We start from the raw sequence: 144179 nt of genomic DNA on the forward strand, positions 1-144179 counted from the left end.
AGAGCCGAGGCTCTAAACAACAAAATTTGAGCCTACATCAAAAATTGTACTAGAAGCAGTTATTTTGATGCCGAAATATCTTCAAATTGATCATCTCGACATCAAGATGCATGGACATGAGAAAAAAATGGATCTTAAACTTTGGAAATAGTGTATTTTGTGACGCATTTTGGACCGTCAATTTTCAAGTTTTCATAGATTTATCGATCTATACTATTTTTGAATCTTTAAACTTTATAAATAAATATGAAAATGTATTTTAAGGCTATCACATAGATTTCCAATATTGAAACTATATTTCTCAATACTATTTGAAAGTAGGGTCTAATTTGATTGTTTAGAGCCTAGGCTCTATACAAACCGCACCCATAAAATTTTGATTTCATGTTGGACATTTTCCATGCAAATGAAATGAGGGGCATTTTGGTCCATTCATTGAGATGATACAATCGTTTTTGGCCTCAAGCGGGTAATCATCCTCTAGTCAAAGGGCACTGAGGGCAAACAAGAAATATTCAAATCTTGGGTGGAGAAAGAAGTAATACCTACTTGTGGTGCAAACTCCACACTATCTTATCTCATCTTTTATGCCACACATTTGCTTCCCTTATTCATCTCCATCCAAATCCAAGTTTCAAAAAGTAAAGCCATGAAAATTAAAATAATAATATTTTATGAAATTTGTAAAACACATCTAATCCATCATACACACCAATAATAACTATAAAAAAGTAAACTCATAAACATTTGAAATGTTTAAATAAATATTGCAAGAAAAATAGTAATTATAAAACCTCTCACAATTTCACTCTGCAGATTCAGTTGCAGCCATGGCATCCTATGCAGCTCTTACTTCTTCAAGGGTACCAACCACCACTAGGCTCCCCTCAAGAAGCACTCAATCTCAAGCTCAATCCTCCTTCTTCAGGGTTAGTATCCATGCCTTAATATATAGATTAAATGAATCATATAATAGTTTAGTAAATCAATTTTGAATCTAGTGAAATGAACATACTGTTAATGATCAAAAGAAGAAAAATCGAAACCTTTTGCGTGTATGTAGGTGTGGCAATTGATCTTGAATTTCCAATTCATTGATATTGTTTGTGTAAGATGGCTTACAGAGGGTCGAGCTCGGTGACTTCTCTGGCCTCAAATCAAACGCATGCGTTACATATGCGAAGTGTGCCAATGAAGCTTCATTTTTCGATGTTATTGCAAGCCAACTCACCCGAAAGGTTAGTCGGGATTTGGCTCCAAAGACAACTTTCACAAAATTCTCTCCCATTCTGTGATTAACATTTCTATTATTAATTTCGCTTTCTCCAATGGACATAAGAAATATTGTCTTTGTTTCTGTTTGTTTAATATTGTCTTTGCTTCTGTTTGTTTTGTATTTGGTCAGACTGAAGGTTCGGTACCAGTGAAAGGTGAGACAGTGGCGAAGCTCAAAGTCGCAATCAACGGATTTGGGCGTATCGGGCGTAATTTTCTCCGCTGTTGGCATGGCCGCAAGGACTCGCCGTTGGATGTCATCGTAGTGAACGACAGTGGTGGTGTGAAAAATGTGAGAATTACCACTTGTTTTTTGGTTTGTTAGTTCTGCAACTTCTATGTGGTTATGGGAGAGTTGAAAAAGATTAAACCAAATGGTTTTTACAGGGGAACAATAGTTTTTATACTTTAAAAGAGGATTGGGTAGGAGGCTTATTGAGAATATTCGGTTCTTAGGAGAGGGGCTGGGTCGTGGTGGTAGCACCCTCATATCTAGTTATCACGTTGTGATTTTCAATCATACCGACACCACCCATTGACACCTTTGAGAAAGCTAACTCCCTAATCTATATGAAAAAATGGTAAGGGCTTGTTATCTTGTAAAAAAAATGGGAGAATTTCAATAAAATGGTCATATGACATTGATCCCATGTTAATGTTTTTTGTACACTAGAACACGATTTTCTTCTCACTTTGTAAGCATCTAGACATTTTCTCTTAACCTTTTTATAATAAAATGTTACTTTTGAAAACTGCGTATATGCATGGATGATCCCATATTAACGTTTTTTGCACACATTGACACAATAAACACGCGATATTCATGTCTCACTTTTTAAACATGTAGACTTTTAACCGTTTTATCTTAATGTTACTTTTAAAGTATTTAATATCATATAAAATCCCACCTCCTTCATGCTTTAAATAACGTATGGACATAGTATATGAAAGGCTCATTTGGAAAGTTTGAAATTGATTATTTTGATACTTGTATTTTTGTCGACACACATATGGTGCCCATGTAACATAGAAAGACATCAAAATGTTAAGTGATCTAACCTACTAAATTGCCAACAAAATGGGTCGTCTCTAAAATCATTTCAGTTCTGTACATCATCGGCAATTTTGTTAGACAATGCCCAAAGTACTATTGCCTCAACTTTGAAATTTTGAAAAAGCGAGGGTATTTTGATAATTTGATTAATTAAGAACCTCGAGGCAAATAACCTAAATGTTCCTTCTCCTTTTTCCCATGTTCCAAACAGAGAACAGGCAGAGGTATTTGCGTATTTTGGCTCAAGTAACTTGAGTGAGGCCAAATTACCAAAATACTCTGGCTTGTTTCTGTTCCATACTCAAAACAAGTTTTTTAAATGAAAAAACATGTCCCATGTGTAGAACCTGGAACAAGTAAGATATACAAGACATTTAGCTTAAGTGACTTAAGCTGATCAAATTGTAAAAATGTCATCACTTGTTGAGGAATACAACCCCAAAACATGGGAAATTAGGGGATTTTTAACAAAATTATCAAGGCAGTATCTAATGAATGGTTTTAATCACTTTATTGGTAAAATTGTTGAGACTGATCGATCATTTTTAATACCTTACGACAAAATTGACTCATTCAATTTTGATGGTTCAAACCTTCAAAAAAAAAAAAAAAAGGAAGAAAACCCATAAAAGTAGATTTTGCTTTTAGATAGGGAAAAGAGAGTGAAATGTTATCAACACTTAAGGTATAATTGTTTAATTTAAATTTTACTTGTAGAACATAATACAATCCCTCATGCTCTGGACAAACCGTAGCTTGATGGATCTAAATGGAGGGAGGATGGGATCCACTACTCATCACCATCCATCGACGAGTTTTGTGGGATTATAGTATGCTACATGTTCTTTTTATGTTCTAGAAGTTGAGTAAAACATTATATTTTATTTCAGGAAGCTTTCTTTTGTATAAGGAAAAAATTTGTATGAGGCGGCAATCATAATTGTGGAGTAGAAGCAGAGTTGCAGGCTGCAGCCTTACATATTACTTTTTCTACTTTCATTTATATAAACTTTGTATAATGATGTGCACATATATTTCTTTGTTACATCTATTGGTCACGTTATCATTCGTCTCTTCCTCTTACTGAGATGAGTAGATGACCATTTAAATCGGTTAATCTTAGGCGGCACACCTTCTCAAATACGATTCGATGCTCGGAACATTCAAAGCCGCAGTTAAAATCGTTGATAATGAAACGATTAGCGTTGATGGAAAACTCATCAAGGTCGTCTCGAATCGGGATCCCTTGAAGCTGCCGTGGGCTGAATTGGGCATCGATATAGTGATTGAGGTACTTACCATTATTTTCTTCTTGTTTTATTTTCTTAACAATGTGTCTCTCAGAGTCCCCCTCTTGTTCATAAATTTGGTTCAGATCAGAAATCAGAGCGTTAATATATGTGGGAGTTTTCTTATGTTTTTGATGTACTTCTTGTTTTTTATAAGATTTTTATTATTAGTTATTTTTCTTTCTTTTTTTATTCTTACAAGTTTTTTGAAACTAAGAAAAAATTATGATCTTGGTGAGATTCTTAGGGAACTGGTGTGTTCGTTGATGGTCCTGGAGCCGGCAAGCACATCCAAGCAGGAGCAAAGAAGGTTATCATAACAGCACCAGCGAAGGGTTCTGATATCCCGACATACGTCGTTGGAGTGAACGAGGGCGACTATTCCGACGAAGTGTCCAACATTGTCAGGTATTAATGCTACTTCCACTCTTTTCCTTTTCTCCTCCAAAAGAAATCTTTTTCCTTTACAACTTACCACAAAATCTTTTATTCTATGTGATGCTTAAACTTAGCTTGAAATGTTGCAGCAATGCTTCATGTACAACGAACTGCCTAGCTCCATTTGTGAAGGTCATGGATGAGGAATTTGGTAAGATAGCAACCTGAAAATTGCTTGAGATTTAAATTAGCTTCTAGAAATTGTTGGAGGATTTCATTTAAAATTTCCTTTTAGAATCTCTTGATTGCATAGTCGAATACCTATGGTACAATTCATAGCAATAAAATTAAAGAGGAAAAGAACTGAGTTGCATTTACAAATGATTATAGGGATCGTAAAGGGGACCATGACCACCACCCATTCCTACACCGGAGACCAGGTACGGCAGCAAGCAGATCAAGACGTTTTTCTTGAACTATTTTTCTGTGAATGTGGTTTAGTTTCTCTATTAACATTAACTGGTCTAGCATTTCTAATTTTCTGTACTTTGATTTGTTATTATCAGAGGCTCTTAGATGCCTCCCATCGCGACCTAAGGAGAGCCAGAGCTGCAGCACTAAACATAGTCCCAACAAGCACGGGGGCGGCCAAGGCAGTGTCACTAGTGCTGCCTAAACTCAAGGGCAAGCTCAATGGCATTGCATTGAGGGTCCCTACACCAAATGTTTCAGTGGTTGATTTGGTGGTGAATGTTGAGAAGAAGGGCCTCACAGCTGAGGATGTCAATGCAGCTTTCAGGAAATCTGCTGAGGGGCCACTAAAGGGTATTTTAGCGGTATGTGATGTTCCATTGGTGTCTGTCGACTTCCGGTGCTCGGATGTCTCCTCCACCATCGACTCCTCTCTCACAATGGTCATGGGGGACGACATGGTCAAGGTCGTCGCGTGGTACGACAATGAGTGGGGCTATAGGTGAGATCTCTCTCTCTCCATTAGTTTTCTGAAATTATGCATGCTCTTGGGAAGGTTCAATTACTAGTCTACTTGTGTGTGTGTGTTTTGTTATTGATTGGCAACTCAAGCTGCGTTCCTATGAATTGCATTGCATTATTTCTTAGACTGTGTTCATGTGAATTGCATCGGGTTATTTCGTAAGTTAATATGATTTGCCTTTGCATAATTACTTAAAATTCAAAGTTCTTATGGTTCTCTATTTTCTTGAGCATTTTCCTTATTTGAGAAGCTTATACACAATTTGCTTCTTTCTAAATAGACTTCTTTCATCTACTAGAAACGTTTTGTTCTGCACCTCACCCTTTCATACTTATTATTGGAGTTTTTGGTGATTTCAATTTATTTGAAAGGAAGCACAACCGCCCTTTTATCTCTCTTTTATTCTCTTGAAGTGATTCCAATGCAAGCGCCTTAAACACATCCGAAGATTTTATGCATATGCAACGATCATTATTTTGTGTCTAAATGACTCATTTGAGTTACATTTCTTCTAATCATCTAATCTTGCCATGGTTGGTGTTGTTGCGTAGCATTCATTTTAAGGGTGGCAATGGACCCGGGCCTGACCCGGGACGCAACGACCGGACCGGACCTAAGTCCAAGTATGGGTCGAAAAATTGGACCTAGCAGGTTGGCTCCAGGTCCAAATCTTGGACCCGAACATTATTTGGGTCCGGGTCTGGGTCTATGTAGACCCGACCTAAATAGTTTTAATATTTAAATGATAATTATTAAATACAAACTATATATCTTTAGTTATAATATTTGAATAACATGTATATATTTAACACAATATTTAAATATATATTTTTATTTTTGGGTCGGGTCCAGTTGGATCTGGGTCCAGGTCCCATAAATTTTTTGGGTACCGGCCCAGTCCATTCCGAACCGACTTGTTGCCACTTGTATTTCGTTACTACATATATGTTTGGTTAATATTTAATATTTCCTTTTTGTGAAATTTAACTGCAGCCAAAGAGTGGTTGATTTGGCGCACCTCGTCGCCAGCAAGTGGTCAGGAGCGGCCAAATCAGGTGGGGATCCACTAGAAGAGTTTTGCCAGACGAGCCCCGAAACCGTTGAATGCAAAGTTTATGAAGCCTAATTTTACCCCATTTATGAAATAATGATTTGCCTTCTCCCTCTCGTGTTGTGCATTAGCAAATATATTTTCTTTTTCATTCTTTTCTTAGTTTCCTCCTCTCAAGATGTGGAGCTACAATTTTTCAAGCTTGACGACGACTGTTGTCATTTGAAAGACAAGCAATATGTGTAAATTATTGGTTAATGGCATGCTAATTGCAGATACATTTTACTAGAATAATGACAATTAAATTAGAAAATAAGGTGAAAATGATTTTTTCTTGTCCTTTTGGTAGAGCATGGACTTTATTAATGCAAAACACCGAAGTGTGGAATTTCATGTAGGAGGTAAAAAACCAAAACGCCAGCAAGATAAATATGTATACATAATAATCATTTATAAGGAGATCACAATCACATGCAACTCTCAAGTGTAAAATTTGAGTGCTCGAGTATGTCACAGAATTTAAAAAAAAAATATTTTAAACTTTGAGCCTAGTTAATAGAAAAAGTGAAACTGCCCAATTGTAATCTCCATGTACCAAATATAAATGGCCTTTTCTAGCTAATAATATTAGCTAATGACACACCCGTTGCATGATGCTAGGAAATAGTTGAAAATAAGTCCTTTGAAATTTAACTTAAATGAACTATTAACAAAAATTTTACGAACTTTAAGTCATTCAATATTACTTAGATAGTTATTCCTTTAAAATTTAACTTAGATGAACTATTAACATAATTTTTACTAACTTTAAGTCATTCAATATTACTTAGATAGTTATTCAGTTTTCTATCTAACCTATATATTTTTTATTTTCTTTTGATAAGATAAATACTATTATAAAAATCCTATTTTGGTTGGAATAATTAATATTTCGATTTTTTTCTCTTTTTATTAATGAGCCAACTACCATCATCAAAATAGTTTCTATATTCTCATATATAGAAGATTATTTTTTAAAAAATGGGATTTGGATAAAACATGAAGATATTTTAAGGAGTACCGATAGAATTTTATCTTGCCAATTTTGTCACGATTTATATAACAAATCATAGATTTTAAGGAGAGAGATTTTATGGATGGATGGTTCTATGAGAGAGAGAGAGATTAGCTGAATAATCATCTTAAAAATATCTAATTTGAATGCAAAAAAAACTTTATACTTTTATTTTGTGTTTGGTGATTCAATATTATTTTGGTAGATGTTTAATTTTCTCTCTAACTCTGTCATATATATGTTTAAAATTTTGGATAAGCTAAATGTTGTATATAAATTCCTATTCTTGGTATGGGTAGTTAGCATATAAAATCCATTTGTTAATTTTTCATTAAGTTTTTGTTCTCTGCTTGATCCTCTTTATTTGTTAGATTATTATTTGTTTAAAATCACAATTTCAATGAAATCTAAATGTTTTTTTAAGAAGTGATGGATATTATTATGTTTAACGACTTTATCATTGGATTTAGATAACAAATCTGATGGACCTTTGAGTTTAGAAATTTTACGATAGAGAGCTCTCATATAAAAAAAAAGGTGGCGTCTTAGAAAAATAAATAGAAAAAAATAAGAACAATTAAATAAGGAAAAGTTTATAAAGAGCGGAGGCTCCAAACAATCCAATTAGAACCCACCTCAAAAATTTCTTGCTCAAATATCCTCAAATTGGTCATCTTGACATCAAGATGCGTGGACATGAGAAAAAAATAGATTTCAAGTTTAAAAAATAATACATCTTGTGACGTATTTTAGACCGTCAATTTTCAAGATTTTCAAGTTTTCATCGATTTGCTCGATCTACACTATTTTTGAGACTTTAAATTTTATAATTAAGGATTAAAATGTATTTTAAACCTATGACAAAGATTTCCAATATCGAAACCACAGTTCTCGACACTATTTGAAGAAGAGCTTTACTTTGATCGTTCAGAGCTTGAGCTCTATACAAACGGCACCTATTAAATAATTAAAAGTCATGCTCCTATTTATTCTCCTTGTATATGTAAAAAGTGATGGACGACTACTATTCATTCTGTAGATGTAGGAGCATCAGCTCCGTCCATGTGGCCTTCTGTAGAATTTGTTGGAATTCTGTGCAGTCCTTGCTGGGATGCATGGTAACTGGTCACTTAACCAAATGGAGCGGCACAAGACCTTTCTTTGGTGAGTTAATGAAAATAATTCCTCCACAAGATCTACCATGATGGGGTGGTACAAAATATACACAAGTTTTTTATGATTGGGGGAGTTGCATTTTTTAATTATACTTGATTTGGAAAGAAAATTGGAATATATATACCCTAATTTAAAATCTCTAATTTATTTAAGTCCTATACTATTTCAGTGTTTCAAAAAATATCGATCCAGATCACAATTTGTCTAGATTAGGATCAGTTATTCATGGGCGGCGGCTAGATCTAACCCTTTAAGAACTCAAATTTTTTTTAATTGTGAAATTAGTAATGATGAGTATTCAACAAAATTTGGAGTCAACTAAAATTTTTAAAATCTTTTTGCTTTGATTAAATTAGTAATGATGAGTATTCTACAAAATTTTTTGTCAACTAAATTCTTAAAATAATTTTTTCTTTAATTATTAAGTTAGTAATGATGAGTATTCTACAGAATTTAGAGACAACTAAATTCCTTAGGGCCTGGATCTAACACCTTTCTTTCTTAAAGAGGAAGATGGCCCATATTTCCTGTATTTTTATTCTCACCTCACAAAAACTCCTTTGTTTTTTATGCATAATGCATTTAATACAAGTGCAATTCACATGCATAATTATCTACAAAAGACCTGCATTTCATATGTCAAGATGGACATGGGAAAAATAGATATCTGCAAAGCAAAAAAAATGCAAGCTTCGCTAAAAAATAAAGATAAAAAAGGAATGGTATTATATATTTATGAGACCGTTTATCTTTGGGATAAAGATGTCACAATTGCTCATGTTCATTAGATGTCAAATTGGGTGGCTTGGGACGTTGACAAATTTCGAACAATTTTTTTTTTTCTTTTAAACTTTGAGTTTGGTCAATGACACGCTCACACCCACCCTATTTGAACTATGACAAATAATAGTTAATGTGATTTTCTTGTATTAAAAGTTTAAAAATAAAAGATCTCTTTATACATTTTCCCACGAAAATATGTTTGATGGCCTTTGTTCCAAACCAGTAGACAAAAATTAGGGAAAACCCAAAATACCTTATGGGGCAACTCATGATAGAGACTTTAGATTGCCCGCATATCTCTATAGGAAAAAGTTTATATAAGGATGTAACCTTATAATATAGAACTACGGATGCACCTAAAAAATTGATTGGAAAAGGTAGTTTTAATGTTGAAAAAACCTTTGATTGATCATCTCGACATCAATATGTATGACCATGAAAAATAAAAATATTTTAAGTCTCAAAAATAGTGCATTTTACAACATATTATCTACACCGTCCATTTTCAAGATTTTCATATGTTTATAGATCTACTTGATTTTAACTATTTTTTGAAATTTAAAATTTTATAATTAAATATAAAAATAGATTTTGAGATAATCCTATGAACATTTTATATCAAAATTATATACTATGATGAAATTTGAAGGTGCACCTTACCTCTACACCTACGGATACATCTGTATGCCAACTGCACCATGTCTCTATCACCCGTCATAAACATGCCCTGACATCTACGATGTAGCTAGTTAATAACCAACTAATTCAACACAAAATAGTCATGTGTCGAGGGACACAATTCTACATTTGCAACCCCCCCAAGGTATCAAACATCCATCTCTTTTGAGATAGAAGAAATTTGTAGTCCCTCCTAAAAAAAATAAAATCCAAGAGTTCAAAAATTTTATCAAAAAATTATCAGTTTTGGCTTAGTAAACTTTATTGTTTTTTCATATCAAAGATCTCCTTGTTAGGGGTTAAATATATCTGAAAAATTAGGTCCAAATTCCATCTTAAAGATAGATCGAAAAAAGGGAACGCATATCTACATATGAGTCCTAGGACTTACAGAAACCAATGTCTTTGATTCAAATAACACTATATAATCCATAATGATATTTAAAGGATGTACTATCATAATCCACACAAACATGAACAAACTCAATAAACTGCATGCTTATGTTGTCAAATATTCAAAAGAGGCTATGTACTATAAGGCTAGGCGGTTACATGCATCCTTAGCCATCATAAGTAAAATGTGGCAACTTCAAGTGTCACAAAATTTGAAAAATTTTATTTGAAACTTTTAATCTAGTTAATAGCACATCTTTTGCTTTTCATTTCATATTTAATGGCAATAAGTGATTGTAACCTATTCTACAAATAATATTCTCGTTATATATTTTGGGATTATATATTATGTTACTATTTATTTTTAATACAAGGATATCAAAATTGCTAGTAACCATTAGATGTAAAATAGATGGCTTGAGGTGTCACACTAAAATTGGGAAATATTTTTTGAACCTTGAGTCTAGTCAATGATATATTTCCAACCACCCGATTTGAAATTTGATGTAAATGAGTAATTATGACAGTCTTGTATTAAAAATGAAACAGTCGCTTTGTTTACTTTTCTATATGAGAAAGTATATAAAGAGACCATTGGTACAAGGTGGTCACAATTAATCTTGACCATTTGATTTGAAATTAAGTGGCTGCATTTATTTAATTGACCAAGCTCAAAATTCAAAAAATATTTTTTCGAACATTGTGACACACCCAAGCTACCAGATTTTACATTGGATGGTTGTAACTTGTAAGTAATTGTGACCTCCGTATATCAAAGGTAAATGGTCTCATTGTATATATTTCCTATTTTTAAACATTATGCTTGTACCATCATTTCCCTTATGTATTAATCTAGATCCATGTGGTTGGACACACCCAAACTACCAAATTTTACATTGAAATGGTTGTAAGTAATTGTGACCTTCGTATATCAAAGGTAAATGGTCGCATTGTATATTTCCTATTTGTTAACTGTTATGCTTGTACCATCATCTCCCACATGCATTAATATAGATCCATGCATGAAAAACATGGTTGGTTCATAAATTATTATGTAAATATTTAAATTCTTCAAAAATTTCGAAGTTTTTTTTCTAAATAGTTTCTTATTAAAATCTCTTAATTTTTTTTTTGGGTACTTCCGAGATGCAGTGTTAGTTGACGTCAACTGCTCCATCCCAAATTGCTTCGGAACGAAGTAAGACAAAAATGGACCATTCTATTAAGGGTGTAGTTGGCATACTGATGCATCCGTAGCCGGAGATAAGGTGTACCTGCAAATTTTATCATGATATATAATTTTGATGTAAAATGTTTTTAGGATTATTTTAAAATTTATTTTTATATTTAATTATAAAATTTTAAATTTAAAAAATGATTAAAATCAAGCAGAACTATAAACATATGAAAATCTTGAAAATGGACGGTGTAGATAATATGTTGTAAAATGCACTATTTTTTAGGCTTAAAATCTTTCCATTTTTCATAGTCATACATGTCGATGTTGAGATGATAAATCAAAGGCTACCTTTTTTCGATAGATTATTGAGGTGCATGTGTAGTTACACGTTATAAGGTTGCATCCTTATATAAACTTTTTTCCCTTCTATTAATTACAATCATGTGGTTATGAAGACAAATAGTAAAGCACCGATGGCAACCAGAGGCGATACTCGGGCACTTGACATTTAGCTCGTATAGCGTTGTCCCGCGGGAGCACACTTCGCCGAGAAGCCGTAACGCCAACGCCAACGCCATTTTGACATACCGCATTTGCTTACCCAAAAGAAATCCAGCGAGTTTTTGCGTCAAAATTCTTTCCTTTCTAAGGTTCCGCAAACATTCGCCTCGCCTCGCCCTTGACGAATCTCTCCTCTCTCTGCAACTTCTCTCTATTGAATTTCCACGGCGTAATCATTTTGTCTTTCCTATGGCGAATCTCTCCTCTGTCTGCAACTCTATTGTGTCTTTCCTATGGCCTCATCAATAAGATGAAGTTCGTTCATTTTTTTTAAGAAAATGGCCTGGTTCCGAGCTCTCTGTATTTTTGTTTTGCCTTTGTTGTTTGTTTTTTCTAAGTTTAAATTGGTCGATTCAGAGGCAGAAGCTAGCTATGATACAGGAAAGAATGCCGATTTGAGGGGCCTTCCTGTTGCCTTGGAGAGGGAAATTTCAGAGTTGAAATTTCCTAATATAAATGATACAATAAAGAAGGTCGTCCCTAGTCCAGACCAGGGTGAAGGTTCAGAAGAACGCAAAACTAGTATCAGTAGATCTTTATTGTCTACTTCTTCACCTATGTGAGTGTTGCGGTCTTATAAGAATTTATCATTCGTGTATTTGTTTAATTTAGGGTTCATGACATTTGAAATTAGATCACGCTCTCTCTTTTTTTTTTTTAATTTAACTTCGGCCCGGTGAGAGTGGACCCGCCATCCTAATAACTTCGGACTAGAAGCTAGATTTTGATGTTTTTGTTTTTGAAATCATGCTTGTGTGGAGTTTAAACATTGAGATTTGGATAATTTTATTGTCTGGGATGGTTTCTGTGTTGTTTTGGCGGGGGGTAGAGAATACTTGGAGCTGCTGTTGCATTTTGATGAGAGAAAAGGGAACTAGAAAAAACCATTGTTCGTTGGATTATGCTAGCTCATCAGAGGACTTTGTTTTGCATGCAGAGATAAAATCCTCATTGAAGATCGTGAATTACCAAAAGCCATAGCTCATTCGACTGTGCTTGGTAATGGGTAAAACTTTGTGTTACGTACACTGCTAATTTCGTCATTGAAGAACATGAATTGCAGAAAACTATGCAAAAAATGAATTAAGAGAGCGAATTTTAACATAGAATGACACTGAGATAAAGATGTGACCTCTGATTTTCACTCTGATTTAGCTGCATGATATCAGTATATACAAATGCTAATTTGGGCACATGCATACTTATGGATCTGTCTAGGTTTAAGTACACATGTATGTATTCATGCACGCATAAATGTTGGTTTTGGCACTGATTTACTTATGTCATGCGAGTTTGTAAGGGAGGGGCATGGACTTGAGGCATATGACTTCGGTTGGTTCTGTATGCTTTTCCCTTCTCACATTGCTCAACTGATTTATTTCAAGTCGCATAATGTCTTTCAAGCTCCTACATATTAAAAAAAAAAAAATGTCTTTGAAGCACCAATCTTACTATTTTGTTTTTTGTTCTAGTGCTATTCGACAATATACCTGCCATTAACAAGATTCTAACATACTTTATCCTTTTATGTATCTTGATTTTTAAAGGCCCCTAGTTCTTCATTAATGGATTAGCATTAGTTTGGATGAAGTTAGAGTGAATTTTGGTACATCAAAATTTTTTTTTGTAGCTCTGAATGCTTTTTTTCTTTTTTACCTGGATCAGTGATGACTCAATAGTTGTTGCATCCGTGGATGGAACTGTATCTTTAGTGGATAAGAAATCTGGACAAATTCAATGGTCATTCTCATCTGGTCCTCCTCTTTCGTCGTCTTCATATCAGGCTCCTCAATGTCCCGATAATGATTACAATGACATGCCAGGGCTTGGTGATGGAGAATCTGACCTTGACCCCTTTAGATATGTTGGATATGATTCCACTCTATACATGCACAACAATCCGTTTGGCGAAATGGTATTCCTGCAAACTCTACTCTTATTATGCATTTTTATATGGGTATATACTCATATTGGGACATATTTCTCGACAACTATATCAAGAAAATGGCATTCTTGTATGAAAATTGAACACATGGTTATATTTTGATGGTGTTTGTGCACACATGAATACATCTATTTGTGCGCAGTTGTATATTTATATCCTTATGTGTGATGTTACAGACCATCTCAGATCGAGGAATTGAATTTTTATATTATATAAACATTTGGCGTTATATTTTCATGGTGTTTTTGCACACATGAATACATCCATATGTGCATATTTGCATAATTGTATTTGTGTGCTTGATATTTTATACACCATCTTATTGACATTTGTTTTGTTGCAGAAACTCCCCATGTCAGCAGCAGAGTTTTTCACCATCACTTCTCATATATCTGAAGATGGTGGGGTTACACCTGGGTCCATGAAAACCACTGTTTTTGTTGTTGATCTGAAGACTGGAAATATAACTAATACATATGGATCAGATGTCAAATCTGATTTAGAGGTTTCAAGCAATTTTCATGCAGGGCTGGCTATTGCAGAGAAAGGCTTGGATGATCAAATAAATTATTATATTATTTTCAGTAGGATCGACTATTCTCTTTGGCACTTTGCCCCAAAGTCAGATTCAAAGAAAGCTCTATGGAATTTGACATTTGCTGATATAAGTGCCTATATCTGTCCGAATTATGGAAATGATTTTTCTTGTCAAAGAAGGCTTGTAGTCCATAGTGTTAGTGATCGTAATATTCTCCCAGATGCCAGTCACAAAGGTGACTCTCTTGGTCTTCCTTCAAATCAATTGATCAGAATTCCCAATCAAACACCCAAATATGAGATGCTACCATGCTTGTCACGAAGAGATCAGAATAAAATGCTACTTGATAGGCCACAAAGTTCTTGTGAAGTTGAGAATACATGTCTTGTGGGAATCGGTGACAATATTAGACAAAATGTGACCAACGTCAATGATATTATTAGACAAAATGTGACCAACGTCAATGGTATTATTAGACAAAATGTGATCAATGTCACTTTGAAAGTTGTGAGTTATTCTTACATGGTGGGTGGCTTAATTCTTATTCCATTGATTGCGAGTTTTTTCATGTGGTTGAAACAAGCAATCTTGAACAAAGAATCAAATACTTTGAAAGGCAATCAATCTAGCATAAACAAAAAAAGAAAAGGTAGAAGGGCGGGCAACAACAAAAATGTTTTAATAGTTAATGCACATGGCAATAAAGTGCCATCTGATAAGGAGGAAGAAGTAAGGTTGTCAAAAGATTTGCAAAATAGTGACTATGAACCAATTTGTAGTTTTCAGAAAGCGGGTGAAGATTGTGATGGGCGTTGGATTGGGAAATTATTTGTATCAAGGATAGAAATTGCCAAAGGAAGTAATGGTACAATTGTTTTGGAGGGATCTTATGAGGGCCGTCCGGTTGCTGTAAAGCGTCTTGTGCAAGCACATCATGATACTGCTTTTAAAGAGATTCAGAACCTTATTGCATCTGATCAACACCCCAATATTGTGAGATGGTTCAGTGTGGAGCATGACTCAGATTTCATTTATCTCTCGCTAGAACGTTGCTTTTGCAACCTTAATGATCTAATCCAATTGTACTCCGGTTTCACTTCGAATCCTGTGGGTGGGACTGATTCCATATTAAGATTTCCTAATGGGAACCAGCAACATATCGAGAAACAGAAATTTGAACTTTGGACAGCAAATGGAACTCCCTCAATCATGTTGTTAAAACTAATGAGGTTAGTTCTTGATCTTGATAACATATTAACAAATTTTTTTGGTTGGTAAAAGAATATATTTAGTGATTCTTGGAGCCCTGGAAAACTTTCATTGTTTGTAGTTGGATATGGATATAACACTAATATGGATATGGATGTTGATATTGAATGTATGGCATGCCACTTTATTGCAAATAGGACCTTTCTATCCGTGGATATTTAGAGCATTGAGATAAAACATCGAAAGAAAAATACTACAAAGTACAAACCATGTCAACATTGTACAAAATGGTTTTCATTGTTATTGTAAATTTAATGGAATTCAAGGTATTTTTATTAAAATATATGGCTCATTCTCTTTTATCTTGAATTTATAACTAAGCTGCATCATAGGTTGTGACACGAAGGGCATGATAAAAGCTGTATCGTTCCATATTATTATGTTGTGAGTTGCCCATGTAACATAGAATTGGGTAGTTGATCCTGATGGATAGAAGGGTCATGCATCCAAATTCTTTAGTTTATTGTTAGGTGAAAATCTTTCGTAGTCTATCTATAGAGAAGGAATAGATAAGGGGATAAATACTTAAGGAAACAGACTGAAGCATAGAATTTTTGGTCTCTTAAGGAAACTTTGTAACGTAAATGCTTATGTGCATGTGTGCTTGGATGATGTGCCCTAACTCCAATAGATGCACTTCCATGCATGTCTGTGTTATACTAACCTCCTAGTGGAAAGTATTTTAAGTATGCCTGTAACTCTCTATGCATGTGTCAGTGAATTGCATTCTTGATAAATTTTTGTGTTGCTTCTGTTTCTGCAGTTTTGTTGGATGTCCTTACTACTGTTACATTTTCCATGATGGATGCAAATTATTGGTTTATCCATTTCCATCCGAACCATCAAATAGGTGGTGATCATTGCCACTGTGACAATCTTAGTGTGCACTTATTGGTGAACTGGCCACGCTTTCTGGTGTTTACTCTAGCATCCCAAAACATTGGTGAGAATAGAAAAATCGTTTCTGTAGTATTGCACCCATGTTTCTTGGGTGGGAATAGCAAAAACATGGGTAAGAACAACAGTTATGTGTGTGTGTGTAGACTAGTAGGTCATATGTAAAGGTGGGCTAGATGAGCATCTAAAGGACTCTTCTTAGGCTAGGTAACTACCCAAGGGCTACAAACTATGTTATGATGGCCGCGTGTTTCTTGAGTTTAGCAGAATCCTACACTCCTACGCACTATGCTGCTGTTGACAATGTTTGGGCACCGGGGTTGTATGTTAGGGCCTTTTAAGGAAATAACCTTCTGAAATATTTTCTTTAATACATCAGATATCAAAGATTTTAGATTGTCTTTGGATATTCCTGCCTCTATGGTGGATTTTTTTGATGGGCAATGGACTGATTACTCCCTCTTTCTATTGAAAAGGGAAACATGACTCATATTTTTCTTCTTAAACCATTTAATGAACATGTGGAAATGGGTGCTCTTTAGTCCGAAACTCCAAATTGTAGCTAAATGTCTTGTTGGAAATCACAATTGTGGCCAAAACAAGGAGCAAGCACTCAAGAGCCCTTGCCTTAAGCTGGGCCGTATCGATCATCTCACCATCACACTCCTCATTGAATGAGCAAGTAGGGTCACAGGAAAAACCCATTAGGCATCTCATTGAAAAATTTCCTAGCATTATTCAAATCACCAGTTTTCCCAACCTATCAACCGTAATCAACCAAGAGACAATCTCTGTCTCTCTCTCTCTCTCTCTCTCTCTCATCTCATCAGACAATTGGCATGCAAAATCTACCACCAAAATAATACGCAGACCCATCTAGCATAGCATTCCAAGAAACAAAATCTCTCCCATGTATTTCATCAAAAACTTGACGTGCATGAGTATATACTGTTACCCCGCCAATACATATTAATCAGGGCATTTTCACAATCACATTTCGTCAAAACTAAATTTCAGATTATAGTTATGAATTTTCTCCCCATATTATAGAGGTAAGTCCACAGTTCTCCAAAACAAATGGGTTGATGTAGTTATTAGATTAGACTCCAGTTCTATGCATTTGGGCATAGAATAGGAGGTCCCTACTGGGTTTGGAGCTCAAAGCGTGGCATCTGACCATGGAGTTAAAGATGAACAAATTGGGATGAAAGTTTTGAGAGAAGATAAGCTCTGCATAGTCCATTTCTGAGAATTTCGAAGCTGATAGAGGTTTGCTTGGTTATAATAGAGGTTGTGATCATTTGGAATGAAAATTTTGAAAGAAGATAAGCTCTGCATAGTCCATTTCTGAGAATTTTGATGCTGATTCAAGTTTGCTTGGTTATAAGAGAGCTTTTGATCATTTGGGTGTGGATCCACAGAAGTTGGGAGAAGATTTGGATTCTCTCTAGTAGAGAGGGAACTGGATTTATGATGTTTATGGAAGTCACCATTTCCATTGGCAAAGAATGTCCATGTTTTTCCTATGGATGGGTGGAGAAGGATGCCTATAGATCGGTATAGTTAGTGAGGTTTCTCCTAGTTGCAAAAGCAGGGAAAATTGAATGCCCCAACAAATTGAGAGAGAGAGAGAGAGAGAGAGAGAGAGAGATTTCTCCCAGTTGCAGAGGCAGAGAGGATTGAATCACGCAACAAATTTAGTGATATAAAGCTATACATTCAACAAACATGTCTCGAATTCACTTTGCAAATTCCTGAGTCACTGCTTCAACAAAAAGAAATCAATAACACTCCTGGAATATCAACAACACATTAAACAATTATCAACACGACAAGAGTTTCATTTTGCCAAAAGCATTCTTGAAAAATTCATGGTGTTCTCTGCTATTTTATTTTGCCAATTGAGACCTTGAAGTTTTCTCTTTTGTTTTTTTCTTCTTCTTTTTAATTGGAAGAGGAGCAATTTAATCCATTGCCCCTCTAAGACATCCGCTCAGGGGCAAAAATCTTAGATATCGGGTGAATTTGAAAAAACCATCCACTTTTTTCTTTAAAAGGCCCCTATATAATATATTACAATTGCAAATGTTGATAATTTGTCTCTCAAACAAATGTTGATAATTTATTATGTCTATGTATCAGAAAAAGATTTCTATGTATGTCCATTTGTAGATTAGGTGGAATTTGTAAGCAGTGAAACATAAAATATTAGATAACAATTATTTGATTATGTTATTCAGTATGCTATCATATAAAATAATACTTTATATAAATAAATAAGTTGCAAATTATTTGAAATTTGCAAGAGTCCATATAATTAATTATTAATAATGTAATTTATATCTTTTGTAATTTATACTTTAAAATTTATTTTATATGGTCAACACACACGCATGTCCTGCAGGACTGTACATGCATGTTTATGTTCCTTTTCTAATATATTACACTGACATCATATATAATAGGGCATCTTTTTATCAATGCCTTGGGTTCTTAGGGAGCTGTCTAAAAGGACATTTAGAAGTATAAAGCAGTATGCCCACCTAATACCTTGTACTGATTACCTTGATGTGCATGCGCACACTCATGAACATATATCTGACAACTGATATATATTAGGGGATTAATTTATTTTAGTTTTGATGGAAAAAGTGGAGTACACATCAAGTTTTAGTGATGAGTAAAAACATATAGAGAGTATTTACCAAGACAAGTGAGGCGAGATATCCAGAGAGAACACGGGAAAAGAAGCATAGTTATCGGAATCTTCCCACGTAGGTTTTGACCCCGCTCTGGGACCTCATTCTGGTAGCCCAAGATATGGATCTCCATGTGATCCCTTTTAAATTTGGGATCTCGATCCCTACTTTTTAAGGATAGCTCCTATCCGCAAGATGAGGCAACAAGAGGCCAAGCCAATGATTTCTTAATTGCAATCATACTCTCTATCTCTCTCATGCTTTTGTGGGATTATTTTTACATAAACTACACTTCAAAGGGATATACAAATCTTATTGATTGATTGAATGAAATATAATTACTAAACTAATTTTAGCTCCCATTTCATGTGCCTATTTTCACTGTATCTTGTGGGATTATTATTTTTTAAAATTTTTTAATAATTTTTTTTAATTTCTTCAATTGTTTATTTACTAATTAAGGAGTCTTTAACATGTGACAATCCCTCACTCCCACTCCTGCATCAGCTCCCATTCCCGCTCACTATTGCAACAACTATGTAAAGAAGAAAATAAAAAGAGAAAAATGATTAGGGGATATTTAGAAGCATCAAATTCTCTGTCAATATACTGGATATATGTGGATTTCAATCCCAAACCGGCCTTCAGTAACCTCCATAAGTGTTACAGATGGGGAATGTCACAGTGCTGGCAAGCTGTGTACTCTCTTTGAACTTTCTTCATCAGCTTCGTGCTAGATATACCGTGTCATCTTTCTGATCCCATCGTTTGACATTGAGATCTATTAGTACGGCTCTAGAAAGGATTCATCAATCACATGCAATCCAGACAACAAAGCAATTGGTTCTTCGAGAGACAAATCTTAGCTGGTCTTGAGAACTTTTATAATCTTTGCTGAAACTATTTCTGGAAACAATTTCTACCCAGCTGAACCATCTTTAGAGAAACCTCCTTCCTAGGGTGGCTTGGGGTTCCTAAAAGGGCTGTTGCCAAAATAGAATTTGAGTAAGTGACCTTCAAGGACATGGTTTAGACTTATGTTTCTTATGTTTAGTGAGTGCATTTGGCTGCGATGAAGCTTTAGGCCCTTAATAGAAATTGAGTATATCCATGACCTAAGAGCGAACATCCCTGAATCTCTTATAAGGGAGTTCCTGATATTGTTGATAGAAGAATGATATTGTTGATAGAAGAAAACACTATTTTTCCATTCCTAAATTCCCCATGGAATAGCTAGTAGTCAAAACAGTAAGAACCCCAGCACTGACATCATCTCCAACATGAAAGTCTATAGAGGAGGGCACTGCCCAACTCATCATGTGATGGAAATAAGGACAATTTTATCTAGGATGGAACCCATTATGAGATAGACATAGGAACCATGCAAAGTTGATAATCAATTGTTTCTTCTATAACCCAATATTGATAACAAATATCGGGAACCCAATAAGGACAATTGTATCTAGGTTGTGAAGATGGTTGCTAGTGAGAATCTTTTTCGATACTACTAGCCAAGTGAAGTCTAAGACTCTCAAGAGAGCTAGGATTTTCCAGAGAAGGAAATTGAATCAAAATTTCATCTATGATGAGGTATAGGACTACAGAGAAACTCCCTCTAGTGTCATAAGCTCACAAAACCCAGCTAGAGCTATAAAGCAGAATGACAATGACTCTAGATCAACTAGCAACTTAGTCAAACAGGCATCCCTCATCCCAAGATCATATTATGGTCATTAACTAGAACCAATGGGTGTGGTACTAGCTTTCAGTGTTTCAAAAAGCGCTGGCCAGCACCTAGGCGGTCGGGGAGGTCCAAGTTGCCAAGCGCCTAAGCAGGTGCTCAGAACTTGGGCGGCCCAGTAGATTTTTTTTTTTTTTTGGGTTTTTCTCTCTCTAAAATAGGCTCTAATGGCTTTTAGGTTTCAAATGAACCTAAAACCCACAGTTTTGCACCTTTAGTATTAAAAAAAAACCAAAAATACCCTCAACGAGGGGCATTTTCGTCTCTGGGCGGGGCACATGCCCTGGGCGGCTTCCTAGGCAGGCTCCTGGGTGCCTAGGCAGGCCCAGGGATATCTGCCTAATTTGGCTGCCTAGGCAGGCCCAGGGATATCTGCCTAATTTGGCTGCTTAGGCCTGGGTGATGCGCCCAAGCCTTCTGGACCGCCTAAGTGGCCACCCAGGCGTTGGGCGGTCCGCTTTTAAAACACTGATAGCTTTCATAAGACATTTGAATGTTCGATCGAACATGGTGAAATTCCTTATCATGCTTGAGGTTTTAAGATAGAAAATGCCCTTGCACTTGTATTGCAGTTTGCAGATCATTCTCAGAAGGGGCATTTTCCTAAAACCTAAAATCGAATGGATTTCAAAGAGCATAGGGCAAGGCTACAAGCCGACATCATTGTTTCAAAATTATTTGGCATAGATATGGCACCTGTTGGTTCAAGTGGCAGGCGAAAAAAGAGCAAAGGGTAGACCCAAAAGGATATTGTTGGAAGTAGTGAGAAAAACTATGGCGACTTATGGCCTCATTAAGGGTATGGCCCTTGATAGAGCAGAATGGGGGGACCAAGATTCGTATAGCTTACCCTAAATAGTTGGGAAAAGGCTCTCTGATGATGATGATGATGAGATATGACATATTTGGGAGGATCCATGCATCAAAGCAAGTACCATTCTTTGGTGTGGAAATCATGAATCAGAAATTTGTTAGGGGGAGTTGTGGCAATCTTCGCATCAGATGTCTTGAAGTGGCTAACATCACCCTCTAAGGGATGTGCCATTTGTGTTATGCGAGTGAGGTCGACAACTTATAGGATACGGTTAAATTGTAGTGTTTGGGGTGAGGTGGGGGTATCAATTGATTGGTGAGATTATGTCAAGTGTTTGGAGGGGTACTTTCTCAATTAAATAGAATTTAGGAATGGCATTAGGGTTAGAGTAAGGTGTGATAGTCATATTTGGTCCTAGTTCAATGTCTGATGTGAGGATATATTTACATGCTTATTTCCAATATTGTAAAAAAGTTGCTACTTGTCAAAGGATTTGTTTGAGTTCACATACAATTGCCCATTTCTTCATGATAAAGTTTTTGGATGCTGAGTATTGAAGTTTGACATTTTTTTCCAAGTTTTTCATAGTTTGAGGCCTTGGAACTTTGAATTAGGGAACTTTAGATCAATTTAAAATTCTTTCACAATGACAATGCCATTGTGCCCTACAAGGACAATTGAGGAGCCTTAAGAAGCTCAGTAGTTGAAATCTCTATTTCCACAATAAAAAAGAGGTTTGGTTTTTCTCTTCATTCCCTTATTTGCTTGTTAGTGAAAGTAAAATGCTTTGCTGCCTAACCCAAAGAAAAATCTTCTTGCCATCATGTGTGTACATAAAATTATTATGCATTGGAAGTCATTCTCATTCTACCATTTCCCTAGGGTAAATATTTCTACCATATTTATATCCTATTTTCTTATAAAGTTGTTATATGTGATTCTTTTGTCATTTTATATATGTGTTTTTTTTTTTGTTTTTTTGTTAACTTCGATTTTCTAGAATTTTTTGTCGCTTATTTTTATGTATACTCTATGATGTTAATGACTATTCGATCTGAATTGTTTTATGTAGGGATATAGTATCTGGGACAGTACATTTACATGACCTTGGGATCATCCATCGTGATTTGAAGCCTCATAATGTTTTGATATGCAATGGAAAATTTCTCTGTGCAAAGCTTTCTGATATGGGATTAAGCAAACGTATATCTGATGATATGTCTTCTTTGGGTCTGCATGCTACTGGTAGGGATGAATTCTTAGACCTGGTAACTTTGTCATTGCCCATTGGCACTAAGCACGATAATTATTAGAAAGGCTACACAATATTCTTCCTAAACACTGCAACTCTGTTTGATCATTCGAATTTTTGCATTCCTGAGAGACAATCCATTTTTTTGGTATTATCAAGTCAGTTTTTAGGAGAATTTTGGAGTATTAATGCATATGATTCGATGATTTTTTGAGGTGGTGAATTTCCTACGTAAGGTTACTTGAGCGATAATTTCTTGGGGAAGTACCATATGTAACTTACTTTTAAAATATTTTTGAAAACTACCATTTTATGTTTTTCAAATTATGAAACTATCATCGCTTTTAAAAACCATTTTGTATGATCTGAGTTGTTCACAATGTTATAAAAACAACATTATATATAAGTCACTCAAAATGTAGCAGCAATTGCCTATTTTCAATAATCTACCGTGTTGTTAACCATTATAGTACTTCTATTTGAGCTTTCTATCTATGTCATGACTCACGACTCCTTCGCCCCTCAGGCTTTCGCATATTGGCCCGTATATTCATAATGATACCATGAGCGTGTTTTTTTTCTTCTTGTTAGTCTTTATTTTTTGAATGTAGGTATCGTCGATAACATATTTGCAGTATTACTCGTCCATTAGATTTTTTATTTTTTTTTCGTTTTTAACTTTTTTCCCTTATTTTTTAAGGTTGTGGTAGTTCTGGGTGGCAAGCTCCAGAACAACTGCTCCATGGACGCCAAACACGCGCGATGGATATTTTTAGTTTAGGCTGTGTGCTTTTCTTTTGCATGACCGGTGGTAGACATCCATTTGGTGAGCCACTAGAGCGCGATTTCAATATTACCAAGAACCAGTATGATCTTTTTGTTGTTGAACATATTCCAGAAGCTATAGACCTCTTCGCCCGCATGTTACACCCTGATCCAGAAATGAGGCATGTAGAGTTTCTCTCCTCTCCTTCCATGTAGTCCAAAAAGTTTACAATATATATTTCTTGTAGTGGAATTAAATTTGATTATACTTCATGTTTGTTATGTCAAGGCCAAAGGCAGGAGAGGTATTGCATCATCCACTGTTATGGACAGATGAGATGCGCCTTTCGTTCCTTCGAGACACTAGTGATAGAATAGAAGTAGAGGACCGGGAGGAACAGTCTGATCTTCTAGTTGCAGTGGAAGGGAATTTAGCTGTTGCTCTGGGTGAAAATTGGGATGCAAAGATGGATCCTGCATTCCTCTCAAATATTGGTCATTATAGACGGTACAAATTTGACAGCATTCGTGATCTTCTTCGAGTCATTCGCAACAAATCAAATCATTACAGAGAGCTTCCAAAAGATATTCAGGTTCACATATGATTTTTTGAGTTATTGTTGCATTTCACTTACATGTCATTTAGCTTTTTTATTTGATTATATAGTATTTTTTTCCTTCTTTGATGAAGTTGATTATTAGAATGTAATTATATAGATCAGTTTGAGAAAATGCACATTTGAGTCCTAGGTTTACTCAAATATGCTATTGAGCACTAACTGTGTTCTTTCTTTAATTGCTGCCTAATGTGGCAGTTAATGTTGTCTTTGATTGTTTTGACTATTAATGTTATTCTAATTTCTTAAAACTGTCACTCTTGTTCTATACCACATAGCTGAAGCCAACTAAAATGGCCTGTTTGACCTTAAGTTATTCCAATAATTTGGGATCCCCATGTATTTCGGATAGGTCCTCACATAAGAAAGGTGAAAAGACTCGGGCTGGAAACAGAAGGTAAATGCATTCGAAGTTTGGGTAGTCCCCACCGAAGTGATGGAGTTGTGATCATTGCTTAGCATTTTTCTGAACTAGAGCCTGCATGAGACAAAGCAAGCCTAAGCTAGAGTTAGAAGCCCAAAACTTGAGCTAGAGCTGGGGCAAAAACCCGAGATGGATCTCAAAACTTGGGAGCCCCGAGCCTGAGCATGAGACAAAGCTGCAGCCCATGCAAGAACTTTTCAAATCAGGGCGCTTTCACCCCAAGTTTACATACCTAGGTGTGGTGTGGTTGACAAACTAGTATAGGAGCTTACTTTTTGCTCTTGTTATTTTGGCCTTATGCGCCATCAAGAATTAGGATTCCTGGTTCCAATGCTCTTACCTAGAATGGTTGCTTCACTTCATCTGGGGATTTTAAAGAGTTTTAAGCTTTAATTGAAAGGATTTCTTAGTAGTTTAATTACCAAAACACGTTGGACGTATCTATTGCAGGAAGTAGAACAATGAAGGGGAGAATTCTCAGTTTTGAATTTCCTCAGAAGCTTCAAGGAATATGTATGTTTTGGGAACATGAATGCTTCCCCAATATGGTTGTAGAAGTTCCTTGGGGGAACTTCTGTTGTCTTATGGTATTATGTTTCACAAGGTAATTAAGGCTGGGAGGAGTAGAGGCGAGGAAGTAGTTAAGATTGATGGCTAGGAAGTACAAAAAAAACTGTACTTTCGATATCTTGGATCGATAATCCAGGAAAATGGAGAGATCGAGGAAGATGCTGCACACAGAATTAGAGTTGGGTAGGTGAAGTGGAGATGTGCAACTGAAATTTTATGTGATCGCCGCATACTAATGAGGCTGAAGGGCAAGTTCTATAGGACAGTGGTGAGCCCAGCTCTGCTCTATGGGGTGAAATGTTGGGTAGACAAAAACAATATACCTATAGAATGAGTGTAGCGGAGATGAGGATGTTAAGATGGATGAGTGGCAAGACAAGGGATAGAATTCAAAATGAATCTATTCAAGAGAATTTAGGCGTGGCACCAATAGGTGATAAAATGAGAGAGAGTAGATTTAGGTGCATTGGTCATGTGTGGTGCCGACCAAGCACAACATCTGTTCGGAAGTGCGAGTTAGTTCAAGTGGAAGGACTCAAAAGGGCAAGGGGTAGGCCAAAAGGAGGTGGTTGGAAGTAGTCCGAAAAGATATAGGGACTTATGGCCTCATTGAGGATATGGCCTTTAATAGAGCAGAATGGAGAACCAGGATTCATGTAGCCAACCCCAATTAATTGGGAATTGAGAAAAGGCTAAAATGATGATGATGAATCTTGGTGTTTGTAATGAAAACATATATATTTGTTGAGAAATATATAAAGCATATAAGAGTTATCTACATATTGGATACCAAATTATGTATAGTCATAACAATAGTGCACCAATAGTTTGAATGGACTGGACTTTTTTAGAGTCAAATGTTTATTAGTTTTTCACGAATTAATGAGTACATTTGTACCTCAAAAAGAAAAGAAAAGGAGATGACTGTAAAAATGCCCAAATATTTCCTTGGTCAATGCAACAAAATGCGATTATGGGTTCATAATCTTGCATAACATCTCTTAAAGTATCAAAAGTTGAAAATGAAGTTGTCCAAATTCTGCACTCTACCTCAAAAACAATGTATACTTCCACTATCCTTGAAACAAAAAGTATATGTGTTTGTTCATCTTCATCTGCATGCATGTCGTGTTTGTATGTCTTTGGATTGTGTAGCATTAGGATTTGAACCTGGGATGTAGGGCTGCAGCCACCTACTACATCTTAACCATTAAGCCAGGTGACCAAACCGTACGACTAAGAACAGTTTGTCCATTGATTGAATGATTTTGATTTGTAGTTTGCACCTATATTTTGGTAGCCAAAATTGAACTAAAATAAATCTAGAATATATAATGAGAGGAATGGCCAGACAATGTCATCGCTAATTGTGATTCTATTTAATGCATAAAGTTAAGTGTGGATATTCATAAGCCCATTAATGGCTAGGCTTAGGTGGGCTCGGGCCAGGTCAGACTTAGTCTTGGTCTGGCTTGGTTGGGCCCGGTATAATATGGTTTTGGTCCTTGTTTAAAGCCAAATCATTGGGGCCCGAACCTGGATGGACCCATGAAGTTCATGCCAGGCCGTACCAGTCTCTAAAAGATGTAATTTTGGTAAAGAAAAACTTTGTAATGGCCTGGAAAATTGCTTTTATCCAGATCAAGTAGTCTATAAACACTTGAAAATCTTGAAAATGGGTGGTGGATATAATGCACTACAAGTTGTACGATTTTAGAGATTGGAAATCAATTTTTTGTTCATACCCATACATCTCGAGGCCAAGATGATGAATTGGAGGGTTTTGCAGTGTCAAAACAATCTGTTTTGGTAGGTTTTTGAGGTGTGCCTCACTACTACATTATAAGGTTGACTCCTTATGTAAATCTTTACTAGTATATAATAGTTAAAATATATATCTATGTATTTTTTACAAATTTACTGTATTTTCTGATGAAGCACAGGCTTGGAAATTTTGGGGCCCATGAGCCTCATTCTATGACCTGAAACTGCTGAAACTGGGCTCGGCTTGAAAGCCCAGGGCCAGCTCGGCCCTTTATCAAGCCTATGTATATGGCTTTGGCCGCATCATAGGGTCTATTGGATGTGGGAGAGCATTGTGTAGTGTGAAAAACTTGTCATTTGAAACATTCTAATTGCTGGTTTTGCACGCTTCACCTTGATATTCTTCCAAATGCCAAAGTAAAACCACTGAACTGTTATTTTCTTTCTTCTCTAAGTTATTAGATCCCTTCTGGATTCTGAACCTTATTTTAATGAATATTTCAGGAACTTCTTGGACCAATCCCTAATGGATTCTACAACTACTTTGCTAGTCGATTTCCGAAGCTCCTTATTGAAGTATACAAAGTTGTCTATGCATATTGTCGAGAAGAGGATTGCTTTAAGAAATATTTTGGTGGAACTTTAGTTTCCTAGCAGTCAAAGGGACACTAAGAAAGAGGCTGGGGCCAAAATCCCGGATGACTTGCCGAGAAACACGAGCTGGACTCGCCTCAGCATCCAGATTTGTGTTGGGAACAGATGGTTGTGATGCATGATGTTCCTCATCCTTAAACAGACAAGCACCTTAATATCAAGAAGATCGGATTTCGGATCCATTAATGAGCATGGCTCAAGGCTGAGCATGTCCTTGACAAGGAAAACGAACAGTTGGCGTGACTTGCTTGTGTGGATTTCTTTGTGCCTAACCATTAGGACATGAGCTAATTTCTCTTGTAGAAATCCTTGTTTGTAATTTATTTTGTTTTTTTGTGTAAAATAATTTAGAATGTTGTCCTAAATATAACTGCTAATGAATGTGTATTCAATAATTTGATGATCAGGCCTATGAATGGGTGGTTTCCCACGATTGCTGATGGTCTGCTTATTTACTTTGGAAAACCCTGTTTATTTTTGGTGATAGCACAAATCCTCGGCCAGGAATCAAGCGGAGAGGGAGCATAGAAGTTGTCATAGTCCAAAACAACGGCTAACACATATGGGGGCTTCTTTGTTCTTTCAGGCCATTGATTAAAGCCAATCCTCTGTGGATTCATAAATTTGGAAGGAAAAATAACTGCAACATATAGGGGCTTCTATCGTTCAGTTAGCCCATTGATTCAGCCAATCCTTCATGGATTCATAAATTTAGAAGGAAAAATTACGTGTGGACCAGAAAATTTGATAGGAATTGCGATTTCATATATAATTTCCGTAATTTTATGTGGTGGTGGCTCTTTTTCTTGGATTTTTAAGGAAAACCTTTATATAAGGTTGAGGCCCTCAACAATCAAACGAAGTCATCTAAAAAAGGACTTATTTCAATGTTGTAGACCTCTCAAATCTGATCATCTCGATCTTAAGATACATTGATTTTAAAAAAATGTATGGATTTCAAGTCTTGGAAATAATATATCTGGTAAAGCATTAGCGAGATTGTCAATTTGCAAGATTGTCAAGTGATCATAAATTTGCTTGATACATACTATTTTTGAAGCTTTAAATTTTATAATTAGAGACGAAAATAATTTTTCATACCATCATAATGATTTTCAATATTGAAATGACATATTTTAATACCACTTAAATGTCACCTTACTTTGATTGTTTAGGTCCTTAACCTTACACAAACCACACCATTTTTTTAACTTTAGTTTTGGCCCCCAGTTAGATGTTTTGTATTTTTTTATTTTTATTTTTCTGGTTGGGCTGCCCCAGATATTAGAACGATCCAATTGAGGCAGTTAGATATCCAAAAATTTGGACCCACTTTTGAGGCACTTGGATATCCAAAAATTCGAACAGCTCCATACTATGATCTGTTTTTAAAGGATGCGGTTTGTATAGAGCCTAGGCTTTAAACAATCAAATTAGAGCCTACATTCAAATAGTGTTAAGAAATGCGGTGTCAATACTGAAAGTCTTTGTGATAGCCTTAAAATATATTTTCATCTTTATTTATAAAGTTTAAAGCTTAAAAAATAGTGTAGATCGACATGAAAATCTTAAAAATTGACGGTCCAAAAATGGTTTACAAAATATACTATTTCCAAAACTTGAAATCTATTTTTTTTCTTATATCCATGCATCTTGATGTCGAGATGATCAATTTGAAGATATTTTGCATCAAAACAACCTTTTTCTTGTAAATTTTTTGAGATAGGCTCTAATTTGATTGTTTAGAGCCTCGGCTCTATATAAACTTTTCCCTTTTTTAAATATAGACTGGTTTAACGTTTAAAAGTTCATACTCTATCCGACACTCAAAACATTGGACTGCCTCTTCACCCCAAAATTGATAGTGTGGGTGAAATTTTGGACCATGCGATTTTGTTTTATTCCAATCATCATCATCATATATATACATGATATAATCACATATCATCATCATAGTCATCGTATATGATACGAGGCTACAAAGTTTGGGGCGGCTACTTCACGAAGATAGGGCAGTCAAGCTTATTGGATCACTCCAATTTTTTTATTTTTTATTTTTTTTAATTTTTTTAAAAAATAGAGTTTGACCTTTCCACTACCAGATCAGTCTATATGTAAGAAAAGATTGAAGTACAGGTGTTTTGATGTTTCCAATATTATGTCATAAAAAAAAAAATCGGTCTAATCCTAGGAACCACACAAATATAAATAAATAAATAAATAAATGTCGCTCAGACATTCGCTGATGGTAAAACTAGAATGAAAAAAATAAGAAACTCCATAGGACCAAACTATAATCCTGAAAAAGTAACTTTGTTTTTCCTTTCACCACCCTACCAAGCAAACAAGGCGACTTTTTTTTTTTTTTTGACAAAAATGTCCTCATTTTAACCCTCGTCTTCCACTGTCTCTCTAGGCCGGCCAAGCACATAATATGCCGAACAGGCACAAAATCCACCGAACTGGCACAACTTAAATATAGAAGTCAGTCCGACACAATTTCAATACAATTTGGTCCAAAGCATTTTGTGGAGGACCGACATAATTTTTGGTGAACCTAGATTAGTCGACATTTCTCACCATCTCGATCCGAAGGATAACATCAGGTAATCCCATTTAAAAGATAGTAGGTTTTTAGTCTCAACAATGAAGTCCATCCCAATTATGAGAATGTTATCCACATGCTAGAAATAATCACCACAATAGCATCTAAGACTCTGGCATCGACACAACTATCAGACTCACTAACTGTGAACCCATAACTTCCATTGCTTCTCAGGCCATTATCAGTAATGGCTTTAGTACATATAATGACTGCAAAGGTATGGACACTTAATGTTCTTGTGTGTAGGCAGGATAAAGCCTTCAAGTATTTAAAACTCAACATCTAGTTCACCATTGAAGAATAGATTCTTGACATACAGCTAGTGACTCCTTGGATGGTAAATTAATGCCAAGGCTAAAGAGTATTCTTATGGTTACCGTTCTGGTGTATTAGTATCAAAGAAGTCAACACGCTCTTTTTGGTTCAAATATCTAGTAAACTCTCTAGTCTTGAACTTCATGGTGCCCTAAATTTCATTTTAAAATCCATCTGCATTGTAGAGCCTTAAAACTTTGAGGCCTGTTAATCAAGCTAGTGGGTTCTTCTCCCAGAAGAAACATCGGAAGTCAAAACCAAAGCTAGTTGATCGTTTGACCTCCTATTTCTCCTAAATTCTTTGTTGTTGGGACTACCATGTTACCTAAGTCCCTGTTTGGTTACCTAGATATAGGTCTCTTAGGGAGATGTCTCTCATGGAATTGGTATATCCTAGAATATGGGTGTCTACTGTTTGGATAGCATCTGATAAGAGATTTGAAAAATACATGTCTATTGTTCGGATTGTATTGATATTATTTTATGAATGAGGTTTATATAGGACCTAGGTTTTATGAAAACAAAATGAAGCCTCACCTCAAATCCTCGTCCGGAAAGTACTTTTGGCAACAAAAATCTCTAGGATAGTTCTAAAATCAATTTCCAATACCGACAATAAAATTTGAAACTCGAAAAATGGTATAGACCTTGAGGATCTATGAACACTTATTTTTAAAGTGAAATCGACGGTCTAGATAATTTGTTATAATTTACACAATTTTTAGAGCTTAAAATCCTTTATTTTTTTCACAACCATAATGTTCAAGTCAAGATGATTGCTGTAATTTTTTTTCAATGCTTAAATTGCAATTTTCGATGAGTTATGAGACGAGGCTTTACTTATTTTGATAGGGCTTTAGCCCTATCAAACCATTTTCTTTATTTTATTATTATAATTTGGGAAAGTATATAAAAAGATCATTTACCTTTAGTATAAGGTGATCAGAATTAATCTTGACCATTGGATGTGAAATTGAGTCATTGACCAAAATCAAAGTTCAAAATAAATTTTTTCAAACTTTATGATGCACCCAAGCTATCGGATTTCACATCTTTGTAATCACGGTAAATGGTCTCACCGTATACAATAGCTTATAATATTATTAATATAATATCATATTATAATATTATTATAATAATATAATATATTTCAATTATATATTGTAATATATAACTACTTACAACCAATGGTTTAAAAAACGGATCGGTGACCCGGATCGGGCTTCCAAAAAATCGATCCGGATCGGTGAATCGGCGATCCGGATCGGGAATCGGGTGAATCGGTCAGAATAAAGCTTAAAAAAAATCCGAAAAAATTATTAAAATTTATTATAAATATTTTTTTTTAGGAATTCAATAAGAAATGAGGGTACTCCATTAAGAATTTTCATGTTTTTGAATGAATATGCGAATATTGATATGTTCTTTCCCTGCATGAACTGCCATTCAGCTTTTAATTTACATCACGCAAAAGGATAAACATATAATTATCATGGAATAAGTATATCAACATACATGGACTACAATAAAGCATAAAATTAGTAACATATGATCTAAAAATAAAATGATAGATGACGTTATTGTTCTTCTTGGTCACGCTGGTGCCATTGATTGAATTCGTTTAACAATTCATTGATTCGATCTAAAAACGAATCATCGATATTAGCAGCGTTTGACTATTTCCAAATCCCTGTTGTGTTCCCAATCTAAAATCCCCGAAGATTGTCCATCTTTTATGCTCACCTGCATTGTCGTGTTCATCCCTACACTATTGCCGTTGGGACTCGATATGTGAATAATATGGCTGAGATAGGGTGGCCTCAGAATCATCATCTCTCTCATTTTCTCTTTGAATAATATGGATTAAAAAAAAAAAAAAAAACAAATTTTCAAAAAAATCGATCATGGATAAAAAAAAAAAATCACAAATTTTTAAAAAATTCTATCATGGATTACAAAAACAAATTCGATCATGGATTAAAAAAAAAAATCACAAATTTTCAAAAAATTCAATCATGGATTACAAAAAATTCGATCATGGATTACATAAAATTCGATCATGGATTACATAAAATTCGATAAAATTCGATCATGGATTACATAAAATTCGATCATGGATTACAAAAAAAAACAAACATAAAAAAACAAAAAATTTAATCGTGGATTACAAAAAAAGAAAAAAACAATTCGATCATGGATTACAAAAAATTCAATCATGGATTACAAAAAACGCTATCATGGGTTAAAAAAAAAGCAAAAAACAAGAAATTCAATCATGGATTACAAAAAAAAAAACAAACATTTCGATCATGGATTACAAAAAAAAAACAAACATTTCGATCATGTATTACAAAACATTCGATCATGGATTACAAAAAATTCTATCATGGGTTAATAAAAAAAAAAACAAAACAAAAAATTCTATCATGGATTACAAGAAAAAAAAACAAACACTTCGATCATGGATTACAAAAAATTCGATCATGGATTACAAAAAATTCTATCATGGGTTACAAAAAAACAAAAAATTCAATCATGGATTACAAAAAAACAAAAACAATTCGATCATGGATTACAAAAAAATCGATCAAGTATTACAAAAAAATCTATCATGAATTACAAAAAAAAAATCTTTACTGTTGATATTTTCTCTAAATCAAAAAGTTGGTTCATACAATTGCACACTGTGGCCGGGTTTTCCCACATGTGAATTTTGTAAGGCACCAATGTCTCTACTGATATATGTTCACTGATGTTTAAGAACTTACGTTAGAAGCATTTACTATTTTAGGCATTAAATCATATACTCGAGTTTTGATTGACCAAACTTACCGAGGTCTGTTCTGTTCGTTTATATGGCAGATATACCATGACATTTTTTGCAATTTTATAAAGAAATTCTGGGAACTTACTGATTATTATGGTTTGTAATTACAGGTCATTTCATCCCTTACAAAAATCGATCCCTTACAAAATCGATCAAGTATTACAAAAAAATCTATCATGGATTACAAAAAAAAAAAAAAAAAAAAAAAAAAAAAAACCCGTACGGGACTCGCCGATTCACTGTTCCGACTCGCCGATGCCGTACAGTGAATCGGCGAGTCACTGTACAGAATCGTCCGGTTCTCTCTAGAAATGGACGATTTCCGATTTTTCAACCGATTCGATCCAGTTTTGCGATTTCCGAGTCGAACCGGGCGAGTCCGGTTCGACTCAGCGTTTTTTAAAACACTGGTTATAACTATTATATTATAATAATATTTAAATAGGTGAGGTTTGCAAAAGGTGGCAACCTTAAACAATCAAAGTGAGGTACAACTCCAAACTTTGTCGTAGATGCAATTTTTTGTATCGAAAATTTTTAGGATGGCCTGAGAATCTAATTTCATCTCTAATTATAAAATTTTAAATTTCAAAAATGGTTCAATCAAGCAGATCTATAAACGTATAAAAATCTTGAGAATGGACGGTCTAGATAATGTGTTGGAAGATGCACTATTTTTGAGACTTAAAATCATTTTTCTCTCTCTCTCTCATATCCATACATCTCAATGTCGAGATGATCAATTAGATGATTTTCTCATGTCAAAATAGCATTTTCCGCTGGAGTTGTGAGGTGCACCTTAATTCTAAATTTAAGGTGTCAACCTTATATAAACTTTTTCCTGGTACAGATAGATAATAACATAATTGAATATAATTATAATTATGATATATAATTATATAATTATTATGATTATGTATAATATAATAATTATTATACATAATTATTGTATAATAACATATTAATTATGTTGTAATATATGATTATATATAATTCTACATAATTATTATATATAGTTAACATATTAATTATGTTATAATATATTATTATATATTAATGTACATTAATTATTATATTATTATTTTGGTCGAATACACATTCCCACGTTTTGACCTCAAAATGTGAAGATCCACCTATTTTGATGAAATGCAAATTTCCACGTGTTGGCATCAAAAGGTGGATACAGGTATCCACAAGGATACTGAAATCTCATGTTTAGAACGCATCCAAACTGTGGAAATGCCTGATATGCATGAAAACGCGTCTTCTAAAGACCCATTTCCAAAGAACCAAACAGGTCCTATGTCTTACATGTTGGTCTCCATGTTCTTTTGGTGTTTATCATGGAAAACATTGTGGAAAAATTTTGCATCCCTAGATTCCACGATTACATTGGATTTTAAGTTTAGCTTGTAAGCCTTGCTATTGACGATATAGTCATGAAAACGCATTTCAAAGCATTGGGGTCATGCTTGGGCCTCTTCTAGGAAGGTAGTTTCATGTAAGGCATCTCAACACCATAAGAAAGGTATGCAATATCTCCAGAATTTATAGAGTGTGAGAATAGAATGAAAGTATCCTATTGAAAGCATGCAAACAAAACTGCCTCAACCCACATATTGCATGACGATTGGAATTGATGAGCATAGAGTGTATAGTTCTTCCTTTTGGGAACACCATTATGATGTTGTGGTATCCAAGGGAAAGACTTCTTTTGAGAAAAAAACTTCCCTATGATTATAACATCACTATAAATCAATTCTAGAAAAGTCTGAACCTCTTCCTGCTAAGGGAAAGACTTCTTTTGAGATATAAGATTGTACGCACACCTCATACAAACCAATGCATTAGTCAACGTATTTTGGAAACAAACTCAAGGTACTTATTTTCTCTAATGCAAGGGGTAGTCCCAAAAGAACATGATTGGAAGTAATGAGAAAAGATGTAGGAGCTTATGACTTCACTGAGGGTATGACTCTTGATACAGTAGGATGGTGGACCAGAATTTATGTAGCCAACCCCGAATAACTTGGGAAAAATCTTTGATGAAGATAAAGAATCTACCATGCTAGAAATTTAAGGATTCAAGCATACAAATAGATAAGGTAGTACTACTTTCATTGATGAGGTTCAGTTTGAACATTTCATCATAAGACATCATTATCAATAACCACATGTTTTGTCAACAATGCAAACTTGCTAGATTCGAAAATAAGTCTAAAACCAAACTTGAAGAGATAGGTGGACATGGTGACATTCACCTAACTGCTACTTAAGAAGCTTGTGCTGGTTAATGAAATGGGCCACCTTATTACAGGAAGCGACTTGCTTTTACTTTCCTTTGCTTTGGGGAGCTTACTAATACTCGGTGATCTTCTCAATCTTCTTTGCTTCAATCTGGATTCCGCCGGCGTTGTACTTCTGCTTCTTCTTCACAGATGCTTCCACAAAATGGTTACTAGCCACTACCTTAGACCTCTCCTCCATTCAATCTCGGAGTTGAGTCTATACCTCTATATGTAGGTGCCTCATCAGCTCTTTGAGGGTCATGCCTATGGGTTTATGTTTCAAGACATTTAAGTAGTCCTTAAATAATGGTGGCAACTTAGCAATGATTGCTACTTGGAAGGCCTTGTCCAATTTCATGCTGCCTAAGATTATCTCATTAGCGATTATCTGCAGTTCATGCACTTGAGTGAGAACTTGTTTGTCACCGTCGAGTCTCTACCTCTGTATGTAGGTGCCTCATCTCTTTGAGGGTCCTTCCATGATGGTGGCAACTTAGCAATGATAGCTCTACTTGGAAGGCCTTCTCCAGTTTCATGCTGCCTGAGAATATCTCACCTGCAGTTCATGCACTTGGGTGAGAACTTGTTTGTCATAAATAATCTTAAAGCTTAGCTATTAATTAAGTACAAATTTTCTTCCTACCTTCATCTTTTGACTTGTATTTATGCTCCAAAGCTTGTCACATATTCTTTAGCAGTGGGGATCACTGAGTACATTTGAAAAGAGGATCACTTGTGGCATTCATCATCGATCCATTGGATATGTGCTTCTTCAATGTCCAAGGATTATTGGGTCTGGGCTTGAGAAAGCTATGGTATTTGCCAGTGCATCAGTTAACATCAGCTTGTTGGGCCTAAGACTAGATAGTTAGGTTGGCGAATCACCACAATATGACATCTTGAATTCCATTCTCACCATGGGTAGCGAACCCCATCCCCATTGAGCTACCAAATATGCATATATATATCAACTTTGTAGTGGATATGGGTTCTTCCAAAGCTAGCACGAGTGTTTCAATATTTAGGCTTAAGGGTGATGGCGAACATTACCTTTTGCTGGTATCTCTGAAGTTTGCTCTGTCAAATTTGTCTAATATGACCATGCCTTGGTTCATAAACTTCAAGGTCACTGAAGACATTCCTTCATGTCTAGTATGCCAAAATTGCTGGTTGTAGGGTCCTCTAAAGCCTAAATATAAGATTACATGGTACATCTCTGGATCATACTCTTAATCAAGGAATATGCATTATGGAGTATCTTAACTGGCGATGGAAGCTTGCCCAACTCAGGTAACCATTGCAGAAAGCTCAGCTTATGTAACTGTGATAAATATTTGTTCTTCATGACTTTAACGTAGCATTGTGAACATTGCCCCACTAAAAGGAATGAGATTCCAGGTCCAATGGAACTGAGTATTCTCAGTTAACCACAACCTAAGATTGCCCTTAGTCTCTACGCTCTAGAAACTCCTCCAGTCAACTATGAGTCCATTGGAAGGGTGCTCTAGGACCTTCTACCGAGACTGAGAAGTCAATTCATAGTGTAACATCTGCAGTTCAAGTATTGACCAAGGCAAAAAACGCATCCTAGAGGTGGTGACACGGAGTCTCAACTAAGTGGAAACCACTCAGAGGCGATTGTTACTCGTAGACATAGTCATAGAGTCGCACTTATATCTCTGCTCTATAAAAAATAGAAATTATAAGTATAATAGCGTGGTTTTTGAAATCTTTTAGGTTGTGCTTGACTGGATTGAGTCATGGGAAGCTCACATTCTTCGAAGTGTCAAATGACCTAGACACAGAATCTTTATGTGATGCAAATCTAGTATGGAGTGAATATACTCTAAGCATAAAACTGGGCCACCAAAGAATTCATTTGAGTTACTCTCAGAGCTGCACTCTCTGAGAGAGTTTTCTACAGACTATAGATCCCTAGACTGATTTACCTTTTGGTTGAACTTGATAGACCGTTAATTGAAAATCACACGGAAGGTTGAAATAATTGAGAATACGATGAGAACACTCGATTTCTGCATTTATGCCCAAAATTTAAATTTTAAATAATTTAAACTTGTCCTAACTCACTAATAAACACACAAATTGATCGAAAGACTAATCTTTTTTAAGATTGATCGAAAGATTAATCTTTGTTGATCAGATCCAAGATTACTAAAAAAATGAGTCAATCCTCACGTTTCCAACTTAAACGCCCAAACCTATGTTTATCTTAGGTTTGAAATACCAAGTACCCAAGTTTTGAAATCATCTAAAATTAGCTTGAAAGATTTGTTCACTTTCAATTTTGGGAGTGTGCCAAGAAACTGTAAGAAATCCAAATGCTAATATAACATAGATTTTAGCCATTGAAATTATCAATGCTATAGATTCCCACCACTGAACTACCCAAAAAAAATCAAATAACTTTTTAACCCACTTATCAATGTAAAAATAAAATTTAGAACCTATTCCCTAATAACCAACGGAATATTGTTTGGTGAGGCTGCACATCCATGAGCAAAAAGAGGTTTGATTCAGTCAAATAAGAGCAGTATGCAGTTCAACATTCAAACTCTTATCATTTTTTCTCAAGTTTGAAGCGACTACTTCCTAAGCCATCTCCAAAGTGCAAACTTGGACCCGCAAAGGATCCACTGACCTCTCTCTTCCATTTCTAGGGCCAATTATGAGAAATTAGAAAAAATCGAAACCGCCACCAAAGAAATCTGACTACTAAGGCCACTTGGCAACCAATAAGTTGCGGCTGCACGCACTGAATTTGAGTCTTATGGAACGCTATATATGTATAGAGGGTTTCTTTCTTTCTCAAGAGCTACTCAAATACTGGTACTGTACATCAGGCAAGAGGTTCTTTCTCGCTCTAGGGTTAACTCAAAGCTAGGAATATATATGGTTTTGGTACCCAAGCACTGGTTTCTCTCTCTTATTTTGATCATTACCCTTGTTGCTTCCTCCATAGATGCTAGGCCCATTAGGGTTGTGGGTGCTACCCCTGTTGGCCATCGTCCTGTTGATGGTGCGAGCCTTTTCTTCTTTAACCATGCCATATTTGGTGCAGTGAAGGACTCGTGGCCGAACCCAGGCGATGGTCATGCCCAGGTGAATGCAACCCCCCCCCCTTTAACGTTACTTGCTTTGATTTGTTTGTTGCTCATCCTAATGTGAATGCAACCCAATTTGAAATCGAACGTATAAGAGTGATTATGACTCGCATTGTATTAAAAGTAAATAGTCATTGTTATATTATATACTACTCCTTTTTGAAAAAAGTCATGGTTGAGTTTTTGCTGAGCGTCCGCACATCTGTTCAATCATGTTGGCGTCAATTCTTACTGGCATTGTTAGAGTGCATATCAAGATTAGTCGCAAGGTTGATGAGGTCGCATCCCTGAAATTTGAGGTCCTTGAAAGATTAGGTTTGTGCAAGTACTTATTTTGCAAAATCGCATGGGCCCTTTGATTTTTCCCCCTTTGTTTTACGTTTTGTACAGATAAATGGAGCAAATTGTATACTTGCTCCCTCGGTTAAACCCCAGCAAGGAGCAGTTCCAAATTGGTTAGATTGAAATTTGTTTCATGTACCTCTTTTTTTTTTCATCTCTGAATGAAAATTTGAGGTTTGAGCACTCGCACTCTCTATTGGGACGCATAAGAAAGACACAGAAAGAATAATTCGAGCAAAATAAAATGACCAAATAGCCCTTAAGGTTTTAGGAGTATTTTTTCATTTTGTTTCAACTCATTCCCATGTATATAAAAAGCATAAAATTCAAATACACAACAAGTTCTTAACCGTCCGATGATTAGAAAGCTGGGATGGACAGTCTTTTAAGTGAACTACAACGTGTATTATTTGCTCGTTTTGAAAATGTTATCTTTATCTTCAACAATTTTTTATTTTTTTCCAGCATTAAATCAAGCTGAAATTCGGAGTGTTTGTGAGTCTCACTGAGTGTATCAGCATAATATATAAAAAATAATTCAAATAAAATTAGATGACCACAGTATTCAGGGTATTTCAACCATTTTATTTTCTACATTTCTATAGAAGGACTCGTAAATACCGAGTCTCTTTTACTTTTGAACCTTTATTTTATATATTTTTATACAAGTGCATGAGGGTAAGAAGTATGGATGCCTCAAATTTAGCACAATTCATTATATATAAAAATAAAATTGAAATAATTAGATATCTTCTCAACCGTTTATTTTGTGGTGGCCTATAACCACATTTTTTTTTTCTTTAATGTATTTTAAACTATCCAATGTATTATCGATGCGTTGCGATTTCAAATTCTCTTTTAAGAAATATCACCTTCCCATCACTAATGATTTCAATGAACAGTTAAACTGATTAATTTCTAGATTAGTCAATCAAACACAAATTCTCATACTTTCTAGAATTTCCATACAAGTTAAGAGATTTATTATTTGTGAATTTCAGACATAAAAAAGAAAAATTCCACATTTCAAAAGTCTATAGCTTTCATCTTTTAGGACCTGCTTGATAATTATAAGCTGCAAGTTCTATGGGAAGAGGAAGTTCTAAACTTCTGAAACTGAATATTTTGATGTCTGAAATTGACTTGATTGCATGTTTGCAAGTTTGAGAACTTTATTTAATTAAAAGTGTCGGATTTTAAAAACTTAGATATCTGAAAAGTAGCCAGTTTTAACTTTTCATTAAAATTTGTATCATTAGAGGGTGATATTTCTTTAAAGACAGATTTTAGATCACAGGTCATTCATGTTATGTTCAACAAAATGTATAGTCTGGATTATATAAAAAAGAAAATAATGTTGTTATGAGTCACCATAAAATAGATGGTTTAGAGTAGTGCTTCAATCCAATCCGAACTAAAAATTGCTGATTCAGATCAAGAATCATTGGGAACCGACCCAATTCCCAATCAGAACTGTGAAACAAGCCAGTTTCTACAAAATTGTTCTGTTCTGAAATGGGAGATTTTGTCAAGGACTCAGGCAATCCAGATCACCTGGTCCCATTGATTTATATTTTTTATTAGTATTCTTTTTTTATTGCTTTCAATTTTATTTATATTGCCCGCTTTTCATATGGGAGAATGGTTCACATCATTGAGCCGATCACAAATCTAGACCAGTTTCCCAGATTGCCGATTCACACAATTGATTTGGGTTTTAAACACTGGTTTAGAGTATGCCCGATAATCTCAATTTTAAATTTCTTTTTTTTAATACATTGGATTGAGCTACAACTCTAGGCATCCATACCAGTCACCTTCACGCACCTATAAAAAGCATAAGAAAAAAGGGAAAAATTACATCAATATCTGTTTTATTTTCTGTTATTATAAAAATACCTAAATCCTTCTGTTATTAAACATATGTCCATTTTTTGAACTTCAAATCAATTTTTTTTAAAAATATGAAACTACCTATTTTCGATGTTTCAAAAACTTTAATGAGCCTGAAAAACCGAAAAGCAGCCCCATCCACATACTTTACTGGTTTCTCGCCAACCAGTCTGAGTTCAACTCTGAGTTCGGTGACAGAGGTATCTTTGCGTACAATACTTACTTTTGACGAAGAAGGTGAGAAGCAGAGATCAGTAGCGGTGTTCCAGGCATTCAATGCTGGTGGGTATTCAAGATACTTCCTCAGCTGCTGAAGGATATGGGTTTGAGAGGAAGGTTATGGTTTTGAAATGGGAAGGAAGAAAACCCATGAAAAGAGAAGCACGATCGGTTCAAGGACAGGTGCCATGCGTTGAGTTTTTGCAGGAACAGATTTGATTGAGAGAGAGAGAGAGAGAGAGAGAGAGAGAGAGAGAGTTTTTAAGGCTTCTGCAATGAGGTTTAGGAGGGAAAGAGAGAAGAATGCAGACTACTCTGCAAGTCGATTTTTGGTTTGAGTGATGTTCTGCAGCGCAGAGAGAGTTCCCCAATGCTTATTGTTTCAATAGAAACTGAGAGATCCTCTGCGATGAGTTTAGAGAGTTAGCAGCCATGCTGAGTAACGGAAAATGTAAGTTTTTTTCAATAAGAATATGGTGAGAGAGTGAATATTACCCCCCAAAGTATCCCAGTTTCAGTGGAAAATGAGAGTTTGCCTGAAATGTATTTGGTGCTTGAGCTGAAGCTCTAGAGAGAGAGAGAGAGAGAGAGAGAGAGAGAGAGACCACAACGGTTAGCACATGGAGTGTATTGATTTGGATGTAGATTGGTCGATTGTTGGCATTGATGGACGTGGTTGCCAGCACCACAGAAATGTCCACAGTGAGTTCTACCATGCATCTTTTCTGATCCCCACAATACTTATTTAATTAATTTATTAAGAATTAACTATTCCCAGCCGTTGGTGGCACCAGATTTTCAAAAAAATGCAAAACATAAAAATTTGGATTTTTAAAAACCAAAATTTCTTAAATTTCGGTTTTTAAAAAACAAAAAATGGGCAGTTTTGTTTTATAAAAGACGTCTTATGAAGTCTTATGAAGTTTTAAAAACGGATATATTTGTAATAATGATAAATATAATATATATATATATATATATATATATATATATATATATATATATATATATATATATATATATATATATATATATAATTTTCCCAAAAAAATATTTCAAAAAAATAAAATGATCAAAACACCTACTAAATTTTGATAGGTATTTTGGCATTTTATTCTGTTTGATTCATTTTTTATATTTTTACTTATGCACCCAAATGAGGTGCAAGCACACTCCAAATTTCATCTCGATTTGATATGGGGAAAAACTAAAAATGGATGCGTATTAACACCAACATTTTCGAAATGACAAATAGTCCACATTGTAGTTCACTTTAAAAACTATCAATCCCAAATTCAATCTTCATTAACGGTTGGTACTTGTTAGCAAGTCTTAGTGCTTAAAATTTAATTTTTATATACATAATAATAAGATAATATTTGGGCGTCCATTGTTATAGCCTCATGCATCTTAAAGAAAAAAAGACATAAATATTCTGGCAAAAGTAAAACAACTAAAATACCTTGAAAATTTTGAGGTGTATATTGCTCGTTTTAATTCATTTGAATCATTTTCTTTTTATATTTTTGAAAGATGTGCCTTGATGAGGCACACTAACGCTCCAAAATTTGATTAGATCCGAGTATTATGAAATCATAAAAATAAAAAACGCATAAGAAAACATTTGGAAATGGCGTCATTCATCTAATTATAGCAAAAGAGCGGACGGTAAAAAAAGAATGGGCTCATTTTCTAATTGATAGAGCTACTTCCAAAAGGCCAATGATCAAAGTAATTGAAAAACAAATTTTGGCTTAGTTTCTCACTGATATATTTATTTCACTGCAAATGCTCACCGATAAATCTACTACGTACGCAACTGACGGGGTCCGCATCTTAGCTATAACACAGAACGAAAAACTCATCGCTCATTGCCACAGAGCCTCCAAAACCTGTTGTTTTGCTGGTCTGACCACCCCCTAAAACAGGAAACAGTTTTAAGAGAAATATTAATGCTTAAGGGCAAGGAACACCATATACCTGAACTGTTTCTCAGATTGGAGTTATCTGACTGCAGACCAACAAATTTAACTCTATCCCTGCTAAGAGGCCCAAATCCACAAATCTCTCTCTATCTGTAGTCAAGAATTTTTGGGTATCCATACACGGAGACATTGATCATAAAATGAGCAAGTAGCTGCAAAAGACTTTGTTTCAATACCACTTGATTGAGATGAATCAACCTTTTGCCAGTCCGCCCCATAAGCCAAAGACTCATGACGATCATATCTCTCGACTATTTCCAAAACTCCATCTTTAATCCTAATTATTGAAAACCCATTATGCATGCAAGCTGCCAAAAGCAGGCCTTCTAAATATGGATGGTGCTTAATCCTCCATACTCCTCCCCCTAAGCACAGTTCTTCCTCTACAATTGGTCGTTGCATAGACCGCACATCCCATAGTCTCAGGTGCTCATCATAGCTTCCGGTCAGCAAGAGATTCAAGCTATTTGGACACTTGCTTATGCTGCAAACACCCATCTTATGGGTTTTACTGTTTTGAAATATGGGTTTTGTGGTACTCTCTCTCACATCCCAACCAGCAAATTTACAGTCATCAGCACCTGTGTAAATCAATTCAGGCTGCTGGGTATCAAAAGAAGCAGACCAGAGCTCAAAATCATGAGCTTTCCAGGCTTTCTCTGGATGAATACTGCCCTCTCTAAGGGTGGAAATGGCCATTGAACCATCAGAGAGGCCAGTTGCAATGGATTTTGCAGAAGGGCTCCAGTCTAAACAAAGGCACATTGAAGAGCTGATCTTGGTTTTGCAGAGTTCTTGAAGAAATTCACCTGGTTTTGGAAGAAGTTAGAGAGGATAAGCAAAATGATTCAATAGTAACCCTGAGGATTGGCCATAGAAAATATTACAATTACAAGACAGATCTACCATTGCATAACAAGCTAGCATTGATTTTGAATGGATAATGAAAGTTCCACTGTGCATTAAGAACTGCTATCCTATATTTTTCTGGAATTACTCAGTAAATCAGAGGTAGCAACACATCTCTCTCTCTCTCTCTCTCTTAGAGCATTGCTGCTCCTATATCTCCCACCTTCCTGCGTATTGCAGCACTTTCATTCCGTGTTACAGCAATCACAGGGGATGACACTGGTGTGCGCGCGCGGGCGCGTTTGTGTGTGAGAGAAACAGAGAGACTATAAGCCATTTAGGTTATCATTTTCTAAGTCATGATTACCTTTAATCATTTGCTTTTTCCAATAGATTATCATTTTCTCAAGTAAATAGCTAGTTCTTTAATTATTTCAAACCACTTCTATTTTTGCAGTACGTCAAACAAGCAAAAAACTCAAGCAGGCATTGTGAGTCCCAATGATTAAAATGGTTGCTGTCGATTTTAGCAACATTAAACATAATTGAACATTAGTATATAGCATAATAAATCAAGTAAACAAACAAGAAGCAGTAAGCAGAACCCCAGACATCTCCAAAAAGGATTCTGTCAGAAATGGATTTGCAGCAAAGAATGGAATGCAAACACGTGACCTAGATTTATGTCATGAACTCAAAATATGAAGACACATAAATGTTTGAATGGAACCACAAGATGATTTTGACTCAACTTGGTTGAAAGATAGAAACCCTGCAGCTAGATAATCCTGAGTAGAATATCAGAAGGAACATTACAGTAAAAAGAGAATGAGATTTCCCATCAGACCTCACACCTGAGCATATCTCAACAGAATGGATTGCAAAACATAAAAAACATAACTTGTTGGACTCGCTCGGTTTCTCAAGTTTCTATGCAAGTACTGAAGATTTACCCATCCCAAGGAACTCTCAATCCTTGCTGTTTCATTGACCCTATGCGAAGGTATGGCTTCAAAGATTTCAACTTCTATCAAAAGGTGTGACTTCTCCCATATTGCTTTTCACATTTTCATCGAGACGGAAATCAAATTGCAAACAGTTAGCTGCCAATGAAATTACTCTTTGTGAGATTCTGACACTGGAAACATCACTATATAAAATGCAAGACTACCTCTTCTGGAATGCTCGTTTTTTTTCCCTTAGTTACCATTTTAAAGAAACATATTACAAGATTTTGCAATGGCAGAGAACTTCCCTTCTACTAGTCCCTGTGACATGTACCCATTTTTCATTACCAGAGTGGGGCCTAACCCCCAACCTCCCAACCCCCCACCAAACAAAAAAAAAACAGGAGGAAAGTCTATAAATGCTTTGATCCAGCTGAAAAAATTAGCCACAATTGGGAAAAGTAAAGGGGATAGGGGGTCCCCTTGCCTAAGGCATTGGGTAGCAGGGAAGAACCTGTTCGTGAGGCCATTGGTGGGTTGACGAAAGGCAGCTGGATCCACTCCCTCAATTTGGTCTAAAGCCCATCAAGTGCAAGATAGTATTAACTATTAAGGACCCCCCAGTCTACATGAATGTAGATTTTTTCAGGGTCAAGCTTACAGACCAACCCCAGGGCTCTTGGGGACTGTATATCAATGCACTCCTTGGATACAATCGCATTGTCCAAACTTTTCCTCTGCCAACAAAAGCGCCTTGATTAGGGGAAATGACTTGGTTCAGAACATAGCGCAGTCTTGAGGCATTTTAAAGCATGCTTTGATCCTTAAAATATGAAGAAATAAGCATCTTTAAGAAATTAATTAGTTTGAAAATAAACCACATATTGGATTCTAGGGAAACCTTGAATTAAATGTGAAAAGGAGAATTAGTCTGTCATTTTTGCAAATCCTCATGACAATGGTACCATTCTTGCTTCCTCTGGAGTGCAACAAATCCATATGTTTGAAAGGGAATATGCCTAGTCGTTGTTGCTGCTGCTGTTGTTGTTAATGATGCTGTTGGTGGTGGTAATTCTGCTGCTGCTGCTGCAATTTTGATTCATATGGAACATAAACCATCAACTAAGGAGTTGACACTAACAGCTCCAATCTACTAGTCATGAAGCCAATGGCCTATATGATGATGATTTTCAAAGAAGAACAGCGACGCTAATATGAGGTTCAGGCAATTAAGCTTGTAGTTTCTCATATTTCTAAGTTTCCAATTCAGTGATGTATTGAAACTTCCATAGAAAAATGTTTTCAAACTCTCCTTAACAATGGTATTAACATTCTTTGAAACTGAACATGAAAATTCTTCAGATTTTGGGAAAAACCCCATGGTGAATTGGTGTATAATGATAACCTTCTTAAACAAAATTTAAAAGCAGATGCCAAGTGTTTGACCAAAAAAAGTAGGGTTATACTACCACTAAATGATAGAACTTCAGTATTTTTTGAGCGAACAATCAAAATCTAATGTACAGAGTTGGTTAGCGTGCAAAACCAACAAATTCCACAACCAATGTATTTTAAAATGAACTACTTAACGTGAGCCATGATAAAATATTTATAAAATAGAATACAATGGTAAGGAAAGATACCATCAAATTCTGATATGCTTGAGCTACACTGTAAACCATGAAGCGTCAAATACCCATCAGAATCAGCTTGAGCAAGTTGAGGATGTATGTTGCAATGACTAGGATTCCATTTAATATCAAAGACACCTGATGTTTCAACATGTTGGAGCAACTTGAGGCCTTCTTTGATTTTGATAGAGAATAAAGATATGCTTCCCAGTCGACAAGGATGATCTCCCTCCTGCAATGTGTATGTTGCAGCTGCTAGGATATGGTGAAATGGATCGTTAGGACAGAACTCTACTGCATCAGCATTCCCATCCAACCGATATTGAGCAATGTCCATCCTATATAAGATACAAGAATATCTCAAAAAGTATAATAAATTTTAAACAGAAAACAATGCAGGAATAGGACAGAGAAAAACAGTTTGAAAGTCTTCGCTAGGGCCTTGGTATTCACTGGGCTGATTATAAAAACCATTTGGAGTGAGGCTAGCACACATTCAATATAGTGATGTTTACATAATCAGAATCTGATATTCCATTGGCAGCTAATTATCAGCAATTAGATTGCCGTCTCTATGAATATGCGAGAAGCAATGTAGAAGAAGTCACACTTTCTGATAGAAGTTGAAATATTTGAAGTCATACTCACTTAATGGAAGTTGAAATCTTTTCTTAAATTTCCACCCCACTTCAAATTTACCTGCTCAGAAGGTTAATAAAGTAGCAAGGATTGAGAGTTCCAAGGGATGAATAAATCTTCAATACTTACATAGAGAACTTGAGTGACTGAACAAGTTCAACAAATTATGGTTTTCATATTTTTCAATCCATTCTCTTGAGATATGTTCAAACATGAGGTCTGATCGGAAATCTTATTCTTTTTCTAGTACAAGATTCCTTATAATATTCTCTTTAGGATTGTCTAACTGAAAGTTATCTACCTTTCAACCAAATTCAGTCACAATCATCTTGTGGTATGTTTTCATCTTTTGAGTTCAAGGCATAAATCCAGGTCACATGTCCACATTCCATTTTCTGCTGCACATCCATTTCAGACGGAAATCAGCTTTCTTTTTGGAGATATTTGAGGTTGTGCTTACTGCTTCCTGTTGGTTTACTAGATTTATGCCATACTAATGTTCAAGTATGTTTCATGTTGCTAATATCTATTGCAACCATTTTAATTATTTCAACTCACAATTCCTGCATGAGTTTTTGCTTGTTTGACGAAGTATTGCAAAAATAGCAGTGATTGAAAGAATTACAGACCTAGCTATTAAGTGACAATCCATTTTTTTTTTTGATAATGTTAACCTTTAATTAAGAAAAAAGAGTACAAAACCTTGGCTTACCACAAAAAAGGTGCTCAAGGAAAGGAGAAAATAGAAAAAGGAATCGAAAGCCTCTTTCGTAAAGTTATTGTTAAAGGGCAGCAACCTAAGAAAAGAGGCCAATCCTTCATACAAAAAGAGCAGAGAAAGAGAAAAAAAAAAAACAAAAATTAGGAAAAGCTCCTAGAGTCCATCCATCTCCGCTGCTGCTTTTGCAAGGGAATCAGCTTTGTGGTTTCCTTCCCTCCGCGTATGCGTCCACACGATGAACGTAGTCCTGCAAACTGCAGAGGTAATGAATCTGATCAACTGATTGAGCCAAAAACCACGGGGGGAGGGGGGGGGGATGGGGGGAGAAGCAGGATTTTGTGCCCAGTTAATGGTGTTCTTGGAGTCACCCTCTACAATGAGAGAGGGCAACTTAAGATGTTGGATGAGTAGTAAGCCTTCTAGAAGAGCTTCCACTTCAGCCTCCATCGAACCTTTATGGCCGATGTGTTTGGAAACTGAAGCCACAATAGAGCAGAGGTGGTCTCTAAAGATGGCTCCAATTCATGACGGTCCCGGGTTACGGAGGCAGCATCCGTCGAAATTGAGCTTTAGCATCCCCTGTGGTGGTGGTTTCCAGCGAGAAGACCTGGAGGGACGAGAGCAATGATGGCTAAGGACGTTGCTCCAATCTTGGTGAAAGGCTGAAGTCGGGATTCCTTTGAATCAAGAATGATTTGTGGCCCAGAAGATGATGGAAGATTTGAGCTTGTTGAAAATTTTGGACCAAGGGGAGTATTCCCCCCTGAAAATCCTGTGGTTTCGCTCAATCCATAAGGACCACAAGGCTGCGACCACCACTGATTTCCAGAGCATAATCCCTGCTTTGGCCCAAGGAAAAGGCTTGATTGAAGAATGAATCAAAGTCACTTCAGCAGGTAGTACCCATTCCACCGTGAACAGCTTGAGGACTGCATCCCAAAGGTTGTATGCGTAGGGACAATGCAGGAAGAGGTGGTTATTAGTTTCCTCTTCCGCTAAGCACAAGACAGCGATTGGGAATTTGAATGCCACGTCTTTGCAGCTGATCAACAGTCAGTACTCTCTTAGAGAGGGCCAACCACGTAAACACCTTGACTTTGGGGGGAGCTAGGGAATCCCAGGCCTAGGCCACAATAGAAGTTGGTGCAAGGAGGAGTAAGTGGTAGCGACATAGAGCGGTAAAAAGATGGCACCGTGAAAAAGCCTCCGAGGGCAGGACTCCAAATGATGCGATCTATACCTGCAGGGGCTAGGAAACAGGCCTGTAAATCTGCCGAAAGAGAGGCAAATCTGGAGAGTTCTTGATCATTTGGAGTTCTCCTGAAAACTGGGTTCCAAGAGCGAGAGGTTCCAGTCAATAGCATTTCTTGGCCTACTGTTGTCCCTTGATCTCTAGCAAGACGATAGAGATCAGGGTGTTTATCCCTAAGAGGAGTGTGGCCCAGCCAAAGATCATGCCAAAAGAGGATTCGATTCCGTAATTTGGGATGAAACCTGATTCGGGGTTTAAAGAATTGAAATGTATAGCAAATAGACCTCCAAATACCTGATACCTGTTATTGGCTCTAAATTCAGGTAGTCAAGGAGAATCATGAAGACGATACTTGGTTTTGAGGATGTCGATCCAAAGTTGGTTCCTGAGAGTAAGTAGGCGCCAACACCATTTGCCAAGTAGGGCTAAATTCTGAGTACCCATTTTTTTAATACCCAGGCCCCCCCATATCTTGCGTTGGCAGAGTTTATCCCAAGCTATCAAGTGGAATTTGTGGTCGGAGTTAGCGCCAGACCAAAAGAACCTTCTCATAAGTTGCTCGATCCTCTTGCTAATGGCAGCTGGAATATGGAAGATGGACATCCGGTATACTGGAATGTTGGCTAAAGATGCTTTGATAAGTGTCAGCCCGCCACCTGGGGATAGAAACCTTCCTTTCCATCCAGCTAATATGCGGTCTACTTTGTCAACAATGTGGGGCCACGGGCTTTTGTTAGGCTTTCCAATGCAGAAAGGAAGTCCTAAGTACTTGGATGGTACTGTTTCCTTTCCACAGCCCCAAATATCAACATAGGAACTGAGTGTGGTAGGGTCAACATTGATCCCCATCATAGTGGTTTTGTCGTAATTTACTTTGAACCCGCTGGCAAATTCAAAGCATCTAAGGAAGATGAAGAGATTGTGGACTTCTGTGGGAGAAGCATTATAGAAGTACAAAATGTCGTCTGCGTATTGGAGGTGAGAAACTGGGGAAGCCCCAAGTCCCACAGAGAAGCCGTGCAACAAATCTGCAGCATACATCCTGCCAATTGACCGACAAAAAACCTCTGCCGAGATGGCGAAGAGGAAGGGGGAGAGGGGGTCCCCTTGACAGAGTCCTCAAGTAGAAGGGAAATACCCTTTGGGGGTGCCATTGATGAGGATTGAAAAGTGAGGGTGAGAGTAACAAGCTCTCATCCAATTTCTCTACTTGACACCGAAGCCCATCCTGATTTGAGTTTCTCCTATAATTTCCCAATCGACATGATCATATGCTTTCTCCCAATCGAGCTTAACTATGATACCAGGGTCTTTGTTCAGATGTCTGGAGTCGATGCATTCATGAGCCACAAGGGCTCCATCCAGAATCTGTTGGTCTTTGATGAAAGCACTTTGCTTGGGAGAGAAGACTAGGTGTAAGACCTCTTTGAGGCAAGAGGATAGCACTTTAGCAAGGACTTTGTAGGTGAGTTAACCAAGCTTATAGATCTGAAATCTTTAAGCTGATTACCACCTTGGATTGTAGGTACAAGAGTTATGAATGTTGCATTCATAGCTCGATGGATTATCCCCCCTATCGTGAAATTCTTTGAAGAAGTTGAAAAAGTCAGCTTGAAAAGATTCCCAGAAGATCTTGAAAGGAGCTAGTGGGAAACCGTCCGGTCCAGGGGCTCTATCAGAGTCCAAGTCCGGTAGAGCTGCTATAATTTCAGATTCGGAGAAAGGTCTCTCTAGACAAGATGCTTTCTCTGGAAGTAGACCAAGGAATTCTAAATCACCCATCTGTGTTTGAGGGGCCGTGGGGGCCAAGAAGAGGGTTTCAAAATAGCCAAAGATGGCTTGCCCTATGTCTGGGGGTCGATCTAAAAGATTTCCCTCCACCAACAGCTGTGAGATAGAATTATCTCTGCGCCTGCAGTTAGCCGTTATGTGAAAGAAACTTGTGTTGAGATCCCCTGATTTCAACCACTTAAATCTGAAAATTTCCATTTTTTTGAGGGATTGATATTGTAGCTTAAGGTTGACACTTTCCTGAAGTTCAAGATCCAAGAGAGGCCTGGATTCTTCCAAATTGTCTAGGGCCTGAATGGTATGCAAGGTGGAGGTTTTCTGGGGTCCGAGGAACCCTGGGAGGTTCCGACTCCATGATTTTAAGTGATCGTTGAGTAACTGCAGTTTGCGTTGTAATTTAAACCCTGCCCACCCAACTACCATATTATACAGCTCCTGGCACCAAGCCGGTAATAGGTTTGAAAGAATAGGTTCTACCAGCCATGCTAATTCAAACCTAAAAGGTTTGGGGCCACTATGTGAGGGTTTGGTATTAAGGATGATTGGGCAGTGGTCAGATGTGGGCTTGGGTAAAGCCAAGGAATGAGTTCCAAGAAAAGAGGTGTCCCATTCAATAGAAGTCAGGAAGCGATCCAATCTCGAAAGAGACTTACTGGATGCATGGTTGTACCAAGTAAATTGAGCACCTTGAGTGGGGAAATCCATGAGGTTGTTGAGGGCTATGAAGTCAGAGAAAGCGGACTCAGCTGGGGATATCCTTATAGAGGAGTTTCTTTCATGGGACCACCTAGTGACGTTGAAGTCACCCCCTAGGCACCAAATTGAGTGGGGTAGTTGACCAACCAGATTGAGTTCCTCCCAGAGAAGAGGTCAAGGCGTGTCTAGGTTAGGACCAAAGATAGCGGTAAATTTCCATTAAAACCCATCTGGAATTCTAGAAAGGAGAATAGTGACTGAGAATCTGGCTCAATGTTAGGAGACCAAGGAATGGGTCGTTGGGTCCCAAATAACCCATATTCCCCCAGAAGCTCCTTCGGCTGACGCTGCTGCCCATTGGCATGGACGACGCCCCCAGACCTATCGGACTTGAAGCAGGGTAGGGGAGGGTAACTTGGTCTCAGTCAAGGCCAAAATAGATGGCCGGTGTCTAAAGCAGAGGTCTTTGACTGCGTTCTTGTGGGGAAGACCAAGACCTCGGATATTCCAGGATAAAATCACCATTGATGGGTTATGGAGAGGCGGGCGTTCCTATGGGAACATCTCAGCAGTTAGCCATTAGGGGCCGTTTGTTGGTGAGTGGGGGAGAAGGAGAGGGTGGATGAGGAGGGCCAGTCATAATTGATAGTGGAGGCCAACTTTGAAATTTAACGGGAGCTTTTCTTGCTTACCCTTACTCTAGACTGAGCTTCAGCTTTGAAAAACTCTGTGAATAGTCCTTCAGGTGGGTTTGGAAAGCCGATGACTCTCAAAACTTCGCAGATTTGTCCTTGCCCAGCATCCACTCCATTAACATAGTCTGAGTCCACGGATGGGGGAGAGAGCGGGTCTCCCATTATGTCCACTAAGTGGCAGGAGCCAGCAGAGTCCGTCCCTACGAAGGCAGTAGAGGAGGGTAAAGCCGACAGAACCGGGAAAGGCAACCCATCAGCAGAGGTAGGCCTGAAAATGCCCGATGAGAGGCCGAACGGATTGTTCACAAAGGAGGGGGTGGACGAAGTCAGAGAGAGTTGAGCGGCGGGGGAAAAGGTTACTGAATAAAGGGGTGCGAACGAAGCTGGGGTTGGGTTTTGGGGGGTCAGCAGCGGCACCAAGAGTAGACGAAACCGACTTCTTGGGATTGACATCCATAGTGCTGCAGGTGCAAAGGTCATCGGAAGGTGAGTGGTAGAGGGGACATGCACAGGCAGAGCAGGTCCGAGATTGTGGGGATTGGAGTAGAGGGTGAGGGACAAAAGATCCTTGAGCTGTCGGTAGGGTCAGAGAAGGGGTCAGAAGGGGGTAAGGGAAGCGGTTGAGGTGAAGAGGCGTAGAGAAAAGAGGAGAAGAAGAGGTGTAGCAGGCTCAAGAAGGGGTCGACAAATGGATTTAGAGCTACCAGAGGCTAAGGAACAAGTATTGGAACAGGTGAGGAGGGGACTGAGATGATGATGGGGTCACCACTTGAGGGGTCCGCTAGAAAGCCCACCAAAATGCGGGTGGAGCAAAAGGGTGGAAGAAAGGGTCCATGGTGGTAGCTTGGGACGAAGTCTCCACCGATGCAGAATTTTTGGTTGCAACAGTAGCAGCGTCTCTTGTAGGTAGAATGAGGGCAGGAGACGCCTCAGGCACAGACGGGGGTTCTTCCAGGGGAGTATCGAAGTCGATAAGAGGAGGCAGACAGAGAGGTGAGAGACCAGACCTTAGAGGGCTGGAGGGTAGAGAGGTGGGAGGGGTTTGGGGTAGAGTACTCCTGGTCTGTAGGCGGAGGAAGGCATGATGAAGGAGAGGGGCTTTCTGGCTATAATTGAGGGAAGATATATGGTTTCAAACCATTTACCTATCCATCTTGCATAACTAGCCTTAATCCTTTCACAATTTTAGTAACAGTATTACATCGCTCATTTATTTCTATTCCTTAAGTAAAATCAAACTATTTATCACCCATTGATAAACTAGGTCAGGCCCACGACAGGTGAAGAACATATATTAGAGCCCCATTGTGTAGCTCAGTATCTTCTTTCTTTCTTGTTTAACATCACAACAAAGAATATAATTTCTTTCCCATCAAAGTATATAAACAATCTGGTAGCATTATGCTGTCAAATTGATGATGAATAAAATGTCAACAGCCAATTGCACTATTAAACACTTGTACAAACATGTATCCTTTCCTATTATAGAAAACCTTGTATCCAGTGTGCAGTTTGAGCAAATTGTCAAATGGCATGACACATATTGGAACATATTGAAACACATTATAGTACTCTTGAACTTGAATATCATACATATAGGCCTCTCACCTTCTGGCGATTTGGAACACGACCGTGTAAATCATTCATTCTAGCCAAATTCCAGTCTCTTCGATATCCATAAGTAAAACATTCTCACTTTTCTAAATAGGTATGAACAACATAATTTCTACCATGATTCATTTCATCTACTTCACAACGAAGAAGTAAATGAAGTGAAGGTCAAAATGCAGCGACTTACTTCACTTCTGAATGCAGCAGAGGCAGTGCCACGTTCAGCTAATCAATGGCAAGAAGAGTGTAAATCAGTTGCATAGATCTCAGATATGCACCTCTTATATGGCTTAAATATTTGCATCAGGCAGTTTTGACTTCTTCCAATATCACTCCGAGGGGGAACCACACAGCTTGAATATCTTTGTGTAGCTGCTCCACCTGAAACCAATTTCAAATAAGTCAAATGCATCTTGATAACCATAAGAAAATGACCAATGTCTCAACAGAAACCAAAGAGTGGATTATGAATATGGAAAACACTTTGAGAGGAAGTTAGGTGACAAAAGGTAAAACTTCAAAGCAATAGAATTATATGTGCGAATTATATGTTAAATTGATAATTACATGCAAAAGCAGGTTAAGGGGTTCAAAATCTACCATTGTGATGATAGATTCTTCAAATCATGTAACGTTGCTTTTTTTTAAGCAGAGTTACTAATAAAGAACCATTCAATGCTCCCACATATAATAGAATGAAACATTTCGATTACAGATTCAGAACCATGAATTTCCATTAGATACTTAGACTGAAAGGTGTTGTTCCGCAGAGAGTTTAATAACGATGCAGCTTACTGCACACCAGTGTAACCAGTAAAATAATATCTTAAGAGAAAAAGAATAATGATAAAATTATACATATCATCAGTAAGTATAACAGATATTTAACATAGAAACTCACTAATCATATGCCGTAGTTTATCAGGTTCATTACTTCATCAAGATCATTCTAATTTTCTGGAATTGCTTAAGCAAACATATTTTTGTAAAATATGTAAGCCACATGAGTATTTAACTATGAAGATCCATATCATTCCAAAAAGAGGAACAACCCAAGATTCCTATGCAACAAAGCATATATCTGCCCTATGCCTCTGACGCTTAGTGATTTATACTCTGATATAGCAGTGTATGCATGCTAAGCGTTATATAGTGTTATTCTCAAAAAAAAAAAAAAAAGTGTTATATAGTGTTAACATTCTTAGTGTTATCTACACTGATATGTCATTTTATATAATGATGTATAAGTGATATATCAGTGCATATATATACATATTATATATACATATATAGAAGAAACATCGAGAAACCATATAAGGAGGAGAAGTACAAAGTCACAAAAAAATCCGTGGGAGAAATCAAGCTCCTAAATCCTTTAAAGAAGAATTTACAATTCTGGAAAGAAAATGAGTGTGCTCATTTGTTTTCCCTCATTACTTGAACAACAAGATTCGTGCTACATATCAAACAAACAAAAGGAATTGATAGCTGACTTTTGAAATCTCAAAAGATACATCCAAATTAAGGCCTAAATCCACCAAGAATTCTCGTTCAGTATTTGAACAAACTTCCTCTGAAAAGCATATTTCATTGCAGACCCCTAACTCACAGGAAGAAGCATATGAAATAGGAACAGCCAAGATCAGCGGTATAAGAAATTTAGGAGTATATATCCAAGAGAAGCCAAACTGTGTATCAAATGGAAGTATTACACGGTACATTTGCAGTCCATAAATTGGTTGAAGAGGGGATTGCTATGCCTCGTGAGATGTTTGACTCTTCTAATCGAATTGGATTGAATAAAATAATCTACAGAAAGGTATAATTGAACTTATGTATTTAACTATTAATTTTGGCCCATAACACAGAGAAAAGTTAAATGAACTTTCCAGTCACATGTGACATCTGTATTGCGCAAAGCACTTTCAACCAGCTACTATTGAAAACACTCCAGGGTGATTCTCTAGGTGGATGTATAAGAGGATGACCTATGGTACTCACATAGTTATTCAACCTGGAAGGTCATTCTTCCTGGGTTTGATGGGTTATGTTATGCATCAGCCGTTACTCATATGACATGCTCTTGCTTTTGCGTTAGTTTAGCAAAAGGAAGAAATACTCCTATGAATGAGAAACTTTTAAATAATCTAAACTAAAAAAGAATGGTTTGATTATGTACATTCACTGGTTTAATCAGTTAACCTGTGATCACTTAAACAAACCGAGGTAAAACTCTCTTAGAAGTTGTAAAGTATTAGGTAATGCCTATGCTAGCATGGGTTTATCAGGTAAGAATATATATATATAGTACCGACATTACCTTCGCCTCTATCCCCACAGCTTTGCTTATCATTTTTTACTTGATTTTGCTGGAAATTTTGGTCAAAGAATGTGTATGAGTTTATGGTCAATACAATGGTTATAACCGTTCGTTCATCTTTTAAATGATATGTAAGCTAATATGTATTTGACAAAAACTACTTTCAGGAACAGATCATCCTCAATAGATCAAACGAAATGAATGGTTCAGATAAACTATCTAAAAAGGATAAATAGTATTTTAACAAACAATTCTCAAACCACATCTACATCATATACATAAACGAGCAATTCAAAATACTTCAATAATTTGGTTGGGTAAATATTCCAATTATTAAGAGATTTGGCTATGAAACTCCAAAATACTTCAACAAATAAATGATTATCAGAAGATTGATAAGATGAATTCATCCAACATTAATTCCTTGCTAAATACCTACTCCAAACTATCCCTATTAAACAAAAAAAACAACTACACACTGAAAAAGCTTTTAATAAATCTACAAAATAAGAGATATCTGAAAATTCTTCCATTAAAATACATTTGAAAAAATAAACTATAAACTACAAACTACATCCTCAAATTGAAGCTAAAAATCTTCAAAAAAAATAAAAATAAATAAATAAAGAGATCCATTAAACAAAGACTTTTATTTCACAATATCTATCAGGCCTTTTATCAAACAACTCTTGTGCTTGATTAGGTAGACTATGTAATCCACACTCTCATAATTCAATCCATGAGTCAAATGCAGACTATCAAACCATGGAAACAACAAAAACCAGAGATTAAAGCCATCTATATCCAGTTCCAACAATCAAACAAATCAAAACAATTCATGTTCACGCTCCTGTGAATCAATGTCCATAAACTTCATTCAATAATCCAAAATTTTTCAAATACTAAGGACGAAAACATATGAAAATCTCACTGCTTGAGCAGCAATGTCGTAGAAAACCTCCAAACTAACCATTCTTGTTACAAATAAATCTCCTTGCATGAGAAACAGTGTCACAAAAATCAGAGAGCCCATTATAGTTCATGGAGAAAGATTCAAAGATAAAACCTACATGATTATTACATGCTCCAAAAGCACTAAACTCTACGTGGAAAAGGGCACATATGAATCAACTAACTAGTATTAGGGTATTTGAGCTGATAAGAGCTTACCTCACTAATCTGGAGTCAGACTTCAGAAGACAGGGTGAGGCTTGGTTGAGTTTTGATGAGAGGGAACCTTGGTTGATCTTTAATGGGAGAGAGATTGCGGGCAGAGGGTAGGACAATGAGGGACCAAGAGAGAGAAGATAGAAGAGAGAAGAGAGAGAAGCACAGTGAAAGAGAGAAGAACCGTAGAGAATAGATTTACAAGAGGAGACACGGAGAGATTTTCCGGGAAGAGAGAGTGCCTGTGTACTGTTTTCCTGCTTCACTCTTGCAGAGAGAAAGAGGGATTTTCAAGAGGAGAGAGAGAAGGAGAGAGATTTTCAGGAGGAGAGAGAACAGAGGGCTCGGTGGGGAAACGAATATGGGGCGCCGAAAGTTCGGCCTCCGCGGGTTCCGACGGAAGCCGAGCGTTCCCACCCTGGACGTTGGAGGGTGAGGGAATTTCCCTTCACTCAATGCAGCACTTGGGCGTGCGGAAGTACTTTAGGGTCTGTTTCGAAAATACGCGTTATTTGAAAATTAGAAGTTCTTTTTTTTGTTGGGAAGAGAGAAAACATCGAATGAAATTTTAAGAGTTGTTTGATATCAGGTTGGAATTTTAAAAGAAGTTTTAGATACCCTAATTTGACAAGGGAAAGCTTTCTATATTCTTTCGACAACATAGAAGTTCTATCCTCCCCTTACCATTCAGCCGTCCATTTTTTATCAGGAGAGTTACTCACCGTTTGATCTTAGATCTGATGTCTTAAAGTGTTTTATTTTTACTTTTTTTAATAGAATTTTTCTGAATATGAAATTTGGTACGTTCCATTTTGTCATTGGGACGCACCTATAAAAAATATTAACAATAGTTTTTCAATAAAAAATAATGACCAAAATACCCCTTGAAAATATCAGGGGTAGTTTGGTTATTTTATTTTATTGATATTTTTTTATATATTTTTCATTAGTGCGAGTTTAATAGAAGAATGGACATCCAAAATTTAATGTCAAAACAGTTTATAGAAAAAGAATTAAAAATAAAAAAATGTAGAGACGTGAGATTATGACTGGGGCAATCTTAGCCCTCCTACGGTTGGATAAGGGAGATGATATAACTTCTATGTTGAAGGGGAACATTGAAAGTTTTCCCTAATTTAAAAATTAGAAGTTTTTTTTTGTTGGGAAGAGAAAAGACATCGAAGGAAGTATTAAGAGTTGTTTGATAACAAATTGAAATTTTAAAAGAAGTTTGAGATACCCTAATTTGACAATATGTTGGAATAGGGGATGTGTTTTTATGTAAGGGTTGTATCAAAGTATAATGCAATGACACTTCTAGAAAACCATGTTTATGGTATTTGAATTACTTAAACTTTTGCACACACACTTTCTTCATATCAATAATCAATTACAAAAAAAAAAAGTACAATTTGGACCCTAGATATGGTCAAAATGAGTGCCCTTCAACAACAAATCTAGATAATTCATTTGGTGTGGTATTACATATCTCTGGGATTTTTTTTTTTATATATAGAAGTTCAAAGATCTTATTAAACGGTTAAAGGGGTTACAGGGAAATTACGGAAGTACAACATCAGAAACCACTAAGATATGTCATTTCTTGCAAGAGTATTTACCAAAACATTGGCCTCTCGATACACATGAGCAAAAGAAAAAGAAAAAGAAAGAGAGAAATTCAAAACTTAAAGCAAGAAGGAACGCAGTTCTCAAGGAACCTTCTTCTCCCTTTTACACCAATTGATGAAATTTAAAGAATCCGCTTCCACAATACACAACGCAGTATAATTTGCAGATTTTTCCCCCAAAGGACCTGCATAAGTGAACATAATTTTACCTTCCCAATCCCTCATAACACCTCCAAACCCCGTCGGGCTCGGATTCCCTAAGGAACTACTATTAAAATTCAACTTAAAAGTTCCCCTAGGAGGCATAGACCACAAGCTTCTTGACCTACAGTTGCGGACCCTCAATGTAGGACGATAAAAAAATTACACCTCACATCGGATTCAACAATATCTTTCCCCAATTTCGAGATCGATAAATACATCCATATAGCATGAAAATTTTTATCCAAGGTTTTATCAAGAGGTAAACAAATCCCATCAAAAACTCGTCTATTTCTTTCTTTCCAGATTTCCCAGAGAACGACACCCCTCCAATCTGCCAAATAACCAAACCAGTACGTGACACATTTGGAATTGATAACGCTCCAAGGACCCCAAAAACATTAGCAGGTAACACTAGAGCCACACCAATCTTACCAAAAAACCAACGCCAAATAACAAACGTAAAAGGGCAATGCAGAAACAAATGGGGACCTATTTCACTATCAATCCTTACATAGAAGACAAATATTTGGCTAAATCTTACCTCTTTTGATGAGGTTATCAGTAATTAAAACTCTGTCTTGTACTGCTAACCAAGGGAAAGCCTGGATTTTAAGCAAACATGCCACTTCTAAATATTTACAATTTCTGGCCTTGAGGAGGTCATGGAAGAGAAGATGATACATTGATCTAACTGAAAAGTCTCCATCTTTGGCTAAGTCCCAAACCACCTCATCATTCCCGCTTTGTGGGATATAAATATCGTTTAAAGCAGTAAGAAGTTTAGAGAACTGAGTGAAGGTATCATCAGGAACCCTATTATAAAGGAGATTAATCTGCCATTCCACCATGTCCCCCCTAAAAACTAATAAGTTGTCAATAACCGCATTTGGCTTTTCCACACATTGGAAAAGTAGAGGAAAGACAGCTTTCATGGGAGAGTCATCAAGCTAGTTGTGATGCTAAAAGTAAATACTACTACCATTCCCCAAAGACCATCGAATGCCCCTATGGATTAAGGATATACAGTAGGTAATTGCTTTCCAACAGGGTAAAATTCATCTATTACTGCCTCTATCTCCAACGCACATCTGGAATCTATCCTCCTCATACTTTGCCGCAATAACTTTGTACCATAGCTGATCTTTAAATTTAACGCTCCTTCACCACCACTTGTACAAGAGAGCCTGGGTGACCAACTTGATTTTCCTTAAACCCAAATCACATTCCTTTCTAGGTGTGCAAACCCTATCCCATTGAAGGAGATAGAATTTTTGGAGTCAACTACAGAGCCCCAAAGAAAATTACGCATAAGCAACTCAATTTTACGAGCTACCGATGCTGGAATATGCAAAAACTACATCTAATAGATAAGAAGGTTGGATAAACAAGCTTTAATCAAAGTAATTCTTCCCCCAAAGAAAGATATTTATATTTTCATAAATTAAGCTTTGTTTGAATCCTTTGAATGACCCTATCCCACATAGCCAAAGGCAACCGACCATCCGAGATAGGTAGACCAAGGTAAATTATAGGGAATTGTTCAACTCTAAACCCTAATACCTCTACCAAATCCTTAACCAGTAATTCATCACAATTAATACCAATGACCCATGTTTTTTCAAAATTCACCTTCATCCCCAAAGCCGCTTCACAACAATTTAAAAACAGTGCAATATTGGAAACATGATCCACCCTAGCCTCACAGAATAACAATGTATCTGCATATTGAAGGTGAGAGATGCATGGACCATTATTTGGCAACTGAAAGCCCACAAAATGTCCTTTAGACACAATGTTGCGGATAAATATGCTAAAACACTCTGCATAAATAGTAAAGAGGAATGGGGAAAGAGGATCACCTTGGCGAATGCCCTTAGACGTTTTAAAGAAGCCCGTCAGACTACCATTATACAAAACAGATAAATGAGCCGAGGAGAGGCAACCAAATATCCAGTTCCTCTTTTTGTCCCCAAAACCCATATTCTTTACAATCTCTAAAAGCACACTCCATTCAACTCTCTCATATACTTTTTCCATATCCAATTTAATTATCAAACTAGGAATCCCATTTAAAACATGAGAATGAATACATTACTGAGCTACTATAACACCATCAGTGATCAGCTTATCCTTAATAAAGGCAGATTGAGGGCCAGAAATAATGTAAGGCAACACAGTCTTAAGACGCTCCGTCAGCACCTTGGCTACAATCTTATAGAGACTTGTTAGAAGACTAATCGGTCTGATATTGCCTAAGCTAACAATAATAGACTTTTTAGGAATAAGAGTAATAAACGTGGAGTTCACACCTCTGAATACCTCACCTCTCAAAAGGAAACCTCTAACCATCTCCAGCAGCTTAGTACTTACAAGATTCCAGAAAGTATGGAAAAAGATTAAAGGACACCCATCTAGCCCAGGGGCCTTATCTCTTGGTCAAGAAAACACCGTTCTTTTGAGTTCTTCCATGGAAACTTACCCTTCCAAAGAGGCAACCAAATGAGAAGGAAGAACATTGAAACCCACCCTATCAAGCTTTGGGGTGACCCTGATCTCAGAGAAGAAAGCCTTTTGAAAGTGATTAACGATAACATTGGCCATCAGCTCACTATTCTCAAGATCAACACCCTGAATCACCAAACCAAAAACATCATTCTGACGGGTATTAACTATAACATGAAAAAATGTCATATTCAAATCCCCTTCATTTAGCCACTTAACACAGGAATGTTGCTTTCAATACACTTCTTTGACTCTCCTAAGTTCCTCTAACTCCGTACAACAACAGGCAACAACAGGCTTTCTCTACTGAATCTTGTACTTCGAAATCAATCAACTGAATCTTGCTAAGAGTTTTTTCAATTTTACCCCTGATATGAATACAATTAGTAATTTTCCAGGCCAACAACCTATGTTTGATAATGAGCAACTTCTTATGAAGATGAAAGTCAAGAGAACTAACAGAGATAGAATTCTCCCAAGTTCTCTTAACTAGTTCAGTCACATCTTTTTTGTGCAACCAACCAAATCTCCATCCTAAATGGAATGGGACCCTTAAAGACCTTCTTAGTACACAAAAAGATTGGGGTATGGTCAAAATAAAGCCTAGGCAAGGCTTTGACCGTAGCTAAAGGGAATTTTTCGGACCATTATCCAGAAATCAGAAACCTGTCAAGTTTGGACATAAAAAGATTTACCACACTCCCATTGGTCAAAGTAAAAGCAGATCAGGGATTGACAAGTCAATCAAAGCATGACCCTCAATAAAATGATTAAAGACATGCATCGAATGCGTCATCCCCCCACTGTTATTACTATCATCCGGCCATCTAGTAAAATTAAAATCCCCTCCACGACAAGTAGGATATTCAAAAGACTGAAGAACTTCTGACATTTCATTGATAAAAACATCCTTAGCAGCAGCAACATGGGGACCACAAACATTCATCAAACTCGACTTGAAGTTAGAAAATGGCCCCAAAAACCCACAAACACAAAATTCGTTTTAAGCACCACAGAAAATGATTGTAAAACTGTAGGATCCCAAATAATCTATAGCGCCCCAGAAGCAACCACAACATCAATCCCCACAAAATCCACAGAGCCAGGTCCCCAAACTTCCCTAACACCAGACAAACTGGGACCAGGGAGTTTAGTTTCCTGGAGAATTAAGATAGAAGACATCTTGTTTCCTTTTGAGGTCTCCCAAACCTCGAATATTCCAAGAAAGAATATTCATAAGAAAGAGGGGGCAGAAGAAGAACCTGGGCCATCCCTCAACGAGCCAAAATAGGCATCTTCCAAGAGCATGGCTTCTTAAAGACTCTCACCCAGCAGTCCTCCATTAGCCGAGGAATAAACTAGCTTCTGCCTCAGCAACCTGCTCATCCGCAATGATGATGCCTCTCCTCGTTGCATTCAGGGGCATCCGACCACGAGCCTGTAGACACCGAAGACCTGGTGCCTCTAACGAAACTCTTGCCTCTACTTTTCGCTTTATCCTCACAAGAACGTGGTGTAAAAGCCACCACTTCCTCAGACAGCATAACATGATCATGCACCACATCGACCTTCTCTTGCTTCTTCTTCGCAGATGCCTCCATCTTGACTAGCTTCTTTTTAGCAATAATATCCTAAAAGACCACTCCAATTGGGATGTTGAAGTCCATCCCACAATCAGGAACCAGAGTACCAATCTTATGATCATCAATAGCTACGACATGGTCGTCCTCAACAATAGGAGCGTCAAGTACCTCAAGAACATCTATCTCCTTTGGCAACTCAGCAGTAAACTGAAGCAGTAGAGGTTTATGATCCTAGGGAATGGTATTGAGAGGAAGATGGTCATCAGCAACCACTAATGCTAAGTCTTGAGGACCATCTTCCAACATAGGAGCATCGAACCCAACCCCACCAGCAGGATCCATCCCCCCTCATTCAGAATCTGATGAACATCATCCTCCTCAACTACAATAATAGCCAATGGTTCTACTCCCAATGGGTGGAAGGAAGGTCTCAAAGAAGAGCGAATCCTGTGAGCAAGGCGACGATGCCTCAGAGGATACATCTTGCCCAAAACCACTAATAAAGCTTGAGAGACGATCGAGGAGGACCGCTGAAGACGCAGAAACACTAAGGCAGAGAGGAGCAAAAATCAGCTCAAATGGCTGACAAACGAACCACTAAGTGCCTTCACCATAGAGAAAGGCTTCATCGCTTACAAATATAAAACAGGGAGAGAAGGACGCAATGAGTGCACCTCTGCATACACCAGCGGAAATCTCGGGGACGCCGCCATCACAATCTTCTCCTCCGAAACTTGGGCCGCAAACTTGCCATGCACGGATACGGCGTCAATGTTTGGATAAACACCACTAGGTGAACCCACATGATCACCCGAAACAAATGGTCCAACCTGTATAGCGCCTTCCTTAAAAACAATCGTGAATTCCGGAAACCGACCGACTGGAATCCACCGTTTTTAATTTCAAATTTTGAAAGTTCAAATTGCCGTTTCTAAAAAGCTGATTAGCGAGCCTATTCTTAACTTTCCGGTTGAAAGTTGTCAGAAAAACCTTTTTCTGTAAAGGCAAATCATTCTTACACTGCTTCTATCGATGGTATACCACCTTCCAATCATCCTCAGCAGGAGGCTTAGCAATTTTGATGGTCTTCCACACTTCTCAGCAGAAACCTCATTCGCAAAGTAATCATGGCCGACAATCAATCTAACAACTTTGGGAAGGGAGACCCCTCGTAGCTTCCATATACAAACTCTGATCATTCTCAAATCAGCCCCTACAAAGGCATTTCTATCAATATCATAGAATTCACCTCAACAACTAGCCACCTTACATATAGTATCCATAGTCCACATATGGAAAAGGATTCCAGAAAGATAAATCCAAAGACTCTTTCTGAACGTAAGACGAATGAGAAGATGATTTCCAACGATCCAAAGATAAAACCTTACCACAGATTCGAACAAAATGATTACCCAAAGCAAACTCATCCTCTTTGGAGCATAACAAGAATACAATCCTATTATCACTCAAAATTTTAACCTTAGAGGTGTAAGAAAGACCCCAACCCCTTTTAGCCCAATCACTAAACCCAAAGATATCCGTCGAAGGGGGGGAGAAGGAACCCACAATAGGAAAACGAGCATCATCAACGAGATCAGAACTCAAATTAAAATTAACATTTACTACTGGACCATTCAAACAAACATCTACACCATACTCTATCTCACTCACAAACGCTTCTTCTCTACATCCCCCTCCAACCTCCACAACACCTATCTTTTGTACCTTCTCTAATGACACGTAAGGTGCCATCTCCATACCTTGATCCTTCACCTTTCTTTAAATCATAATATACTTTATCAATCAATTTTTCCTTCTCCCTCTATTGCTTCCCCATCCTGCTTCCAGATGTCTCCAAAACTCTCTCTCTCTCTCTCTCTAACAAACCTCCTACCCTAACTTGAATATAATGTAACAATCATTTGAACTCCACTATAGAAAACCCAAAACAAAACCAATATCGCTAAGAATCCTCAACAAAACCCATAAGCCATGGCTACTGCATTGAGGAAGATAACCCTAAAGACCTACTGCTTTGTCCAAAACTAAACCTTTAAGCCATGACTACTGCATTGAGGAAGATAATTCTAAAGATCTACTGCTTGGCCCACTGTAGATGCTCAGAATTACAAGGGTATCAACGAGAAGTATTTGTAAGCATATTCAGAGAAAAGAACCCATTAATCTCTCTCTACGGTAGAGCTTCTCTTCCATTACTTCTTTCCCATCCTCTCATATCCTCTATACAAAACGTAGCACATTATTTCTTTCTCTCACATTCTGTTTCTGTGTCATCCAATTTCTTCAATATTAAAAAAGATAATGCGTACCTTGCTTCAAAACCTTGTGTCTCTCAAAACCCCTCTCTCGCTAAAATTAGGGCATTTGAAAATCACCCACCTACTCTCTTTGGGAATTTTCCAATCAAGATTAAGACTTCTAGTTGGTTTAGGATTAGATTTTCTAGGGATAATCCCAATCAAATCCTGGTCAAAGTTCATCTTGATAATATCAAACTGACCTTCCCATCTTCTTGAAACTTCCAGAAAAATCTAAAAAAAATTAAGGATAAGGAAGGGATCAACAATGTCCTATGCGTCGAAATACCCTGTGCCACTAGGTTGGAATCTCCTTCGACTAGTGCAGAAAATCCTATGAAATCCAACTGTGGGGACCCGACCCAGTTCCAACACATTTTAGGGCTTGCAATTTGGGTTTTTCTAATGTATATGTATTGACCTATTAATTCTCACTGGATTTGGGTTGATTTGATGGGTTCCTAGAGATTGTAGACTAGGCGTATGGGTGGAATTTGGCTCACTAAACTATTGTAATTTATAAGGCTCAAAACTATAGGATTTTAAGAATTCTTTTAGCTAAAATTTTTGCGTTTATCTGCACTTTGCTGTTAAGTAGATCTTTTATTAGTGTGTATGGTGTACTCCCACACGTCTATACCTTATGCACTCAATAATGTCTCCCAATTGTATGCCGCATGCACTCAATATTTTTCTATTTTTTTAATCATGGCACTCTCAACTGTTCACTTTTTTTTAATCATGGCACTTTCAACCATTCATTCTTGTCCAATATTATGCAGTATTTTAAAAATCACCAATCCAGATTAGAAATGACCAACTAGAATCAGTAATCGACAAACACCCTGCCTATTTTGAGTAATCCATCGGCTTGTTAAATACATAAAATATAGCAGTTCAATTATATCACTAAAACATAGATAGCTTGGTTAATTTGTACTTGATGTGGGTACGAGCCTCCATCCAAATGTCGTTAACTTTTTTTTTTGAACCGTTGACAAGCTGAATTGCAACAGATATTAAACCTCCATTACATTGGAAAGCCACAATTCGCTAGAGCGACAAAAGCTTTTTTTGTTGGCTGCTTGAAAAAATATCATTATCATCATCCAAGCCATATTTACAATTATTTGGGATTGGCTAAACGGATTATGTTAAGTCATTCTACTTTATGAAGGGCCACATCCTAACTCAGTCAGACTACATGTCAGCATATCTCCTGTCATTACTCATATCCATATGTTTTTGGGCTCTCTTTGCCCTCTTAGAGCCTTCCATTTGAAACCAGTGGTTTAAAAAATTGATCGGTGCCCAAGATCGGGCACCCAAAAAACCCATCCGGATTAGTGAATCGGCAATTCGGATCGAGAATCGGCTGAATCAATCGGATTCTGCTTTAAAAATTCCAAAAACATTATAAAAAATCATTATAAATGTTGTTTTTTTTGGGAATCCAATATGAAATGGGGGTACTACATTAATAACTTTAATTTTTTTGTATCAATATGTGAATATTTTACTTAAGAATCAATCTAAATGTATAATTTTAAAAATAAAACCAATCTAAATGTCTTATAATATCATCGAATTTAAAAAATGTTATTTACAACTATAATAAAAATAATGCATTACATAATTTATAATGTAAATAAATTAATAAATAAAATATAAGACTTGGTTATCAATGTATAGTTATTAATTATAATATTATAACAAAAGTGATTAAAAAAATTATTAGAAAATACTTCTATATCATATGATTAAAAATAAAAAATAAAACTCCCAATAAATTTTACTGTTATGATATTAAAAAAATTCATTGAGCAAAAAGAAAAATAAAGATATCAAAATTCAAAAATATAAAAAACACCTATCGACAACATGCACAATAGCTACAAATAATATAATAATAATGATATGGTAATAAACCCTACCGAAAAAACTATTTTACTAGTAACTAGCAACAAAATATATGTGGCTGTTTTTTATTTTGGCACGGTACCATTTAATTAAAAAAATGTGTTGATGAGGCAAATGACATGTTAATTTCGGATCAAGACATGCTAAGGTTTATAAATTAATGACACTCTTATTTAAAATGACACACTAAAGTTCATAAAATTAATGACATCCTCATTTAATATGTACACTAATATAAAATGAAGGTTACGAGGTAAGCTATTATAAAATGACTGGTTGCAAGTGACTTTAATAGGCACGCTCAAGTCATTTAATAGGCACGCCAATTTGACTGGTTGAGGCCCGCTCAAAGAAAGGAACAAAGATTGTCCCACATTGAAATTGCAAGGAAGGTTAAGTTAATATAAAATGAAGTTTACCGGTTAAACGCACATGAGCGTGTCATGTGGGAGCCGTTTTAATGAGTTTGCGTGGCAGGATTTATTGTGTCTAGATCATGATGCTATCAATACGAATCGTGTGATGTTTTTAATTCAAATTTTTAAAATAAATTGCCCGATTTATTAAAAACAATATCTTTTAGGTATTTCTCGGCTATCAATCTTAACTACTTCATTGCTTCTACTTCTATTATTACTAATCTTATATTTTATATATTCAGTTTTACTGCGGTTAATTTTAAAACATTTAGATTTTAAAGCATCTCTCAAAAGTTCTAACTTTATGTTGATGCAAATTCTAGTTTTGTCAATCAAAACTATATCATCCACAAATAACATACATCACAGTACTTCATCATTTTATATATTCAGTCTTACTGCTGTTAATTTTAAAACATTTAGATTCTAGAGCATCCCTCAAAAGTTCTAACTTTATGTTGATGCAAATTCCAGTTTTGTTAATCAAAACTATATCATCCACGAATAACATACATCATAGTACTTCATCATGTAGATGCTGAGTTAACTCGTATCTAATTAAAACAGAGAGATATGGGCTCAATGTTGACTACTGAATTTGATGTGGTCATCCACGAATAACATACATCACAGTACTTCATCATGTAGATGCTTAGTTACCTCGTATCTAATTAAAACAAAGAGATATGGGCTCAATATTGACCATTGAATCTGATGTGGGTCTACTATCACTAAAAACTCACATGTCTTTCCATTGGATGTCCCGACGTTAGATAGCGTGATTAAAAAATATTATTATTATATAATAGTAATTTTTTCTCTATTTTGTTTTTGTTTTTTGCCAAATCAATTTGGCTGATTTAGATGGATTACACACTGGACGATCTACCACATTCATTCATTTCTCAAAACACTCGTATTTGAGCTCGTCATAACCTCAAGCAGAAACCACGTACATCTGAACAAGGCTACAAGATATTGTAATTATATTACTATGCGTATATTTTTTGTAGTTCGAAATACGTCATTATTAGCTTATTGACATGCGCTCGACGTGTTCATAAATGTGTATGCAAGTGCACGTGCATGAAAAAAAGTTAAAATCAAGTAGATCTATAAACATATGAAAATCTTGAAAATAAATGATGTAAAATGCACTATTTTTTATACTTAAAATCTTTTTATTTTTCATAGTTATGCATCTCGAAGTCGAGATGATCAATCAAACGGGTTTTCAACATTCAAACTACCTTTTTCAATGGATTTTTGAGGGGCATCCGTAGTTTTACATTATATTGTTGCATCCTTATATAAACTTTTTCCTTCATTTTATCTCATATGGCTAGTGTGCCCTTGTCAAAGGTTGTACAAGATATTATCATGTACTATGTTTTGATTTCTTATAAAAACGGGTAGGGGTCCAATATCCCCACTCATTCAAAAAAAAAAAAAAGAAAAAAAGTGCATGTGCATGTATATTACCTTCATCAACAAAAATCTTTTACCCCCCAGACAAGGGTAAAGAGTAAATACTTCATATTGAAGACATTTATATACGTTGTAAATTTTAATCTATAAAATTATGGCGCAACTCAAAACCCATATGAAAAGTTGTCTTGACGCCGGGTCACTATCCATTTTATTATCTTGGCTTCGACATATATCGATTGTAGAGAAAAAAAAAAGATTATATAAGGGTGACGCCGTAATCAAATTAAAGAGAACCTTGAAAATTTAGTCGAAGAGAGTGTTTCGATACCCAAAATTTTTGAAATTGATCATCTCAACCTCAAGATGTATGGACATGAGAACAAATGGATTTCAAGTCTTGAAAATATTGCATCTTATAATATGTTTTTTGGACCTTCAATTTTCAAGTAATTATAGACATGTTCATTCTACACTATTTTTCAAGCTTTAAATTTTATAATAAAAAATAAACTTTTTAGGCTATCACATAAATTTTCAATATTAAAATAATATCTTTCAACAGAAGGTGCAAGCTATTTTGATTGTTTAGGTCTCAGCCATATACAAACTACCCCCTTCAAAAAATAGTGCACATTATCTTGACCACCAATTTCAATAGGGAGAGTCTTTTGTCCACATCATGTAGACAGTGGAAGGGTGCACATGATTTGGAAAGTCTTCTTATGGTTCAGATTGAATCACAAGACATCTAACATTTCAAATTCAATTGTGTATTTATTTTTTTATTTTTATTTAATTTTTATTTTTACCTAAAATTTAAGACAGATTCCTTTTTTTTATTATCTAAATCACAACAATTGAAAATAATAAAAATTCATTTTTAATAAAATAATTAACCAAATTTGGCCCTAAAATTTTTATGGGTATTTTAGTTAATTTATTTCATTCAAAATATTCTTGTATGATTTTAAATCGTGCATAATTTAAAATAAAAATATATCCCAAATTTCAGGAAAAAATAAAAAAAAAATTACGGTTACCCCATTGAAATGTACTTTGTGATATCCAATCTCCCCAATACTTTTCATATCACACCTTTAACCTAATTACTTTTTTTTTTTTTTTTAAAGAAAAGTTTACTTGTTTATTTTTCTTTTCTTTTACTCGCCAAGCAAAAAAGTTGTAATTTTTATGGTTAAACTACACTTTTTACTACTACCTCGTGTTTCCACAAAGCAAATATGGGAATCGGTCCAGCACAAAATTGGTCGAACCTACAGAATTCGCCCAAAAATGAGGACCGACATAGGCACAATAAAACAAGTGTCAGATTGGAAGTACATGGCCAAAAAAGTCGGTCCAGCAGAAACATGTGCCGGACTGGTCATCAAAAGCTAGAAGCCGATCCAATACATTTTCTGTCAGACTGTTTTTTTGCCATATTTTTCTGATCTGGCATATTTCTTGCCGAACCATAGCAAAAACAATGAAAAAAATGATCCGGTAGTGAGGCTGCTGGAATTTGAAGCCGCTGCGCAACACTTTTGTGCCCTAAAGAGGATCCTGTGGTTCGACTCAAATGCGTGCTGGACCGGACCGAACCGGATTCGGCCTTTAACTTCTAGCAGCCTCACCACTGGTCTGCCGCACTTTTGGGCGGGGCGGGGGAGAGGAGAGAGAAGAGCGTTTTAATGGGTAAGGGAGGATTCAAAGAGTAGTTTAGTCTAATTAGGTTAAGGGTGATATGAAAGGTATTGGGCGGTTGGATGTTTCTAAGTATATTTCAGGGATATCCATAATTTTTTTTAAAAATAATTGTAAAATTATTTTCAGATAAAAATAATTATTAAATTACAAATAAAAATAAAAAACAAAATCAATTTTCGACGGTTAGACGGAACATGCGTCAATATGAACTTATTTTGAACTGTTAGATACGCTTGATCTGCGATTTTTTTACTGTTCTCAAGACTTTAACTTCTATAGTAGAAATAAAATCAGATTTTTGAGTAATCGTAGTGAACTTGGAGATCTAAACACGCCACTGATCTTTTCTCTCTAGTGGGGTTAGATGCACTGTAAAAGTTTGAGAAGAATGTCACAAATCATTTGTTAAATTTTAGAATCAAACGCATGGTGATTCCACTGAAAAGCTAAGGTGAAAGCAGCCATACGAGTTCAAACAACAAAAGTCACATGCAACAATCGAATCAAATACAACAAGCGTACGTTACACAAAACAAAGCAAACAGTAAAAGTGTGACCAGACATCCTTTCATGTCTGTGTCATCATCTAGAGCTCTTTCTCTTCATCTCAAACCCATCACAATCTAACCCTTTCTCTCTCCACAAGAACCACATGCTCACCTGCAAAACAAGAACAATTATTCACTAGCACCAAGAATCAAAAGAATCATTTGGGAAGGAGGAAAATAAACCATTATGCTCCACACCTTTTCCCTGAGAGTAAAAATGAAAAGAAAAATTGGTGAGAAATAAACATCTTATCTGTCAATAAATGATGAGAAATAAAACTTATCAATGTTTTCCTCCCTACTTGGGTACTAATGTTGAGATAGGAAATGTGGTTATGAGTTTAGATTTTTGTTAGAGAAGCTCAGAGAAATTTAGCAGTGCGGTTTCAAATATATTCGTCAAAAAATGAGGAACACGGTTTCTATGAGTGTACGGACTCACATGTAGAAAGGCAGGCCCCTTAATAAGTTATTTTTGAAATAGAATTTAATTCTAACCTCTAACACGTAGAGTAGTAATCCATAAAAAAAATAAAATTTAAAAATTTGAAATGATATTTTTTGGAGAAAATATTTGAACAATTGATTTTATTTTTCTTTGAAGGACTATTATTTATGGTGTAGATCTACACTTTCTTTGGTGGATGGAGTAGATCTCCAAGCCCGCATAGTAACATATGCAGGCACGGACGCACCAAATAATTCTCCCAAAAATGAGTTGTGTATGGCACATATCATGGCAAGAACTCCCCCGAGTCTTCGTTGAGGGTACATTTGGTACATGTGAAAATGTTTCACGTAAAAAAAAAAAAAACTGATGTAATTAGGTGTGGGAGTTTCTTTATACTAATTAGTCTCAATGTTTTTTTTTCACACCAATTAGTAACTAATTGATATGAGAAAAATCCTATACCTAATACATGATGGAGTGAGTTGTTTCGTGTAAAAATACTTTCAAATAAGTATTTTCACGCGTACGATGCCCTTAAGCCTCAGGTTTCTCATGAAAGTTCCTTTCCAAATCGTTTCTAGCAAAGGTTGACGAAGAAACTTGGGCCTGGGAAAGTAGGGATCGTTTGCAAGAGATAGTGAGAGGTAGGACTTTGAATTTGGCTCTTATGATTGCGGCTTGTTGCCTTGCACATATTTTCCTATTTAAAACTGGAGACATTTTCTTGGAGTAGTTTAGTGATAAGATCTGAACTTGGGACAGTGTTTTGCAATCAAACTAAACGATCAGGCAAGGGCAAGAATGACTAAAACATTGCAATAATGGATTATATTTGAGAGAGAGAGAGATCTTACCCTACTGCACTACAAAGCAGTACAAATCAGGCTACTAGTATTGGGGGCAAGTAAAACCAGGAGGAGGGCTCTTTCCACAAGTAATGAGCAGCTCCAATGCAATAGGCAAAAAAATGTTCAAATTGAGAAGCTTCAGTTTGATGGTGGTGCACAGGCACAAGGCTGCCTCCAGTTCCACCAGCCCTGCCAGCACGGGGCAGCACTCATTCACTGCCGGGTCGCCAAGCCCAACATGCACCAGACCACCCAACAAATCAACACAAGCCCCCAATTTTAAGGCATCAATGGGACATGTCGCAGAAGCTGGAGGTGGTGGGCATCCTGGCCCTCCAGTATAGGGTGGCGGTCCACCAATAATTGGAGTGACAACAGGTGGGAGTTCGATCGGTGGCTTTGTGATGGGGGGAACGGTAACGGGAGGGAGCTCGATCGGTGGCTTTACAATGGGAGGAACGGTAACGGGAGGGAGATTGATTGGTGGCTTTACAACGGGGGGAACGGTAACGGGAGGGAGATTGATGGGTGGCTTTACAACAGGGGGAACGGTAACCGGAGGTTTGATGACCGGGGGCTTAACGATGACCGGAGGGGGTTTGAAGGGGGGCTTAACGATGACGGGTGGGTATGTTTTCGGGGGTTTGTATTTGGGTGGGTGGGGTTTAGGGTGTTTAGATTTGGGGGGCAAAGGCCTGGAGCAGTAGGGGCAGGCCAGGGTGGTGGTGGAGACGAAGAGCATCACTGTGAGGAAGAGGAAGAGAGCCGGAAGCTTTCTTGAAGAAGCCATGGCTTCCGAGTGCAGAGCCACAGTGGGGAGTGAGGGGGTCTTTATAGAGTTTATGAGTGGGGAAGAAGGGATGGATTGGTGTGAAAACTCTGGTTTTCTACAATTTACGCCAACCCCCCATATCCCGGCTTGCCAATAAATAAATATATTTTTGAAGTACAATTTGATTTTAAATTTTAAAGAGTATATAAAATACAAAAAAATAAATAAATTTTAAAAATTAAAAATGAAGCGAAACTTGTGTGATACGAGAGAGAGAGAGAGACATGTGTGATATGTGAGAGAGAGAGAAGGTGTTGTTAGGGCTTGTGTTATAGAGAGGGTACGTGAATGGCGAATCTTAGAGAGAGAGAGAGAGAGGGGGACATGGGGCTAAGAAATGCACGTGAAGATGGGTAACGAGAGGGGAGCCACAAGTTGCGGGCATTTTACCTCGAAGAAAGATCACAGGTCCATATGACCATACATACATACCACTTTAACAGTCTAACGCGGAATGCATGGCACGACGACATGACTGATTGATTCTTTGCAGACGAAAGTACCCCTTTCCTTTGTTTCCATTCACCAACTTACCCTTAATCTTATCAAAGGAAAATGGCAAAATTCTATTGCTGTCACCGTGTCGGGGACCTCCATGTGTGGTCACCATCAAATGTCCGGGTAGACGCGCATTGGCTCCGGAGGCCCTATGTACCAAGACCTGCCCATGGTTATCAACACCGGACCAAACTGGTGGTTTTAGTGTTCGGATTGCCCCTTAATTGGAATGATCCAAGGTAAACATTATGGATTGATTGAAAATTAATTAAAATTAATGTTGGATTGATTTTGATTTATTGGACTAGCTAAATAGAGTTTAGAAATTTTTATATATTTACATAATTATATATTTTATTTATTTATTTTTTTGAGATCTGATCCAACTTTTGACCCGACCAAAACCCTCACCTGTTCGGTAGGCAATCAAATAATACTTCCAAACCGTCTTTACCTATGATTTAGAAAGGACTTTCTTTAATTTATTTTGTAAATGAGACCATCTGTATTTGGGTGCGGTTTATAGAAGGTATTTATTTAAGGAAAAAATTTATATCAGGTTGCAACCTTAAAATGTAGAATTACGGATGCACCTCAAAAATCTATAAAAAAATGTTGTTTAATGTTGAAAAACCCTCTAATTGATCATCTCGACATCGAGATGTATGACTATGAGAAAAAAAAAAACAGAAAAAGGATTTTGGTCCCCATAAATAGTGCATCTTATAACACATTATCTAGACTGTCCATTATTCAGATTTTCATATTTTTATAGATCTACTGGATTTTAACTATTTTTGGATTTTAAAATTTTATAATTAGATGTGAAAATAGATTTTGAGATAATTCTAAAAATATTTGACATGAAAATTATATGTTATGATAAAATTTGAAGGTGCGCCTTAATTGGATTGTTTAAGGTTGCAACCTTATGGAAACTACATCCTTTCATTTAAACAATCAAGATAAGGTGTATTTTTAAATTTTGAGCAATTTTGCAGCCAAAAACTTTATTATGACTTAAAAATAAAATCTATCTTCCCCGCTAATTATGAAATTTAAAGTTAAAAAAATGGTTTAAATCTATAAACACTTGAAAATCTTGAAAATGGACTGTTTAGATAATTTATTATAAATACATTATTTTTAAGACTTGAAAATTTATTTATTATTATTTTTGTATTTATATATCTTTAACTTGAGATGATCAACTAGAGGGTTTTACAGCCTATGAAAACTTTCTTTACGAGCTTTTTTGAGGTGCCCCTTACATCAAGGGTATGAGGTCCAGACCTTTTGTATATAAACTTTATCCTGTGGGGAATACCCCCGACCATCTTTTGTGCAATCGGATGACCGTTTGCACATCATAGATTGTGCATGAATCTGAGTAACAATTTTTCAAAATTTACGAAGTGACGCCCTTTGAGCTGCCCACTTTTGAAATCTAAGGTACTAGTGTTGTCCTATACCAACAGAAATTTTAAGGTCGATCTATTGTTGAAATTAAAAAGGAAAAAGAAAAAGAGGTTGCACACCTAGCAGTATAAGTGTGATTACACATGAAAATAGTGTGCATTTATGAGATGAGAGGGTGAATACTTTTTTAGAGGTGTGGCATTTTCTCATGTGAACAATGAACATCTTTCAAAATCCATCTCTTAGCATCTTATCAATTAGGCTGGTGAAATCATGAAACCATTAAGCCAGCAAATCTATGTGCCTTGGAAAAGGCTTTGGAAGAGTATTACACCCCGTGAAGGAGGGTTTCTCTCTCTCTCTCTCTCTCTACAGATGAGGATTGAAGGTGTGGGGATTTTGAAGAAGGAATAGGACGTATGTGCTTTTGGGCTGGCCTTTTGGCCTCATTCTAGTCCGTGATCGTTGTCCACATCCATGACGTCGGCCCACACCCTTTATCAACCTTTCCACGGCATATTCATATATATTGTCGTGGTCATCTTTGAGGCTAAAAAATTAGAGCACCCCTATACATTTACCTGCGTCGCTTTGCTTTTCCCCATGCACACTATTCCTACCTTCACGTACTCTCTCTCTTCCTCCCTCTTTATGTTCTTGAAATGGCATGCTTTCACGTAGACTTCCCTTTCTTTGTGTCAAGTTCTCGCTCTTTTTCTCTCAAGCTTTCAAGTACCCCCTCTTAATAGTTTTGCATACAGAGTATTTGCCAGGGCTACTTTTGTGTATGGTCTCTCTCTAGCTCCATCAAAGGCCCGCAATAGCCAGGGCAGGGCCCAGCCCGCCGCGTTTGTCGTAGCCCTCAAAATGTAGGGCCTTGACCACAAAGTGTGCCCGGAGCACTAGGCTAGGGCCATTGCTCAATCTTGTGCTCTTTTTTCTTTTTAGTTTTTAGTTTTTTGAGGAATTTATATATAGATCTTAAAATTTCTCTTATAATACAAAATGCTCTATTTATAGATAGAAATTAGAAAGAAGGTCCATATAGATCCAAATTTTTTTATTTTTTATTTATTTCAAATTGTCCCTTGGTCCGAGAACATCCTCGAATTGAATTTTAATTAATTTTTTTTACCGTTTTTCATTAATGAACTACCCTAAAGCTTGAGGCATCGCCCTACTAACGATTTTTTTTTTTTAAAAAAAATTAAATTTGGATTGAGGATTCTATCTTAAAACCAAACGGTCATTTTGGAAAAATAAATAAATAAAAAAATAGGTTGACCGACTTTCTTTGTAATTTCTGCCTATAAATGGATCATTTCATAATTTTGAAATTTTTTTTAAGATCCATACGTAAATTACTATTTTTTCCATTTATTTCTTGGAAAAAGTTTATATAATGTCGCAACCTAAAAATGTAGAACTACATATGCACCTCAAAAATCAATTGGAAAAGGTTGTTTTAATGTTGAAAAACCTTTTATTTGATCATCTCGACAACTAGATATATGAATATAAAAAAAAAAAATGAGTCCCACAAATAATGCATCTTGCAACACATTATCTAAACCGTTCATTTTTAAGATTTTCATATGTTTATAGATCATTTAAAATTTTATAATTAGGTGCAAAAACAGATTTTGAGATAATCCTAACAACCGTTTTACACCTAAATTATAAGTTAAGATAAAATTCGGAGATGCGCCTTATTTGGATCGTTTAAGGTTGCAATCTTATAGAAACCACACCCTTATTTCTCGCCCCCGCCAGGCATAAAGAAACGCTGGACATAAAGCAGGCCCGGCCCATTGCCACCTTCAGGCTCTCTCTCGCCCCCTTAGAGTCACACAAATTCACTCACACTGTCACAGCTGCCCTTGTCCTCTATCAACCCGTGGCTCTTTCATAACGACGACGAGCATTTATAATGTTTTTCGTTCTTGTCAGCGCGCCACATGGCTTAGTTGGCGCTCTCTTTCTGCACTTTCTTTCTCATGTCCTAACCGCAAACAGGTCAGGTCAGGTCAGCTGCTCAGCTCACTTTTGCTCATGGCTGAGCTTGTATGGATTAAGAAACATAAGGAAACTATGCTCGTGACTTCCACCCCACTGTGCATTAATTACCTATAAAGACTTTCATGTTGCTTCTTGTTTCATTCTCCTGAATAAAGTAAATAATAATAAACTGGTGCCCTCCTAAGGGGCCTATATGCGATGTTCCTGATCTGTTATCAAGCATCCAATGGTCCAAACTCGATCATGGATCCTTATCCTCAATGTATCAAGTGGATCGTTTTAGAGAGAGAGAGTTGAGGACGAATATTGCCCATACCTCCCCTGGTAAGGATAGGCTGTACATATTCCCTTCTAGACATGCGGGAGCTACCAATAATCTATGTATGAATTATGAAATAAAATAAGTTTCACGTGCAAAAGCCCCACAAGGGGGGTTGGGGGTGAATGAATGATGGTTAATTTGAAACATGTTGCTAGTTTTAATTTCAGACTCTGAAATCAAACAATATGTAACTTGCGCCATCGTATTAGTTTATAGTGAAGTTTGATGGTAGTTTAAATGGTAATATTTAATAATGTACTCAAGGTATAGGTGGTCAGGATGCTGAGTGCCACAACATGACATCTTGAGTTTCATTTTTATCAAGAGTAGAGAACCCTTGTTCTATTGATCGACCATTTTTTTTTTACCATGCTAATATGGGAAGATTGATTCAGGATGAGCATAATAATACTTTCTTTTTTTTTTGAAAAATATGAGCACAATAATACATTAACACCCTATTCAAGCCCTCCTTATCATTCTTGTTAGGCTACTGAGTTGAGTGCGCTCAAGCAAGGAGTACAACTCCTTACTCCCTCAGAGTGATTATTGAGGGTGATTCATCTAATGTCACAATGGCGCTTTTAAGAGATCTAGAAGTTGTGTTTCAACACATCTATAGAGAGAGAAATCCAAATCTAAATCAATTGTGATAAATTGATTACATGGAGTTATGCAAAACATGTGATGCATTTAATTTTGACCGTCATAGTTTTCAATTTCATGCCGCAAATTGATAGAGATATGGAAGAAAACACACTAAACATGCGGCATTTTTTAGTGTATAGAAATCAATATTTTTATATTGGTATTGTATACAATGAGACTGTTTACTTTTGGAATAGGGAGGTGACAATTACTTACAACCATCCGATGTAAAAATTGACAGCTTGTATGTGTCACAAAGTTCAAAAAAAATTCTTTTGAACTTTGAGTTTGGTCAATGAAATAAATGCAACCACCCAATTTCACATCCAATGGTCGAGATTTATTGTGACCACTTTGTATATTTGTGTATTCTTGCATAGCATTCTCATTGCACATGAACTATTTTTAACTTTTACTAACGAAACTTTGACATAAATAAAATGGAAAGTACCATATTCCTTATTTCGATTTAAAACTAATAGAATTGAGTAAATTTGAGAATTTACAAAATGTCATCTGTTTTGAATGTAGTCAACCATAATTAAGAGTATGATGCATGTCACTCAGTCACAGGACCCTATTGTTGCAGAAGGCTTAGACTATTTATTCTATGGCCCCTATTGGTTTGAATAGAAAAGTGAAATATCGCTTCATTCAAATCAAAGGGAAAAGATAACAGTATGAATACATTTTCAAAAAGACATGCAAAATCTTAGGGGATATTAACGTACTTATATCTTTTGGACATATGTGCAGAGTAAACCTTTGAAATCTATGGCCCATTTCACTTCCTGGAAATCTCAATCCTGGTCTTGATTCATATCCTGGATTTGAATATTTCACCAAACACAAATCCTGTTTGCTAGATAAATGTTGTTTCGAGGGCGGCACTTGGATGGAATCGACTTTCTGTAAATCCACTGTTTGATTCACATGTTTTTAAATCTTGGATTTCCCAATTTCATTCTACTCGAAATTGTAAAAGGTTTACTGTTTTTCCCACCGGCCCATTTCTCTTTTTATCGCTCCCTCTCCGATTACTCATTTGTGTATTGGTGCACGGGCATGTATAATTCGGTCAAAGCAGTCCTGTAATTAACATAGGCCCTGCAATTCATAGGCTTCAACCCACCCCTATTGTTATGAAATTTGCAGATATGACTTCATTTTCTTCCCAATAAGGGATTCCACAGGTGCCTCCCTGTACGAATTGACTTAGGTAACGACAAGCACCGATAAGTGTTGGGGCAGTAGGAGGTTTGGAGATCACCATGCTCTCTTTAGGTCATTTCTTAGAGGCTGTCTGCCTTGGAAGCCTTCACAACGATACATAGTTGTACTCTTGCTTCTATGGTGTGACACCATGAGGATCCTCATCCGTGACAAAACTTTGAGCGATCCTATCATTACCAAATCTTTGATTTCAAACAGTGCACTAACTTAGGTCTCTTCATGGTTATAGTTATTAGATATCCTATTGGGAAATTCATATTGAAAAGATGGATATAGTTTAGGTTTTCTAAACTAATTTGGCAACCCATTGAAGTTTCCTAGTTAGTATGAATTTTGATCACCACATTAAAAAAGATAAATTATGTACAAACACTATTTTTACCCTTTTATTACCGTATTGGGAACATTTTTTTTGCCCAAATTATGATGAGCATCCCCACTTTGGCAACGTTTTGTTTTTGTTTTTTTTGTTTTTTTTTTGGCAATTGCCCTCCTATCCAACAATGTCAACACCGGCAGGGAAAGTAGCTAAGAGAACCGTAAAAGAGAGAGAATAACTATTTACTCCAACGGGAGTATACTATTTTTCTAATCCCTCAGGTAAAATTTTACATACAAGGGATATTTTTTAGATCCCAAATTTGGGAGATTATATCTATACAACCCATAGAATAATCTCACCAAAATAATTTCCGAAATTAAATTTCTATATATTTAAAAAAATAATGATCAATATTAAATAGAGGCCAGCCAAATTTTGAAGGGCTAGATTTAAATATCACAAAACTCAAAATTCAATTTTTTTTTTAAAAATACTTATCTATTAATTGTTATATGGTTCTCAAAATTTTAGATTAAAAAAAATCAACGTAACAAGGTGCTTTGACCGAGGGAAAGATGTATAGTGTACTCCCAGTGGGAGCACAATGTATTGACTCTATAAATAAATAAATAAACATGTGTGATTTTCTTCTTGTCCAGTGTTGCCATTGTCAAAGGTGGGGTAATTGCGGAAAAAAGGGCTACCAAGGGGTGGTGCTCATTGTAATTTTAGCGAAAAATGTTTCCATATAATAATGAAAGGGTGGAAATAGTATTTGTACAATAGTTTCCTCTATAAAAAATGTGACTTTCTCGAGAGAGAGAGAGAGAGAGAGAGAGAGAGAGAGAGGGGCAATGCCTCAACATAAAGAGAAATTGGCTTCTTAGAGAGAGAAATATTGTGATGATACCTCCTACAAAATGAGAGGCTAGTTTCTTGTCGAGAAGCAGTTCTCAAAGAGATTTTAAGTGGTATCTCTTTTTAGTAAAAAAAAGCTTTGGTTGGTCTCAAGGTTCTCTTCCTAAATAATAAGTTCTCTTCCTATATAATAGTTTAGCTATAGAATAAAGATGAGAGATCAGCATATGATGCTTGTCTGGAAAGCATTTATTAAAGGGTTGCTCGATTGGGATTTACTGAGGATTAAGAAAGTAGTCTTGTATCTTAAACTATATGATATCACTTTTATCGGTGTAGTGGATTTTAGTTTGTCACACCAGTGAATATAGCCTTTTTACAGTAAACCATAGATATCTTTTATGTTCTTGTAGTGTGTATATTAACTCCTCATGCTCGTATTATAATTTGTACTCACCTATTTTATTTCCAACCGGTTCTGATCCTGGCATGCTCCCGATATTAAAGGTTCTTGTTTCCTCATATAAAAGGGCTGTCAAATCTTGACAAATACATTGATGGTAAGGGTGTTGATTTCATGGCTCAATAACCTGACCAGATACCATCGAAATAATAAAAAAGAATTAATCATTATTCAAGAACATGGGGACTCTTTGCCAACCAGCATAGAGACAGGATTTAGAGTCCCATGATGTCTGGCTTATAAGGTTAAAATATTGTTTAGGGGGGGATGCATTACTACTATAAACCATCCATCCCAAAGATGGATGTGACTGGTGGTTTTTTCAAAAAAACAAAACAATGGCGGTTTCTTTGAAAATTTAAGACCAATGGTCTAACTATTTCTTTCAGAAAAGTATTAGTTTTAAAAAAATTATTTTTAATATATTAATAAGGGTGTGTTTGTATAGAGCCTACGTTCTAAACAATCAAATTAGAGCTTAACTTCTAATAGTGTCGAGAAATGTAGTTTCAATATTGGAAATCTTTGCGATAGCCTTAAAATATATTTTTATATTTATTTATAAAGTTTAAAGCTTCAAAAATAGTGTAGATCAATAGATCTATGAAAACTTGAAAATTTTGAAAATTGATGGTCCAAAATGCGTTATAGAATACACTATTTCCAAAACTTTCAATCTATTTTTTTTCTCATGTCTATACATCTTGATGTCAAGATGATCAATTTGAAGATATTTAAGCATCAAAACAACCTCTTCTAGTGAAATTTTTGAGGTAGGTTCAAATTTGATTGTTTGGAGCCTCAGCTCTATATAAAATTTTTCCTATTAATAAACTCCATGTTGGTGATTATATGTTCACTTAAATTAGAGCCAAGATCCATTTAAAAAATGGATTATCAAGAGGGGGTACATTTCTATATATGAGTCTGGGAACTCATAAAAATTGTGCCCTTCATCATAATACACACCCACAACTCATTGCTAAAAAAATAATAATCATAATATACATCAATGCTTTAAAATAAATAAATAAATAAATAAATAAATAAACCCATGACTTGTAACCATGGTTAAGAATTCTAAGTGCGATAATAAAGAACATAGAGTTCCATGGGAATTGAGGTCTGTTCGGCTTCAAATTTTAGATATGGCAAACTCACCTATGGTTTCCTATCAACATGTTTATAGGGAGGCCAATGAGGTGGCCGATTCACTTGCAAGATTGGTGTTTATTTGCCGTTTCTTTTGTTGTCCGATAATGTAAATACATAACTGTAATCGTTGTTTATCAATAAAGCTTTGAACATTTCTCAAAAAAATAAATAAATAAATAAATAAATATAACCGCAATAATACCCATTTTTGAAGAAATTTGAACTCTTTGTTCAAATTTGTTCAATCTATTACCAATTTAATCCATGTTGTATGTGACGGGTGTGACTTGATGTGTTTAGACCTAATTTTATCATTGAAAATGGGTTTCAAATTTATTGGGGTATACAAGTTCTCAACGTGGTTAAGCTCTTACAGGCCACGATGATCAAAATTTATTCCAGATCGATGGTTATCAAAGTTTTATGCTTTGATTATGTGATTTAATGATCACAAGAAGTTATTTCCAGTATTTTTATCCCTCATAAGCTTTTGAACTAATGGACCGATTGAGAAGTCCCCTAAACACTGCAAATAGGCCTTTTAATATTCTTTTAGGTATATCCATAATCACTAGGGTGCCAACTGGATGCAATCCAAATAGCAAGAATCTATTTTATAGGAAATTTTTTTCATTAAAAATGTATTTCACAAGAAATATTTTGGTTTGAGACAATTTTTTTTAGGGATACAAATGGGGCTTGGAGGAAATTTGGCCTAGAGGAAATGATCTTTAACAATAAATTAGTTAATATAGTATGTTTACCATCATTAGCATTTATGAGATGTTTGGGATATTTGTAAGTATTGGAGAGGGCAAAGACCTAGGCAAAATTATGCTAGAAAATTGGAAAAATAGGTTGCAAAATGAATTTGAGCAGTAAGAGAAACAACATCGGGTTTCGATGGGGAAACATTTGGTCTAAAATTGAGGATTTGACCAAAGAAGAGATGGAGAAGAACAGTAGAGTTCAAGTGAGTGAGTTTTTTTTTCTTGTTTTTACTAGAGGGAAAATTGTATATGAAACTGCACCCACATGTTTTCTTTTAACATATGGGCCCCAATGAGGAACTCACAATCCAGCTCTCATCTCTTTTCAACCCAAAGAAAGAAATATATGAAAATATGTGCAGCATTTTCAAATTGATGAGGAACTACAACAGTCACAATAATGGTATAATCATTTAAAAGTCAAAAACTTTTTACGCTTATATGAGTTAGTTAAATAAACCAATTTACCAGTAAAATTGTTACTTTTTAAAATCATTTCACTTTTGTAACTCTACAATTATTTTGTGAAAAAGTTGTCCAAACAACCCATATCAATGTTTGCTTTAAGTTCTATGCGAGTAACATATTTTTCATGAAGAATATTATTCCAAGTTTCAGACTTAAAAAAGCAAATGCATTTGCACCTTCAACTTAGACGACTTGAGTAGGACTAAATTACCAAAGTGCCCCCTTGTTTTGGGTTGCATACCTAGAACAAGTTTTTGTTTAGTGAAGGAAACATATGCTTGGTCTAAAGACCAGAAAAAACATGATTATTTAGGTCATTTGCTCAATTGACATATATGGTCCAAACTTTGTGGCAAAAAGTCATGGGACAATTGTTCTTATTTGTAAATTTTACTTGGAAAAGTATATAGCAAGATCATTTATCTTTGATATAAGGTGGTCACAATTAGTCTCGACTATTGGATGTGAAATTAGGTTGTTAAATTTATTGCGTTAATTAAGCTCAAAGTTCAAAAGAAATCTCGAACTTTGTGACACATCCAAGCTATCAGATTTCACATCAATGATTACAAGTAATTATGACCTCATTGTATCTCTTTTCTAACGTATTTTTATGAGAAAATATCTTTATACCCCCTATTTTTAAGTTTTATATCTTCAATAGACCAAAAGTTTTAAAACATATAATGGAAAAAAAAATCTAAAATTTTATATCTTCTAAGCCCTTAGACTACTTTTACCCATTTTAATTATATTTTTTAACCCAAAAAAATATCATAAAGACAATCATTTTTCTTTTTTGACGTCTGGATCCCCCAAAGTTCTCCACTGTGATTCTCCCCAAACACCACCCCCCCCCCCCCCCCCCCCCTGTGATTCTCCCCAAACACCCCCCCCCCCCCCACCCCCCCTCTCTCTCTCTCTCTTTACGTATTAAATCCCCCCAACACTTGTGATTCTCCCCAAACCCCCCCCCCCCCCTCTCTCTCTCTTTCTTTCTCTCTCTCTCTACGTATTAAATCCCCCCAACACATACTCTATCTCAGTATTCTTCCCGACTAAATAGCGTTCAAAGTTTTGCCGGGTCGGTGGCTTCAGGGGCAACTGAGGATTGTTCATCCGTAGCCTTGAGGATTTCAAAATTAAGTAAGTCTGTGATGAAATCAAGGATCGATCCATGTAATTTATTCCTGAAAAGGTTCAGAAGAGTTGATCCATGTAAATTATTCTTGAAAAGGTTCAGAAGAGTGAGGTTGAAAACATGCATTGTTAGAGAGGTAGAGAGAGGGAGTGAGTGGAAGTGTGCTTCTTTCTCTTTCTTGGCATCAGACCTAGTCTCTTTTCGAATCAACAACCCAACAATGTCGATACCCACCTTTGCCTCTTGGAGTCAACCTGGGTGGTCTAGTTCTTTAAAAGCCTGGTGAATACAGTGCCCCCTTAAGAAGCCTTCTTTTAACCCAAATCGATGCCATATGTTGGAAGCTAGATGACTCACCAACACTGAATGGGATAAAGTAGCATAATTTGCTCTCAAATTTGTTTCTTCAAAAAAAGTATGGAATCGTTGGATGTTCCCTTCCAATCCACACACCCCAAAAATAAAAGAAAAAAAGAAAAAGATGTTGGTTGAGGGACTAAAAGTCTTCTTAGTTCATGGGAAACGCTGATCTGGCCTGTCAAAGGTCTTTCTTTCCAAGATTTCAGATAATAAAAACCGTGACCTCCAAGTTTTTGTTTTAGAGAGAGACACAGACTTAGTATTGAGATATGTAAGTATCATATACTACCAATGGGGTTTTTTTAACCCAATCAAAAAATAGCATTAAAGTGATTAAAGCTAGTCTCGGGGGTTAATAGATATAATGCTTAAGATGTTTATGTTCTAAGATATGTTTTAAACTTTTGGGTCTATAAGGATATGAAACTTAAAAATAGGGGGTATGGATATATTTTCCCTATTTCTATTCTATTCTACCATCAATACCATGGCAAGCATATACCACCAAACAAATAAGAGGACGATTACAATCCTACCTAATATGGCGCTAATTTAATGGTGTTAAGGGAAATGACTTGGAATATTAAAAATAATAATGCATTCATACCACCTCTTGAATGAAAGTGAAAGTATCATATACTACCAATGGGATTTGGTTGGAAAAGGGCTGAGGTTGTGGTGATAGCATCCTCATGCCTAGTCACCGCATTGTGGTATCTATTCTTACCATTAATACCTTGAAAAATGTAACTCTTAATCTAGTGAAAAAAACTGATAGGGGACTGTCTTTCCCACTAAATTACCCGAAAAAAATAAATAAATAAATAAATAAATAAATAAATAAATAAAAGGGATTTGGTAACTCAATGTATTGAGTTTATGTATGGGTGTGCTTTGTAGTTCCTAATCAATCTAAAGTACACCTTCAAATAGTATCAAAACATGTTGTTTCGATATCAAGAGTCTTTGTAATGGCCCAAAAATTTATTTTGATCTAGTAATTATAAAAATTTAAAGATTAACAATTAGTTTAGATCGAGCAAATCTATGAACACTTGAAATCTTGAAAATTGACAGCCTTGATAATACACTACAAAATGTACTATTTCCAATACGTGAAATCTAGTTTTTCCCATGTCCATATATCTTGAGGTTGAGATGATTAAATTCAGGGTTTTTAGCATCAAACAACGACTTGTGTATGGGTGTGCTTTGTAGGTTCTAACCAATCAAAGACACACCTTCAAATAGTACCGAAACATGTTGTTTCGATATCAAAAGTCTTGTGATGACCCAAAAATTTATTTTTATCTAGTAATTATAAAAATTTAAAGATTAAAAATTAGTGTAGATCGAGCTAATCTATAAACACTTGAAATCTTGAAAATTGACAGTCTTGATAATACACAACAAGACGACGCACTATTTTCAAGACTTGAAATCTAGTTTTTCCCATGTCTATATATCTTGAGGTTGAGATGATTAAATTGAGGGGTTTTTTAACATCGAAACAACGTCTTATACTGAATTTTTGAGGTGCGCTTTAATTTGATTGTTTAAAACCTCACCTTTTAATAAAGTTTATCCTTTTTGTATTGAGGTTGAAGAGGGCTGGTAAAAGCCCATTGTGTATCTTTCTTTGTATTATACATTAATCACACATCAGTATATTGGCTGCTAACTCGCTTTTAAAAGAGGGATATGAACATATGGTTTTGGTGCATTAGCTTTATGATGAACCTAATCAATGTAGTGCGCTTTCTAAAATCCATCTTAGAGACGCATATTAAATCCATATTTCACAGATTAGTACACTCGACCTCCATGATCATGAACATGAAGATATAGGATTTTGAATGCTAATAAGTACTCTATTTAAGCTATTCTCGGGCTGTTAAATGTATTTATTTATTTAACGATCATCATATATGCATGGTATTTGAGCTGCTAAGTCATAGATCTGAAGTGAAAATGCATTTGTAATAATTTACAATATGTTTTGTTTTTGTTTTGGTAGTTATTTACAATATCTTTTAGATTAAAAAATGGAAATGAATCTAGGTAAAGGGTTACACCAAAAAACTTAACAAGGAGAAAAAGGGCAAGGGTACCAGAGACTCTGGAGCATATTGTTTCTAGTCGTTGTTCATGGTGATTTACTAAGAGACGCAGAGAGAGAACAGGAAGAGCACTCAAAGTTATTCATGTCCTCGTCCTAATCTTAGCGTTTCTTACAGTTACAGTCCCTGAGCTGCGTCCTCCAAAAGATTGGAGGGATTGCATAACTCCAAGGTGGTGCATCATGAGCCCAAAAACTGACCATAAGACAGCTGCTTGGGGCCATACAATTTGGTTGCAAGAAGAGCAAGCTTCCATGCTCCGCCCTCGACGTTTGCCAGAATATCAACCTTACTAGGGCCGCCTCATGTTCCATGAACGAATATTTCCGCGCTAATGGCATTGAAAGTTGCAATTTTGAATCCAGGACCTAGATCTCTAACATTAATCCATGTTAGTGATCTCCGTAAAAACAAAGTTGTGTAATAATCAAAGAAGTGAGAAGGAAATAAATTTGTGTAATAATTGTATAACATGTTGAGTTTTGGCTTACAACTTGTGATTTTTGTTTAAATTTTTTTAATTATTATTATTATTTTTTTAAAATTTGGGTACTATTTGAAGGTGTGCCTTTGATTGGTTCGAACTTAGAACCTAAAAACCACATCGACACATAAACTCTTTACACTTAATTCGGAGTTTGCCAAATTCCATCTGTTGTAAATGATACTTTCACTTTCATTCAATAGGTGGTATGAATGAATTACTATTTTTAATATTCCAAGTTATTTCCCTTAACACAATTAAATTAGCGCCATATTAGGTATGATTGTAATCGCCCTCTGATATGTTTGGTGGTAGAATAGATATACGCTTGCCATGTTATTGATGGTAGAATAGAATAGAAGCACGTTAGGAAAGAGTAAAATAGCTATGAGATATTCTTTTACATTTTATTTTCAAAACCAAGCTTTTTCTAGAAACTCACAAAGGCCATTATGGTAAGGGTGAGGGGTCCTGAGACATTTGTACAGTAAAATTGGCAAATAAGAACACTTGTCCAACCTTGCGCCACAGTTTTTTTGAGTGAATTACGTGCGGTCACAAAAAATAAATTAAATAGGTCAATCTGAAATTTTTTATGTTTTTGAAATTCCCTCTCGGTATCTTCGGACCACATTTTAATTCTTTTTTTTTTTTTGAGTTACTTTGATAATAGGATTGTGCTCTAATGTTTTGGGGCAATACCCAATCGGTCTAATGTTAGCATCATTAGACAGCCTCTGTGGGTCTCTTCAATGAAGTCCGAGATTCGCATCCTCAGACCACAAAGACTGATTTTGTTAAGCATTCAAAAGCGGTTTGAGCTGCCCATTCTCAGACCGCTTTCTCTGGTGCTCTTCAAGACGGTCTAAGATTCGCATCCTTATACCACATTAACTCATTTGTTTGCTAAGAAATAAGGCAGTCCGAGGATGCGAACTTCGGAGTGCCTTTTGGACTAAGCACTTCTCCTCACACTAGAGCCTGCCCTACTAACGATTTTTTTCTAAAACAAATAAATAAATGAAATGGCATATTTAGATTGATGGCAATTTAAAAAAAAAAAACACTGGTTGGCAAACGCATAATTTTCGCCCAAAATTGACCAAAAATAAAAAAACACTAGTGGCAAGGGGCCTTCTTCACATGGCGCTTCTCATGTGCAACTTAAGTACACCCTTGCTCCATCTCGAATGAAGAATCCACGTTACTTCCATCATATATTGATTTTTCATGGACCCGGTTTCTATGCGGCCAAGCGCGCATGTGTAGAAATGCAGATCTTTTAATAAATCTATTTTTGAGATGGATTTTAAGACTTAATTTTTTAAGACATGTAATCTCTAACATGAAGTTCATGAATCTGAAAAAATAAATAAAATTTAAAATTTAAAAATAATAATTTTAGTAAAAAAACATTTGGACTGTTAGTTTCTATTGTTTTTAGATGGAACACCTACATGCATCTATCTTTAAGATGGATGCTTTACACTTTCTGAACCGCATATGTAGAAATACGATCTAGCCTGCATGAAATTGAAAAGACTTTATGATAAAGCATGGTGTATATATTTTTAAAAAAATTCTTTACCCGTACCTCGGCAAGATCACTTACAATGTCTAATTATAATAAAACCACTCTTGAAATAATTAAAATAAAAATAAAATCGATTCTCAATTGCTGCCTTTTCAAATACAATTCTTTATTCAAGAAACAAAAAACATACTTTAATGTTTTATGGGAAGAGAAATAAATATTTAAAAAGGTAAAATTGTCGGAGATTACTTCAACCGGGCTTAGTACACCCCACACCTAGTCTCCTCCTTCTGATGGTGTTCGGGATCTATGATCGGTATGTTGATTTCCCTACTATGACAAAAATCCACTCAATGACTTAATCTTGATCAAGCCTCTTGACTTGATTTTAGATAGATGAGAGATGAATATGAAGAGAGATGAAGAGATCTACTAGCAAGGGATTCCACCCCTTTGCTACCCATAAATAAAGCACCACCTAGGCTTAGGCGTGCCACCGAAAGAGAATTCCCCAAAGAGAAAATACATCCAAGAGAATTCCCCAGATAAAAACTACATCTAATGATAATGGAGAGAGAGATAAATTGGGGCATTCCCCAAAATTGTAATCCAAGGCCCTTTTTAGAAAGAAGTAAATTTTGGGTAGAGAGAGAGAGAATTGTTAAAGAGAGAGAAGAGAGAACGTATCTCATTTTATGAGAGGAAACCTTCTTTTATAAATGTTATAGGCTATAGATTTTGCTTCAATTTGTAGGGTCAAATCTCAACCGTCGTTCTAAAGAGACTTGTGGGGTGAGAGATTTGAGCCATCAATCTCTTTGATCCACCATCAACATTCAAAGAGATGAGCTAGAATCTTATCCTTTATTTTCTAAATCTATTCTCATTCAATAAAAAAAACTTATATTTCAATCTTGATTAAAAGATTTAGTAAACATCTCAAATATTCAACTTTATCACATAAGTTGGTTATAATAAGCCAAGAAAGAGGATAAACATTATTCCTAAGAATATTACGTAAATGGGTAGGGCGTGTCTCCTTTTGGTGGCCACGTGTGGCCCCACTTAATCCACATCTTTTTAAATTTTGGACCCCATATTTTATAGAGGTCCCATATATTTTAGAAAATATTTTATTTCATATTTAGAATTTTTAAATCTTATATTTTATTTAAAATATTAAAAAAATTAATTTCTCTTAATTTATAAATCCAAATGACAAAAATAAAATATCAAAAAATTCACAAAATTTCAAATAAACATTCTAAAAATCACATAACATAAAATTAATTAAAATTAATTAATTTTGATGGGAATCAGATCCGTTAGATCTAGGAAGTTATCAATATATGAGAGCACTCCACCTTCAACTGCGAATCACGATCTGCCTAGCTTCCTCAAACTGACCCAGCAGTTCCCATGACCCACAGTCCACTGCAGGGGCTCATGATTGGACCACCAAAGTCAGCCAATAGACTAGGGGATGCAATCTCAGTTTATGGATTTCAGTTTCTCCCTTAAAGACAAAAAATCATGGTCCTCCAGACCATAATGCAACCATGATTCTATGGTACATAAGGATAATCTCTCCCACATATACACGCTTCACCATCATTAGTGAATCTCAAAACGACTATATATATACATGCCGTGTGATGATATAACGATGAGGTTTTAGCTATATCTCTAAAGGTTATTCTTCACACGCAAGGGTGACACAGTCCCTTGGCTCTCATCTGGGTATACTCTGACCTCATCAAGGGATAACCCACTAAACCCTTCTCGGTAGATGCCTATACCCAAGTAACTTGGGTTTTTCCAAACCTCGGCTGGCCTAACTCGTCGAGCCTAGTCCGAGTATCAGCAAATAACATTTGCTTAGTATGGTCCACAAAAGGACCACACTCCCACTGAATTTATGTTCCAATATATAAAATGGTCATACAAGCTCTCATAAGGCCTTTAAAGGCTACATAAACTCAAAATCTCCCATTTGACCTTTGAAGGCCTTACATTCTCTCTTCCTCACTTTCTCTCATCCCCATATGTCTCTCCTAATAACAATCTCTCTCAATACATTAATCGTGGCTTTCACTATCAATCTTTTTACAAAAGGACTCCTATAAACAACACCTCTTTCTCTTTATTGCTTGGATCTCATCCCGAAAGTGGTCGTAGCCCATCTTTCATATCGCATCGCGAATCACAGACCTATTGTCACAGAAAATCATCATGTATCCTCATTGCATGGGATCGTATCTTCATTGGCTTAAATGACTTCTTCAAACAAGCCGCTTCTTTCTGTATCCATACAACCAGCGCCACACATCTTCATGGGTGAACAACATCATAGTCTGTTGTTCGAGCTGGCCTGTCAAACACTAGGTGTTCCCACTTGAATCACAGACCTATTGTCACAGAAAATCATCATGTATCCTCATTACATGGGATCGTATCTTCATTGGCTTAAATGACTTCTTCAAACAAGCCGCTTCTTTCTGTATCCATACAACCAGCGCCACACATCTTCATGGGTGAACAACATCATAGTCTGTTGTTCCAGCTGGCCTGTCAAACACTAGGTGTTCCCACTTGAATATTTAATTTTATACGCTTAGAGTTATTATAGAATCTTGACTCCTTTTTATATGCATATCGCCGTCGTGTTGTCCTAGAAAATCCTCACTGCCTCACAACACACAAGTTAAAAGTCAAATCGATTAAAAAATTTCTTAATCCATACGGCCTCTTTGGCCGCCAAATAGCATGCCACTGGACAATGCCACCGCATATTGTTTCTTTGATTTCCAAGAAGCTGTTCTCCCTCCAAGCATGAACATGTATTCAGATGGAGATATCACATCATCTGAATCCTTGAGGTAGCTTGCATCTGTATATCTGAATATCCAAACAGCTAAAAAAAACGTGGAACTGTAGCAGCTCCCACTCAATTATTGCACATACAATATATACATTCTCAACATTCTTATATCTATATCATGAGGTAGCCTAGCAAGTCTCATGCAATAAGTAATTCAATGCCCATTAGTTTCACAATATGTAAACCTTTATAAACCATAAAGGTTCAACCACACTGGTCACCTTGGTAATAAATTTATACGAACCAAGTTATCTAATCAATATAACATGTGTTAAGAAAGCCTAGCAAGATGGCTTTCCAACAACATTCCATATGGTTGAAGGTCTTAACTAATTGAGGATTCTAAATAACTACAAACATGAGTCAAGACATATGAGTATTTAAAAATCTATGCATGACAATTTTTCTCTCAATTTTATAAATACCTTGAAAGCATAATGGTTTTCTCCCTTTTAAAAAAAAATTGACTTGATATACACAAACAATGATTAGATAATAGTATGACAGTATTAAATGTGTCTTTGTTTTGTAGATAATAGTATGACAGTAGGACTCTCCCTTGTGAGAGTGGAGGGTTCGAGGCATATGTCTTTGTGACCTATAAGAGGCGCTTATTCTGGTTTGAATGAGACGGCGATGGGGCTCCTCACCTCATACTTGGAGCTCAGGAACCACTTTATATGGCCCTGAGGGACGGCCATAGGCTCATTTCCATGACGGAAGAAAGTTACTTGATACGCTTGCTTCTCTTTTGCCTTAGTAAATGAAAGCCTGCGAGGCTTTACACTCACAGTCACACCATGTGGCTCGACCACCTCCAACTCGTAAGAAGATTTTGCATCCCCCACATTAGTCACTGTTCTCTTAAAGCAAAAGGAAGAAGGTCCAGGAGGTGAGAAAACCACAGAGAAGGATGGGTAGTTGAGATCCCTTTCGGTGATGCTGCTTTGAGCAATTGATCCACCTTCCTGCAATGGTCTTTATTTGTCCTTGGGTGTACCCCAGTCCGCATAAATAAGGGAAATAATCTTCGGCTTAGATGTCATAAACGAGCCCGGGGTTGGTGGCTTTTCTGGGGTTTACATGGCCTGCACCCATGGCGAAGACACTAGCTGGCTTCAAGGTGTAGTCTCTTATGGGCTTCTCCTTGTTATCTAGAACATCAGCTGTAGTCATCATGGCTGACTTTATGGCTGCCAGGGACCAGTCAGGGTGTGCAGCCTTGAGCGGCGCTGCAATGGCGCTAAGACGGGGGGCGGACATTGACGTGCCAGAAAGGAAGTTGAAGATTTCTCTCCGGTAAGATGCAGGGACTCCTGTTGGGAAGTTCCAGCCGGCAAGGATGCTCACACCCGGACCAACAATGTCAGGCTTTAGGATTCGAGGGTCATACGGGTTAGGCCCTCTCCAAGAGAACCTCGCCACAACTGGGGCCACTGCCTCCCCAAGCACAGTCCCTTTGAACGGGATCGCCGCTTTCAGGTGTCGGGTCGAGTTTATGTAAGCCTTTATCCTAGTGCCATCGTAAAAAATTACTTTGGATACGGGCAATACATCGACTTCTGGCAAAACTTGGAAGGCATCTGTTTCCGGATTCACAAGTATCATTGCTGCACCACCAGCTTTTAAAACAGAGTCTCCCATTAACACTCCCAATACGGCATCCCCCTCGCATAACACCGCCTTACCAGCAACGGAAGCTTGCTTAGGTTCCCTGTACAGTAAGGTTCTGAGATGGGGATAACTAGAGGTAATGGCACAGGCCTCAAGCTTTTTGGTTGGAATAGGTACTTCCCAACAAATATTTCACCATTGCCGAGCTGGGTGTCGGATCGGAGCTCCCGGTCCAGTGTCCTGGCGCCCACTGTTAACATCCAAGTTGCTGAATTTCTAACGGTGGACATCATAGGCCCCTTGTTCCCGGCCGAGCTGCTCACGAAGATGCCGTTTTCCATGGCCCTAAACGCTCCAATGGCAATTGTGTCACTGTAGATGTTTCCAGATGGGCTGCTAAGTGATATTGAAAGAACATCGACACCATCCTTGATTGCCTGATCAATCCTGGCCAAGATATCTGAATCCACACAACCACTGAAGCACACCTTATAGACTGCAATGTGAGCATGGGGAGCCATGCCCGCCGCTGTGCCCTTAGCTAAGCCCATGAATTCGGACCCAGCCATGAACCTCCCGGCGGCTGTTGTGGCCGTGTGCGTGCCATGTCCATTACCATCTCGTGGTGAGTCTGTGACACCAGCTCCCTTGAGGAAGACTTGGGCACCTATTAGCTTCTTGTTGCAATGTGATGAGTTGAAGTCAGGGCCGGCATCCACGCACAACCATTTCCACCTCTTAGGCGGCGGAGGAATCCCTGTGTCATTCAGAGATGGGTGCTCTGGATATATGCCTCTCATCCAAAACACCAATGATTATGCCCTTGCCGAATCCAGTGTCAGGCCACACGCCCTGTTTGGGACTGAGGCCTAGGAATGGAGCGCGCGTTGTTTGCTGGGTGTGGATCCCATCTAGATAGGCAAGCAAGAAGCCCTCTTTTGTTTTCACAATTCTACTTCCGAAGGGGTGAGCGATGCTGCAAAGCCATCGATCACATGGTTATACACATAGATCATTCCCGATTCGGATTCACTTGCAGCAATGGAATCCGGTAAGAACGACTGGTACCAAATTCTTCGATGCGCCATGTACCTCGCCACTGCCATTCTTGGCTGACTTACATGAATTACAGAAGTCCTCAGCTGGTTTTCCATGTCCTGAGCAATTGGCTGAGCCAGACCCAACTCAGATACCAAAACCATGGCGCACACTATCATAAAGAAGATGGAATTGCACCCATCTACCAATCTTGCATGATCTTTTTGCCCCATATTCCTCCTCCTCCCCACAACCTCCTCCTTCTCTAAAAGCAATACAGATATTCATGACTGAAAGGATAGAACAATATATGGAAGGATCTTAAAACCAAGGCAAAAGGAATAATATTTAGGAGGAGCACAAAACAAAGGACAGAAGGTGTACCCAAATTTGGAGACTCCAAAAGAGATTATTCGTATGGATTCTGCGTATAAGTCACGATTTTCCAACATCTTGGTTCTCTATAAGGCAGTTTTTTTAATTAATTTACGAACGGCCCCTAGAAAACAGGCAAAGTATAAAATGCTCTGTTTATATCCCAAAATCACAAAGAACGTCGGTCAAAGCACCATTTTTTCTTTTTCTTTTTTTCGAAATTGCCCGTCGGTCCGAGGATGTCAACCTCGGACTGCCTCCTCTTGGTGTAATGCGAATAACGCAGAGGTTGGCATCCTCGGATCGCTTCAAACTTCATTTGCGGTACGAGGTTGGAATCCTTGGACCGCCTTGTGAACTTTATTTCCAGTTCGAGGATGCTGACCTTGAACCGCCTCCTGGTGTAACGTGAACAACACGGTCCGAGGTCCACATCCTTGGACCGCCTCCTGGTGTAACGTAAATAATGCGGTTTAAGGTTCACAACCTCGGAGAGCTTATAACTTCATTTGCGATCCGAGGTTGGCATCTTTGGACTGCTTGAAACTTCATTTTCCGTAGGAGATTGCCATCCTTGGACGCCTTATGCTCTTTTGATATGTGGCATTCCAAGAGGTTTGAGACCCAGGGGCAATTTTGAAAAAAAAAATCGCATCTTAACCAACCTTTGTAATTTTGGACTATAAATGGATCATTTTGTATTTTCCCTACGTTTTAGGGGCTGTAAATAAATTGCCTTTATTATTTTTGTTTTGTTTGCAAAATGGTCAAGTCCATTTTTTTTTGAACCGTGCTCTTCTTGTCTCCAGATATGTCGTGATGATGGACTTCTTTCTTGACATTTGCAAAGGAACAACCTCCTCTCTTTATTTTTCTTTAGCTAGCGATATTTTAAGAAGGAACGCTAGGAGCAATTTCTGCATGTTTACTATCGCATAAATGGGAAACAAAATAACAAATAGTAAAATTTAGACAAATAAGAAATAAAAAAAGTCAAGGTTTTATTTCTTTTAGAAAAACTTTCATACGGGCAAGGTTTCCACACCTTCATTACAACATGCGTCACTTCTTTGCATGAATTGTGCCAAGCCCTCCCCCGGTTCTATTTCAACAATTCACTAAGTCACCTCCCTTGTTCGAAACTTCTTTTGATATGAATCCAAAGGGTTTCGATAAACCTATGTTGAGTATTTGATGAACGGGATCTATAATCATTATTATTTTGATACAACCAAAGATTAGAGGATGGATTTCTCAGCAGATGAAAGATCAGAAGATTGATTTCTCATAAGATTAGGGAGATGCATAATGATTCTCATAATCGCTTTTTCATTCATTTAACCCTCTATCTTCCTCTCACCGTCTATTGGGTACGCTATCGGGCACAATAGAATAGAAAGAAATACCATTTACAATTTGGCCAGCAATAGGAGACCCAATATAGTCAGAACAATTCTTATTTTGATTGAATCAAATTAACTTCTTTCGAAATGCTATTACTAAAGGTAACGAGATAGCATAATACAAGTAATTCCCGATTTCCAGCAGAAAAAAAAAAAAAAAAAGTATAAAAAAGAAAAGGGGTTTCCAAGATATTTTTTTATCATATATGATTGCCATTGTATTTTGGCTCGTTTTGATCTAGAAATTCGTTATAGCCAATTGAACTCAATTGTTTCTTTTTAAGAACTAAACAAATATGTGCCAGAGTAATATATGCCAAAAAAAAAAAATACCTTGCATATGTAATGGATCTTGAAGTACCATTTCTACATCTCCTAGACCAAATCCACCCACATTGGGATTACTCGCTAATGATTCATCAAGTTTGATAGATTCAACTTTGAAAATAAAAAGTTCTGGTCTTGAAGGTATAATATCAACTACTTGACACCCATCTGATGCATTAGCTACGTTCTTTCATATCTGCCCTTTTCTTTACGTATTATGCTACTTAGTATCCTTGATGTCAAGGCATCATAAACCATATTCTTACTCTTGGTAGCATTGGGCTAAATCTGACTCCTTCCTCTTTTCCCACCTACAATTCTACATATATAGGATATTTCTAAGAAGTGAACTTTCTCAGTAGTGAGATATTTTTCCATGAAAAAAAAGGTGACATTTGTATAAGGTTGGTGCCTTAAACAATCAAAATAATGTGCACTTCCAAATAATGCCAATGATGCTATTTCAATAAAAAAAAATCCTTGTAAAGGCCTGCATATTTATTTTCATTTCTAATTTTAAAATTTGAAGCTTTAAAAATTATATAGATCAAGCATGAACGAAAAAGTTTATTTAGAACCAAGGCTCTAAACTATCAAATTGGAGCTCACCTCAAAATTTCACTAGAAGAGGTTGTTTTGATGCCCAAATATCCCCAAATTGATCATCTGGACATCAAGATGCATGAACATTGAAAAAAATGGATTTCAAGTTTTTGGAATAGTGCATCTTGAAATGCATTTTTGGACCGTCAATTTACAAGATTTTATAGATATGCTTGATCTACACTATTTTTGAAGCTTTACAATTTATAATTAAAGATGAAAATATATTTTAAAGCTATCACAAAGATTTCCAGTATTGAAACCACATTTCTCGATACTATTTGAAGGTATTTTTACTTTGATTTTTTATAGCTTCGGCTCTATGTAAACGGCTAAAAATCTTGAAAACATATGGTCACATAACATAGAAGACGCACTATTTTCAGGACTTGAAATCCTTTTTCTATTTTTGCATCCATATATATCGAGGACTTGAAATCCTTTTTCTATTTTTGCATCCATATATATCGAGGTAGAGATGATCAATTGAAGGGTTTTTTGACATAAACATGACTTTTTTTTTTTGCAAATTTTTTGAGTATGCCCTACTTGTGTAGCATAAAGTTGACACCTTATTTAAACTTTTTTCAATAAAAAAAAGAGGATCATGATATTCAATTTTTGTAACTACAACCGTAATTTCCAACCAGAGTTTCAGGAAAAAATCATGATGTTGTTTTAAGTTGGACCAAGGGCGGGGTATGTCGATATCACGGCGATGGACAATGAAGTCACATATGACGCACACTGCCAGTTAAGTTTTCGTTGTAGTTCTTTGTATGTCAATGATACGGGAACAAGGGATTACGGGTGTAAATGGGTTAGGTCGGATCAAGTCTGGGTCCACCCTGAATTGACTAGGTTCTATTTGAATCCGGACCTGACCTAGACCTGGGGTCAAGTCCAGGTCAATGGACCCAGCCCAATCGAAGTCCCACTACAAAAATATAAATTTTATTGGAAAACTTTAAATGAGGTTGCAACTGTAGAATGTAAAATTGAGGTGCACCTGAAAAAATCCATCTAAAAAGATTTGGAAATATCTCTAATTGATTACCTCGACATTGAGATGAATGGAGGTGAAAAAAACATATTTCGAGTACCAAAATTAGTGCATATTGCAACACATTATCTGGACGGCCCATTTTAAGATTTTTCTGTGTTTATAAATCTACATGATTTGAACAATTTTTGAAGTTTAAAATTATATAACCAGAGATATAAATTCTCAAGCCACCCTAAGTATGTTTTACACCAAAATTATATGGTATGATAAAATTTCGAAGTGCGTCTTACTTTGATTATTCGATTATTTAAAGTTGCAACTTCATGAGCGCTACACCCAATTTTATATATGTATTTACAAAATATCGTGTCAGTTCACCCCGGCCCAGACCTAACCGGACCCAATAAGGTCCAGAATGGATCCAGAAGGGGATTTGACCCTATCCAGATTGAGTCTGGGTCAAATAGACGGGCCCCTAGGCGCTGAGTTGAATATCTGGTCAAATGGACTTGGACCCCACCTCACCAGGTTGCCACGCCTACATGGGACCTAGAACCATGCCATGTGATGGTTACAAACCAAGCACGATTAGAGATTTAAAGGACAAAGTTTGGCGCAAACCAAGGAGAACATTATAAAGTATGGAATGTCACTTATGACGAACACTTTGTGGAGAGTAATTTTGGGCCTAGAAAGCTTTGGAATGGGCCTTGAAGCTTGGAGCTGATGTGCTTTTCAGTGTATCTTAACGCATGAGTATATAAGATGAGAGAACAAAGTCTATTAAAGATGCTACTTGCAAGAACCTATAGTAGTAAGAGATTTACTATTGTAGTAATACAAGTATTTGGCAGACTGTAGACACAGATGATATCAGAGCGCTGCATCCAGTGATGCTACTGTTGAGGATACTGACAAACTCCATAACCTGAAAATCAAATAAACAAGCAGATGAGAACAAGTGAATAAATGAGAGGGAGAGAGAGAGACGGGGGACTCACTTGGATCAGTGAAAGTGACGAGCCCAATGCCCTTGAAATCGCAGTTCCAGTAATTCCTCCCATGCATCTGGTAATAAGTATTCATGGCATAAGAGGCGTGAGCATGAACCTTGTTCGGCTCATAACATGCACCACCTCCGTACAGCGCCCCGCAATCCACCCCGCCCTCCCCACAGCAAAACTCCAGCACTTCTTGCAAAGCAGCCTCGGCAGCATGGGGCTTGGCCACGCACCACACTGATGCTCCACTGCCCCTTCCAATCCGACTTCCAGACCCTGGTCGAGTTTTTTCTTGACTACAAAACTGACAACTCAAGTCGACCCCATAGGCTGCACTTCCATCAGATCTCATGAGCCCAAATTTCCTCTCTGTTGGTGGCCCTGTCTTCTTATCCTCATCAAATAATGCGAAGAGATAGGCCTCCAGGCCTCGCTCTGGCCTCATTGGAGTGCCCGCTCGGCTTCTCACTCGTGCTATAACCCCTTCATTGTAAGCACGGGCATTTTCCGGCGTCGCGCCTTTTCCACCTGCTGACGGCCACCCTGTCTCTGAGAGTGTTACTCCTATGGTGCCGTTGTGCCCCCAAGCTGCCATTGCAGCATACACTGCATCCACCTTCATTAAGAATATACATGAGCTGTGGGAGGGCATTCTTTGAAATACTTCAACTAGAATAATGATGAATTATTCAATTTGCAAAACAAGAAAAATATTCAATTTGAGTATCAATAGAATTATTAAAAAACTGAATTAAAAAAATATCATGGAGATCAAATTTTATGTGACTAAATTCTAGATCAGTCCAAATTGCAATTTGTCAAATGTGTTAAAGGATGATGAAAAAAAAAATAATAGTGGTGTAATGGGGAGTTAACTCCCTCTCTCTCTCTTTATAAGCTCAATGGGGAGGAGAGATCCCCTTACCTTATAAGCTCAGTGGGGAGGAGAGATCCCCTTACCCTGACGCTTATAGACAAGAAGCTTGGGTATAAACTGACCAGTGTATTGGACAATCTAATGAGTAATTATCTAGGTAATGGGTAGTTATTTAGGTAGTGGGCAGTTGTGTTGTAATCACATATATAGTTGGGTTCCTTGAATTGAAAGAGCATGAGGTTGAAATGTCAACGTGTGGAAAAAAACTTGAGTAAAATTGAGTTGTATTTATCTCTCCATGAGTAAGTGAGTACATGTCCTTTAAAAATTTCAACAAAATGGTGCATTAAAATGCAAACATGTTGTTAATTGAGCTGTATTTTTACCCTTTTTTTACTTTTTTTTTGGCAAGAAGAAATAGAAAAAGGGTAAAAGTACTCTTAGCCCCTTTTTTTTCTACTATTCAAATTCAAAATCATGCTGCTTTGGTGGGTATTTTGAAATTGAATAAAAAAATAAGAAGGCAAACTATTAAATAGTTAATATTTTAAATAAATTTAGACAAATTTCTCTATAAATATTAGAGAGTGCGTGACCTGCAAGGATGAAATAACAACAAAAAGCCTTAAGAACAATACTTAAAAAATAGAAATTATTTTCAATTTTTTTAAAGCAACAACCGCGAAGTTGATAAGAAGTCAGGATTGAAAAAGAGCGAAATTTACTGGCCGGTCCCATGTAAGACAGCATACTGTATGGAGGTCGTAGAGCTTTGTTATTCCCATGTTACCCTCATTTCGAAAGTCCTAACTTGCGAACCCACCCAAGAGCAAGAAAAGTTCAAGTATTTGGGCATTTTCAAAACAGAAAAAAAAATAAAATAAAAATAAAAACAAAATAATAATAAGAATAATAATAACGATTACGATCATAATTCATGTGTTTTGGCTATTATATAAACCGCCTACGGCACAAAAAAAGAAAATCTCAAGAAAGAAAAAAAAAAAAACAAAAATGCTAAGAAGTTTAAAAATTAAGTTTTTAAACCGTCCAAATTTCAGGTTTTTATGTTTTAGATAGTTCGAAAGTTGAATTTTTGAATTACCTTGATATATACTTCGGCTAAAGGAAAAGTCGGTCTTTAGAATCACTTTTTTAAAAAATATTTTGAACCGTTGGAAATTTAGACTAAAATAGGAATAGAAAACTCAAGAAACTAAAACCTCACCATAGTGTCTCAAAATATGAGTCATGCATAACAACGCATCTTTTTCTTAAAAAGAGTTTGAAAAAAAAAAAAGAAACAACGACTATATTGCTTTCAATTGCAGCAGAAAAGCCAACTGGAGTAAAGCAAGGGAGGCAGAGTCGGAACTAGAGCAAAAGCCCCAGAAGATGCGAATAGAGCACGGTCATTTACAAAGGTCGTAAAACGATAACATTACGCTTCCTACAAAGATATACCTGAGCATCGAGCATGTTCTTGTACTCATAACCAGCAGGATCCTTCACGCCTGTTGCATTACCAAACAGGACATACTCCAGCTCCACCTCTGGGTTATCCCTATAAGCAAAATATGGATAAGCATTCACCAAAAATGGAGCTCCCGTCTCCTCTAAGAACTCAAGTAGTGGTTTCATAACCCCTTCAAGCTTCTCATCAAAAGTCGAGGCCGAAGGGGGGAAGGAAGCTCCCAGAACAGCCATGCTATGAGCCGTCGACACCCTGATCCGGCGGCCAAGACCTGACATCTCGACCGCCGATTGAATGTTCCTCATGGCAGGAACGAGATCGTAATTCTGGCTGTCAGAGGCGAGAACCTCATTCCCGACTGATATGAGGGTGATCGGGGTAGCAGGGAGAAATGGGGCAACTTGGGAGGAAAACCAGTCAGCAGCAGCTGGAGGCCCTCCGGTGCTAAGGTTTTGGATAAGGGCATTTTCGACAGTCACGGCGACTGATATGCCTGTGTTTGCAAATGCTTGGAGGATTGTAGGATTGGTATCATAGATTTTAACCTTGTCGATGAGGGTGTGTTGGAGGACGGCCGCCGCGTGCTTCGGGGAGGGGAGGTTGGTCCCCATGGTGCCGTAGTTCATGCCGATGCCAGAGGCTCTTTGCAGAGTGAGAAAGAGGAGGAAGAAGGAAGCTGCAAGAGAAGGAGAAGCCATCTTTTCCTGCAACTGCAACTGCAAATGCAAATGCAAATGCAAATGCAAATGCTATTATAGATTTGATTTCTAGTGTTAGTGCCAGTTTTAGGGGTGTTTGCAAGGGGAGTTTTGAACTTTTCTATATTCTCCTTTTTCGCTTTAACACCCTTTCATTTCAATGTGAAAAAGTTTCCCTTTGTTAATTTTCTTTGCTGTGTCATATCAAACTTTTTATTTTCGTCCGAATGTGGACCTACAAAGAGATAATTCTTTGAAATAGGGGTAATTTTGTATCCTTCAAAATATTCATTTACCCATCTCCTTTGCGTGAATTGCGGCAGGCCTGTCCATGCTGAAAAACTGTACAGGTTCCCCATATGCATGGGAAAGAAGATTTCTTACCACGATAGAATTACAAATATACCCATCTCTAGACAAATACATAAAGTCATGAAGTACTCCAAATCGGGATTTAAAACTTGGAATGGGTCCGGATCAGCCTTGTGTTAAGTGATTTGGATAAACAATTCCAATCCCATTCATCTTAATCTCAGGGATAAAAAAGATATTCAAAAAAATTATAAAATAAAAAATATATTAAAACTTTAAGTATGGCGGGACTTGCCCGATTCTCTATCAGTTTTGAGTTTTTTTATTAAATTGCTCCATTCTTCGATAAAATTGGGCGGTTCTTGCCCAGTCAGACTGATTCTCTTTGTTATGTGAAGACCGAACCAATCCAGATCAATAAAGATAAGCATATTTTAAGACTATAATCCAAATGAAGGTATGATGTTTGATAGAGCAAAATGACGGACTGAGATTCGTGTGGCCGACCCCAAATAGTTAGAAAAAATATCTGCTGATGAAGATAATGATAGTCCAAATACACCCATTGATGATTATTTTCAGCTTATCTTATTGCCAATTGCCCACATCAGTAGTTAGGGAATGGCAATTATTGAATAAAAAACATTGTCTATCCTACTAGGACTCTTCCACTAGACCAAGTTGGAAGGCTTGGGATTCCGAGCCGTTTTCTAATATTTTTCAATTTTTTTTTATTAATTATAGTTTGGAAGGATACAAACTTGCCTGAATAGGGCAAATGGTACTAAGAAGCAACCCATTCTAAGTTTAAGCCCGATTTGAATAAAACTTAGAAATGTAGCTTTACTTGATGTCAACCAGCAACCACTCAAGTCCAACCCCAATTTCAATTCCTGAAACGCCCCACGTAAAATGTCACAGTGCATCTGGATCGCCCGATCCTCATTTACAGTGCAATACTTCAATTCAAATACGGCGTGGATGATTGCATGGACCATCCATTCAAACCTGCATGGCCCATCATTCCTCAATTGTCTCAAAGATAGTAAAAAGAGGCAGACTCCTTTTACCTGTTCGAAAACATCTTTTGTTGAACAAGGCGCAAACATCATTATTAGGACACATGTGGTTCGAGTTTGAAAAGGGAGGGATAGATTTAATATTTTCACACTTACTAAATTTGAAAATATTTCCCTCCTAATGTTTGTGCAAATGAAAATTGGGAGTACTGGGGCTAATGCTCCTAAGTGGTGCTTGTTCCACGCCAAATTTGAAATGGAAATGTATAAAATAAGACTAATTACTCTTGGCACATGGTCACAATTACAATTGATCGTTAGATGTAAAATCAGACGGTCAGGAGTATATGAGTGATTTGGCAAACAATTCATACTAAAAATTTTCAGACTGTGTTATACACCAATCATAGTTGGATTTCAAATCTGGTGGCTAAGAGTGATTAAGACCTCTTTATACTAAAAATAAATGGTCTTTTAGTATATAAACTTTTGAATTGATTAGCATTGATTGAAATGACTTTATGATAAACCACGGTATAAATATAAAAAAAAATTTACTTTACCCCTACACCAACAAGATCACTTACAATGTCCAATTATAATCGAACCACTCTTGAAATAAATAAAAAAATTGGTTCTCAATTGCTACATCTTCAAATACAATTATTTATTCAAGAAACAAAACTAGATTTTATTGTTTTATGGGAAGAGAAGTAAATATTTAAAAAGGCAAAATTGTCGGAGAATCTCTCAACCAAGCTTAGTACACCCCACGCCGAGTCTCCTCCTTCCGATGGTGCTCGGGATCTATGATCGGTATGTTGATTTCTTTACTATGGCAAAAATCCACTCAATGGCTTAATCTTGATCAAGCCTCTTAGCTTAATCTTGATCAAGTCTCTTAGCTTAATCTTGATCAAGCCTCTTAGCTTGATTTTAGAGACACTCAATGGCTTAATCTTGATCAAGCATCTTAGCTTAATCTTAATCAAGCCTCTTAACTTGATTTTAGAGAGATAAGAGATGAATATGAAGAGAGAGGGAGAGATATACTAGGGTTCCACCTCTTTGCCACCCATAAAGAACAGAAGTGATGTATGCCATCAAAACATGGTGCAACTTGAAGAGAGATAAAAATTGGGGCGTGCCTCCCTTTGGTAATCTAAAGCCCTTTCCCTTTAGTAATCCAAAGTCCTTTTCAGATATAGCTAAATTTTGGGGTAAAGAGAGAGAATTCTTAAAGAGAAAGAAGATAATACGTATCAGGAAAACCTCATTTTATAGATTTTTTATACCATAGATTTTGTCTCAATTCGTAAGGTCGAATCTCAACCGTCAATCTAAAGAGACTTGTGGGGTGAGAGATTTGAGCTATCCATCTCTTTGATCTATCATCAAGATTTAAAGAGATGAGCTGGAACATTATCTTCCCTTTCCTAAATATATTCCCATCAAATAATGAAAACTTATATTTTAATATATCGAATGAGCTAAAACCTTATCCTCCCTTTCTTAAATCTATTCCCATAAGGAAAAGTTATATTTTAATATATCAAATCCTTAATTATTAGATCAACCAATCTTGATTCAAAGATTTAGTAAATATCTCAAATATTTAACCTTATCACATAAGTTGGCTATACCTAAAAAGATAAGCCAACCAAGAGGATAAACAATATTCTTAATGTTATGTGAATGGGTGGGCGTGCCCCCTTTTGGTAGCCACATGTGGCCCCACCTAATCCACATCTTTTTAAATTTTGGGCCCCATGTTTTATGGAGGTCCATATATTTTTAGAAAATATTTTATTTCATTTTTGGAATTTTTAAATCTTATATTTATTTAAAACATTGAAAAATTAATTTATCTTAATTTATAGATCCAAATGACAAAAATAAAATATCATAAGATTCACAAAAATTCAAATAAACAATCTAAAAATCACATAACATAAAATTAATTAATTTTGATGGGATTCGTATCCGTTAGATCTAGGAAATTATCAATATATTGGAACTCCACCTTCAACCGCGAATCACGATTTGTCTCGCTTTCTCAAACTAACCCAGCAGTTCCCATGACTCACAGTCTACTGCAGGGGTTCATGATTAAACCGCCAAAATCAGCCAATAGATTAGAGGACGCAATCCCAGTTTATGGATTTCAAGTTCCCCCTAGAGACAAAAATTATGGTCCTCCAGACCATGATGCAACCATGACTCTATAGTGCATAGGGATAATTTCTCGCACATGTACACGCTTCACCTTCATTGGTGAATCTCAAAACAACTATTATATACATGTCGTATGATGATATAACGATGAGATTTTAGCACTGTCTCTAAAGGCTATTCATCATACGTCAGGGCCACACAGTCCCTTGACTCTCATCTGGGCATTCTCCGACCTCATCAAGGGATAACCCACTAAACCCTTCTCGGTAGATCCCTATGCCCAAGTATCTTGGGTTTTTCCAAACCTCAGCTGGCCTAGCTCGTCGAGCCTAGTCCGAGTATCAGCAAATAACAATATCCTAGTATGGTTCACAAAAGAACTACACTCCCATTAAGTTTATGTTCTACTATATAAAATGCTCATACAAGCTCTCATAAGGCTTTTAAAGGCCACATAAACCCAACCTTGATAACATAAAATCATGTTGGGTTCGTCTATTGGCCACATAGTTAACCTCTATTTGCAACAGTAAGTTTGAAAATACTCTAGATCGAGTTCATTGGGTGGGTGGACAATTTAGGTACTGCCTTTTGGTGGTCAGGATAAACTAGAAAAAAGCATTTAACTGCTTTGGTTGACAATTTGTCCTGTTCATATGCAATCAACAGAACTAAACATGTATAACTAAATATACGAAAAATAGAATAGTCTGAGGGTTGAGTGAGCAATCATTCAAAAGGAGAATTCACATCATCTGAATTCTTGAGATAGCTTGCATCTGTATATCTGATACCCAAACAGGTAAAAAAAACGTGGGACTGTAGCAGCTCCCACTCAATTATTGCACATACAATATATACATTCTCAACATTCTTATATCTATGTCATGAGATAGCATTGCAAGTCTCATGCAATAAGTAATTCAATGGCCATTGGTTTCACAATATGTAAAATCTTTATAAATCATAAAGGTTCAACTACACTAGTCATCTTGGTAGTAAATCTATACAAACCAAGTTATCTATTCAATATAACATGTGTCAAAGAAGCCTAGTAAGATAGCCTTTCTACAATATTCCATATGGTTCAAGGTCTTAGGTAATTGAGGATTCTAAATAACTATAAACATGAGTCAAGACATATGGATATTTAAAAACCTATGCATGACAGTTTTTCTCTCAATTTTATAAATACCTTGAAGGCATAATGGTTTTCTCCATTTTAAAAAAAGTAGACTTGGTATATATATCTCAAGCAATGGTTAGATAATAGTATGAATGGTTTAAAATGATTTTCTTAAAAAAAGACTCAGGTTTTTTCTAAAAACAACCAATTTAATATTAAAATATATGTTTAGTCTTCAAAAATTATTTTACTGCATTCACTTACCAAGTCATGTTTACAGCTACAAAAACAAGCCGTAAAGTTCATATTACAATTATATCTAAAACAAAAAATGACTAAATAATTGTTATCAAAATCTTGACAAAAATTTCTTTTTGGCAAATATAGAGACTTTATGAAGAGATCATCATCACATGCAACACATCATATTACTAGACATTATCGGGAAGATGGTCACTAAGACCGAGTTCCATCAGAACATTCCACTCGTACTTACATATTTAAATAAGTCATACCCATCTCTCGTGTTTCATATTTAGGACTCAAAGCCATTGATCAAATCACATCTCCATATGTATCACTACCTTAAGTAGTTCATACTCTTAGTACAAGAAGGCACCACAACACATGGTATTCATAAACAGGCTCTTTCAAATTTGTTAGCGTATATCACTCAATGTTCATACACTCCATACATATTCACAAAACCATTAGCCAAAATATAACCAAAGTATATAAAATTTTTTTACTGAATCCTCTTTCCCTATATGACATTTCCATGTAATGTGAGATAAATGTCATACCTCAAAACCATGTAGCGTGGTACCTGGGCTTTCTTGATTCATTGCTTTTACTTGTTTGATAAACTTTTGTGATCTTGGAAAAGCACACAACTGATGGAGAATATATTGGTCATCGGTTTCACATGTCACGGAGTGTGCATCTCTTCAGCAGTTGGATTCTTCTTTATATAGCACTGTGAAGAAAAACGTCTTCTTCATCCCATCATTTAAAATATCACAAATTTGATTTTTTCACTGATCTTTAGCTTTTCTTTGCTACCTTCAAGCCTCTCTATGTATCATTTCATTTCGAATAAACAAAGATGCTATTATAGGTATTGTGTTTCTTCTTCTTTTTGTTGTTCCCATATCGAATACTCTTCATATAGTGTGTCGTACCTTGTCAGCTCTGTATTACCTCTCTCTGAAGTTTTATTATAATAAACCATATGCATGACACACTATAAAACCTCGCATAAATGAGCCCTAAAAAGGTCTTCATTACTGAGAATCCAAAGATGTGCATTAACATGTCACATCTTTTAATTTACTGCAGAATAGAACATGAGCATTCCATGATAAAAATATGATATCTCTCAACTCATAAAGAGTTTCTCTCCAAATCCTTTTGAGTACTGAAAGAGACTCAAAAATATAAAATAGTGCTAAGTTCCATCCCTAAATCACACCATTTAGTAAGTCTACCTTTTAGTGACTTTTTACATCACAATGTAATTTTCTCAATAGAAAATCATGTTGAGCGTCTCTCAATAAAAAAAATGTTTCTCTCAAACCTCAAAGAATTTCTTCCTGAAATCTCGTGTTGAAAACTAGACTAAAAAACAAATAATATCTTCCTTCAGATAAATAAATAAGGTGACATACACATCACAAAATAACTCATATTGTAGAATTTCATGATGAACATTGTCTAGTAAACTTGTATTTTATCTTTATCCTTATGGCGTTTTACTTTCAAACTAATTTTGTATCAAAGTAGACGCATCATGGTAGTACATGTATTTTTACATGCCTCATATCACTCTGTTAAGTAGGTTTGATAATTATAGCTATTTAAGTTTCGATGAAGAGAACACCATAATTATAAAAAATTCATGATGACATCTCTTTAATCCAAAATTTTTATTCCTCTCTTCAAACAGATATTTTTCTCTCAAATAAATTTTATTAAAAATTAGACTCAGAAAGGAATTTTAAAAACTTAGTATGAGCCATAAAATCTTATGTTAAGAATAGAAATAAAATTATGACTTCCAAGTCATGGAAATAGTTTTCGTTGCATAAAACAGTATATGCGCATCCTTCAATAAATTAATCATATCTTTCAAACCACAAGGAATTTTTTAATCGAATTTTTTTTTTTTAAAGTAGACTCAATTTTATGAGTCACATTCCAATTTCAGCTAAAAATAAAATTATATGATTGGTGAGAAAAATCACGGAACTCATTAGACAGTTCTTAGATTTTACAGGGTCAGAACTGACACCCTTCAATCATGAGTCCATAACTCTCAATTCCCTTAGGAACTCCCACTGAAATTTTGTAGGTAGATCCTACTCTCAAAGACACATAAAATCACTTGATATACAACAGAGAAATACATCATTATCGTCTTCATATAACTACTCCAAAATAGCACAGATTACCAATTCTTTAAAGTGTATGTCTCGGTGTTTTGAATATATTTCAATAATTATTAACCGGGGTGTACTACTTGACCGTAAAGATTAGTAGCTTTCTTACATCTCGTTCTCAAGCTTGATCTCGCCTTAATAAAGGGAAAAGACATCTAATGGCTTCAACTATCAACCTTGCTTTGCTACCAATGAAAAGACTTAATGATAACGCACGGTGTAGATATAAAAAAAAATTTACTTTACCCCTACACCGACAAGATTACTTACAATGTCCAATTATAATCGAACCACTCTTAAAATAAATAAAATAAAAATGAAATCGGTTCTCAAGTGCTACATCTTCAAATACAATTATTTATTCAAGAAATAAAACTAAACTTTATTGTTTTATGGGAAGAGAAGTAAATATTTAAAAAGGTAAAATTGTTGGAGATTACTTCAATCGGACTTGGTATACCCCACACCGAATCTCCTCCTTCCGATAGTGCTCGAGATCTATGATCGATATATTGATTTCCCTACTATGGCAAAAATCCACTCAATGGCTTAATCTTGATCAAGCATCTTAGCTTGATTTTAGAGAGATGAGAGAAGAATATGAAGAGAGAGGGAGAGATTTACTAGGGTTCCACCTTTTTGCCACCCATAAAGAACAGAAGTGATGCGTGTCACCAAAACATGGTGCAACTTGGAGAGAGATAAAAATTGAGGCGTACCTCCTTTTAGTAATCCAAAGCCCTTTCTAAAGAGAGCTAAATTTTGAGGTAGGGAGAGAGAATTCTTAACGAGAGAGAAGATAATATGCATCTCATTTTATGAGGGGGACATCTTTTTATAGATTTTCAATGCCATAGATTTTGCTTCAATTCGTAGGGTCAAATCTCAACCGTCGATCTAAGAAGACTTGTGGGGTGAGAGATTTGAGTCATCTATCTCTTTGATCCACCATCAAGATTCAAATAGATGAGCCTTTATTCGTAGGATCAAATCTCAACTGTCGATCTAAGAAGATTTGTGAGGTGAGAGATTTGAGTCATCCATCTCTTTGACGCACCATCAAGATTCAAATAGACGAAGTAGATTCTTATCCTCTATTTCCTAAATCTATTGTCATCAAATAAGAAAAACTTATATTTTAATATATCAAATCTTTAATTATTAGATCAACCAATCTTGATTCAAAGATTTAATAAATATCTCAAATATTCAACCTTATCACATAAGTTGGTATACCTAAAAAGATAAGCCAACAAATAGGATAAATATTATGTGAATGTTACGTGAATGGGTGGGGCATGCTTCCCTTTTGGTGGCCACGTGTGAGCCCACCTAATCCACATCTTTTTAAATTTTAGGTCTTATATTTTATGGAGATCCCATATATTTTTAGAAAATATTTTATTTTACTTTTAGAATTTTTAAATCTTATATTTTATTTAAAACATTGAAAAATTATTTCTTTTAATTTATAAATCCAAATGACAAAAATAAAATATCATAAGATTCACAAAAATTCAAATAAACATTCTAAAAATCACATAACGTAAAATTAATTAATTTTGATGGGAATAAGATCCGTTAGATCTAGGAAATTATCAACATATGGGAGCACTCCACCTTCCACTGCGAATCACAATCTGTTGAGCTTTCTCAAACTGACCCAGTAGTTCCCATGACCCACAGTCCACTGCAAGGGTTTATGATTGGAAAGTCAACCAATAGACTAGGGGATGCAATTCCAGTTTATGAATTTCAAGTTCTCCCTAAAGACAAAAATCATGGTTCTCCAGACCATGATGCAACCATAACTCTATGGTGCATAGGGGTAATTTCTCGTACATGGACACGCTTCACCCTCATTGGTGAATCTTAAAATGGTTATCTATGTATATGCCGTGTGATGATATAATGATAAGGTTTTAGCTATGTCTCTAAAAGTTATTCATCACACACAAGGGCCACACAGTTCATTGGCTCTCATCTGAGTATACTCCGACATCATCAAGGGATAACTCATTAAACCCTTATCGATAGATCCTTATGCCTAAGTAGTTTGGATTGTTCCAAACCTCGGCTAGCCTAGCTCGTCGAGCCTTGTCAGAGTATCAACAAATAATATGTGCCTAATATGGACCACAAAAAGACCACACTCCCACTGAGTTTATGCTCCACTATATAAAATGTTCATACAAGCTCTCATAAGTCCTTTAAAGGCCACATAAACCCAACATTGATAACATAAAGTCATGTCGGGTTCGTCTATTGGCCACATAGTTCACCTCTATTTACAGCAGTGAGTTTGAAAATGCTCTAGATTGAGTTCATTGGGTGGGTGGACAATTTAGGTCCTGCCTTTTGGTGGTCAGGATAAACTAAAAAAAAGCATTTAACTGCTTTGGTTGACAATTTGTCCCGTTCATATGCAATCAACCGAACCAATAGATTAACAGAGTTGAGCAATGGACAAAAACTTGAGACCTTTGTTAGAAAGAGAAATGCAATCGAGCTGGTTAAAAGAACAAAAAGGGGCTTGAAAAAGCCAATACTGCTCGTTTTCGATGACGCAAATTTGAAATTGATTAAGCAAGTTGATCAAAGGACTGCTTGAAATCAATAACAAATATGATCGAGCAATAGCATACTCGAGAAAATAGAAATAGTGTAATAATGATCTAGGGCTTTATACCATGTGGAAGGAGAAATTTTTTTCTATATTCAACTTGTGGGGAAAATCCCATATATGCATAGGTGGTTACATAATACGACTTGTATGACATACAAAAAAAAAACGGAAAAAATTCCTAATACATGCACACGCACAGTTTGGAGCTGCACCTTACTTTGACTTTTTATTGTTGGCACCATGTACAAACCGCACCCCTAAATAACGATAGAAACTCCCAATTAAAAAATTTAAAAACGTCAGAAAATTATAAATCATAAAACTATCGGAGGAAAATGAAATTCTCTCTACCACTTAATTAGGAACTGTAGAAAAAGAAAGAAAATAGACTACAATATCTACACCAATAATCTCAACCATCCTAGTCATTGCGTTGGGAATGGACAACAGATGTCCGTGGAATGTTCCATGAGCCTATGGTGCTCTTTTGTTGGAAACTTGTTTATTGAGGCACGTGTGGGATGCATGTTGTGTGAAGCTATGAATTTTATGGTGTAACCTAATATGTATCTTATGTTGGTCACAAGTCTACTTGCTCTTTGTTTACATCCCGATCCATGTCAATCTCTATGTAAGATCTGCTCAAATTTTTGTAAAATTGAGTTAATTTTGAAAAAGCTAAAAGAAGTGGGATCAATTGAATTATGGGTTCAAAAAAATCTCCGATCTACGCCAATTTTTGGGTAAAATCTGCTCGAATCTTAACATAAACACTTTGGTCCTAATCGATTGGTATATTATCGTACCTCTGACTGGGAATATTTGAGGGGGTAAAGGCTTCCCTCTAGACTAGAGGTATGGAGCTAGAGCCCCTAATTGAGAAATTTGGGGTTATTATAAGGTTATTTGCGGAATATGTATATATCTTCTCCAAGATTGTGTTGAAGTTTGATATACTATGTAAGTTCTTTATATGTTTTTAGCTTGGAAAGTTAAAAAGATCCCTTCTGGAAGAGCTGCATTGTATCATTACGGAGTTGTGACAATGAAATCATTGATTATCTTTGGTCATGGATATAATAACATTAGTAATTAACCATATAAAATTTGATATTTTTTTTCTTTTAACCACATAAACCTTTATGTTCTTTTATGCTTTTCTCTGATTGTTAAGTTTGCTTATGTTTGATTTGTTGTTGCAGTTCGTTATTGTTTTCCTATGATTTCTCATGTTTTGATTTGAAACTGTTTGATGGGGTATTGGTTTTCCAAAACAACATTTTTTGGCCCTAGAAATAAGGAACAGTTTTAAGATTATTAATAATAACCAAAACGGGTAGGGGCTCCTCATCCCCACTTATTATTTCGAAAAAAAAAAAAACAAAGGGTTGTTCATGAATCAACAGGTGCTGGAGCTCGTTGACTCACCAACATCCATCTTTAAGATGGGCATTGTAAGAACCCACCAGCCTAAAATAAATAGAGATGGTGTAGAAATATCCTTAAAAGAACCACATTTTAAATGTTGAAATTTTTATTTATTTATTTCATATCCATTATTATAATAGCCTAGATCATGAGTCCTTAAAATTTTGGATTAAAATCCATCTTTAAGATAGATTTGAGAGGGGAACCGCATATGTATAATATGAGTTGGCTGACTCATAGAGACCCATCATAGAAATAAAATCGGCTACCATTCACAATGGCAATAAAAGCCCCATTATTCCACTTGATAATGATCATTGCATAATTGCCTATAAGAGCAACTAAAGCTAACCTTTCGACATGAATGCTGGTGACATCTAAACAAGCCCAAGAACAAAGTGACCCTAAATTACCCGAAAGCATAAGAAAGGGAACATATTGTATGGACGGGCCACCCTTTTCTACAACTTTGATGGAGGCCTTAAGAGCCATTGATTTGTTGGACAGATTCTCCTGGTTCAGTTATGACAGCAAGTTACCCATTTGTGCAAGGGTGTGGTTTGCATAAGGCCTAGGCCCTAAACAATAAAAATAAGGTGCACCTTCAAATACTACTGAAATATGTTGTTTCAGTATAAAAAATATTCAAGATGGCCTAAAAATGTATTTTCATCTCTAATTATAAAATTTAAAATTCAAAAATAATGAAGATTGAGCAGATCTATGAACACTTAAAAATCTTGAAAATTGACAGTCTAGATAATACATTACAAGATGTACTTTTTCTAATACTTGAAATTAATTTTTTCTCATGTTCATACATCTTGAATCTAGATGATCCAATTGAGGGTTTTCCAACATCAAAACGGTATTTTTGAGGTGTGCCTCGCCCTTATATAAACTGTTTCCTTTGTGAAATGAGCATATTTATAATTTTATTAGTCCAAAGTCTTTTTTCTTTTCATATTTTTTTTTGGAGTTGATAGCATAGTAAATTCAGTTGTATTTGCAAGAATTCGGGTCCTAAAAATACTTCTAAGATTATTTCCGACCATAATCTAGAAAGCCTGGTATATAAGTAGCTATTCCTAATATTAGCGGCCCAATTGGTCCAAAACAAAAACTCACTTTTGTCAGAAATTGGCAAAAACCAATCTTTTGACTAATTTTAGGTAATTAGACTCTTTTTTTTTTTTTTTACCGATTGGGAGGAGAAACAATGTTGGATAATTTTTTTTATAATATATGTTATATTTTTATATTTTTAAAATGTGTTCTGACTAGTGTTATTAGGATCACATCAGCTATCAAATCGGTGAGAGAATTGGTCTACTCAAAATCGGTATGGTCCAACCAATTAGACCGTATGGTTAAAAAAAAAACGAAAAATGTGTATAGATTAAAAAATAAACGGTATTAAAACAATTTTGCGAACTTCATTTAGCTGGTCATATTGTTTAAAATATGTTGGTGACCTGTTTTTTTATCAAACTTGACTTTTATTTTGAACGAAATTAGTTAAGGTTCTAATTAACCGTTCAAGTAATTAAATCACAATTAAACCCATATTAATCAATTTAACTAGTATTAAGACCCATCTTAAACATATGAAACCCTTAAATCATACTTGTCAACATTGTTAGATTCTCTTTGGATACTTTTTTGGTTTGATGAGAAAACTCAAGCAATTCGGTGCTTCGACCAATTCGGGAGGAAAACTTCATATTTTTTTAAAAAATTTAATATAATAAATAAAATATTTATATATATAAATATGTAAAAATGGTAAAAATTTAAAATAAAAAATAAACATACTTTATATAAATATTACTTTGTTTAAGTCGAAGCAGCCTTAAACATACCTTGAAAAACAACAACACCAAGCTTCGCTTCGTTTTTGATCTAGCCTTAAAATTCGAAGGCCTCAGCCTCTTCACTTCATTTCGATCTCGGCCTAAAATCTGAAAGCTGTGGCCTCTTCACTTCATTTCGATCTAGGCCTAAAATCAAAAGGCCTCCGCCACTTCATTTCATTTCGATGTACGGTTAAAATCTGAAGGTTTCGACCTCTTCAGCAGAAACCGAGCAAATTTGACAACTCTTGGTCCCGGAGCCCGTCTGATCCTCGTCAATTGTCGCATTAGCTTTTCCCCTTGAGAACAACCCAAGAAACCTAGGAAGGTGCGTGCCCCTCATTCCACTAAACCAAAGAGTCAAAGAGGCCTTTACAAAAGTAGGATAGAATGAGCACGAGGAAGATGTCACAGCGTACCTTTGCATTGCTCATCAAACGCCGCCACTATTGAATCATATTAGTGAAAAAGACCTAAATCTCTCTTTCTAAAATGAGGGAAAGGTTTCACCAACCATCCACCCGTTTAATTTTGATCAAGGGAGTCATTCATCGTTTGATATTAGATCTGATGTATCAATATAATGACACTTATAAAAAATATTGAAAATAAATTTTGGATAAAATATAATGACCAAAATACCTTTTGAAACTTTCAAAAGCATTTTGGCTATTTTATTTATTAAAAATATCTGTTTTATATTTTTCCGCTGGTGCAAGTTTAATAGAGGATTGGATGTATAAAATTTGATGTCAAAATAGTTTATAGAAAAAAAATGAAAAATAAAATAGTTGAGAGACGTGACATTGTGATGTGAACAATCTTAGCCCTCCATTCAGAATGGACGGTTGGATAAAGGGAAGTATATAAGTTTTATGTTGTAGATGAAACATAGAAAGCTTGCCCTTCAAATAATCTTTTGGTTCCTTAAATACCTCATAACTCACCAAATTTAACAAAAAATAAATAAAAACCTCATCTTTAACCCCCTCTTTATTTTTTCTATTATTTAAATTACAAAATTCTTTTTTTTAAATCACTATGTTATAACAATTCTCATCTTTTTCTTCATTCATCACTCATGGGCATCTTCGTCCCTCTCTCTAGCAACCTTCCCTGAACACTTTCTCTCTCTTTCTCATATCTTGTAAGGGGCACAACTAAGTTGAAAGAAACATCACAAACTCGGAATTTTTATGATGAGGTTATTAGAAAATAAATAAAAAGTAAATTGTGCAGTTTGGATAATGAAGGTCCTTTTTTCATTTGGGAGCATGGGATTATCTTGGATACTAGTTTTAGAGGGGGGAGGGTGTATACGTCTTTTCCCCTTATTATTAATCTTTAGATGGTTTGCATACACTCATTGTTCTAATATAGCAATTTCAATCTAGATTATTGCTGATTTGAATGGGAATCATCAGGGACTCAATCGATTTCAGGATGGTAGGGATATCGGTCCAGTTTTTCCCCTAAAACCCACCCATATCTTTTTTTTTTCTTCCTTTTTAGCACTTATCTGATGTTCTTTTCAGTTCTTTCATAATTCCCACCCCACAAATCCTTATTTTAAATTTTATTTTTAATTTTTTTAATCAGCAATTCGGATCGATCAAGACTCAATCTAGATCACCGATCTAACAATCTGATACAAATCTATCCGTAAACGATCCGCTTCACTTATCCGGGCTCTGGAACACTGCTTATTTCTAACGCATACGTTCCCTGAGGTCTTGCATTTTTCTAGTGGCGTCAGAAGGATTTTATACCCTAGGCCCTAATGATTCCTCACTCCCTAACAACTAACCAAGGTGTTGGGTTTTTAATTCTTTTCTAGATAAACATTATCTTATGATTTTAACCACCCTTAGACCTCCAATGCTAACCCTCTACATGCACCGTTGAGTACAGAATCCTGTTAGTTATTTTAATAATTTATTTTTATATTTTGATTAACTTTCAAAAATATCTATTAAAATGCAAATCAATTTGAGTTGCAATAGTAGAAAAAAGTAAAATGCTTAATGGGTGTGGTTTCCATAAGGTTGCAACCTTAAACAATCCAATTAAACCGCACCTTCAAATTTTATCATAACATATAATTTTGATATAAAATATTCTTAAGGTTATCTCAAAATCTATTTTCATATCTAATTATAAAATTTTAAACTTTAAAAATACTTAAAATCAAATAGATCTATAAACATATGAAAATTTTGAAAATGGACAGTCTAGATAATGTATTCTAAGATACATTACTTCTGAGATTCAAAATCCTTTGTTCTTTCATGATCATTCTTCTTGATATCGAGATACTCAAATAGATGATTTTTCAACATTAAACAACATTTTTCGATGGATTTTTTAGGTGCATCCGTAGTTCTACATTTTACAGTTGCAACCTTATATAAACTTTTCCCATGCTTAATAGTTGAAAAGTGTTTTGCATTAAATTCTTCTAGATATAGAGTTAAGACATCATTTCCTCAACAGTAGCAAGCATAGTTTTGGGCCTCTCTCACTCAAAGAAGCACTTTTTTCTTCTCTTTTTCTTTTTCTTTTTCTTTCTTTTTGCTGAGTCAGTGGCTCTCTTTTTTTTTGTCTTTCTTTTTGCTAAGTCAAGGTCAAAATTGAGCCTAGGATACAGTGTTGCAGAGGGTAAGTTCATTGGGGATTTGGGTCCCTAGGACACAGTAAGTCATTGAGGATTTGGGTCACTACGCTTTTGGTAATAATAGAGTCGTTACACTTGATAGAAATTGAACCTAAGACGTAACGGATTGCAGAGGGTAAGTTAGGGGGATTTGAGCTCCTACCTTTTGGTGAGATTGGAGTATGAGATTTCATTATGGGACTGGACGGTACCACCACCAAGACCCAACCCATTCTCAAAAATTGTCAATGGGGAAGTAATTAGAAAACCTTGCGGCATTGGTAGAGGGCACAATTAATGATTTTTTAAATGCAGATTTACCTTGTTGCGTGAAGCATATACTGTATGTCGACTGGTGTACCAAAAATCCGGACTTGTGGTGAAATGTGAATCACATTTTCAACAAGTCTTGGTTTTCTCCTAAGTATTTTAAATGCATGATTTTCAAAATAATTAATAAAAGACTCAAGTGCTCTTAAAATTGATCTTCCAAAGCCCTCTCCTAGAACTTGTCACGCATACTGTAATATTTTAGCCTTCATCTAGTTTAGTTTGCGGAATGAGTTCAACCTGTTAAAATCGACAAAGTCTTAATCAGCATTATCATATTAGTAACTCAACTATTGAGGGATTTGATCCAGTTAAAACTGGTCTAATCAAAAGTAGAACTGGATAGACTAAATTTAAAAAAATATTAAAATAACAATAATAATTATATTACAAAAAAGTTGATCAATTGTGTTTAATAAGTCTAATCAGTCAAAACAAGCCCGTCTGACCAATCAAAACTGATCAAACAATTATTTTGACATATTTTCAACTCTATTTTTACTCTGGACTAGACCACCTAAGGCATCGCTTAGCAATCCGACCTATTGGACCATCCTGTCTGGTCTAATCGTCTATGATTGCGGATTAACCAATATCCTACATATTAGAGGATTAACCAATATCCTACATATTAGAAAATTGTCTACTGCTAGTAATATCAAAACCACAAATAGGAGGACACATGGATCGAACGTCTTTGTGCAATGGTTGGGACGCAATGGCTTTAGCAATATGATGCCAGGCTCAAATACCATATTATCACTAAAAAAGAAAAAAGAAAATAAAGGATAGCATTACATCTCACACGGCTTACTTCTGAAAGCAAGATGTGCACCACAGCTGTATCAAGCACAGCCTCCAACCTCACTAAGAAGCATCACATTTGAGTGGTTTGAATGTGTTCAAGAAAAGGAAAATAAAAAAGGGAAAATTTCGTATAGAACTCTAATTCCCTATCTTATTTTATATAGACTCTCTTTTTATTTATCTTTCATGTGGCATAAAAAAATCTCTAAAGATTTCACCATACCCCTTCATCTCTTATCTCCCTCATTTATTCACTTTTGACCGTAAAAATTCGTCTCAACAAACTTGTTTATATCATTTCAATCTAAAAAAATGTTTCAAAAAAAGTTTCAAAAACTTTTTTAACCTAAAATGTTTCAAAAAACGTTTCAAAAACTTTTTTAACCTAAAATGTTTTTTAACCTACCCTATTATATCTTTTAACTCAAAAATGTTTCAAAAATATTTTTTTATTATATTTTTTGTCTTTTCAGCCCCTCAATGCCATATTAAGGGCTTCCTATCTCCTCTCACATTGGGTGGAAATGGTATAAAAAAGTTTGTTAGGGTTAATTTTTATGATCAAAAGTGAATAAATGAAGAAGATAAGAGATGAGGGGGTACGGTGAAATCTTTAAAAAAAATTTTATGCCGCTTGAAAGAAAAATAGAAAGAGGGTCTACCATGAAATAAGACGAGGAATTAAGGTTATGTACGAAATTTTCCCAAGAAAAAAAGAAAGACCTCCAAAAGAACCGCTCCAGTCGTAATCATGGCTTAGAACCAGTATTCACAAAATCGAACCGGAAAGGTTAACCGAACATGAGGCCGGAAGCAATTTGATCGGCCTAACTGGTAAACCGGCCTAACCTGTAAACCGGCCAATTCAACCGCTCTAACCAGGCAAGACCCGTACGATCAAAAAAGTCTTAAAAAAATAAAAAAGATAAAAAAAAATTTCTATTAAAATATGAAAAGTATATAAAGAATGTGATTAAAACATAACACACTCAAATGAAGTTGGAAATTAATGAAAAAAAATGGATTTTAACGAATCAATTTGTGCCTAGGGGTATTTTTAAAAAAATTTGAGAAAAATGGGAAAATATAAAAGTATCATTAACCAAAAAAAATTTAATCTTTACTATAGTGTAACGAAATTAAAATAGTGTTAAAAAAATTGACTTGACCAACTCTCTTTTTTAAAAGAAAATGAAGAAAACATTAAGGCCCTTCTTTTTGTTAACTAAGTAGTAAATAGTGTATTGGTTATTGGGTTGAGTAATTGAGGACTTGTTTCAAGTTTGATTCCGATGGGGAGTAATTTTTTGAATCAACGAATAACTTGAAAGAAAAAACGCAAAAACGCTTAAAAGAAAATAGTGTACTGGTTATTGAGTTGAATAATGGAGGACTTGTTTCAAGTTCTGATCTAACCGGGCGGTTACCGGTTAGATCGGCCGATTTTTGCGAACACTGCTTAGAACTACACTCAGAAATGGCACACTTGATTATGAATCCATATGTCCAGTATAAAGTTGGTTCCTTGCTTCTATGTTGATTGCACAGGCAACGTGTGTGTGTGTATATATATATATATATATATATATATATATATATATATATATATATATATATATATATATAAAAGATCATTTATCTTTTGTACATGGAGATCACAATCATTCTTGTCTTTTAAATTTCAAAATGGATAAGACTGTCATTGAATAGATACAAAATTCCAAAAAAAAAATTATTGGACTTCGTTACTCACCTCAAGCTATCTAATTTTACATTTAATGAATAGGAATGGACTTCGTTACTCACCTCAAACTATCTGATTTGACATCTAATGAGTGGGAATGATTGTGACATCTATATATATATATATATATATATATATATATATATATATATATATATATATATATAAGTTTATATTGAGCCGAGGCTCTAAACAATCAAATTCGAGCCTACCTCAAAAATTTCACTAAATGAGGTTATTTTGATGCCCAAATATCCTCGAATTGATCATCTCGACATCAAGATGCGTAGACATAAGAAAAAAAATGGATTTCAAATTTTGGAAATAGTGTATTTTGTAACACATTTTTTGACCGCCAATTTTCAAGTTTTCATAGATCTGTTGATCTACACTATTTTTTAAGCTTTAAATTTTATAAATAATGGTAAAAATATATTTTAAGGCCATCACAAAGATTTCCAGTATTGAAACCACATTTCTCTATACTATTTGAAGGTAGGCTCTAATTTGATTGTTTAGAGCCTAGGCTCCATACAAACCGCACCCATATATATATATATATATATATATATATATATATATATATATATATATATATATATATACACACGAAGTTACTACAAAACGCCTATAAGCGAAAATGAATAGTGATTTTGCCAACCCTAATTAATCACCGTCCAAAGTTCATCGCATGATCACGATTATCTGGTAGTGTTTCATTTTTCACTTTTTTCTACAATTCGGAATGACCTGAAATTTGGAGTGAGTGTTCATCAAAAATAGGCGAATCTACGAAAATATCAAAAAAAATATTTTAAATGAAAACAATTGACCAAAATACCCCCAAAAAGTTTCGAAGGTATTTTGGTCAATTTTTTTTGCCAATTTTTTTAAATATTTTTATTAAGTACGCCTCACTAAAATGCACATACGCTCTGAATTTCATATCATTTCAATTTGTAAAAAAAAATGAAAAATGAAAAATGAAAAATGAAAAACAATCGGACAATCGTGACTGTACGATAAACTTTTGACGGTGATGAGGGTAGACGAAATCATAGTTCATTTACGCCTATAAGCTTTGAGAAGACTTTTATATATATATATATATATATATATATATATATATATATATATATATATATATATATATATATATATATATATATATATATATATGAGTAACGATCCTATGAGATCCTCCCACACCTATGTGTGTAGAATTTCAAAAGATCACTATTAAATTTAGCACAAATCTCTAAAAAAATTATCACATGGGTGTAAGACTTGTCTTTTCTAGAGATCTGTGCTAAATTTAATGGTGATCCTTTGAGGCTCTACACACATGGATGTGGTAAGGTCTCATATAATCATTACTCATATATATATATATATATATATATATATATATATGAGTCATTTTAAAAAAACAAAAAGAAACTTAATCATTTCTTCGCAAGTCATTCTAATGTTCTTTATAGAAAGCAGCACTGCCTGGTCATATAAAATAAATCAAGCATGATTTTGTTATATCCCATCTGTGAGATGTAAAGCGTTAAGCACATTTCAAAAGCATGATGAGTGTTTATGCCAATTGCAAATGACAAAGTATATCGAGGTAAACTTGCAATTCTGCAAACCTTCTTTGTTACTCCATGACCTCTGATTGGGAGCTCATCTTAATATCAATGTGCATATATGTCTTAATTTACACGGCTATACAATAAAAACGTGCATGTGTGTTCGTGATTAATGAAGTTTTTCTATATGTATTCACATGAATACAACATCTCCAAATATATTTCATTTCATTTTTGGCCTACTTACGTAAACCTCATATATAAAGATACAAATGGAGACGAACTCCTTTCCTCTCTGTGATCCCTCACATGTGATGAAATCAATTGTCTATTTCTCTAGAACCCAACTACTAAAATATTACAAAGATATTTTCTTCTTCTTCTTCTTCGTTTTTTTTTTATCATAACATATATCCATTCCGAAAAAATTAAAAATGACTTCTGAGAACAAAAACCATATGCCAGACCAACTTACTGGCTTATATTGTTTCCAATTGAGGTATCCCCTGTATGAGTCGTCTTGGACCTTCCTTGTGATGCTTGTTCCCTTGTACTGTTGCCAATTGAAGAATCCTCTGTATGAGTCCTCTTCGACCTCCCCCTTGATGACTCTTCCCTCTCATCCATGAACCAAAGGAAAGTCTGGATACGCCCTGATGGTGAGCTTTGTGGTCGAGCAAGTTCATTCATTGGAGGGCCATAGCGGCTGAACTGATACAACATATGCAGAAGGAACACAGCTAGCGCAACCAATGAGGCAACCGCACATATCAAAAACAGTCCCCAGAAGCTCCTGAGGCGTAGCTGATTAGACTCAATATCAGTGTCCTGAGAGCTGCATCCAAGTCTCGCAAACCACTTGTCGTGAATTCTTTGAAGGTCACCTGATTCCGATAATTTGAGAATGGCAGTTGACATATCAACTGCAAGAGGTGAGTCCCTCTGAAAAACCTGCATAATACAAGAACAACAATCACTATTAGAAAATAATCTTAAAAATAGTGGAAATGTATGTCCAAAAATTTGTCCAAGAGGATCAGTGTTTGACTCAACTGAGTCAGAGGGTAGGCGACTGTAAAACAGGGGATGTTTCCTGCAAGCATTTATTTGCTTCCTATCTTTGCTCTAGTCAAGTACTTCAATTATACATAGGTATATTGCAGTAAAATCATGTTTTGGCAACAGAAAATATAATGAAATTAATTTTAACACCATTTGATTCTTTTGTTATTTGAAGGGATTTAAATTAAAGGGGTCAATAAAAATGAAAATCAACAAGTGCTGACTCAAGTCATTTTCCTATTATACAAGTTTCCAAATCGACTTAAAATTTTCAAAATTTCGACAATTCAGTTGTATGGTGCCCTTTTCATTGCGTTTTTCCCTCACAGAATTTATGGAGCATCTTTAATGTCCAAAATGCCTGAAGTTCTGCAGGGGAAGAACCTGAAGTAAAAGCAATCATAAAGTCGCATCATTAACCACCAAAAAATAAGCTGTTACTGTTCAACTTACGAAGCCCCATCCACTTTTGGTGAACTGCTTGCCAGCAATTTTGAATTTGCAATACTGCGAAAGGAACAGATCTACATATGGAAGCTCATCTACAACAGCAGCAACACCTCCATTATTTGGTCCATCGGTAAGAGCTTTGGCATATGCTTGTGCAGAGTCAAGAGGAACAAGTCTCGACCAAGGAACACCAAGCTCTTCATTTAAATAATTTGCAGCATATGACCCCACTTGATATCCAATACGGTCACCACTTGCAAGTAAAGTTTCAATTCCTTTGATCGGTGATGAGAGTTGCTGCACAGTGAGGATTGAGGTCAGGCTTGCTGTGTAGCTTGAGTTGATTATCAGGACGACGAAGAGCCAAATTAGTAGCACAAATCTTCCAAGGGTGCTCAATGTATTCTCTCCTGCAGGATAAGCGAAGAAACATGCTGAAAAATTTTTCCCACCACCTTAATGAACATATGGGGATTTTGGGGCATATTAAATTACTCACTGTGAGAGAAAAACATTGTTGAGAAGCTAAACCTGCAAAATGAAGATAACAAATGCAAATCATAAACAGGTAACAAGAGAAATAAAAAAACGGTGACAACTGTTATTACACGAAAGGGGATCCAGTTTTAAATGCGGTTTTATAAGCATGAAGATCGATTTAGAGAATCAATTCAGGAGTATCTTTTCTTAGGAGACATGGCAAATACCCCGTGCTTGAACTTCACTGGTGATGGCATAACAAATTTGCACATATAATTGTGCTATATAGGTCCTAGGATATTTTGGTCATTCTTTGAGGAATTATTTGTCTTCTTTCGAGGAAATGTTCGATCATTGGTGTATCAAAAGGATGTACATAAGGGAATTCATACCCTTTTCACATATGAGACATTTAATCCAATCTTCATAAATTTCACAATGTCAAACAGATTTATGATCACAGGAAATTTTAACAAAAATATTAGACCCAATAGCAAGTCTTTCATTTAACATACTCACCATAGAATGGTAATGAATTGTTTTCTTGGCGGTCCACGAAATTCATCATTTATCCGATGCTCAAGGATCCACACAACCGCTCCCACAATAACGAAGAAGGCTCCTGTGACACACCACATCTGAAAGGTAAATGGCCTTAGGAAAGCCCAAGCACTTGTGTCTTTCCTCTTTACAGGAGCAACTACAACAAGCCCTGATTCAATGTAAGGTTGTGTAAAATCCACAATCTTTGCGCGGTTTGTGACGATGGCAATATCACCAACAGCTGCATCAAACTCCTGGTATACCCGACACTATAATTAATTAAGAGAAGACCAACATGGCCTATGTACAAGAGCTTTCCTTTTAATGAAGTGTGCTGAAGAAAAGCATGCAAAACCAAATCATCAAATTTTCACCAATAAAGAAGGGTAGAAAACATGAAAGGTGTTCAATCTAATGCTAGTTCTGCTACTCACATTCATAGCTACCATCTTCACAAGCTGGTTGTAATCTGGATTTGTCTTTCCATCTCCAAAAGGTATGAATACATATGGCACAGCATATGGCAATAAGTTCACTGCAGCAACGAACACATCTATACAATATCCTCTCATTATCTGTGTGCTTTTGTCTTGAGTGACAAACATCTGATAGCTCGCTCTAAATGGGACTGTGATCCTCAACAACTTTCCATTGTTCGGAAACACCCAACCACGGGGTTTCGACAGGGTTTCACCAGGCCATATAACATTGGACAGCTTTTGGTTAAACTTTGACTCATTCAATGGCTTAGAATAAAGTTGTTCAGGAGGTACAACCGATAATCCCGAATAATTAGACCAATAACCAATCCTTCGATATCCAGTACCAGCTACATTTAGAATGTCATAAGCGGGACGAGGTAGATGACGGTTGGAATCAAACCGAATAGGACCTGTTAAACCCGTCATATCCGCCTGCAAAAGTTTGCTAAGCAATAGTTTTCCTCCATCAAAGATGCTCAAGGCCTCCAGGTGCAAATTGCTCCCCTTTGCATCTTGCAATCTCGGGTCATTGGAGAAAGATATGGTACCCCCTGATTTGAAAAATGCATCAATGGCACGAGCTATCAACCACACTGTATCATAAGCATAGTATCCATATGAATTCAACCCCAAAGAACCAAGGCCCTCTTCTCTCACTAACTCCTTCCATCTAGAAATGAAAGCACTTTTCTTCCCTGACTCTGGTGTGTGCTGGCGCATAACTAAAACTCCTTGGAGAGAAGCCATGGTATCTGAATCCAGGGGAGAAAAAGTGTCTAAAATGGTAGAGAGCCAATCAGTAGCTATCCAAACATAACCCTCGCTTATCATCCCAAGGTAGTGAGCAACAGAGAAAATCAGGGGACCTAAGTCAATTCTCATATGCACAACATAGACCCGAGACTCTAAAAGTGCTACTTTAACCAACAAGTCCAAAATTTCAGATCTCGTCGCTTGAGGGGGCAAAGCAGCCTTATAAGATATTTTGCAGCGCCTCTCGGCAAGTTTAACACCCAAGGCCGAAACTCCATTTCTCCCATTATCATCATCGACATATATGGCAATCACCTCTCTATATTGAAAGTAGTCGACCACGTCAGCAATAGCGGTCATTTCGAATTGGTCGTTTGGTGCTGTTTGAAAGAAAAATGGATACTGAAGGGAATTGAGGGTGGGGTCTTTGGCTGCAAATGATAAGAGAGGCACTTGGAGTTCATTTGCGACATGTGAGATAACATGAGCTGTTACAGAAGTTTGAGGGCCAATAATGGCTACTGTATCTGTCTCCATGAACTGGAGAGCTGCAATGGCAAAAGGTTGAAATTCATTTAGCACGTCAGAAGTAGACAAAACACATCATGTGCAAAACCAAACACACATATACATATAACTATCTGCATATATGTGTCAGAGTGAGAGTGTGTATGTACAAATTCCATAGTGAAAGCTGAGCATGGAATTCAAACAGCCAACCTGGTGTTTGAGAGATAAAGGTCCAATTCATATAATTAATTAGGAATTATGACTGAATTAAGAAATAACCAATGACACAAACAAACACAAACACACAATGCCAGTTGATTGGATCTCTCTCTGTCTCTCTCAAAAAAGGGACAGATCAAAATCTCATAGACATAATTAACCATGGTTAAAATCCTAAAGTTTTACTCAGTGGAATCCGCAAGGACAATTTGTGCGGAAAAAAAAAACAAGAACTGCCACATTAACTATCTTAGGAAGTCCCATGAACACCACTTAAATTAGTTATAAAACACAGATCCAAATCACTACAACCAGTTCTTAAAATAAATGGGTGACTCGGCTTCAGAATTGCTTGAGTCACTAAGACCTAGCAGGGTAACAGGTCCAGAAAGAAAATACATATTCTTAGAGAAACTCGGCTAGTCGGTAGCTGACTAGGCCTTGGGATCCCGGCAAGTCTGAGCCAGAGTCCTTGTTGCAAAGTAACTAACCAATAACCAAAAATCAACCACTGAAGAATCTGCATTCGTTTCATAAAGTGAAGAGCTGAAAACTCTTCAGAATTACAGACAATAAATGTTGTTTTGGAAATTTACAACTTTTCTCTTCCCCACATCAGCACTTCATCAAGAAGAAAAATCTTAGTTGCATATGAGTACACTACAGATGAATTATAGAACGGCTGCAAATGGGTTATGCAAATTCCTCCTTGCCACACCCCACCCTCCCCCCAAGCCCACAAAAAAAAAGAAAAAGTTTGAAATACATTACTAGCCATGTTGATATAACGAGAAAGAAAATCATTCAACAAACCAGTATAAGTTAAAGAAAGAAAGAACATAAAGAATATAATACCTTCAACAATTGCCACAAAGTAGCTGCCCGCTGCATCCTGCATAGTGATCACTAGTTTGGTTCCATTAAGAACACTCGAATCGGCATTGACATCCTTCTCAGCAGCTTTAATCGCGATTTTTTCGACACTTCCGATGGGTGATTTGAAAGAGAAAATAGCCCCAACATTCACAACAGAGGGTCTCGGGGAAATGTTAAGACCCATAGCATTACCCGAGAACACAAACCAGAGAACCAGGAGAACCCAAAGAGCAATGGCGTTCATGGTAGAAAACAAACAAGAACGGAATGAAATCCCAAAACATAAAAACAGAGAGCCAAAACCACCAATTACCACCTTTTATTTCCTTAGTTCAAGATAGAAGAATGGATTAACATAAAAAAAAAAGAGCAAACAAGAATGATCAGCTTAATTCTCTTCCCTTTCTCCGAGAAACTCCTCATGGCTTTGTGCACAGTAGATAACATGAGCTACAGCAAAAGAAAAAGCAAACCCCAGAAAAGACACATTTCTATATCTATATCAAATAGAACCCAGTTCTTTTAAAAAAGAGGAAAAACAAAACCCACATCAGGGAATCAAAGTAATCACCATTACTCCATGACACTAAGGTCTAAAGCATTCAAAGAAGCCCTGTCTTCCTTGGGTTTCTTCAGGACAAAGGAACATGGAACTGAAACACAAGAGTTCAGCGATCAGCAGCAGGAGGCAAATATATATGGACTACAGCATGAAGAGAGAGACAGAGAGAGAGAGAGAAGATAGAGAGAGGGGATGGTAAAGTAAAGGACAAATGGAGAAGCTCCGGCACGTGAAGCATTCACCTGATCTACAGGGTCATTTTCTCCACTTAAATTTCATCAGAGAACCAATGGATGAGAATAAAAGGGAGCGATTCCTGTGATCGTTGTTTCTTTTTTGCCGCCATTTTCTTTTTTTTAATGGGGTGTGCACTCACACAGTGAAAACCTCAACAGCCTGCAACTGAGTATTCTGGTGCTCCATCCACTACTGCTACTATCTGAATTCACGAGCGCTGGTCCAAATTTTGTGAAAGTGCCCCTTCTGTCTTTTATGTGTCCATAAATTGCGATTCAGAAACTATCACCCCGTCCGGATAGGAATCCCGAATTAATTACCAACCTCGTCGGAACTCGACCTGTAAAAAAACAATCCCAAGTCTACGGGAATGGTCCGATTCTTCCAAACCCACTCGATTTCCTAGTTCTCACACTTCTATTATTTTTCATTATTTTTGTATTTCTTATTGATATATTATCATATCACCTAAAAGAATCGGCCAGATTGCCGATCTAGATAAGCGCTTCCCAAATAGTTGCTTGACCCAACCGATTTTGGTTTCAAATAGTCATACTCGGTCCGCAGAGAGCAAATTTTGTTTTTCCAAAATTTGGTGCTTTAAAAATCGTTTAGTTCGAAATACATATAAAAATTCCACTCGCATTCTCTCAAAGATTTTCAAGATCGAATGGACAATTTTTGGAGGATAAGATCTAACCATCCAAAAACTATAACTCCAATCAGATTAGTGGATTAGTGGAGTCTAAACAACTGATTGTGTTTAGTGGATTTCAAAATTTTAGATTGAAAAAAAAAAATATATTATAAATCTTATGTAGGAGTTAGTTAACAATGGACTTCCGCGGAAGCATGATCAAATTGAATAGGGCGTTAGAAAAGATATCCACGTGCTTAACGCATTCAAACTTTCCTCAGGAATGGACTTTTGATAAACTTATGGCTTTATGAAATTTAGTAAGAGCATCTTAAAACCTGAAACATGTAATGGTAAAGAAAGTGTTCCAAACAAGACGCTTGAAATATCTAATTTTAAAAAGGGATAGCATACAATGAGACCATTTATTTTTGATATAAGGAGGTCACAATTACTTACAACCATCCAATGTAAAATTGATAGCATGTGCATCTCACAAAGTTCAAGAAAATTTCTTTTGAAGTTTGAGCTTGATCAATGGAATAAATACAGTCATTTAATTTTACATCCAATGGTGAAGAATAATTATGACCACCTAGTAACAAAAATAAATGGTCTCATTGTATATTTTTCCTTCAAAAAATCCATTTCTTTTTCAAAATCCATGATTTTAAGATGTTGACGATGGATTTGCAGCACTTTCCATGCCAAAATTGTGTTTCTTTTTGGCGAAATTCAAGGTAAAGCTTTATAAAGCGATAAACGAGTGCAAAATACGTTTCTTTTCATAAAATGACTTTTTAAATATATATAAATAGAGTAATAATATACCTTCTCACTGAAGATGTGACTTTTAATATAATAGAATGGCTTCGCTGAGAATATGACCTTGATAAAACATAATAGCAAACTGGGATTTATGTAGCCGACCCAATCAATTGGGAAAAAGGCTTTGACTATGATGAGGATATACCTCCTCAATATCAGCATCATCATCATAGCCTTTTTCCAATTAATTGAGGTCGGCTACACGAATCCTAGTCCATCATTCTACTCTATTAAAGATGATACGCTTAATGAGGTCATAAATCCTCATATCTTTTCGAATTACTTCCAATCGCGTCCATTTAGCCCTACTCCTTGCCTTTTCAAGTCTTTCCACTTGAACTGACTCGTACCTCTTAATATGTATTGTACTTGGTCGGTACCACACGTGGCCAGCCAACATAAGTCTACTCTCTTTCATCTTATTGTTTATTAATGCCACACCTAAATTATCCCGAATGTATTTATTTCAAATTCTATCATTTTTTGTCTTGTCACTCATCCATCTCAACATCTTCATCTCTGCTATACTCATTCTATGCGTATATTGTTTTTTGTCCTTCCAAAACTTTGCCCCATACAGTAAAGCTGGTCTAACAGTTCTTCTCCTATAGAACTCGCCCTCCGGCTTCATTGGTATGCGGCGATCACAGAAAATTCCAGTTATACATCTCCACTTCGCCCACCCAATTTTAATTTTGTGGACGATATCTTCCTCAATCTCTCTATTTTTTTGGATTATTGACTTAAGATAATCCAGAAAAATATGTATCGTACATTGATAATTTTTAAAATTATTCCTAGATAAACTTTTCCCCAAAAGTGACGATGAGCATGCCTTTGAATATGTGAATTTAAGATTATTTAATATAATTTATGGGAACATGTTTGGTGCCCCATGGTACTGTACCACGATTGGGGATATGTTTGGTCCCCCAAAACTCTCATATCAAATTTACTTAAGAAAATGACTGATTTAGAGGTTAAAAAGATGTTTCTAGTCAATTCCCCCTCTTAGATTGACTCTTATGAAAATTTCCTAGCTAGGTGTTCCCTTGCAAGATCAAATGTGTAATTTGGTCCTCCTAAACCACCTTATATGTTCCCAAAAACGTAGATGTTGTAAAGCGAAAAAATACGCAAAAGGATAAGATCAAATACTTTTCAATGGTTTCAAGGTTTCATGTCGATGCTTTAATTTTTCATTCAGTCATCGTCGTCGACATTTGAGTCTTATTGGATCCACACATGAATCATGTTATGCTATTTCACTCCATTAATTGTCTTAGGGTCATATCATCAATTAAATTATAAATCAACCTATCTTTTTTCACTATTTTCATCCATATCCATTTCGGCTTTCTTTTTTATCTTTGTAGAGCCTTTTGCTTAAACCAAATCGTTATTGTGGATGCTTAAATTTTTCAATCGAACCAAAAAAAAGTTAATTAGTTGAAAAAGAGTCTTATGGAAATCGTACTTTTAATTTGGTTCTAAATAAATAGAACATTTATGGAAATCGTACTTTTAATTTGGTTCTAAATAACTAGAACATGTTAGGGAGTTTGGAGAGTTTGGACGGACGAATAAATTGAAGAATTTCCAACTCTTTGCTTGGCTTACTTGTGTGTTGAAGGGGAAAAGAGAGAGAGAGGAGAGAGAAAGAGAGAAAGGGAATTCCTCAAAATGCACCTAAGATTTTGAAGTATTCGATGTATAGGTTGCAACTTTAAACCAAGTAAGGCGCATTTACAAACTTTGTCTTAAGTTGTAATTTTGGCAAAAAATATCAAGATGGTCGAGAATCTATTTTTAATTCTAATTATAAAATTTAAATTCTAACAAATAATTTAAATCAAACATATTTATAAAGATATGAAAATCTTGAAAGTATACTGTCCGGATAATTTGTTGCAAGATGTAATATTTTTGGGGCGTGTACTATTTTTGAGACTTGAAATCTTTTTTTTTTTGGTATATCAATACATTTTGGCATCGTGCTGATCAACTCGATGGTTTTCCAACATTAGACCAGCCTTTTCCGATGGTTATATGAGGTGCACCTTAATTCTACAGTATAAGATGTCAACCTTATGTAAATTTTTTTCATTGAAATTTGATCCAAAGAATTATCAGTAATTTAAAATTAGATAAAAAAAAAAGCATGGGTAAGATGTAAAATTATTCTTTGATAAATTTTACATATAGATCGGGTAAAATTGCTAAATTTACCCTTTGGTTCATGAGTTCGGTACTTTGACCACAAGGTCCTGCTCTCTTAGTTTTGCTTCTTCTTTTTTTTCCAATTCTCCTCACCGTTTGTTTCAAACATTGAACGCTTATGTTTCAAACATAGGGGTGGCAACTAGTCATGTCCAGCGGGACCTGGCCCAAGATTCAGACCTAACTGAACCCGACCCATAAATCAAAATATCTATATTCAAATATATTTCATAAATATGCTAAATATATATGTATTATTTAAATATTATAACTATAACTATATAGTTATATTCATTTAATATTATTTGAATATCATGTATTAAATATCACAACTATTTGGATCGGGTCTACATAGACTCAAACCCAGATCCGAATAGTGTTTGGGTCCAAGATTTGGACCCGAACCTGATCAACGGGTCCAAATTTTGTACCATATCTGGACCCGGGTCAAGTTTGCTTGCCGGGTCTCGGCTCGTGTCCGGACCCATTGCCACCCCTATTCAAACATTGAAACCATTTTTTTGTGTTTTTTACATTTGTGGGCCAGCCAGATGTCTAAAACGTTGAACTTGCTCCATTTGTAGGGTAGTCTAATTATTGCAACGTTGGATTGCCCAAAACCGCTTACCCATCCTTCTTCATAATAGGGTCGTCCGGTGTCACAGACATCGGACCGCCATTACTTTTGAACATCGGACTGCATATATTTAGAAAAAAAAAGGTAGTTCAAAAGTGGTCAAATGTTCAAAGGCTCGGACCGGTAAACTATAAAAAAAAGAAAACTATGAAAAATGGTGGTCTGATATTTGTAACATCGGACGTCCCTATAGAGAAGGCTAAGGAAAATTTAGGCGGTTTGATGTTGCAGTTATGGAACCGCCCTACAAATAGGGTAGTTTGATATATTAAACAGTGGACTACCCCATGAATGTCAAAAAAGAAAAAAGAAAACAAGTGATTCGTTCGAAATAACAAACAGGAGGAAGAAAAAAAGAGGTAGGACCGTGCGGTAAAATTACCAGATTTATAGACTAAAGAAAAAATCGGTAATACCAAGTCTATATATATAAATCAAGAAGGAAGAAAAGAAGGAAAATGGTTTGATAGGGCTGCAGCCCTATCAAAATAAGTAGAGCCCTCATAAATCATTGAAAATTGCAATTCAAGCGGTTGAAAACAGTTAAATCGATTATCTCATCACTATAGTCGTGAAAAAGAAAAGGATTTCAAATTCAAAAAATGGTATATATTGCAAGAAATCATCTAAACTATCCATTTTACCCTAAAAATAAGTGTTCATAGATTTACAAGATCGGTACTATTTTTAAGTTTCAAATTTTATTGTCAATATTAGAATTCATTTTAGAGTCATCATCGAGATTTTCAAGGTCGAGTGTTCTTTCCGAATAAGAATTTGAGGTAAGGCTTAATTAAGCCCAGGCCCTATAGAAACTTCAAATCTCCTCCACTTCCTTCCTTTCATTTCAGTACCCTTTCTCTGACCCTTCACATGAAAAGATCCTGTGACGCTGGCAGCCCATATGAGCAAAGAAAAAATTTATCTCCCATCTCAATTAACCTTTTTTATCTCCGCCCATGATGAAAGTTACTGGTTCTGCGAACTAGGCCTTAAGAATTTGTACAACGTGATACTAACATTATATTTTCAATCGTAAACAACACAAAGAAATTGAGAGGAGAAATGGTTCACATCCAACATCTTTTTGTTGACTATAAAGTATAGGGAAAAGTTTATATAAGGTTGCAACCTTAAAATGCTGAATCATATATGCACCTCAAAAATCTATCGAAAATATTGTTTTAATGTTGAAAATGCCTTCTAATCAATCATCTCGACATCGAGATCTATGAGTATGAAAGAAAAAAGTTTTTGAATCTCGTAAATAGTGCATTTTGCAACACATTATCTAGACCGTCCATTTTCAAGATTTTTATATATTTATAGATCTACTTGATTTTAATCATTTTTAGAATTAAAAATTTTCTAATTAGGTATATAAAATGGATTTTAAGATAATACTAAAAAAAAATTACAACAAAATTAAATAAAATTTTAAGGTGCGCCTTAATTGGATTGTTCAAGGCTGCATCCTTATAGAAATCGCACCCTAAAGTATAAACTGCTATGTCACGTGTATAATGTGATGGAGACTTTGATGGATAATGTTATATGTAGCGTGATATACTTTCTCATCTAGTATTATAGAATCCGGCGAGCAGCCTTCGAATCGGTGCGTTATGGATGGGTAAACGCCCCCAGTTCCCATGGGTTTATCTTTTGAGCGTACAAAAAAAAAAAAAAAGGGTAAAATATAAAAAAGTTCAAATTGATTTAAAAATTACCAGAAATGTCGATTAACCCAGTCTTTTTAATTTTTGTAAAATATCCCTCTGGTCACTATCCTTGGACCAAGTTTTAGTTTTTTTTAGGGACAGTTTGGATACCTGGAAATATATTATCAGTGAAATATATTGGTATAATATATCACCTGCAAATGGATTGTTACTGGTTTGAGTAGTATTTAGATACAACCTGGGAAATACATGGACAGTGTTTGGCTATGTTTAGAAGAAATATGGAAAATACACTACCAACATTTTACTAGCACTTGCCTATGAATTATCAGTTTTTCCTTTTTTTGTCATAAAATTCTACTGAAATGCAGAATTAAAGTCATCAACACATCATTCCAAAAAGATTTTCTAGTAATAACTTTATAACCATTTCAAATAGATTATCTAATAATAACTTGTACAATTCTAAAGTCATCATTATACAATTTCTTACTTATTTTGCATGCCTTTGGCACTTACATGGAATCATATGTCTTCTAACATGATTAGACTTTGGTTTCAGCATGATAAGTCATTGAAATAATATGATTGGAATAACATATTTTTATTGTGATAAGCTTTATTTTTATTTATTTATAATAGAAGTTTTTCAATGTCTATCTATATAATTTCAAATATGCAATAAATTTATGATACCAAAAAAATCTTTATGGTACAAGTTAAAAAATGGAAGAAGTTTGATAAGTAAACTAGAAGGTTTGGTAATTGCATAGAAAATTTTGAGGTATTAGAAGAAACTAAAGAGATATCTTATTTCAATTGAGCTTTTACTAATTTATTATGAGGATTATGTTGGGTGAACTTTTTTATTATAATTTTGTTGTGTAATTTCTTATGTTGGGTGAAATTTTTTATTATAATTGTGCTATGTAATTTTTCATTGATTAGATATGCTAAAGAGAATGGATATGCCAAGAGGAGAGAATGGAAAAAGTATAGATGAGAGAGTAAGGGGCTTAAAAAAAATCCAGATAAAAGGAAGGCCTTAAAGATAAAAAAGGGCTAAAAAACAAAGTAGATATAAAAAAAGTATAGATAAGAGAGTGGATATGCCAAGAGGAGAGAATGGAAAAAGTATAGATGAGAGAGTAAGGGGCTTAAAAAAAATCCAGATAAAAGGAAGGCCTTAAAGATAAAAAAGGGCTAATAAACAAAGTAGATATAAAAAAAGTATAGATAAGAGAGTAAAGGGCTTAAAAAAAATCCAGATAAGAGGAATGGCTTAAAGATAAAAAGGGCTAAAAACAAAGTAGAGATAAGAAGAAGGAGCTTAAAGAGAGAATAAACATCTTATTCAAGCCAGTTATTAGGGTTCAAAAAAGAGGGTAGAGATGAGAAAAAAGAGTTTAAAGAGAGAAGGAACATTTTATACAAACCAGTTATTAGGGTTCAAAAGAGAGGAGACGGGCTTAAGGAGGAAGGACCTATGCAAACCGAGTAGACGGGTTTGCAGTGGAGAGGGTTCAAAAGAGAGGAGACGGGCTTAAGGAGGAAGGACCTATGCAAACCGAGTAGACGGGTTTGCAGTGGAGAGAGATATACGCCAAATTTTTTTAAAGATTACCAGTCAAATGCGTAATGGATTTTCACTTTTTACTGAGAGTAATATTTTATGATTTTTTAGGAAATCTCTCTCTATTTCCTTACTATAAGGTGTACCCAAACAGTAGAAATGTCATATATGCTTGTAATTGATTGTCATGTAATATATTTCCAAGTACCTAAATGACCCCTTAGTTTTTTCCATTGTGCCCTATGTTTTAGTATGGTTGGCAACTAGTCCCTTTTACCGAGGGTAATATTTCATGATTTTTTAAGAATTCTCTTTCCATTGTACCCAAACAGTAGAAATGTCATATATGCTCGTAATTGATTGTCATGTCATATATTTCCAGGTACTCAAATGACCCATTAGTTTTTTTCATTGTGTCCTATGTTTTAGTATAGTTGGCGATCAGTCCGAAGTCCCCATCATTAGACTGCCTAGATTATGGTGTTATATCATATTATAGGCGGTTCAAAGATGGGGACTTGGACTGCTCGCTTAGGATTAATCCAGTTAGCAGTCTGAGCCTCTGAAGTCCCCCTCGGACCGTCCATACTATGGTGTTCGACCACATTATAGGTGGTATGAGAATAGAGACCTCAGATCGCCTATAATGTGATGTAACACTACAATTTGTGCGGTCCAAAGATGGGGACTTTAAACCGGTCACCAACTATCTTAAAATTTATGACACAACAAAAAAAACTAAAATAAAATAAGAAAAATTAAAACCGATCTTAGGATACCTTAGAGACATTTTGGGAAAATTTTTAAAATCTACCACAACTAACCTTCTTTATAATTTTAGTCAATCCAATTTTTGCGTCAATGCAACATAAACCTCTAGAACAGGCCGCGTATACGCCAGGCTAAGGAACTGTTGAACCAGCTCCGCCCAACAATGGACCAAAATTATCTGACGTTTTTTTCTTCTTTTCTAAAAAATTTAGGGCTCCTAACCCCACAACCACTAATGTCCCAACACATTCAATTTTTTATTAACCAATATTTTGCCCCAAATTATTTATTAAGTTTTATCATTATTATTTTGTAGCCCCAATAATTGACAAGATGCTCCTATGGGATGATGACTCGCATTTGTTTTGAAATGACTCTCTCTCTCTCCCCCCCCTCTCTCTCTCTCTCTTTATATATATATATATATATATATATATATATATATATATATATATATATATATATATATATATATATAGCCTACTTTCAAATAGAGTCGAGAAATGTGGTTTTAATATTGAAAATCTTTGTGATAACCTTAAAAATATATTTTAATCTTTACTTATAAAATTTAAAGCTTTAAAAATAACGCAGATCGACAGATCTATGAAAACTTAAAAATCTTGAAAATCGACGGTCCAAAAATGTGTTACAAAATACACCATTTCCAAAACTTGAAATCCAATATTTTCTCACGTCCATACATCTTGATGTTGAGATGATCAATTTGAAGATATTTGGACATCAAAACAACCTCTTCTAGTGAAATTTTTGAGGTAGGCTCCAATTTGATAGTTTAGATCCTCGGCTCTATATAAACTTTTTCCATATATATATATATCCAATCGCAAATACAAAATGGCGCATCTGGGAGCGAGAGCCTCATAAGATCTCCCACACTTCATCTCCAAAACACGACAAGAGTCCTTGAGGGTGAGGACGATGACCGAAATATCCTTTCAAAATGCTAAAGATCCCCACGAAGGCAAGGAACTGATGAAACCAGAGCCTAACCTACCAGAGACTTCAAGGTAGTGTCTCGCCATGAGATCGCCTCGCCTAAAACCTTCCTTAGCTGACAAGCCCAGATTTTCTACTTGACTTGGCAAGATGAGGCCATGAGGCCGCCTTGCAAAAATTCCCGCTAGCCGACAGGCCCAAACTTTCGAGATAAGTCATAAGCCTCCAACTGGACCCTACTAGACGGGACCTACAGAGATGCCCTGATCATCAAAAGCAAACCTGGTGTAGCCGCAAACAATGCCAATCAAAAGTTCATAACACTTGGCCTTTAGATAGGCCCGATTATGACCAATGAGGTCCCTACAAAATCTTCCAGCTGTCAGAATCATGAATAGTCCCTCGAGGGTGAGGACTTCGACAGGATCCCTCAAAAGTTTATTCTCTCCCTAAAGTCTCCACGGATGGACCTGTACATCACATCTAAACGTCTGAGCATTTTCCGAATGTTGTCCCTCTTATTTCTCTCAAAGAACAACATTCGTCGAGGCAAGCGTTTTGAAGACATTTTTCAGCATCTTGGTCCTCCAGTCAATAAAGCCTGACAAAATAGTGGAAATTTCGATAGTCTCAGAATATCCCCAGAACTTGTCAAGATCTTCATAAGGACTCTCAAAAGTCTCCTATTAAGTTTCATCGCATTTCGACATGTCTAAGGCAGTGCAAACTGATAAACAGTTTCGGTAGAATTAGCCTTTAGCACCCTAAAATAGATCCTATAACTAGAGATATATTTTTGGTGTCTCAATTTACTGTGGGACCACCGTCATTGGATCTGGCACGATTGAAAAACCTCAAGTGTCAAATTTCAGCTTGAACGGACATCCCAGAAGACGTTATAGGTAAAAGAGTAAAACAAGAGAAGTCGCGCGTTATTCCCATGCGGCTACCCTGCAACTTAACTCCATTAAAATGGTAGTTATGACCAGTAACTTTTGACACTTATATCTCCCTCGTCCGTCTATTAAAATGGTAGTCACGACCAGTGACTTTTGATACTTATATCTCCCTCGTCCTAGATCGAATAGCTTTCAAACTTGATGGAGCAAGTTCATCTCGTTGAGACGAGGTTTTAATATGTAGCACGTCTCGCGACGACGTCCGAGCGTGAAGAAAAGCTAGAGAGAAGTTGATGAACCATAAAGAAAGTACAGGAAAATCAGCAGCGTCGTGCCTCTCTCGAGCGGCCAAATCACGCCTCTCGTGAGCCCGATCGACGTGAAACCAATTCCATTGCGTGCGTAAGGTCTAGGGCTATATCTAATCTGAACCCCGTACATGATGAATAGTCGAATTCTGTGTATGAAGCCGATGAAGTTACTGCAAATTCCATCATCGAAATTTCAGATTCGGACAAAAACTCCAAAGTTGCAAAATCTTTGTCCATGCATAGAATCGAGCTACGTTCATTGCCCTGCAATCGTGACAGCATGCTCAGTGTGTTCCAGTAAAAAAATCACAGAAAAACATCAAGGAACGAGCTTACAATTGATCCAAAATTTCAAAATTCATTCAAATTTCAAGTCACATGATCGTGCCCTAAAACACAACCCATGGCTCAAAGTTGGCATCAAATCGATCGTCATGCTGAGCCCTATAAGAAAACAACTATCTTTCGATCAGACGGGCATTAGAATGACCTCGGATCATCCATGAAAAATCATGTACGTTCTAGGGCAACACAGGGGCTGTCTTGAAATTCCACAACTTGTTAAAAAGGGCAATAGCCTTAAAATACATTTTTATCTTTATTTATAAAGTTTAAAGCTTCAAAAATGATGTAGATCGACAAATCTATGAAAACTTGAAAATCTTGAAAATTGACGGTCAAAAAATGCATTGCAAAATACGCTATTTTCAATCCTCAGATATATATATATATATATATATATATATATATATATATATATATGGAAAGGTTTGTATTCTTCCCCTATAGCATAGAAGATCTATGCTTCCTCTACCATTCAGCCATCCAATTTTGATCAAGATAGCCACTCACCGTTTGATCTTAGATCTGATGTCTCAAAGTATTTTCTTTTTAGTTTTTTTTATACAAATTGTATGAATATGAAATTTGGTACATGTCATCCTCTCATTGTGGCGCACCTATAAAGAATATTAAAATTATTTTTTTGATAAAATATAATGACCAAAATACCTCTTTAATCTTTTAGGGGTATTTTGGTCATTTTATTTTATTGAAAATATTTTTTTATAGTTTTCGCTAGTGTGAGTTTAATAGAGGATTGGACGTCCATAATTTGGTATCAAAATAGTCTATAGAAAAAAAATTTAAAATAAAATAGTGTAGAGACGTGACATTGTGATTGGGGCAATCTTAGCCCTCTATTTAGAAAGGACGTTTGGATAAGGGGAAGTATATAAGTTTTATGTTGTAGGGGAAACATAGAAAGCTTGCCCATATATTGGGGTGTGTAAACTGCATGATCTTTGTGATTCAAGAAAAGGTTTATATCAAGGTGAGGCCTAAAACTATCAAATTAAGGCGTCCCCCAAAAAATTCACTTGAAGAGTTTGTTTTGATGTTGAAAAACCCTCAATTTGATCATCTCGACCTCAATATATATGAATATGAGAAAAAATAGATTTCAATTATTAGAAGTAGTGCATCTTGTAATAAATATCTTGACCGTGAATTCTCAAGATTTTAAAGTGCTCATGGATTTGTTTGATCTATGCAATTATTGAATCTTTAAAATTTATAATTAGAGATTAAATAAATTTTCAAGTTATCATAAAGATTTTTGATACTAAAATAACATATTTCAACACTACTTGAAGGTGCGTTTATTATTCAGGGCCTCAACCTCATCCAAACAAACCCCTTGTATATGCAATTGGAAACTAGTCCCCTTGCTTGGAACTTTTATACTTGCTAAGGTCTACGGTAAATTCAAATGGATGGTGCGCCAACTCTAGACAAGACGAAAGGGGGTACAGTTTAATGTTAAAGCAGCGATTATCATTTTCTTGTGGCTCTAAACCGAAGCGAAGTGAAATTACTCTTGAATTTCTCAATAAAATTACAAACATGCATTTAATATTAGTAAAAGAGTGTTTAGGAAATCGCATCGGAAAGGACTCGGGCCTTAGCGAGTTACTCGGCGAGTCTTGTATAGAGCCAAAAGTCTTAGATAAATAAAAAGAAAATTCTAGAAAATCTGAAAATTCTAAAAAGTAAATTAAAGAAACCAGAGACAACCTTAAAACTCACCCGAGTCCACTCCGTCATGGGTGAGTAATTCGGCCTCACCCTATGGTGTGGTGAGACCGAGTTTCCCCAAGTTGGGTGCAAAACATGGGGACATAAAAAAAAATTCAAAAAATTTTTTAAAAAAATGCTGGATTGTTTTATAATATTTTTGTGTATGATTTAGATGTATTTGGTAAAAGATTGATGAGTGTCATTTCTGTCATAATCGCTATTTTTATATTTTATTATTTTTTGATTTTTTTTTAAAAAAATTTTCCAAACCATAAATTGGTTTTTTTTTCCAAAATCTTCAATTTAATTGCTTTTTGTGTTTGGGCCAAAAGGCCCCTGTGTTGGACTATCCAAGTTACTCATTTCTACCAAAGATTGGGTATCTTGGCAAAGTCAATTTTATATACAATAGTTGGGACATTTTTAAAAATCTAAAAAATAAAAAATATAAAAATAGAGATTATGCCAAAAAAAAACTTACCTTGCCAAATAAATCCAAATTATATAAAAAATCATTCAAGAATCCCAAAATTTGTAAATTTTTTTGGATTTCTTTTATTTTTTATGTACCCCAAGTTGTACACACACCTAGGGCCAAGTTAGTCACCCAAGCCCGAGTCGACTTGGGGGAATCCCGTAATACTAAGTGACAGTACCCCTAAAATGTACAAAATATCGGAAAGTGCCTCTATGACATTTAAATAATTTTATTAAATTTATAAAACTACGTGATTATAAGTATTTATTTATTTTATTTTTATTATTATTATTATTATTATTATTATTAATTATGGGAAATGATTTTGTGAGACCCTCCCCCATTCATGTATGTAGGATCTTAAAGGATCACTACTAAATTTGGTACAAATCTCTAAAAAAATAAAGTCCTCCACCCATGTGATAATTTTTCTAGATATCTGTGTCAAATTTAATGGTGATCAGTTTTTAGATATTTGTGTCAAATTTAATGATAATCTTTTTTAAATTTTATTATTATTATTAATTAGGGGAAATGACTTTGTGATACCCTCTCCCACCTATGTATGTAGGATCCCAAAAGATCATCACTAAATTTGACACAAATCTCTAAAAAAATCAAATTTTGCATTTACGTGATAACTTTTTTAGAAATCTGTGTCAAATTTAATAGTAATCATTTTCAAATGTCAATAGTATATTAAAAATGTTGAGTCGTGAAAGGGAGATTACGTGCCCCATCGCTAAATCAGAATTAGTTTACTTTCGATGCGGCATGCTTAAGTTTAAGGACTCAAGTCAACCAACGTGCGAAAACAATGTTAAATAAAATGTAAGTTTTTTTTTTTTTTTTTGTCCTTTTGTCACCCTCTCTCTCATAGCAAGCGTTCCCCGATAGCGTATATGCTTGTGAGCACAAAAGACCCTAATAGCTCTAGCTTTTGGGCTTGCATTTGTTATATTGTTTGCACAAGGGAAGGAAGAGATTCAGATTTCAAACAGCAGGAACAATCGGACAGTTCAAAATCTAACTGCTCGGTTAGACTGGAATTGCTCGGTTTTGGGTTCGGCGGATTTTGGTGAACAGGTTGGGTATTTTAAAAAAGTTAAAATGTATATATAAAATTTCAAAAAGTAAAGGAGTTTATTTGTAATATATTTTTTTAAAATTTTTCAGGATATTGTTTTGCTATTAATATTTAATTTTTACATTTTCCCATTTTTTAAATTTTTTTTTCAAAAATACCCTTGGATACAAATCTCTTTCATTAATTTTTAATTTTATTTAGATGTGCTTTGCTTAATCATATTTTAAATATATTTTTCATATTTTATTTTATATATATATATATATATTGATCATCCGGAACTTGTCCGATTAAAATGGATAAACCGGTTCCAGCCCCATATCCCGTTAACCGTTCCGGTTCCGATTGTTCCTGCACCGTTTGAAACCCCCTAATCCTCTTTTTCCCCTTCACTTACCGGAAGCAGTGCCACCCAATCCAACCAAAATGTGGATAGCGAATGCACAAGTTGAAAGCCTGACGCGTACTTCGCCTCGCAATTATTTGCAGAAAGACGTGCACGAATGAATGTCTTATAAATTAA

At 35.9% G+C, this 144179-nt stretch overlaps 6 protein-coding genes, 2 long non-coding RNA genes and 2 pseudogenes across 18 annotated transcripts; 3 read left to right on the forward strand and 7 right to left on the reverse strand.

The window, feature by feature from the left end:
• Positions 1 to 820: 820 nt before the first annotated feature.
• GAPB (glyceraldehyde-3-phosphate dehydrogenase B subunit) lies at positions 821 to 6354 on the forward strand. The gene is made up of 9 exons (XM_006855621.4): positions 821 to 929; positions 1125 to 1238; positions 1406 to 1567; positions 3453 to 3620; positions 3866 to 4026; positions 4146 to 4207; positions 4387 to 4436; positions 4563 to 4969; positions 5984 to 6354. The coding sequence occupies exons 1-9, from the start codon at positions 831 to 833 to the stop codon at positions 6114 to 6116; spliced, it is 1356 nt and encodes a 451-aa protein (XP_006855683.3). The 5' UTR covers positions 821 to 830; the 3' UTR covers positions 6117 to 6354.
• Positions 6355 to 11739: 5385 nt separating this feature from the next.
• On the forward strand, positions 11740 to 28245 carry IRE1A (Endoribonuclease/protein kinase IRE1-like protein). Of its 2 annotated transcripts, XM_020674345.2 has the most exons (8): positions 11915 to 12425; positions 12804 to 12865; positions 13532 to 13781; positions 14155 to 15578; positions 22842 to 23014; positions 23722 to 23968; positions 24076 to 24379; positions 27666 to 28245. In XM_020674345.2, the coding sequence occupies exons 3-8, from the start codon at positions 13683 to 13685 to the stop codon at positions 27813 to 27815; spliced, it is 2397 nt and encodes a 798-aa protein (XP_020530004.1). In that variant the 5' UTR covers positions 11915 to 12425; positions 12804 to 12865; positions 13532 to 13682; the 3' UTR covers positions 27816 to 28245. The 2 variants fall into 2 exon arrangements, with proteins under 2 accessions (XP_006855684.1, XP_020530004.1); XM_006855622.4 differs by lacking the exon at positions 12804 to 12865 and having other exon boundaries at positions 11740 to 12425.
• A 10657-nt stretch (positions 28246 to 38902) lies between these two features.
• Positions 38903 to 41929, forward strand: LOC148780327 (uncharacterized). The gene is made up of 2 exons (XR_016041118.1): positions 38903 to 38970; positions 41406 to 41929. It is a non-coding gene; the product is annotated as an uncharacterized LOC148780327 (long non-coding RNA).
• A 1244-nt stretch (positions 41930 to 43173) lies between these two features.
• Positions 43174 to 58187, reverse strand: LOC18445487 (Transducin/WD40 repeat-like superfamily protein). 8 transcript variants are annotated; one of them, XM_088847343.1, is made up of 5 exons: positions 57734 to 58187; positions 54522 to 54624; positions 46851 to 47176; positions 46109 to 46293; positions 45722 to 45944 (listed from the first exon to the last, which is right to left on the reverse strand). In XM_088847343.1, exons 2-4 carry the CDS (start codon positions 54545 to 54547, stop codon positions 46142 to 46144), a joined length of 504 nt encoding a protein of 167 aa, XP_088703469.1. In that variant the 5' UTR covers positions 54548 to 54624; positions 57734 to 58187; the 3' UTR covers positions 45722 to 45944; positions 46109 to 46141. The 8 variants fall into 8 exon arrangements, 7 of the variants coding, with proteins under 7 accessions (XP_011627528.1, XP_011627529.1, XP_088703468.1 ...); XM_088847344.1 differs by having other exon boundaries at positions 54431 to 54624; XM_088847345.1 differs by having other exon boundaries at positions 45929 to 45944; positions 46173 to 46293.
• Positions 58188 to 71833: 13646 nt separating this feature from the next.
• LOC18445489 (uncharacterized) lies at positions 71834 to 74092 on the reverse strand. Its single transcript, XM_006855626.4, has 2 exons — positions 73296 to 74092; positions 71834 to 72102 (listed from the first exon to the last, which is right to left on the reverse strand). The coding sequence occupies exon 1, from the start codon at positions 74077 to 74079 to the stop codon at positions 73330 to 73332; it is 750 nt and encodes a 249-aa protein (XP_006855688.2). The 5' UTR covers positions 74080 to 74092; the 3' UTR covers positions 71834 to 72102; positions 73296 to 73329.
• A 19335-nt stretch (positions 74093 to 93427) lies between these two features.
• Positions 93428 to 94460, reverse strand: LOC18445490 (subtilisin-like protease 4 pseudogene; annotated as a pseudogene).
• Positions 94458 to 95702, reverse strand: LOC148780328 (subtilisin-like protease 4 pseudogene; annotated as a pseudogene).
• A 4212-nt stretch (positions 95703 to 99914) lies between these two features.
• Positions 99915 to 103248, reverse strand: LOC18445491 (glucan endo-1,3-beta-D-glucosidase). Its single transcript, XM_020674275.2, has 3 exons — positions 102525 to 103248; positions 100184 to 100799; positions 99915 to 100110 (listed from the first exon to the last, which is right to left on the reverse strand). The coding sequence occupies exons 1-3, from the start codon at positions 103230 to 103232 to the stop codon at positions 100079 to 100081; spliced, it is 1356 nt and encodes a 451-aa protein (XP_020529934.1). The 5' UTR covers positions 103233 to 103248; the 3' UTR covers positions 99915 to 100078.
• Positions 103249 to 104258: 1010 nt separating this feature from the next.
• Positions 104259 to 116925, reverse strand: LOC148780329 (uncharacterized). 3 transcript variants are annotated; one of them, XR_016041122.1, is made up of 2 exons: positions 116219 to 116925; positions 104259 to 104552 (listed from the first exon to the last, which is right to left on the reverse strand). It is a non-coding gene; the product is annotated as an uncharacterized LOC148780329 (long non-coding RNA). The 3 variants fall into 3 exon arrangements; XR_016041121.1 differs by lacking the exon at positions 104259 to 104552 and adding an exon at positions 114549 to 114869; XR_016041120.1 differs by lacking the exon at positions 104259 to 104552 and adding an exon at positions 114549 to 114934.
• A 6596-nt stretch (positions 116926 to 123521) lies between these two features.
• Positions 123522 to 130029, reverse strand: LOC18445493 (glutamate receptor 3.6). The gene is made up of 7 exons (XM_006855630.4): positions 129503 to 130029; positions 128678 to 129351; positions 126293 to 127641; positions 125835 to 126112; positions 125335 to 125366; positions 124839 to 125245; positions 123522 to 124274 (listed from the first exon to the last, which is right to left on the reverse strand). The coding sequence occupies exons 2-7, from the start codon at positions 128940 to 128942 to the stop codon at positions 123795 to 123797; spliced, it is 2811 nt and encodes a 936-aa protein (XP_006855692.1). The 5' UTR covers positions 128943 to 129351; positions 129503 to 130029; the 3' UTR covers positions 123522 to 123794.
• Between the last annotated feature and the right edge of the window lie 14150 nt (positions 130030 to 144179).

Source organism: Amborella trichopoda, chromosome 9 (genome assembly GCF_054954075.1).
Source record: "Amborella trichopoda isolate Santa Cruz 75 chromosome 9, AtrichopodaSantaCruz75HAP2 v2.0, whole genome shotgun sequence".
NCBI classification, from domain to species: domain Eukaryota; kingdom Viridiplantae; phylum Streptophyta; class Magnoliopsida; order Amborellales; family Amborellaceae; genus Amborella; species Amborella trichopoda.

What these genes read in the sequence shown, in the direction of transcription:
- LOC18445487 (XM_011629226.3), bottom strand. Translation starts at nt 54,547, where the DNA reads ATGCAAATATTTAAGCCATATAAGAG. An exon ending in ATATTTAAGCCATATAAGAG is followed by an intron (nt 47,177 to 54,521) that starts GTGCATATCTGA and finishes TATCTTATATAG; the next exon opens with GATGGACATTGCTCAATATC. An exon ending in AAGCATATCAGAATTTGATG is followed by an intron (nt 44,221 to 46,850) that starts GTATCTTTCCTT and finishes TTCCAAAACCAG; the next exon opens with GTGAATTTCTTCAAGAACTC.
- LOC18445489 (XM_006855626.4), bottom strand. Translation starts at nt 74,079, where the DNA reads ATGGCTTCTTCAAGAAAGCTTCCGGCTCTCTTCCTCTTCCTCACAGTG.
- LOC18445491 (XM_020674275.2), bottom strand. Translation starts at nt 103,232, where the DNA reads ATGGCTTCTCCTTCTCTTGCAGCTTCCTTCTTCCTCCTCTTTCTCACT. An exon ending in AGAACATGCTCGATGCTCAG is followed by an intron (nt 100,800 to 102,524) that starts GTATATCTTTGT and finishes TTCTTAATGAAG; the next exon opens with GTGGATGCAGTGTATGCTGC. An exon ending in CGTCACTTTCACTGATCCAA is followed by an intron (nt 100,111 to 100,183) that starts GTGAGTCCCCCG and finishes TTTGATTTTCAG; the next exon opens with GTTATGGAGTTTGTCAGTAT.
- GAPB (XM_006855621.4), top strand. Translation starts at nt 831, where the DNA reads ATGGCATCCTATGCAGCTCTTACTTCTTCAAGGGTACCAACCACCACT. An exon ending in GCATCGATATAGTGATTGAG is followed by an intron (nt 3,621 to 3,865) that starts GTACTTACCATT and finishes TGAGATTCTTAG; the next exon opens with GGAACTGGTGTGTTCGTTGA. An exon ending in ATTCCTACACCGGAGACCAG is followed by an intron (nt 4,437 to 4,562) that starts GTACGGCAGCAA and finishes TGTTATTATCAG; the next exon opens with AGGCTCTTAGATGCCTCCCA.
- IRE1A (XM_006855622.4), top strand. Translation starts at nt 12,145, where the DNA reads ATGGCCTGGTTCCGAGCTCTCTGTATTTTTGTTTTGCCTTTGTTGTTT. An exon ending in ACAATCCGTTTGGCGAAATG is followed by an intron (nt 13,782 to 14,154) that starts GTATTCCTGCAA and finishes GTTTTGTTGCAG; the next exon opens with AAACTCCCCATGTCAGCAGC. An exon ending in TTTGGGTCTGCATGCTACTG is followed by an intron (nt 23,015 to 23,721) that starts GTAGGGATGAAT and finishes TTATTTTTTAAG; the next exon opens with GTTGTGGTAGTTCTGGGTGG.
- LOC18445493 (XM_006855630.4), bottom strand. Translation starts at nt 128,942, where the DNA reads ATGAACGCCATTGCTCTTTGGGTTCTCCTGGTTCTCTGGTTTGTGTTC. An exon ending in TGAAGATGGTAGCTATGAAT is followed by an intron (nt 126,113 to 126,292) that starts GTGAGTAGCAGA and finishes CGGGTATACCAG; the next exon opens with GAGTTTGATGCAGCTGTTGG. An exon ending in AACAATGTTTTTCTCTCACA is followed by an intron (nt 125,246 to 125,334) that starts GTGAGTAATTTA and finishes CTTATCCTGCAG; the next exon opens with GAGAGAATACATTGAGCACC.